The sequence below is a fragment of the Carassius carassius genome, chromosome 1 (genome assembly GCF_963082965.1).
Source record: "Carassius carassius chromosome 1, fCarCar2.1, whole genome shotgun sequence".
In the NCBI taxonomy this organism is placed as follows: domain Eukaryota; kingdom Metazoa; phylum Chordata; class Actinopteri; order Cypriniformes; family Cyprinidae; genus Carassius; species Carassius carassius.
The window spans coordinates 24,168,462-24,270,108 of record NC_081755.1 but is presented as its reverse complement, the minus strand read 5'-3'; the positions used below and the strand labels follow the sequence as shown (position 1 = coordinate 24,270,108).

Below are 101,647 nucleotides of genomic sequence, written 5' to 3'. Positions count from 1 at the left end.
TATACAGTCAAGTTTTTCTCAAGTATGTTAATTATAACATTTAACTTATGTGTCCCGTGACATCCCTTCTCCGTTTCTTTTGTTTTTATTTTAAATGTATTATGTATCAAAAAGAATTAATCCGACATCACCACAGTTGAACCGAGATCAGGAACGACATCATGCACTCACACCTAAACGTGAGTTTTTAGTAAAAATACATTGTTATTAACTGAACTACTTCAAAACATTTTGTGACGTTTGTATTCATAGTTGTTCTATTGTCCACCAGAGGGTGCTAATTATCCAGAATAAAAATGTTGAAAATAAAATCATGACTCGACTGTCCAGTACAGGAGTTTGTTCTATTACAGAGTAAAAATATTAAAGGAAAACATAGCCTATATATGAATGCATAATTGCACAAATTTTCCTTAAATTAAGCATTGGGGATATAGTAAGTAAACTAGATTCTCTTACAGTATCTCTTATTGATGTTTCTTATATTGTTAATGTTAATAATGTATAATTTAAACAATAACATTATCAATGCATTTTATAATAACAGGTTATATTATTTAATACATTAAATCACGGGCTATAATATAATAATCATATAGCCTAATATATATTAACATAAACAGTAAAATGTACAGCCACCAAAATGCACCATGTGAAATTATCGTTTTTTTTTTCTCTCTCTCTCTCTCTCCCAAAGGTGATGCCATTTCATTTGGGAGTTTCTAAAACCTCCAGTATTTTGTGGACAATCATCTGGGATTCCAAGGTTGCATCCAACACATCAATCAGTATGTGAAGACAGACCTGACAGATGTATGTGGGCTCAATAATAAATGTCCCAAGATGTGTTAACAAACACCTTCTGCAATTATGTATTACGGTTTTGTAACAAAACCCTGCATTGTTGGCAGGTACTGCATTTTCTCTGTTTTGTTATTTATATGTATTTATTACTCATGGTCTTGTGCCTTATGTAAGCATTTCCCATGTGCACTGTATTCCCAGTCTTCTGAAGCCATACTTGGCAAAAAGAGTTTCTTGCAAGATATCTTAGACATTAGCACTGTTTTCATCTCTCATTTGCATATCCACATAATCAAATGACACATGAGAATCAAAAAGTTTAATTATCCACAAGAGTTTTTTTTTTAAATAAAACCTATTAAAAAGTTTGGGGCCAGATATAACCTTTTTAAATAACAGTTATTCTACAGAATGTGGGCTTACCGGAACTAAGCTAGGCTGCTAAACTGTTGCTAAGCTAATGGCTAGCAGGGTGCTAGCACCTGAACATCACTTTTGTTTACTTTGGCTAGCATAAAGTGCAAGCACTCCTGTCCCATACACTGCACGTCCCTGAGTGTCTCTGTGAGCAGAATCGCCAACAAACCAAGCCAGCAGGAGGCAGTACTGTCTTCTTTCTCTTTTTATTCTGAACACAGATTAAGAATTTACACAGGCAAGGCCATTTCAAAAGTCCCTCCCCTACACATTTCTCTCCATGACAGTGACATTCACCCTTTTAGATAACAGGGCAGTAAATAAACCAGATCCACCCAAACTAACTTGAACATAAACACGCATAACATTGCTAACACAAAAACCCAACCATCTTGCTTAACACATAAATTAACCCTAAACAAATACCCATAACACATCTTGCTGCAAGCGCTGAATGCCAAGAGGGTTAAAGGCCATGTTGCAGGTTAACCACCACTTTCGATTAATGGGTACATAAATCACTCAAGATATGTATATCATTTTTAAAATGTCTCAAAAATAGTCTTAAAGACCAGTTTTTTACGTTTTTGGTATTAACGTTTTTTTTACGCAACTCGGTGATGACGTCACGTTGGGGAGAAGTCGAGGAAAGATAGCCTCAGCCTAGTGTGATGCCGCGTTCCAGGCAACCCGTGTTTTTCCAACCTTAAACCCGTGAAAGTGCACTGGAACGGCAGTCAAAGCCGTGACTTCCCACCCGTGAACTCGTACTAGATCGATGTACTCCGAGTTCCGACGTCACACAGGACGCGAAACAACAATGACAGCCCCTACGGATAATACTGCCTACGGATGTAGTGTTTATGCAAGTGGTACACGTTGAAAAAACGATTTTAGGTCAATGTAACGTTGCAATAAGATAAATAATCTAGCTACAATTCCTTGCGCTCAGAAAGTTTGGCGTAACTTGCCCATAACGGTACAAAGTCGTTAGTTGTGGTATGAAATAGTGGTTACGAGCTCAAAAACCTGCCTGGAACGCAGCATCAGAACTAACGTTATAGCGACTGACTGGGATGAGGAAGAGGTGGCAAGAGCCAACATGTATGATTGGCAGCCGTGTAATTTCGAACCAGCCAGACGTGAGAGGGCAAATGAGGAATTACCAAGAACTGATGTCTGTCAAAGCCAATTAAATGCATCGTCCGAGGAGAATGAGTGGAGAGTTGGTGAAGTGTCCTGGTGAGTTGCTATCATTTAGCAACGCAGCAATGAGCACTGGAGCTAGTCTACGAGCAGCAATGCACTATAACGACACATATATTTTTTACTGTCATTGAATAGCACCGAGTGAAAAATCAACGTTTTCTTTATATCTAGTGGCAGTGATCATGACGTTATTTCAGATAAGTACTAATAACCTTTGTCATAGTGTCGTAGAACTGTTAAAATGTGACTTGTAGAAATAGAACGCATCATGCTAGCTATATGGACATTTCTAAGCATTTATCTCTTCCTCCGGTGAAAATGTTGTTGCAAACGTAGCCACGTGTCTGTCACTGTGTTTGGCAGGTGCTTGTGTGGGTGCTGTCCCATGGTAGTGCGTTTCGGTCGCTGTTGGTCGATATCTGTCTGTCTGTCTGTCTATCAATCTATATATCTAGTCTATCTATCTAAATACTGTATATCTATGTATTTATCTATAACCTGCGCTATCTGTATACTCTCGTCTACTACTCGTCTCGTCTCTCTCTAGTCACTCTCAAGGTGGGCTTTGGTAAATTCTTTCCCCAACGTGACGTTATGCAATGCATTATGGGGGAAAGGAGACCGCTGTAAGATAGTACCTACTTTTTCGTATTATATTCCGTTTTTGTGATACCCAAAAACATAAAATACAATGGATAACAGTTTAAATGTTTATTACCAACAAGCAAATTGCACAGATTCGTTGAAAAATTAACCCTGCAACACGGCCTTTAATGTCCCCTCAACCCTTGTCTCCCACAACAAAATCCAACAAATGTCCTTGCCGGTGTCGAACACGCTTCAGCCTCTCTGATGTTTTACCCCCAGCACCAAACTCAGCCCTGGGTCTGTCATTGTCCGTCTCTGCACTGGGAGTAGATGGTGGGGAGCCCCCCTGGCTTCCACCATTCTCTTGTTCTGGGGCCAGTGGGTGGTACGGTGCCAACCGATTCTTGTGAAGCACCACCCGTCTACCCTGTCCAGGCATTTGGACCCGGAAGACCACCTCCGAAATTTGATCCAGAATCATCCCTCCGGATCCCTGCCAATGATGAGTCATGTCCACCAGCATGCGGAGCTCCCTCCCAAACATCAGCACTACCAGTGTGCACTGGCTCGACTCCTGCACTGCTGTCCTATATGCCCACAGGACAAGGTGCAGATGCTGGTGCCAGTCTCTCTAGTGCTGACTGTTGGGTGAACCGCTCGACCAGTCCATTGCTTTTAGGGTGGAGGGAAGTGGTACTTGTTCTTCTCCCCCAGTCGTTGGCACACCTCACTGAACAACAGGCTTTCAAAGTTCCTCCCCTGGTCACTATAAAGTTTGGCCAGTAGAACAGCACTGTCTTGGAGATCCCAAAATGGCCAGCTCCAGCTGACCATGATCCCAACAGAGGGCACAGAGCTCGGGGAACCAGGAGTTGCAGAAAGTCGACCCTCCCCCCAGTGTCTGCCACCGCTTGTAGATCACATCATGGAGCTCCAGGTTGCCCCACTGAGAATGAAATGACTTGATCTCAGGCCCCTGGGAGAACACTGCTGGCCAGTCCAGACGTGGTCGGGCCTCCAGCCAGCCAGCATTCGCCTGCTTTTGTCTCAGCTGCTCAATGGTGAATAGCCCCTCATCTCCACCACTGCCACCTGGCCCTGCTGCCGCCAATGATGTCCCCAGACCTCCTGGTAAGCACAATACTGACACTTATTAGCGAGGCAAGGATGTCTGGAGAGGGCATGAGCATTGGCATGCTGCTGCCCTGGTCGGTGCTGAACATCGAAGTCGTACTCATGACCCTCTTGTTAGCAGAAGTTCAGCATCCAAGTGAGCCTAGTGTGGTTGGTCCTCAGTGTGAACCTGGTGCCCAGGAGGTAGGGCCTGAAGTAAGGGAGCGCCAGGAACACCGCTAACAACTCCCGCCGGGTGACACAGTAGTTCCTTTTTGGATGACTGAGGCTGCAGCTATAATAGGCCACCACTTGCTCTCCAGTCTCCCCCTTCTGGGAGAGTACGGCACCGACCCCCACATTACTGGCAGTGTCCACAAGGAAAAGTTGGTTGGGATCAGGGTAGGCCAGGACAGGATGGTTGGCTTTTAGGTGTCGAGGGCTGCTGCGCAGCTCTTACGACCACCTAAATTGCCAGCACTTGTTTGTCAGATGATGTAAGGGGCTGGCGATGGTGACAAAGTCTCAGAAGAACTTCCTATAATAGGAGGCCAGGCCCAGGAAGCTACACAGCTCAGTAGCCGCGTTTCCACTGTTGGGCCAAAAGCAGGCGTGTTAGTGCGTACCAGGGCCAGTCGGGTTTCCACTGTCACTTCCGGGGCTTGATCGTGCCTCGTCGGTGCTTCCTCGGGGCCAATGGCCCGGGTTTTTTGGCCTGACAAAAACCTTGGGCCAATGTGGGCCATCTGGGGCTACAGGAGTGGTTATCAACACAGGCAGAGTTTTTCTGTGTCTGGAGAGCATTAGCTTTTTAAAATAAGCTGAGATCAAAACTCACTTTCAGTCAGCAGCAAGTATTTGAAATAACTTGATCCGATGTGGATTATAATCACCATACAAGTGGTATCACCTTAAACTGCTACAATCCTTGCCCTATGGGAAATGCAGTTTTGGGCCAAGCCTCTGATGCCAGCCCCACTTGTCAATCCCCAGTGTGCAAGTCCAAAGAGCTGAACCAACAGGATCCAGCTACATAATCCAATGAGTCATCAATGTGCAGAAGCGTGTATAAATCCATGCGATGACCGCATTTAGCCCCCGAAATGGAGCTTGCGGCTGGGATGCACTGGTCTGAGCTGCAGTACTCCCCCGGGGCTCCCCCTGAGTCTCTGCAGCTCTCGTGTTGTGGCTGGGGGCCGGAGCCAGTGAGCACTGGTGTCTAAACAGTGGCTGTGGGATGGCGGCCTCTCCATGATGGAAAATTCTCCGGCAAACTCTAAACAAATACCCTTCTTGGATTGGTTGGTTCTTTGAAGCTCATCTTGGAGTTGCTGTCGGGAGCAGGTTTATTTAATGTAAACACAATTAGACTGCATCTTTTTAAGCAGAACTGATAATTAAAATCTGTCTGTTATCACCACTACTTTTCATAGAGTAGTCTCATAACATAAATATATGTTTTTAAATGGACACATTTCACAATATTACAGTTTACTGGAGGGGGGCTCAAAATATGTTTTTTCTACTAAAGGGGGGCCTGGCAGAAAAAGTTTGGGAACCACTGCTTTACATAATATGCAGTGGTTGTAAAAGAAGAGACCTGGGAAATCAGCCTTTTTAAGCAGTGGCCAACTGGCAGGAGTGGTCTTTATTATCCCCAAAGTGTGGAGCGCCGCCGCAGACACCATCCACCGCATCATTAATTCAGAGGCTCGCTTCAGTACGCAAAGAGGATGATCCCCAGCGTAAAAACAGGAACGTGTGGCTTTTGCAATCCAGTTACACAACAGATGCAAATGTGCCCTAAAGTGCAAACAAACCAGATTACAGAGATGTTACTAATTAATCAAGTACACTCTGAAAGTATGAAAAGAGCAAAGCTACACTTGAAATAGTAGACTATTCCATTATGGTATTAGTATGCAAATTTCCATGAAATGGCAGGATCAAAATGTGCAGTACTCAGTGGCTATGTTTGAAATAAAGTACTAAATTACTACTTAGTGTATGCAGACTACTATTTAAAAGAAAGTAAAAAAAAATAAAAAATCTATGATCAGAAAATAACATTACATTGCTACTGCTGCAGTAGACCCACTGCTGTATATATCCTACTGTGTAAAGTACAATAGGCTAATTTATAGCCCCCCATATAACAAAACATATTGTACTAGGTGTATCCCACATTGCACCACACTCAATTTCACCTTCCATTGATGGATATTATGTGTTAAACGTTTAGAGTTGCATAGTTTCACATAGTTTTTTTTTTAGCAGGCATGATTCAGTATAACATTATGTTGTTCAATTTCAAATACCACCAGAGCATTCAATTATGCATGTATGCAAATAAATAAGGAACAAAATGGTTTGTTAAAATTGACTAATATATTACACAATCCCATATTTATCTGTTCCGCAAACCCCCTTTTTTTTGCCTATTATTTAACTCAATTTGACAAAGCATCACAAATTATAATCCTTTGAAGCATTTTCAAGAGAACAACCCACTGTTTCACTCATAAATACACAAGAGCATCCTGCCATCCTGTTTATTAATACTGTATGTGTCAAGAGGCTAGACGTCAAGCTCAGGGACAGAATATTAAATATTCATCCCCTTCCCTTTTTATTCTCTTTTTCTTGTGCATTACGTTATTAATTCTTGTTGTCTATTCAAGCTGCTGGTCTATTCGCTTACTCACTGCCAAGCTATGAATATTTCATCCACCCCTGAGTGAGAAAGAAAGAGACTGAGAGAAATGAGAAGTTATGAGAGGGGTCACAAGTATAGTAAACAATTACATAATTAGGCAATAAGACCAATGTTGGAATACAGTCATTTTTGCAATTCAGTTTGGTGCCACTAATGGAGCAGAAATTACCCACTTAAGCCAGAGAAGTTTTAATTTACTCCATGAAGAAATCGATTTTCAATGGTTCAGTATAATCCTTTCAAAACAGAGTTCTGAGATTATTAATCAATATATACTTTATTTGAAACCACGAGAAAGCATAATCTCAAATTCATAAAATATCACATTCAATAGCCAAATTCCAGATTAAGAAGTCCTGAGAGTTGATTTTTTTTTTTAGATTTCATTTCAGATAAAACTGGTTTATTTATTTATTTAAAGGGATACTCCACCGTGTTTTCATATTAAACTATGTTTTTCCCTTAACTAAGACGAGTTGATACATACCTCTCTCGTCTCAGTGCGTGCACTCAATCGCTTTGGTGCGCGGTGACACTTTGAAAGCTTAGCCCATTCATTCAATATGGGCCAAGCAGGGAAGCTACCAAACACCTGCACGTTTTCCCTACTTAAATACAGTTACTCGCGTAGTGTAACTCGACCTAGGACGGTAACACAAAACAAAACGTTGCGCTTTTCTAAGCGTGTAAAATGGATAAGCACTTCGTCTTGGCGCAGTAATATCTTCACTCGTGAAAAATCCTCTCACCGGCCCCCGCTCCCTCTAGTTAAGATATTACTGCGCCAAGACGAAGTGCTTACAAGCACTTGCCATGGTATTGCGCCATACAATATAGTTATCCATTTTACACGCTTAGAAAAGCGCAACGTTTTGTTTTGTATTACCGTCCTAGGTCGAGTTACACTACGCGAGTAACTGTATTTAAGTAGGGAAAACGTGCAGGTGTTTGGTAGCTTCTCTGCTTGGCCCATATTGAATGAATGGGCTAAGCTAAGTGCTTTCAAAGTGTCACCGCGCCAAAGTGATTGAGTGCACGCACTGAGACGAGAGAGATATGTATCAACTCGTCTTAGGTAAGGGAAAAACATAGTTTAATATGAAAACACGGTGGAGTATCCCTTTAACTTTTAATTCATCAAAGAAAAAAAAAACAGGACAACTGTTTTCAACATTGATAAACAATATTTCTGGAGCTGCAAATAAGCATAATTATTTCTGAATTATCATGAGATACTCGAATAATGTATTCTGGAATTTTGATATGTTATGACAGCAATAAAAAAATATATTTTATTATTAAAATCGAAAACCATTATTTTGAATTCTAATATTTCACAATACGGTTACAGAAAATCAAATAAATACGGCCTTGGTGAGTATACTTTTGAACAGTATTGTATATAAGAATATTCTGCAGTTCTTTTTAATAAATATGTTTGTAACAATGTTCTTTCGTGGGAAGAAGGAGGCGGGAACCGGCGGACAATCAAATCAAGTTTAATAATAAAATAAAGACAAAACACCGCGGCAGCTCCTCACGGACGACTGCCACACAACTAAAATCCAGTCCTGTCGTCGCTCCTGTTTTATATCCTTCCATCTCCTCCGTGGGACTCGGGACCGGTGAGTGGAGCAGGTGTCACTCATTTCTCAATCACTCCTCCGGCCTCGTCCCGTTCGTAAGGCTCTCGGCCCCGCCCCACTCGCCACAATGTTTTATACCTATATATCAACTGACTATGAATCAGTCATTTTATAATGTATTTAAACAATTTTGTTTCGATTGCATCATTACAGTGTTTCTTGTAGTTCATTCCCTCATAAACAGCAATATGTTTCTTCGCCTTTTGCTCTGATTTTAAAGTATTTCATAAAATTCCAGTGAAGAAAAGAAATGGGAATAATACTTCCCAAACCAAAACTACTGAAAAGGTGGGCAGTTCCCATTTTACCCAATAATGTCTAAGTTCTGCTATATTGTGACTAGAATATGTAAATTATATTGACCAATTAGCACCCAGGACTGTAACTTTATGTATTACAAAACTTAGTAGAAGGAAACCAAGTGAGGAGAGAAACCAAAGAAAAAAGGAAAACTGATTTGTATTCATCCCTCAAACCTGCTCTCATCCCTTAACTGACACTCTCCTCACATCCAGTTCACTTCTTCACTGCCATCAATGCTCTTTCAACACACACACACTCACACACAGATTTATGTAATCAGTGTAATCCCTCAACTGCTTCATTTGGACATTCATGATCTACAAATCAATGTGCTGATCTTCCTCAGCTGCTGTCTCTCTTTTATCAGTCACTCTACAGCTCTACTGTTCAATCTACACTCTCTCTTTTCTTGTCCAGGAAGGTTCTACTGAGAATGACAAATTAATTTCAACTCTTTTTTCTTCCATCTTTACCCCCGTGTTTTAGTGCATATTTTACCATAGCATAAAATCTGATGATGCATTCCTTCTATCTAATGATATTTGGCTCACATTCTTCTTCCCCTCGTGTCTCTCTGCGGTATGTTCCTGGTCAGCAAAATGTCAGGCAGATCCTGCAGTCCCCCAGAGAGAGCCAAGCTGTTAATGAGGAGCGCGAGCCAGAGACACACAGTACCAGCCCACCATCTGATCTAGGATCTAGGAAATACAGAGAGAAGAGAAGAACAGAAAGAGAAGAGACTGGGAGATACTGTACTGAGAGAGGAAACAGCATGTTTCTGGACAAGAAATGATAGAGAAACAAAGAACACAGAAAAGAACATGGACATTAGGAGGAGCTTGTAGATAAAGCCTATATAAATGGAAAACAAGATACTTGATTTAGAAGGTCAATAACATCAGTGGCACGAAGGCTAAAAATTCCATTGGAAATCTCATTAAACTGCAACTGTTTGACTGAAAAACCAGTACTAATGCACAGTGGTGGACTGACAAATTCCTTACAAATACAGCAAATGTGTGACAAAACAACATAGTTCTTCATAGTAATTCAAACTTAGATTAAATAATTTTTTTTTACGTAAAAAGATTAAACTCAAATGAAAATTTGCTGAAAATGTACTCACCCTCAGGTCATTCAAGATGAGTTTTTTTTTTTTTAACTGAACAGATTTGGAGAAATTATATCAATTGTTATATGCAGTGAATGGGTGCCATCAGAATGAGAGTAACTAACATTACTGCTATAATTAGCAAGAGAAAACTTTTGTGGGAAAATTGTGGGACATATGAGCAGCAGATGCACCCAAACACATGAATACACATGAACCTTTTAGTAATCAAAAATTCCTTTGTATAACCAACTAGAAATTCTTCCGTTTTCACTCAAAAATCAGTTAATAGATATTTAAACTCAAATTTTGGATTTGCTGATACCACACAGTAGACTTACATGTGTTTTTTTATTTTTTTTTTATTTATCTAAACAGAGAAATTATTGCACAGAGTTGACAAAAATAATTGAAAATTGAATAAAATATCATAATAAAGTCATTAAAGGCTTTTACTGCATTTACAAATTGCAGGAACAAAGATGGAACATTCTGATAAAATCTTGCAGCATTTAATCACATCTGAAATCAAAAGCACTGTTTGCACTGACAATTGTTTCTCAGGATGATGACTGTAACATATTTGCATACCTCCTTTGAGATCAAACTTTGAATTTGGCAGCAAGTTAATTTTATGTATCAAAAGTGTCAAAACAGCAACCTTTCAAATTAGCAGGGGCCAAAAAATAAAATAAAAAAGATTTTAAAATATTTTTAAAATGACATTTGCATCTGCATCTGTTGCAAAGTGTTCACTACAGCACTTGCACCATAGCTGCATTAAACACAATTGCAATCAGTGGCCTGACTGGACTGGACAGAATGACATTGACTCAAGCAATGGCTCAAGGTTTGGTGGAAACTACCAAGTTGGTCAAACAATAGATGAAATACATTTTTTCATCCCCTATTTATGTGATTTCATTCAAAAACACTCATGGCACAGAAATTGCTGCCATAATTAAATCGTAAACAAGCAACTGTAAATTCTGTTGCACAAGCATGTAAAATGTACCATCCAAATAGAGCTAAAGACTATTAGAATAGGTTTAAGGTTGTAAAGAGTTGCAAATTATGACAGTGAATGACAGGTTTCAGCATTTATGAAATAGGGATGTGAAGTCGTATACCAAAAAAAAAAAAAAAGAGCACTAAGTGCATTATTGCATGACTAGAAAAACCTTCAGAAATCAAGTTCTGAAAATGTATATAACATTCAAGTATTCACACTCTACAGATGCTGGTTACGTAAAAAGGAGAAAAGGACAGGGTACAAGATTCCTGGGGTGACAATGAAAGGATAAGAAACAAACGAGTGAACAATGAAAGAGAAATAGGAATTTGAAACAGGTGGCAGAGCAGCCCACTGAGAGAGACACTGCTGGACAGGAAACAGAATGAAAGAGACAGACAGATAGAGAGAGAGAGAGAGGGAATGCATTTGAAAAATGACACATTCAGTGGAGTGCAGCGACACACATTCTGTCCTGAACAGCCTCACACAGCAAACACACTCCTACGACAACCTGCCAGCCAAATACAACCGAATATTCAGAGCCCCAAAGAGACTGACACTGACACTTCAGTTTGTTACAGAGCATTCAAATGGATGTCTTTCAAAACTACACTTAACAGTAAATTGCCGCTTACAATCCATTTGATCTCTGTAATGTGACACACTCTACTGTTCAAAGTTTGAGGTTTCATTTTTTTTAAAGAAAGTTAGATTTTCAAGGAGACATTTTAGACATTTATTATGTTACACAAGATTTAATATGTAAAATTATCACTTCTTTTAAACTTTCCATTCATTAAAGAATCCTAAACGATACATATTGCAGTTATATATTGCAGTTATATATATATTGCAGTTATATATATATATATATATATATATATATATATATATATATATATATATATATATATATATATATAAATTATAATATTTCCCAATATTAGTGTTTAATATTTTGCACAATATTTTTAATCAAATAAATACTTATGAAAATAAAAACTTATGAAATCTTACCGCCCTCAAACTTTTCAACAGTAGTGTATTTGCAAATGAAACAGGATATTCATCATCAAGAGCAGGACTGTAAAGTGAACATTACATACTTGAATGAATGAAAGGGTTAGTTCACCCAATAATCTAAATTATGTCATAAATAACTCACCCTCATGTTGTTCCAAACCCGTAATACCTCCGTTCATCTTCAGAACACAGTTTAAGATATTTTAGATTTAGTCCGAGAGCTCTCAGTCCCTCCATTGAAGCTGTGTGTACGGTCTACTGTCCATGTCCAGAAAGGTAAGAAAAACATCACCAAAGTAGTTTTTGCTATTTTTGGACCAAAATGTATTTTCGATGCTTCAAAAAATTCTAACTGACCCTCTGATGTCACATGGACTACTTTGATGATGTTTTTATTACCTTTCTGGACATGGACAGTAGACCGTACGCACAGCTTTAATGGAGGGACTGAGAGCTCTCGGACTAAATCTAAAATATCTTAAACTGTGTTCTGAAGATAAACGGAGGTCTTACGGGTCTGGAACAACATGAGGGCGAGTTATTAATGGCAGAACTTTTGATTAATGGGTGAACTAACCCTTGAATGAATAAATAGCGATTTAGCTATTAGCAAACATCATTCAACAGCACACATGTGAAGTCAATAGAAAAGCAAAGCTCTCTCAATCTCCAATGAAGAGCAAGATCATGGATTAAAAAGCGAATAGTTTTTTTTTTTTTTGTGAATAATGTACACCATGTAAATTCTACTGTGAAACAAAAATACAGTTAATTTCTGAATTTAAAAAAAACTAATTAGTTAAAAAAGTGGGTAGGACTGCACTTTCATCCACTTGGACCTGACTGGCCATTAAAGTGGGTGTAGAATACCAGAATTCATTCATCCATTGTATATTTTTAAAGAATGGTGATGGATGATTAATAGGGAGGAATTTGAAAATAAGATGGATTCCAAAATAATTACCATAAATAAGAGTAGGTATGGGCAAGTAAATACATTTAGATGAAAGATTACAGAGGCAAACATTTTCTTTGGAATAACATGCTATAGTGAATTGCACACAATAAGACCATTGTGTTAAAAGTAAATATCACAGGAAGAGGAAAGAAATAAAACATTCCCTTAATTAGGTCCAGCAGTCAGTTGCAATAAACTCCATAGGTTCAATAAAAATATTCAGAAAAGTTAACCAAACTCCTTAAATTCTGTGCTTATGGCTTAAAATGTAAGCCTTTAAAACATAAGACAGGAAAAGAGTGCTCTGGAGAAGTGCACAAGAAACAGTCTCCTTTTTTCCTGCTCCAATTTCACAAACAAACACACGCGCATCTCAAGTCGAATAGGGCTGCATAGTTAGGACAGATCCGTGGGTATAAATATCTCACAGTGGCTATTGTGTGGCAGGAAACAGCATCAGGAGCATTTCCAAACGCACACGGCCAGACTTCCCCCAAAGAACATGTAGAGCAGGTTCTTGACTTCATGGCTCACCTCGAACCCAAACCCCTCACCGATCACCACATGCCAAGAACTGCCAAACTTCTTATCCATGGACTCCTTGATCATCTTGGCAGCACTCTGAAAACAGAGACAGAAAGAGAGCGAGATGAAAGCATGTAGGCTACTGGAGCAGTCCAGATGGCCAGACTGTGTGCGTGTCAAGCGTCCTGACTCAGTACTAGACGGAAACTCAGAGCCCAGCCCCACCTGTGTGACCCGGAGAGCACATTTATCTGAAAGCCTGCGCTTCATAATAAAAGCACACATTCAAACCTGACTTACCTCATTGTTGGAGGCAAATTTTTCGCAGGCTGTGACGCAAAGCTCCATAGTCTCCACGCGCATCTCCTCTGGCATATCTGTGTGCTGCAGATGAAACCAACAACACATATTCTAGTCAAGCTCTGACAGGTGTAACGGGATTCTTTTTATTAAGAAAAAAATTCTACTTTTTTATTCATCATAGCTACAATCATTTGAACAATAGTGACAGAGACTTTAACATTGTTACAAACGAATAAAATCTATTATCAAATAAATGAGATTGAATCATTACTGATACTGGGAACTAAATAGGTTGTGGGAACTAAATCTTAATGCATGGCCACAATTTAACTAACATAAGGGAATGGATTAATAAAACAACTGAACAAATTAAACAAATGATGGATGAATATATTTTTGTCTGCAATTTATGTGCAAGCTTCGGAATGCTTTTTTAACTTTTAAGATTATGAATCTTAAATAAAAAAGATCACAGATTCCACAAATATGTGTGTATATATATATATATATATATATATATATATATATATATATAACAAATATAATAAGAAGAAGAAATCTTCCTTCAGCAGCAAATCATTATATCAGTATGATTTCTGAAGGATCTTGTGACACTGAAGATTGATGATGCTGAAAATTCAGCTTTGATCACAGGAATAAATAATTTTTTTACAAACATCCAAATATGAAACTATTACTTTAAACTGTAAAAATATTTCACAATATTAAGGTTTTACTGTATTTTTGATCATACAAATGCAGCCTTGGTTAGCATAAGAGACCTGAACTTTTGAACAGTTATGTACAGAAATATTATTATAAATTATTAGTAATTACAATAATGTAAAGATATATTAAACACTTTAAAATAAATACACAAGCTATGTTGCATTGACCAAAGCAGTGCAAAATATTGAGACAGTAAAAAGACTTTCATCCGTGCCAAATAAAGAAGCAGTGCAATTATTATGCTTGAGGGGAAAAAAAGGGGTAAATAGATGTTTAAAATCTCATGTTTGGAAAAGGATGGAAAAGGGAGCAGTTTGAGTGATCTAATACAAACAATCCCAGACTCATCCATAACTGTTATGTCTATCTAGGTCACAGCAGCAGTGGAGCGGCACCCACCCGGATGAGCGGAAAGCTTTGCACTCTTTTGTAGTCGGCATCCTCTTTTTTACCATCAACGGTTTCTGCCATCCTTTTCTTTTCTAAAGAGAGACAGAAGGATTAGTCCTGTCTGATGAAAAGGAAAATCAGAACATTAGGTCAAAATACACACCCATTTTTAGCATTGGCAAGGAGAATGAAAAACACATTAGTTTGTCCACAAACAAAAGTAAATGTGGGTTATTGTCCTCATCGAATATGTAAATGTATCAAAATGAACACAAAAGAAACGACTAGTCTTGGCATAAATGTAGAGATTATTCATCCCAACAAGAAGTAAACAAGACATTTTAAAGCTTTAAAGCCGTAGAGGAAAAGGGGACATGTTTAATAACTATATAAAATGATTTCTGAAGGATCATGTGAGACTCAAGACTAGATTAATAATGACTGCTAAAATTGCATCTTTGCCATAACATGAATATTTTTTTACATATACAATTTTTAACATTTACAATATTTGTATAAGATGTACATTTGTACATCTTTGTTAAAGCCCGTGTCATGTACAGTATATTGTCAATTACTGTAAAAGCATTTTACAACTAATATCCTATTAAAAGCATTCATATGCATTCAACATAAACACTCGTTGTTGTTAAAAATAAGTCGTGCAAAGGGCAACAGAACCAGAACAGAAGCAGAATTCTACACATTTAAAAGACTACCAACCAAAACAAATAAAAACTGCGGAAAAATACATATGTTTTCCTTTTTATTACTGCGTCTTTAACGTTACATAAAATAAGCTGATGAGCTGATCGTGTGAAGATAAACAAATGTATCGAGTAACTGTGACGCGTTTGTTTTTAGCATCTCTGGGCTAATGTTAGCTTGCTAGCTCGACTCCTGCACCCTTAAACTTAAAACGCTACGACTGATAAACAGCTGAACGAAATGGAGAAACGTAAAAAGGTATAAAGCTCGGTAATATTTAATTTTGACCAGGACAGCTCAAGTACATACCCCTCTGTAGCTCTGTACACACACACGCTCCTCTACTAGTGTTGTCATGGAGACACCCCGACCCTGGCAACCTCCGACAGACCCACGTGACCTGTTTATTTCCGCCTCCATCCACATCTTTCTTTCTTTCTTTCTTTCTTTCTTTTTTCTGTTTTTCTTTCTTTCTTTCATTCTTCCTTTTTTTATTTCTTTCTTTCTGTCTTTCTTTTTTCTTTCTGTTTCTTTCTTTCTTTCTTCTTTCTTTCTATTTTTCTTTCTTTCTTTCTTTCTTTCTTTCGTATCGTTTGATACTAAATGGCATGATTTTGGACATATCATTTCCAAGAATAGCCTACTTTACTTTTAGTACGTGATGGTGCATGTATTTCTATTTTTTTTTTTTTTTTAAAGTGTGTTTTTGTGTTAAAATAAGGTCAGTTGTTTGGTGCACCACACAAATCTGTCAGTAAACCTTTGTTTTTAGATTATAATGGCATTAATGCATTTGGTTTCACTCCTGAATGGTCGGAGAAAGAGAGCAGGAATTATGACATTTTTGAGATTAAGGAAACTACTAGGCAATGTGTGCAAGTGTGTGTGTCTCATCCTGGGACAAAGCATCTAAAAAGGTCAATGTGATCTAGAATATAATAAATTCAACCAAAGTTCTGATCATGATTGTTCAAAATGCCTCACGCATCTTGGATTTTTTTTTTCTTTTGTAATTTATTTATTTTTTGGTCCATGTGCAGATGTTATTGAGCAGGCTGCCATCAGCGCCCACACCACCAACACAGATAACAGTATTTCATAATAGAGACTAGAGGTTAAAAGACCTCCTACACGTCTTTCCCGAGCACCATTCACTTCTCCACTGGGGATGTTGGGTTGTCTGTTGTTTGGGAGTTTTTGGTGCTTTTGTTCTGCGCCTTCAAATACTTTGTTGGCACTTTTAAAGCTGTATGAGCCTCAAAGTAGCAAACAGAGTTGTAGTTTCACAGCTAACATATTAGGATGATACTCCACTACATGAACATGCTTTACTCTGCTTTCTTATCTGAGTTTTCACATAAGGAAAAGGCTTTTTAATTGATCTCTAACTACGTTAAAGGGATAGTTTGACCAAAAATGAAAATTCCAGCATTATTTACTGACCATTTCCTTCTTCTGTTCAACATAAAAAGATATTTTGGGGTGGCCAAACAGTTGATAGACTCCACTGACTTCTATAGAATGGAAGTATGCCTATGGATGTCAATGGGGACTATCAACTCTGTGGTTACACACATTTTGCAAAATGTATTATGCAAAAGAACAAAACGTAAACTGGTTGCTCCAAACTTGGGGGAAGTAAATAAAAAATATATTTTAATTTAGCTTATCCTGCATTAGAAGAACAAAGGTGGAACAATTCAGAGAACAGAAGAAAAAGGACAAAAAAAAAAACCTTGGGTTCTACAATAGCTGAATCTTTGGGGAACCTCCTTTCAAAAAAGCACATCCAGACTTACTGATCCGTGCATCTAGAGTACAGAGATGGATTTAGTTAAAGCATGCTGGGATTGTTTTTATACTCTGAGACAGTGAAAATAAAAAGTAGACAGAGACAGATGCACACGTACTCAAGAGAGCTGGGTCAGGTGAATTTGTTGGCTGGGGCACAGATGATGGAAGATCTATTACTCTCTGTCTAATCCTCTCATTCAATGTATAGAACAAACCCAAAGAGTCAGAGAGAATTAGAAATGGTTACATGTTACAAACACAGGTGGGTGATACTAAATTAGGTCATACCTAGCATAACCAAGCTGTTATAATCATACAAAAAAATCTCCAGAATGAAATCACATCTGAAATAGTTATTTGAACAAAGACATGCACAAAATCTGGTATTTGCCTGAAATCTGTTACCTAGCTAAAATACACACACACACACAGTTACATTCAGATGGTGTGGATGAAAGGAGCTAATAAACAGAAATAGTGCATAGGCTCTTGAGAAACATTTTACATTCTTTCACATCTCCTGCTTCAGTAAAACGTGAAAAAAAGAGAGAGAAATGAAAGAGAGCTCTGGTGTTCAGTGTGCTATATATTTTAATTCTCGTTTTCATCTTAGATTTGAACACATTTGATCTCCATTTCAACACAGACAACGACAGAACGCAAGAAATGAACATTACAGGATAGAAGAAGATCTTTAAAAAATGTAAATGAGAAAATCCTTAGTGTAGAAAAATGTTCACGCAAAATGAGAGAACTTTATATCCAACTTTCAAGTTATTTCTTCATTCAAAAACCAAACATATTCCAGAAAAGGAAACAATCATTTTTAAACCACTCTTTCTGAATACAATTTGAAGCTTGTTCATGTACATTAAGATAATTGAACTTCACAAAATGACCACTGAATGCAAACAAACAGGCAGTGCACTAGCAACAGCAAATACACAATACATCTGAAGATATAGAAGATATATTTAGTGCCGAAACACTTTCAAAAACACAATTCCAAACCATTAGAATGATCTTGTGCCGTTCAATGTGGCCATGGAACCTCAAACCACATGCTAATAAAACAACTGTTTACACCAAAATAAAACCACATCCATAATAATATCAGTTATGTCCATCAGTGTGCATGTATGTGTGTGTGTGTGTGTGTGTATATATATATATATATATATATATATATATATATATATATATATTGTGATTGCACATTTGGAACAACATTCTTGTGTATGAAAAGGCCACAAAGCAGGCATTTTCCAGCCTGCTGCATTTTACATTAATAATTGAGTATAATCCACATAAAGCATATCATATGTGCAGCGTAATTTACAAAAGCTCCGGGATGCCTATTCAGTCACAGTTATGAAGAGAGACAGATAGACTGTGGAATGTACATATAACTGTGAGTATTATAGTCATCATATGGAATGTTTGTTTTTTTTGACAAATATTATTTTGTTGAGTAGATTTGTGTATAAATCTATATAGGCTATACATGCAAAATTTCTCAGCATGAGAAGATATCTGATTTGTATGTAGAGATGTGCAGATTACAGTACGTTTAGCACATAAAAAACAGTTCTCAGAAAGCATGTTAGTGTAGATGCCACATTATAAAGGGTTAAAAAAGGCTTTAAAAAGTTTATGGAGTTATTGTATGAAATATTGCTGAAGTATTCAGTTGGTCAGATTCTGCCTTCAGCTACTCCCTTTTTGGTCTTTGTTCTAATTCGATGTGATTCTGATGGTATTAAAGGGATTTTAATGGAGAAGAATTCAACCGGGACTGGGCTGACCAATAGGATTCAATCTGCTCGAGTGATCACCATAGAAACAGTGTGATTCAAAAACAGCAACATAAAAAAGAAGAGATCAAACATACAAAAAATAAATAAATAAATAAATACCTAGTATAAAAAAAACAGCAGCCTAAAAGCAAATAATTTCCCAGCTGTGTGATTGTGCTTTTTCTAAACTAATTTCAATCAAATACACTGTATAAATAACAACAAATCTGAATGAGTATGCAAATATTTGCTTTGAACTGTGGGGAAGCACTGAGCCTGAATATCCCACATCAAACGTTTACACTGATGTTTGCCATTCAGATGTTCAACAAAGTATTACTAATGAGATGTAAATAATGTAAACAGAGTGATACTTTCCCACGCAAAACTCACCCCTATGATGCAAAAGTGTCGTAGTTTGTTGTCAGGGCATTGCTGTGAGATTGCTAAGCTGTTCTGAATGTCTGTATTATATTGCTACGGTGGTTTGGACATTGCTAGTTGGAAAGGAGCCTGAGATACTGGATATGATATTCTGGTCCCTAGATGTGGCTTGTCTAAGTAAAGGTGGGGTCACATTAACGTCAGTAAAATGATGGCAAACTTTCACTGGCAAAAAAGATCTATTGTAAATAGCATGAAGACCACCTCAGTCACTTTCAAACCAGCTTTCTTTGGTCAACACAGCAAATCCACATGACCAATTTAAGCCTGTTGCGAAATCTGCACATTTTGCTTAAAATAAACGAAAAAAGAAAAAGTTAAACAACGGTAAATGTAACCGCAACTTAAAGGAACAATTCCTCCAAAAATGTTAATTCTGTCACCATTTACTCACCCTCATGTTGTTCCCAACCTATATGAGTTTCTTTCTTCTGTTGAACACAAAAGAAGATATATGAAATAATGTCGGTAATCAAACAGTTGCTGGTAGCCAATGACTTCCAGTATGGAAGAAAAAAAAAAACTTCTAGTATGGAAAAACAATACTATGGAAGTCAATGGCTACTGTCAACTGTTTGGTTACAGACATTTTTCGAAATATCTCCTATTGTGTTCAACTGAAAAACGAAATTCATACAGGTTTGGAACAACATGAGGGTGAGTAAATGATGACCATTCATTTTTAGCTGATTTGTCCCATTTTATCATCTGCCAAGTGAAAACCACAGGTTTGAATGTTTAGAAAAATAACAGCACAGCTCTCCTCAACTAGCCACATGATTTCAGGTATCATTCTTGTTCGTAGCACATTCTTGATCGTGTGGGATGAGTTATGCACTATTTATTTAACACTTAGGGTTAGTGGTTTGTTTAAATCACTAACCCTGAACAGTAATGATAGTTAGGCATGTTTCAGCAAATACCTCTAACAAAAAACTCTGCCTTAAAGAAATCAACATGACCATGGTGTGGTGTTTTGCTCTCTGGTGAATCTTTTCTATCTCTGAACACCCTGTATATGACTCGCTAACCCTTGAACGAGCCCTCAGGAGCTCATCACTGTCTGGCACTGGAGCGATGGTCGCAATGATCGGCTGGTTGTTTGGTGACGCCTCCAAAAACCTCCACCTCGCGGCTGGTCCATGGGACAACATTACCCAGCATCCCTGTGCTGCAGTGGGCAAGAGCAGAGAGCTCCATGTGTGAAAGTGGCCGGTCCCACACGTTAAACTCAGACAGCTCCCCCACCATAGCCCGTGACACCTCGAAATGAAGACCGCCCACTGAGCTCTGCAGGAAACAGGAAATACATTGAAAAAAATATATATCTTTCAAAACATTAAATAAAACAAAGATTGATGGTATTTTACAGGAAATTATCCTGTAATCTATCTGTCTACCTACCTACCTACCTATCTATCTTTCTTGCCTGATCTCACAGCAATTCGTACATGTTTAAGAGGTGGCTAATTCGTATGAATTTGTACGACCTCATTAACAAATTAGCCACCTTCTTCTTAAAAATGTGATGAATATGTCCTAAAATGTCTTTAGATTCTTATATTAAATACATACTCATATATATATATATATATATATATATATATATATATATATATATATATATAAATATATATACACACATAAAAAAACAGATGTTTACAAAATGAAACATATCTGGACACATGATTTTCCTTATAATTTTGTTAATATAAAATATTTCCAGGGAAAAGTAGAGGAAAAGATAAACAGCTTCAGATTTGGTTTGTGTTGATGGTGACTTTTACATGTTGTGTGAATACCAAATGCTGCTCATCTTGACCTACCACCGTCTGGCAACCTGTTACAACGGCCAAAATCTGACGTACCTGTTCTTGGCCAAGGATGAGAGTTCCTCCCGGTCGGATGCTGTGACGGGTTGCCAGGTCACTTCCTTCAAGCTTTAGTTTGCCCCCTAAGTAGGCATACCATGCTCCAGCTCTCCGGTTCCAGCTCACACACATATGCTGCCATCTGCCCACTGTTAAGTTCAGAGGTAACGGCGCCACCTACAGGATGGAGGATCAAAAAATATTCAAATTACAATCCAAAGACTGATCCTGAGATCTCTGTGTTTGGATAAGGCCAGCCTGCACTTTAGAAAGAAAGCCTGGCGAGCAAAACAATTCAATCACTTTGGCAGACAGTAAAAGCAGTCAGAGGTCATACTAAGCATCTGTTCTTCTTTTGCTAAAAACATCCTTTAAAAACCAAATAATAACAAATGTATCCTACAAATTTACTTATTAACGTATCCTTTTAAAGACACCATGGACTATAACTATAATATCTATAAAGGTTTATTAATCATTCTAACTATATGAGAACAGGACACACCACAGAGGATGATTTATGAATGATGAATGATAAAAACATTGACAGCCAATCAGAATATGCCCAATTTTACAATCTCACATTTTCAGCAACATACAACTTACTGGCATCTTTAAACAGTTAATGCTAACATTACTATCCGCTTGTGTGGATGCTTATTGTTCTTGGGCCTTTAAGCTCAGTATTATGGGTCTAATTCCAATGTGCTGCTTTACCATTTATCTTCTATTTATAGCTGATCCTGCAAATCAAGCTTGTTAATGGTTCACGCACATGAATTCCTTTGCCAAATGCAGACAGTACGCCATAATCAAATAAAGAGTTTCCAGTATCCAGATTCAGCAGTGCCACAACACTGCATCTATAGCTTGACCAGTTCAGTTTGACTGCAAAACAAGGACTCCTATAAGCTATTCATTTCATTGAATCAACAACAAACAGTGCAACCAATGTAGTCCGTGTCTTGAGTGAATGACTCTTACGAGCCCATTCTTTTTAGTACAATAAAAACCAAAAGAAAACAGCACAACCAGTGCAGTCCAGCTCTCAAACAAATAGACTCTTAAGAGCCGGTTCTTTTTAATGTATCTAAAACAAACAGCACAACCAGTATTGTTCAATTCCTAAAGAAATGATGAGCCAGTTCTTTTTAGTGTATAAAAAACATTCACTATCAGTGACAGTGACCGATTCCTGAACGAATGACTCTTATGAACCGATTCTTTTTTGGGATTCAGACACATGCAGTACATCACTGAAGTGCAATTCTTGAATGAATAGTTCCAATTGATCAGTTCTTTTTAGTATCAAACACATGAAACTTAGGACTTAAAGGGATACTCCACCCCAAATTGAAAAAAAAATATTTTGGATGAAAACCGGGAGGCTTGTGACTGTCCCATTAACTGCCAAGTAAATTACACTGTCAAGGTCCAGAAAAGTGTGAAAGACATCATTAGAATAGTCCATCTGCCATCAGTGGTTCAATCGTAACGTTATGAAGTGACGAGAATACTTTTTGTACACAAAGAAAACAAAAAAATAATGACTTTATTCAACAATTCGTTTTCTCTGTGTCACTACACATCAGCGTAGCTGACGATTTCCATAATTGGAAATTATGAGTACGCTCTTCTGTGTCAGCCGCGCCACAAGGATAAGTTTTTTTTACATATATTTACACTTTGATTTTGAAAGAAAACAGCGCAACCGCCTGACCCAGAAGAGCGTACACTGCCTGTGTTCAGCCTTTCATACTTTTCTGGACTTTGACAGTGTTATTTATTTGGCGGTATATGGGACAGTAAAAAGCCTCCCGGATTTCATCCAAAATATCTTAAATTGTGTTCTGAAGACGAACAAAGCTTTCACGGGTTTGGAACGACATGGGGGTAAGTAATTAATGAAAACATTTTCATTTTGGGGTGGAGTATGCCTTTAACTAACTAACTTAAACATAAGACTCGAGAATTAAGATTTTTATAATATGATAAAATAAAACATTAAAATGATTGAATGTTAATATGTGAAATGTTACATAACTTTAATCAAAATATTTATTCATTACAAGTATTAAGTGAATTGTTAAGATGAATCAGAATCATTCATGTCTTCACAATTCCTGTCCCTGTCAGTCAAATATGATTTTGTGATGCCCTACCTCATTATTAATGATGAGCTCAATTGGTCCATGAACCAACTGCTGAAGCACAAATTCGTGGCTCTGGTCAGAAACAGCATAAGAAACTACTGTTCCCAAGATGCTCTTTGCAGGTTTGATCCACATGCAGGCAGTCAGAGCATGGAGGGCTGGGATTTCCTGCTTTACAGTGGCATACATGGAAGTGCTGCGTACAGGGAACGAGAGCCTGTAACCCTCTGGAAACTTGTTATCAGAAAGACCTGAGAGAAAATGTGAGAAACAGAGAGAGAGAGAGTGAATGACAAAAAATTGATTAATTAAACCTAAGTACAGAGAAGACAACACCGTATACGACTCAAAAAGCATGTTCCAAGTTCAATAAATGTTAAGCAGCATCTCTGACCTGCTGTAAATTACCACAGAAATCATTTTGACTTGTTGTAAAACCCAAAGAAATGTGATGAAAGTTTTCCAAAGGATTTACAGTGAAAATGCATAACTAAATTGATCTTCTAGTACCACTTCTAAACGAATGATTTGACAGCAGCTCATATAATAAATACTTACAGAACAACAATAATATACTCTGCTTTTAAAGCATAGAGCTAAACTTGTATAGAACTCTGAATTCGATATTGTTCTAATTCGTTTATATTTCACATTTCTTTGTCCATCCACAGAATGAAAATTCTCTTTATTTACTTAGTCTCATGTCATTTCAAAATCATAAAGAAGGTATTTTGGAGAATGTTATGATCGAAAACCACAATGAAACGTTCCATTGTATAGACCAAAAATAAATAAAACACTGCAGCATACATTCAACACTCAAAATATCTTATTTTATATTCTACAGGTGAAGAAAAAGAAAGTCAAATGACTTAATGACTCATGTAAATGTAAAACATGTGCGTGAGTACACACTGACACAAGTGTCATTTTTGGTTGAACTATCCCTTTAAGAAGCTCTTGGTGAAATCTGTGTTTTTTATCAAACCCAACCTTTCTCCAGGCTGCTTATCCTCTGGTGTACAGTGTCCAGTCCGTAGTCAATATGCTCTTGATGTTTCTGTGTCTCTTTCCGCAGTGCTTTCCTCTCTTCCTCCAGCAGTTTTATCTTTCTCTTCAGTTCTCCTTCCAGATCCTCCACTCGTCTCTGTGCAGCTGCCATTGGTGTACGAGCAGCACCTGCTGCTTTCTGTGAGCTTGCGTCTGTGTGATTGAATACTGCTGGTGCCATTTCAGACTGCAAACAAGACAGTGATCATACGACATTTAACTTTAATTTAAAGTAGCCTATATTTTATGACTATTTGATTACCTTTTCCTGTGCTAAACACAAAAGAAGAAGCTTTGAAAAATTTTTTCTGGTCCCAATTGACTTCCATTGTATTTTTTTCCATACTACGGAAGTCAATTGGAACCAGCAATGTTTGGTTTCTAAATATCTTCTTTTGTGTTTAGACAAAGAAAGAAATTCATGCAGATTTGGAACAATAAGAGGGTGAGTAAACATGAGAGAATTTGCATTTTTGGGTAAACCATCGCTTTAAGGAGACCCATTACAAAGCATCGCAACACAGTAGCCCATTCAGTTGCATGCAATGAAAGATTCTATTCTATTGTATTCTATTTTATTCTATTCTATTCTATTCTATTCTGGGAAAACCTCACAGTCATCTGTTCCAGCTAGCTTGCAGATCTGTCATTCACAGCCGCAGGAGTCCATAATATGCTTTCAGTGGAGTGTTATGTTTCTCATCTCTCCCCTGCTGACACACATGCTGTAGGCTATCACTGATTGAAGAAAACCAAAAATAGTCTGTTCCTGGTTTACACCCTGAAATATAACTACTGTTTACCATTTCATTTTCTTTTTATGTAAAATATAGGTTCTTGTAATGATCTATTTACCTTCAAGTACTACTAGATTTGCATTAGACTGCTAGATTTGGGTTAGATGGAGGTTAATCAGATGCTCTAGAGATGGTCCTGATGATGATGGAGATGTAATGTGTTCCTTCTATCGCATCATAAACTATAAAAACTCCAAAAGTAGCCTATATTTCAATGAAAACCCAATCGGGGAGGCGCATCTATTATAGCGCACAGCGATAAATCACAGCAGAGGCGCGCGATCGGGGCTACGTGAGCTGAAACACAAACGATCTACTCACAGGAGAGAGGAAGTTTACGAGCACACTGCAGCTCATTTACCGACGTGTTCGAAACAGCATTTCTACGGCTCCTATCATCACACTGATCGCGTTTATCAACAGGCCAGACAGTGTCTAACATCTGGCACCAGCTTTGTTTCACAAACAGGTCAGTGACGTACGCTCATTTGATCTATTCAAAGTGCTTTTATTTTTTCTATTGTTAATTTTTTTACATTTCTGAATTTAAATTAATTTGTAAATTTCTGAGGTGCTTAAACATACCAATAATAATAATAATAATAATAATAATAATAATAATAATAATAATAATAATAATAATATAATTCTAATTAAGTTAAACAATTACAAAGACAAAGAACAAAAGACAATGAGGGTTACAAACAATACTCCAAAAAAAATATACTTAGCAATATATATAATTGTAATTGTAATATATATACTTAGCCTATATATATATATGTATATATATATATATGTATATATCTATTCTGTTCATGTTCAGTTATTTCACTTTAATTGCAATGAACAATGAAAATAAACTATTTATTGCCATTAAAGTGTAATTACTGCCTAAATGTGAAACCAGCATGATTGCAAACAGTTCAGATAAATTTCCCAATGTTATCATTAGCCATCTCAATTTGATCAAGGTGTTGCGCCTTACCTCCAGTTTGTCAATGCGGTCTTTCATGTGAGTTATGGCATGCACCAGCTCCTCCATCGCATGAGTGGCCCGCTTTGAGGTCCTCGCATCGTCCCGCATCATGAGCTGCTCCTTATTCTCTTTCCGCGCGTCCCCGAGTCCCGCGCTCCGCTCCGGGACACTGCGTCCCTTCAAGCCACTCTCGCATTCCGAGAGCTTTCCCGTTAGCTCCCGTATGGTTCTCTGATCCGTGAGGATCTCATCCTTCTGCTGCAGGACGGTCTGCCGGAGCTCCTCGGCGGTGGTGCGCAGGTACCCCCAATCCTCTCCCGCGAATAACGACGGGTCGTCCGCTTGTTGCTGATTGTTTTTGGGGTTGCACTCACCGGCGGGGACAGGGGTGCAGATTAGTCTGTTGTAAGTGACCTGCTGTTCGCTGCCTCCGGTCCCTAGTCCCATTAAACCGTAGAAGGTTGGCGCCTCCGGTCCCCCTCGTTCCATGCTGGTCGTATCTGTACCGTGAAGAGCGTCCAGCGGTCCTGCTCGGGCCACGGACCCGGTGGAAAACGCCTTCCCGGTTGCGTCCGGTGAGAGGGAATGGTTGTCAGCCAGGGGCTGCGCTGCGGTCGCGGATGCCGGTGGAGATCCGCTGTGAACCGCGGCGATGATGCATATAACCGCTCCGATAAACGCCACCATCCCGGCGGCCAGAATGACAACGATGAACTTCAGGGTGGCGGTTAAAAAAAATCAGTGCTGGTAAGAAACAAAAGATAAAGGGGAGAAATGGACCTTAATTTGGACCTTGAATTGAGTTCATCAGCAGCTGAATTCTGCAGCGCTCGAAATCAACAGCTCTTCCTCTGTAATGTTCCTGTCCACACGCAGGACGCGTCTCTCTGTGTCTCCATCTCGGTATTACCGTGGGGACAACAAGAGGTGGGGGCTTATGTTACACAGGGGTGGGCTGCACTTGCGAGGGAGGTGGAGTCAGTGCCCGCCTCCTGTCAGACCAATGTGAGACTTCATATAGCCCAGTCTGAAAAATAGCTGGAGTGCTTAGGAAAGCAAGGTGCAGGATATAAGATAGGGGTCTTCGTATCCAGGAGACTGGGAAAAATAGATTACATGATCTTAAACTGAAAAAAAGAGACTAAATTTAGTCTAAACTTTCACCATTTACCAAATCAGTGTTCTTGATGTTGGTAATCAAACAGTTGAAAGTAGCCACTGACTTCCGTAGTATTTGTTTTATTATTATTTCCATAGTAGGTTTTCCACATTCTTATGAATGTCTTGTCTTCTTTTGTACTGAATATATGTCAGCACAGAAAAAAACCAAGTCAATGTCTATTTACAACCCTAATTCTGGAAAAGTTAGGACGTTTTTTAAATTTTAATAAAATGAAAACTAAAGGAATTTCAAATCACATGAGCCAATATTTTATTCACAATAGAACATAGATAACATAGCAAATGTTTAAACTGAGAAATTTTACACTTTTATCCACTTAATTAGCTCATTTAAAATTTAATGCCTGCTACAGGTCTCAAAAAAGTTGGCACAGGGGCAACAAATGGCTAAAAAAGCAAGCAGTTTTGAAAAGATTCAGCTGGGAGAACATCTAGTGATTAATTAAGTTAATTGATATCAGGTCTGTAACATGATTAGCTATAAAAGCTTTGTCTTAGAGAAGCAGAGTCTCTCAGAAGTAAAGATGGGCAGAGGCTCTCCAATCTGTGAAAGACTGCGTAAAAAAATTGTGGAAAACTTTAAAAACAATGTTCCTCAACGTCAAATTGCAAAGGCTTTGCAAATCTCATCATCTACAGTGCATAACATCATCAAAAGATTCAGAGAAACTGGAGAAATCTCTGTGCGTAAGGGACAAGGCCAGAGACCTTTATTGGATGCCCGTGGTCTTCGGGCTCTCAGACGACACTGCATCACTCATCGGCATGATTGTGTCAATGACATTACTAAATGGGCCCAGGAATACTTTCAGAAACCACTGTCGGTAAACACAATCCGCCGTGCCATCAGCAGATGCCAACTAAAGCTCTATCATGCAAAAAGGAAGCATGATATGTATATATATATAAATGTGTGTGTGTACACACATGTTGTGCTCATAAGTTTACACCCCTTGCTGAATATGCAAATATGTTAATAATTTACTTAAATAATAAAAAAAGTAAGAATAATTAGATGAAGTCACAATTACCCTTCTTATTTTTTATTTTGTGTAGAAACACACACAAAAACTGATGTGAGGTGTTAACTCAGAATTCCAGAAAATAAATTCAGTGAACAGTGAGAACAGAAAACATCTAGCAATTCTAATTTTAAATCTCACAATTCCAAAAAAAAAAAAATGTGTTTTTAATAAAAACAAGTTGCGCCAACATATTTGTACACCTTCCTGTCCTCGTTAATGAGCATCCCAGCAGGAAAGTGTCGACACCTTGGAATCCCCCATGATCCCACACTGTCCCTGGCGAAGCGTGAAATCTCCTGAGCACTGGGGGAGATTAGTGTCCTGGATAAGCATGACCTCATCATTTCACATGCTGCAAGTCTACGGGGTCACCCTTTTATGTGTAATCCACCTCCACACTCACACACACCACGCGTGAGGAGGATGAGACAAATCGTGCATAAGAGACCCAGGCCAACGGCAGAGGATTAACACAGATTTATATCAAATAATCCCTAACGATCATGTTTTATGTAGGGATTTCTGTCTTTCTGGAGGCTTTATGTTTTTTCAAACTTTAAATAAGAAATTGTGGATGGTGACTCCAATTCAGCTGTTTTTACCTGGTTCCCAAACACTCTGGATTAGAGATTCAGTGGATTCTGTGGTGGAAGACATGCTGTCAGATATGAGGATTCTTTTATCCATCTGGGAAGAGTAGCTTTTAAAAAAAGGCTTTTTTTTTTCAAAATCTCCTTGATTAAAATAGCATTGTGTTGGTGTTATTGCATAATGAAGTCAAATCCAATGAGTTCAGAGATGTCTGATTGGATCAACGTGAACACGATTATTATTATTATTTAAACGTGTATGAATTCATCCTGTTATAAGTGTTACATAATCAGAAGAGACAATCTAGTCCCCATCTCCTCTCACTGCCACCAACATACTCATCTAGAAAATAAACATCTTCCAACACCCTGTTCTGTCACTTTGAACATCAGCCATGATCATCCATAAACTTTCTTGATGAATTCCTGGTAAGTTGGGTGATTGAACTTCTATTATTAAGATTTATTGGCCACAAGTACAGCCTTATGGGCCTGGATTTGATTCATTGTGTTCAGTGGAGCTTGTGGCTGCCAGCTGCTATTTTGGAAAAATGTGCCCCAGAGGTAAGAGAGGGAGGAGAGGGAATACTATTCCTGATTTCATTAAAAGCTAAGGGGCAGCAGTCTAAGAATGGAGTGTGTCACTCTAAAACAGAAAGACTAAGAAGCCCACTGTCTGTCTATATAAAACATACATGAGCCGAGGACAACTGGATTTCACAAATAACAACATTCAGCAGGTTAAACAATATAACCTCGAAAATGTCCTTCTAAGATGGCCTAACACTGATACAATGTATTCTTTATACTCACTCTTCTTAATCCTCAATGTACACATTAAGGTTCTTCATGGTCAATGGCAAGAGAACAAAACCTTTTCCTCTCAGGGAGCAGATTATTGTTGTTGGTTTTAAAGTGTTTTAGTGCTGCCCTCTAGTGGGTCGTAACATAATCACAGCAATTGGCACACCTAAGTGGAGTGAGATTCAGGCAAGTATGGTGACCCATACTCAGAAATCCAAAGTGTGTACGTACACACACACACACATGCTTGTTTTATGAAAAGTGGGGACATCCCATAGGCGTAATGGTTTTTATACTGTACAAACTGTATATTCTATGGCCCTACACCAAACCTACACCTAACCCTAACCCTCACAGGAAACTTTGTGCATTTTAACTTTCTCAAAAAACTCATTCTGTATGATTTATAAGCGTTTTGAAAAATGGGGACATGGGTTATGTCTGTAATAGAATAATAATTAGTTATGTCTGAGTGTAGGCCTATGACGTAACGGATGAAGTATATGAGGAAGGAAGTAAAGTGTGTGTATAGCGTGGCTATTGAATAGTTGTAAACGAGTTCACCAATAGCTTCAGTAAAAGTTCAAAGAACATAATCAAGACTGGACATTGTATTCTTCTGCAACATACAAAGGGTTTATTACAATGTCCTCATAAGTCACCCTCTCCTTGTAATACCTGTGTCATACCCATGTCATTATACAGAGTTGTGTCCTGATATGTCACAAAAACAAGAGCAAACACACACACGCACACACGCGCACTCACGCACGCACGAAGTGGGCAGCGATTTATGCTGCGGCGCCCAGGGAGCAGTTGGGGGTTCAGTGCCTTGCTCAGTCGTGGTATTGCTGGCCCAAGACTAAAAACCCACAACCCTAGGGTTTGGAGTCAAACTCTAACCACTAGGCCACAATTTCCCCTAAAGGGATATCTCACCTGAAAATTAAAATTCTGTCATTAATTATTCACCCTCATGTTGTTCCAAATCAGTAAGACCTCTGATTATTTCATTAAGTTCATCTTCAGAACACAAATGTAGATATTGTTGATGCATTCTGAGAGTCCTCTGACCCTCCCATAGACAGCAATGTCATTAACAATCAACGTTCAGAAACGTCTCCAAAATGGTGACGCGGAGAAGATGAATTGTTGAATAAAGTCGTCATTTTTTATTTCTTTGGATACAAAAAGTACTCTCGTAGCTTCGTAAAATTAAGATTAAACCCCCTGATGTCACATGGACTACTACCGATCTCCTTGGTCAGAAAACTCTCAGAATGCATAAAAAATATCTACATTTGTGTTATAAATTCTCATTTCACAATTCTCTTGTGTTCTCATTTTTAGGTGAACTATCCCTTTGAGTTGATTATTGTGTTGGTTTCCATATAGATAAGGGTTTGTTCTTGACTAAAATAGCTTTTTCAGTGAAGCACAAATCTTCAATGAAGCACAAATAATACAAGATTTGACTGTAAGATATTTATTTCCGGTTCACAATTAGTTTGGTCAGTGTTATGGAGTGTTGTGTGTTGTGATGAAAAGTCTTCTGTGTCATGCAAAATAATGCGAAGGAGGCAGAAATAAGAGAGCCAGAAGAAAATTTGACTAAATTGCAAGAAGACAACAAAGCTGAGATGCCTGCAGAACATCTGTCCATCTCTCTCAAAGCTCTTCTTTTTATGCAGTTTTTATAACTTTTATGCAATTAAGGCCATGTTTACTAAAAGAGCTTTATCATTGGAGATACAAATTCAATGGAAGTGAAACATACTGTACAGTGCAAACAGAGGCCTAAAATCATCATGGATTCATTCAAGCTATTCTATAAATATATCTTAAACATCTAATAATAATATACCATATTGAGTACCTGTGTAATATGCCAGACATGAAGAGAATGTATCCCTTACTTAAAGAGATATTTCACCAACAAAATCAATAATACATGATTTACTCAATTTCAAGGCAGGTGTTCATGACTTTCTTCTTTCAGACAAATACAATCAGAGTTATTAAATAAATAAAAAAAAGTCCTGGCTCTTCCAAGTTTTAGAATGGCATTGAATGGCTGTTGATATTCAATAGTCCAATAGAAGTCCAATGAAGTGCATCCAAAAGTGTCTCACACAGCTCCAGGGGGTGAATAAAAGTTTCCTGAAGCGAAGCAATGCATTTGTAAAAGAAAACTATAGACTCTAGACTTTATTGTCCCTTGTAGGAAAATTCTTCTTCACAGCATCATTCCAATCCACATACAGTGTCACCATGAGACAACAACATGTCATAAGTATTATACATAGATGTCAAAACTACCTTAGCAAAGTACGCCCTATATCACTATCCATATCCTGGCCTATTCAGCGATGCCTTTTGTTCAAGGAATATGCTATACTCTCACGAGAACCAAGTTTTGTTTACAGCAAAAGAGAACCAGTCTCCTCTTGGCTTATATCGAAATCCTTTGACATTCTTCTTTAAAAAATCATCGTTTTGCACTAATTAGTTTTGTTTTGCTTTCTCCTCTATGCTTCCATGTTTGTCTCTTCTCACTGGAGTTTACACTACGCCTACGTCCTACATTATCCGCTGGAACACCACTCTCTCAATGAACACATGTAAGACAGTTAGCAGAAGATTGAGATTACAGTTTATGTTTATGTTATGTTGTACGTGTGGAACACGTTTTATGAAGCATGGGTGCACTTTTTTGGGCTTCAAAAGCTTGACCACCATTCACTGCAATTATAAAGCTTGGAAGAGACAGGACATTTTTTTAATGTAACTCCAATAGAATTTGTTTGGAAGAAGAAAGTCATATACACCTGGCTTGTAGGTAAGTAAATCATTGGATAATTTAAATCTTTGGGTGAACTATCCTTTTAACTGAACTTTAATCCGATCTTTAATTAACCTTTGCTTGTGGGCTTCAGAAAAGATATGGCATCTGCTTGCACTTGCGTTACTGAATGATTTGGTCTATGAAAGACTCAACGACTTATAGGCTGCATCTGAAAATAGGTTAAGAGCTCTATAAAATATCCTATTTTTTTCTCATTAAAAAAAAGGAAGTCTGGGGAAGTCGTGGCCTAGTGGTTAGAGAGTTTGACTCCTAACCCTAAGGTTGTGGGTTTGAGTCTCGGGCTGGCAATACCACGACTGAGGTGCCCTTGAGCAAGGCACCGAACCCACAACTGCTCCCCAGGTACTGCAGCATAAATGGCTGCCCACTGCTCCAGTTGTGTGTTCACTGCTGTGTGTGTGTGTGTTCTTTGGATGGGTCACCATACTTGGCTGTATGTCACTTTCACTCATTACTTGGTATATATATAACATTTCTGCACATTGTTAGAACTGTCTAGAAATATATGCAAGAGCTACAACAAATATTAAAACATTTGAACAATATACCCTTTTATAATAAAAGTTTTGTTTGCATAATATATGTGTGTTCTGTGTATATTTATTATGTATATATAAATACACATACATTCAGTATATATATTTCAAATATTTACATGTATATATTTATATTTATATAATTTCATTTAATACATTTTAATATCATAAGTATATTTAATATATAAACAACCTATTTTTTTCTTGAAATATATATATATATGTGTTTGTATTTATATATACATAATAAACATACATAATGTAAACAAAAACAAGTGAGCTTTGGAGACGCCAAGCATGAAGTCCTGGAAAACCTGGAGAGATCTGATCAATGTGTCATTGTACTGGAAAAGGAGGGATTCTCTGCAGGAAGTTTTTATTTTGAGGTTCAAGTGAAGAGGAAGATTGAATGGGATTTAGGAGTGGCCAGATAATCTGTCATAAGGAAAGGAGACATAACACTAAATCCTCAAAATGGATACAGGGCTATATGGCTGAGGAATGGGAAAACGAAGCACTTGCAAAAAATCCCGTCTTACACTCTCTGAAAGTGAAGCCCCAGAAGGTCTGCTTTCCTTTTATGACATGGAGGCAAGGTCTCGTATCTACTCTTTCACTGACCAGACATTTTCTGGGAAACTTTATCCATATTTTAGCCCACTGACAAATGAAGATGGTACAAACTCAAGCCCACTGATTATCATACCTGTCCATTACAATGAATGACTGTTAACCCATATATGAGAACAACCTGCTCTGCTTCAGTTTACAAAATATAACACTGATGCATTGACATTTAAAAAACCCAGTCTGCTTCTGAATCTTGATTGTTGTGTAAACGGACAAGTGGAGTAATACAAACAGACACAACCCTGAGCTGTTATTAACATGAATGTTTTTTTTACCCATCTTCACATGTGAAAGTAAAATTACATGTAAAATGTTGTGATTACGTGGATTAGATGAGATTAAATTACACCCAGAATATGCTGACCGTATTTCATCTTCCATACTGTAAATCTATTCCCTGAATTACACTTGTTAACTGTGTTGGTTTGTATAGACATGATCAGTATACAAATGGACACTGGATAATCAGCAAAATCACAACTGTAATTCCTTTATTAAAACAGGGTCAGTGAGCTTAGCTACACTTCTACTTCAAAGACGGTACAAAAATTGCCATGATTTTCAACACTCTGTCAATTACAAATCTGTACACAATACATAAAGCAATGAAAAATAATTCTCATTCTGCTATGGAAGTACAGAATAAAAACCAAGCATGAAGTTATTATTTAAAAATGAATATTTACAACTAAAACGAACAAATCAAAATGCATAAATCATTCACATAATCATCACTGGCTAATAAGTGGTTTCAGACAGAACGCGAAAAACAAAAACAAAAAAAGAATAAGGTTTACTCAGGGTTCAAAAATTATTTACACTTAAAACAATCTGCATAATAATGGAGATTAAGAATATATTCCCCTTTTCTCTCAAGCAATGTTACAACAAAGCCTGATTAATGTTAAACAGAACAGATCTGAAACTAACACAGTGAACTAAGGGCTCATTCTCAAACATTTGGGGCATTAATGATCTGCGCATATTCTGTGTGCTTTATAAGTCTCGGCTGACACTACAGATCTGGCTGAATATCGGCCTGATAGTTGTGCCAGAAAGGTTGAAGGTTCACTAGAAGTTGAAGTCTTATGTACTGTAGCTAGACCAGTATATAAGCCGTTAATATGGTGTTCAGTTGATGTGGAAGGAAAGCTTTCCATTAAAATCTATAGGATATTTAATTGTCTTAGGAAATCAAGTCTGACTGTGATGGGCCTGCTGGATGTAGTTTGAATGCTTTAGCATGAGTTAACATAGGTGTGTGCAGTATAGTACATTACATTGGCTTTGTCAAGGCAACATAATAAAAAGTTTAACACAATACTTTGTATATAAAAGCCATGGGAAAGTTATGTCATGCCATTCTGACGTACATGAAACCGGAGCTGCACGCACATCCTAAGAAATGAATGCCACATATTCAAACTTCACTCAAATGAATCACACCAAAATAAGAACTATGTATGATGTTTCCAAATATTTACATATTCAAAAACCCTTCTTTTGCACAAAGGCACGAGTGCATTAACACTTTTTAAATAACACAAACATGAAAACATGCATTCTAAGTACTGAGGGACTTCCAATTCCTCCAATGTGCCATTTGAAAGAATAATAATAATATGGCTAAATAAACAATATGGCTGAACAAACAACTCCATTACAATAAAAATCCCTTTTATGCAGGTCAGTGGGAGAGTGTGTCCTTAAAAGATCCTCATCATGGAGGTTTGAGTTAAACTGTCTGCAGAAGAGTCAGGATTCAGCGGGACAAACAGACTGATGCCCTGGACTCTGACGGGGGGGGGGGTTCAATCTCCTGACGGGGATCTTGATTCGCAATCCCTCTCCATGCACACGTCTTGGAGAGCTGGTTAAGTGGGATTAAAGGGATATTCAGTGCAGTGTTTGCTGAAAATATCAGGGATTTAGGATCAACAATGTTGGTGCAAGCTGCAGAGAGCAGGACTGAGAGCTTGATCTCGATGTCATGAATAGATATTCACAAGCAACTAAATAAAAACAATACAAGACAAAACAAAACCAAGAAGTTTTTAGAGAAACTCCAAGCACAAAGTACACAAGTTGTTATAACCTTCTCTGAAACAGATCAAAAATGCAATCCAAAAATTAAGACATTACTGAGGTTACACATTGAAGAGCTTCCATTTTAAATAGCAACATCACATAAACATCACATAAATTAAGGTTAATTAATGTAATCTAGATTGGCGCTTCTGGTGATTCATTTTTGAGTCAATCAATTGCTGACTTTAAAATAAGGTTTAAATAATGTACATAACAGGCTTGTAGGCCATTGAGAACAAGGCACACCAAGAACATAAGGGAAACTGCTCATTTTATGACTCTAAACATTATGTTTGGCCACAGCGAAAGTTTCCATATCAATGACATCACCCTCCCCTTCATCAGGCTAATGTTTCGCTTGTGTCTCTTCTTGTTTAAACTCTGACACGGGCTTGCATCAAGACCCAAGCCCATGGGGTTTAAACTTCAGTTCTCATTAAAGCCTGACTGGAGGCTAAAGACCATTCCAACCACATCAGGACTAGATCAAAAGCTCGCTTTTCCCGGAAAGCCTCTTCGGCAAAGTCTAAGCAAATACTCTTTCTCTGGATTCAAAGTCGCAGACTCCACAGTCTCTCTGCTGAGATTTATCTATCCCTTTCGATAGAGAGCAGGATGACACTAAAGTGAATCCTGTGATGGCCAGGCGACATTTGTGTTCAAACTGGAAGCGAGAGATGGAACGCTAGATGATCTTACTGACTTCATTTGAGCTCAAAGCTTTTTGCAGCAGTCTCTTCTACAAAAGAGCACTTCAGTTAGAAGCAAAAGAGCTTAATCTGAACAAATTTGGCCTTAAAAAGGTAGAAAACGAAATTAACATGAACACACTAGCCATTAAACAACAGTTAATGTTCCATGTCAATCAGTTAACATGTTCTTCATTCTGTCTCCTCTCACTTGAGTATTTCTTACTGTATAACTATTTAAAGAAACCTTAGACAGTGGGTAGGACAGCACTATAAACACTTAGCAGATAGGTATGACTGAGCTAAAACATATACAGATGTTTGTTTTTTTCTGCTTCATTATGTAGGTACTGACTGTGGTGAATGGGGAGATGCTTAAAGGTGCAGGTGTTTGTGTCAGGAGTCCTGCCATATGCCAAAGCCTTACTAAAAATAAAAATAACCAGGGTCCAGAATTAACAGACGGGTGAATTTAGAAAGTTTTATGGCTATAAATATTTCTTACAAGCAAAGAAACTGCATTCTGCTGTTCTAATGACAATGTAGTTGTTTTCCTTTTGAATATTCAACAATTACTCCAGGTAATTTCACGAAAAATTGACCCGTTGAAGGTCAATAAATTACTAGGGTTAATGTGCACCCTAAAATACACTTTTTATATAATACATATCTAAAAGGTCTTAAATTGAGCCCCCAGTTGTGGTTTACAGCACAACTGAATGTTATTGATGCTATACATAATACATTCACTCACAAAAATAACTTAAAATGCCACAGTAAATAGAATCCAGTATGGGATTGAGTATGATGATGCAGATAATACTTGGTTTATATTATATACTGCTGTTCAAAAGCTTTTTTTAAGAAATTAGTACTTTTGAGTAAGGATTCACTAAATTGGTGAAAGACCAACAACTTGAAGAATTCTGAAAAAATGTATCAGTTACCACAAAAATATTATGGAACAACTGTTTTTAACGTTGCAAGAAATGGTTCTTGAGCACCAAATTAGGATGATTTCTGAAGGATCGTGTAAAACTGACGATTGCAGTAATGGCTTTTGAAAAGTCAGCTTTGCCATCATAGAAATACATTTTTTTTTTAAATGTTAAAATAGAAGACAGTTCTAAATTCTAATAACATTTAACAATTCTCTTTGAATGTTTGTAAAATCTTACCAACACCAAACTTTTGAACAGTAGTGTATACATATAAACCAGCCAACCAGTAATGATATAATATATATATGGAATAAATACCATACAGGAAGTTGCTTGGCACATCTTTAAAAAAAAAGCCAATGGTGAGCAAATTCTTCCTTAGAACAGTGTTCAGTGAGCAAAAAAACCCTTATTCAGACACATACTTTCATGGTTATAAAAGTCATGGCACAGTGTTCTAGAGTGGACAGCTTGGCCACATCTCTTAACAAAGACTTGCATGAGCACCAGGCAGCTGAAACTGTAAACAAATTAATAACAAACCTCCTAAAATCCCTTCTGAAGGCTGGAGGAGGCTGTTTCCGTGGGGTCCGCACTCATGCTTTGTTGGGGTGGTCCTTTGGCTGTTTTGTGTCGTGTTGAGCTGATATATTTTTGGGGTAGCAGGGAGGAGGAGTAGCGGATGGCGGATGACAGAACTCCTTGATCGTTACGGTGAGGAGGTTAGCTGTGATGTCCGTCACAACTACATTGGCACATCGGGAGGTCATGTCAGGATGCCAGTCCAAATCTTCCTCTTCCTCCGACGGTTCCTCCGACACGGGCACCTCTGGGACCTTGAGCGGATGACGGCTAGAGAAGGGATGGCGTCGCCGCAATCGCCTGTCCATTTCATGAGGTACGGAGAGGTCCAGGATGTGTTCGTTGTCTTCTGAAGATGACGAGGCAGAGGACGATGAGGAAAACATAGGAGAAGATGGAAGAGCAGAAGGACCCGAGCTGTTTTTGGATGCTACAGGTTGAGCGCTCAGTTTGTGAAGGGCAGGATCTTGGGCCTTGGTTGCGGAGGCCTTGGGCGGCAATGAGGAATGCTGGGATTGGGTTTGTGGCGGGGAGGGTGGCTCGCCATCTGAAACTTCAGAGCTTGAGTTTGACGGCAGTTCATCAAGATTCTGATCTTTGGACACATCCACCTTTGAACTTTGGGAGGAAGTGAGTTTGTTTGTTGTGTTATTACGACTCTCTCCACTTTGAGTCTGGTTCTCGGCATTGCTCAGGGAGTGAGAATCGAAGAGTTTTCCGAAAACAGGAAACCCAGAACTTCTAATGGTGGGTTGGATTCCTCGGTAGGACACCTCTCCAAACCGCCTGTTTTTCCCAATCACCCTGTTCCGGGACGGAATCTTCGGCCTCCCAAAATGGGACTGCTGGGTGGAGGGCACGTGTGTCCTTCTACTATTAGCAACTCCGCCGTTCCCAGCCTTGTCAACCACTTTGAGGTTCAGAATGACCCGTCCTTTCTTTACTTCCCTAGGTTTGACTTTACGATTGAGAATACGGACCGTTTCTGAGAAAGGACTGACTGTCGGACGGGACGAAAAAGGACTAGAGGAACCGATTGTCTGGTCTGGACGGGGCAAGGGCCGACGTGCCATGCGATGGCAGCGGTGAATGTCTTTCTTCAGTTTGGGCTGAGCGGTGCCCGATTGCAGTTTAGCGTTGGAAGGGGCGGTTGGGGTGTAGGACGGTGCAGCCGAGGGCGGAGGAAGCTTGGAATGCTGCTGAGGACGAGTGTGCTTGAACTCCGGGACTCTTGAGGAAGTGTCTGCAACCTGTGCTCTTGACTAAATAATTGGCAAAAGGCAAAATGATTCACTTACTAAAGGTTTAGTTTGCCAAAAATGTTTAATTCTGCCATTATTCACTCACCCTCATGTCATTCCAAACAAATAAGACTTTTGTTTTTCTTCGAAACACTAATGAATGTCTTTCTATTTTAAGTCCATTCACCCAAAAACAAACATACTTGACACGCAAGAACCAATGAGGTTTGTTTTTGAGAGTCATACAAGAATGTCTGAGCTTTTGCAAAAACCAGTGAGGTTTGGTTTTAAGAGTCATGCAAGAATACTTGAGCTTTCACAAGACCCAATGAGGATGCATGTAAAGCAAGAATGTTCAAGATTAATTTTGCTATATTTAATGTGCTCCGTGTATGTGCTTTGATCAGTGTTTTTACATGTAAAATTTAAGCCTAAATTAAATCTGTTCAAAGGAAAGCAAACTTCATAATATTAGGATAAAACTGCTTGATTTCTATAAATCTCTCTGCAATCTCTTTATAAACATCAAACTGGTGCTTGCATTGACTAGAGGTCTACATTCCCACGGGACCTGATACAAATGTGGCGCAGAACATGTTTTGAATTTCTGATACTGAGGTGTGTGCAGGAAGCGGGAGAAATAAATGACTCACGGGACAATTGCAAAATACAAAGATCTAAATAAAGAATGCTCACTGATTTTGGGTTGTATATGACAGCAAAGAAAAGAGCCTTTCTTTTGCCTACAGCAACAAGGTCAGAAGCAGGACTGAAATATCAACGTAGATCTCTGCATGTGGGATTTGAGGCGCGAGAGCTAGAGAAATTTATTTTTAGCAGAAAATGAAAAATTAATCCTGCGCAGACCTCTATAGTTGACTTAAATTGGAGACAGAAATTGCTCAGGTTTCATTCAAAATTCCTCAATTTATTTTTAGAAGTTAAACAAAAATATTATGAATTGGAAATGACAATGGGAATGATGACAGAATTTTCATTTTGGGGATACTTTTTAATATTTTAAAAGCATATTTCCAAACAAATTAACTAGATGACTTAGTTTGCACACCATAAAATACATTTATTTTCACTCAGGTGGTATTGCTGACGTACCTTCAGAAGCAATGTTTTAGGTTTCGGGCCTCTCTTTTTAGGTCCATACATCTCCTGTTCCCGCTCTCTGTGTAAAAATACGAGTTGTTAAAAGGGTTTGTGATTATGTCAGTGTTTGCACTCTTTGTGCCAGTTTCAAACATCCTCTTGAGCAAAAGCATGACTACAAAATTTTACTTCAGACCAAGTATTCATGTGATGTGGCTGCAGATGTCTGTGTGAATGCTTCCTGTGGGTATGCAGGAAAGAGTTGATCTAGCTCTGAATCAGGGAGACCACTTCAAACAGACGCGCCAACTGTCACAAACGAATTTAACGCTCGTGATCGCATGGGTTGACATTTTGTAGAAGTCCATTTCCTTTGAATGTTAATCAGGAGCGAAAATCAACACACAACTCACTTTTGTTCAAATGCTGCAACGAGTCGTTCATCTAGGATGTTCTCCTCAGGTTCCCATGTGCTGTACCTGCAGAATATACATATCATTTAACATCCACGACTTACTAGATATACAAAACCTAACTAATGAATCAAATTTCTTTTCACTTACTTTATTGCCCATCCTTTCCATTTCACTAGGTACTCCATCCGCCCCTATGGAAAAGACAGATCAGATTCAGTTCCCAACATTTCTGGGAAGATATCTTTTATTGACGGAATATTTAAATCAAGATCACTCTGTAATTATTTATTCTCCTTCCTACAGTTATTACAACATGTGCTGCTATTTTTTAATGAAACACGTGAATAGATATTCTTTAAGAAACTTAACTCAGCTTGTCCTATACAGAATATGTTTCAGAGTTCAAAAACGCAGTGTAAATATATCATAAAAGTAGTCCAAATCCATTAATCCTTCAAACCGCTTGTCCTCTTTAGGGTTGTGAAATAGTCAATATGACAAAACTAACTTAAGACTCTAGAGCACTTGAGCCTACTCATGTGGACCACTTTTAAGATCAATTTTTCCATTGTATGGAAAAATTATTCTTCAGTTCCACTGAAGAAAGTAAGTCATGTAATCTTGGAAGAGAGTAAATGTTGATAAAAACCCCCCAAATTAGGGTAAACTACTCCTTTACATACTCCTGACCTTATAAATATACGTTAATATTAAAATATGTCCATTCAGTCATGAACTCAATTAAATGCATGCGCAGTGTAACACAAAAAGTTAGTTCATGTATTTGGTATCAGGGGATGCTGGTCTTTGACAATCAACATTTTGTTCCGTCCCGTCCCTGAAAAAAAGAAATCGCCGGTCGCACTGAAAACAAAAACAAACCGCGAGATTAACGCAATAAAGAGTTGTTGCTACGCGACGCGACGCCGCAGATAAGCTAAAGAACGTATTTATTATACCGTTATAATAACGTATACCATTATAAATTTACGAAACTATCATCCTGCAAACGCGCGAAATGCGCTGTTTAACTGATGTTAACTCACTGTAAAGAGCTCATCTGCTTAAACTATAGTGCTAGCGTTCTAGTAGGGTAGCGTCGCGTCGCGCCGCAAGACTGCAGTGTCGATGGGGTGTCAGTGAACCGGCCTTTGTCAAAAATTTGCACTCCGGGCAGACACAAAAAAGCTAACGCGCTAACAGCATCAGCTCCAGCTGGCGCCGCTCCAACCTAAACGACCTTACAAAATACACGGAGCTCAAAAATGAGCAACTCTGTCAAATTAGAGCCCTAAAAATGAATGAACTGCGCGTAATACGAGCGGTTTTATGATTGCATAAGAAAATAGAGCATGGTGCTCTATTGCAGTTCAGTGCACTGTGCTCGGTCCGCAGGGCTGAAGTTTAGTGGGTCTGTAGGCCGCTGTGGAAGGAAATAAAACGAGTTTTATTAATAAACACACTGACCTTACGGATGCGGCGCTTCAGGATGGCCTCAGCGGCAAACACTCGGTCCCCTGCCGCAGACAGCTCCATCTTTAATGGGACAGCAGAGACGGGGTTCTTCCGCGGAAGCTATGGAGAGATCCTGCGTCGTGGAGGAGTGAAACAAACATGCGCGCGCGCGCCTCGAGCACTGGTCTACAGATAATAGACATTAGGGGAAAAAGAGGAAGAAGAACAATATTCTTCAAAGAATCAATCAATCTATCTATCTATCTATCTATCTATCTATCTATCTATCTATCTATCTATCTATCTATCTATCTATCTATCTATCTATCTATCTATCTATCTATCTATCTATCTATCTATCTATCTATCTGTCTGTCTGTCTGTCTATCTATCTATCTATCTATCTATCTGTCTGTCTATCTATCTATCTGTCTGTCTGTCTGTCTGTCTGTCTGTCTGTCTTTTAAAAAATGAAAGTTGTTGTTAAAGAATATGATTGTGTTTTCCAAGCAATTATATATATATATATATATATATAAAACATAACACTTGTTTGGGTTAAATGAAAAAGAGCCAAATGCATACATGTAAAGGTAAAGGCTTTAGCAAAGGTTTCTGATCACTGCACTGTAAAAATGCAAAAATATTGGCAATTCTACACCAGTCCTGTCTCCTATCGCAGGTGTGCAGTGTTTACGGCAGGTGTCTAACCTCAGTCACACTTTTATTACTCTGCACTGTTCAATAATTCACAGGCCACACGGGTGACAATAGCTCACTGTTTCCTCTCTCTCTCTCTCTCTCTCTCTCTCTCTCTCTCTCTCTCTCTCTCTCTCTCTCTCTCTCTCACACACACACACACATACACACAAACACGACGAGACAGGAGAGGACACAGGAGACAAGGGGGAGACAGCAGTGGGTCATCTGTCAGTCTGTTTGTTTGTTGTTTAGTCAGTGGATGTTGTTTATTTGTTTGTTGTACCACGGTGTCAGATCAGGATGTCAGGACAAAACAGTGATCAACTGCACCGCAACACTCTGGCCATTTATACGGTAAGCCTGAAGCCTCTCTAAGTTTGAATGACACTCAATCACATGTATGTATAAGTAGAACAAGATTAATAAAGTACGTGGACATTCATTTACATTTATTAGAAATTTGTTGCCTGTATGCTTTTAAAAATGTAATCCAGAAATAAAAATTAAAGAGAATTATTACATTGTTACAGCATGAAGCATAATTGTGTGTTAGTACATACATACATACATGCATATAAAATATTTTATAAATTATAAAATGTTAAAATGTAAAATTTACGTAAAATTCTAGAGAGAGTTTAATGATATAGTGTCAAATATTACAAAGTTATTGTAAATTTTATGTAAATACAATCTATCTATCTATCTATCTATCTATCTATCTATCTATCTATCTATCTATCTATATATATATATATATAGAGAGAGAGAGAAAGTCAGTATTTTTCAAAAGTGATTTTAGATATAGACCATTTTGTTGTGACAAACAGCTATCTGTAACCAAGGTGACAGATTGATGAGGAGTGACAATATGTGTTGACACTGGATCTGATATGGGACTCTCATTCTTACACTGTTTGTCCATCCGCTCAGAGCATACTGGAGCAGTTCAATCCAGGTCTGCAGAGACTGGTGGCACTGGGAAACAGCTACATTCAGGCTTTCCAAGGCAAGTCAACTTGAGAAAGAATGAATGCAGTAGGTAGTAAAACTGAAAAAGCCAGAAGGAGGAAGAAACAGAGCAAAGTGGTTAAACTTTGGCCTTTTGACTGTCATTGATGATAATAAGTTAGCATTGCTGCAGTGTCATTGGCTGATCCAGCATCATTGTTTAATGACTGTCTATTTTATGAGTCTCGAGTTTCACTAACTCACTAACTCGCTGTGCTTGTGAAAGACTTTAATCTTTTGAAAGATGACTATCAAGCAGTGTTCTATTAGTTCAATCTTAATCTTTCAACAGATTAAAGTAATAAAATAACTTTATATATATATAGCATTTTCTAAATATATATATATATAAAAACATTAGAATATTTAAATATTTCATGCAGATTTGTTGTTTCAGGTTTGTTGTCATTGAATCTAATATCACTGGTACAGTGGCACGTTAAGAGTTAAACGATGGCAGAATTTGAATTTTAGTGTGAACTAGTCCTTTAATATCTTAATGAATTGAAATAAAATGTAACCTTTTAACTTGTTTTAATAATTAATCTTGTTTTCAGGATGTTTAAATAGTATCACTTGTAAAACAAGATGTTCAAAATAGACTTACACTGTAAATTAATCAAAATATTAGTTTACTTAATATCTATTTAATATTATTGCTTAATTTATTTTTATTTGATACATTTAAAAACCCTTATATCATTATAAGTTATAGGTAACAATATGCTGTATCATATGCGATATTTCATATTTTGTTAAATTGTAAATTTGTTGTAAGATTGTGCTTAGTGGATAATGAAGGAAATGAGAGAATATGAGAATATAATTGTTTTTCAAAAGAGCTTTACATATATATATATATATATATATATATATATATATATATATATATATATATATATATATATATGTAAAGCTCTTTTGAAAAAAAAAAAACAAAATATATATATATATATGTATGTATGTATGTATGTATAAATTGTGTCTGGTTTAATGAAAATGAAAATAACTGGATAAAATAAAAGCATCCACCAAATCCATAAATGTGACCCTGGACCACAAAAGCAGTCATAAGTAGCACAGGTATATTTGTAACAATACATTGTATGGGTCAAAATGATTGATTTTTCTTTTATGCCAAAAAAATCAATCAATAGGATATTAAATAAAGATCATGTTCCTTGAAGATATTCTGTACATTTCCTACCATAAATATATATATATATATATATATATATATATATATATATATTTATATATATATATATATATATATATATATATATATATATATATATATATATATATATATATATATATATATATATACACATACACATACACACACACACACACACACACACACACACACATATATATGTATACACACACACACACACACACACACACATATATATATATATTTATATATATTAGTTTTGTGGTCACAAATGTAATGTAAATAATGTCAAGCACTAGCAAAGCACTGCACTGAGAAAAATTACAAAAATATAGGTGATCCAACATCAGTCCAGTCTCCTGTCTCATATTTAAATCACACAAGTTAGATTTGAGCACTACAATAGAAGGTAAAGAAGGGATAACTTTTACGTTTTGTGTGAGTTAGTCTTTAATTTCTAAATGAAGCTAATTGATCTTGTTTTAAGGATGCTAAGATATTATTACTGTTAAAAAAAATCATACAGTGGTAAATGAATTTAATCTGTGTGTATATCTACAGCCCTGGCTGTCACCAGTGAGGCCTATTTCAATGCTCTGTCTAAGATGGGTGAACAGGCCATGCAAAGCATGTCGTCACGTTTGCTGGGTAAGCTTTTATTTCCTCTTATCATTTCCTTTCACTTTTAAATTACAGCAGGACACGTTTCTGTCAAACTCAGGGATTTTTGATACACAGTTCATTTTCATATTTTTCTGATAAATATGTAGCCTATTTTCCATCGCAGGGACAGAGCGGGAAAGAAAGAGAGTTATGTGTGTTTATTGAGGGTGATAAATTGGGAGGGAGACAATGCCCATCACACACTCATATTGTACTTTGCTCTTGTAAATTCACTATGTTCCTCCTCGGTTGTCTTTTACACATGAGTGTGTTTGTGTGTGTTTATTTATAGCTGACGTCTATCACCCTGTTGTGGTTTAATAGAAACATTTCATTAAATTTCAATGGTGCTTTTTTTTGCTATGAATCATATTTTATGACCACAGCTAGATGACAGTGTGTGTGTGTGCTTGTGTGTGTGTGTGCGTGTTAGTTTTGTAGTCAATATCAGATAACTGCACCTCCTCTTTGATGTTAAATAATAAATGATGACACAACATCAGCTTGGCAGTGCAACCTTTCGAGGCTAATACTTGCACTTTAACACACGGACCCTCAAGCAGAGGCTGTTATGTTTGTTTCGCAGGTGACGTTTTGATCCAGATCTCAGACAGTCAGAGGAGACTCACCAATGAGCTGGAGGGAGTGGTGCGTTACCCATTCTCCTCTATTGACCCATCATTTGATATCTTCCACTTTTATGTCAGTGTTGACATAATGCATGTTTGATTGTCTGTATGGCCAATCCCATGTTTAACCAGTCTGTGTGATTGATTCAGTTCCGCTGGTTCCACTCCGAGGTCCTTCGAGAGATGGACGACAATGTCAGACTAGATAAAGAATACATATTTGTGAGTTGTTTGGTATATTTTGAAAATCCTAACAGAACATGTATATTTTAAGAACAGAAAGCATGCAAAAAAACAAAGAAAATTAGGAGCACAGTTAATATTTACCTAATTAAAGATACTTTATCCTTCAGCCAACTCATAACAAGGTACATTATCTGATTACAATGAATCTTAATATTGAAACTTAAATGACTGATGTTGATATGGTTGGGTCACTTTCTCCTCCAGAACAGCAGGAGGCGCTATGAGATTGAAGTGAGAAACCAGGCATCGGCACTAGAGAGACAGATGAGGCGAGGGGTCCCACAGGTGAGAGCAGTCTGTCACCCTTGCTAAATGGCACACTAGATTTGAACATTTCTGTGTCTGTGGCATCCAGAGGACTGTAGAGTGTCTCATTTGCCATGTTTAGATTCAGAAGACAGATAAAAATAATAATAAATAAAAAAATACAGAAATACAAAAATACAAAAAAATGGAAATTAAAAAAAAATACATTTGTCTCCAACAAACCAGCTATTTTTAAGAATGTTGAAGCCAAACTGATGCTGTAAAGCATTATTATGATTCATGATGGTACGAAATATGAAAAATATAATGATTATGATGTTTATGGTAATAATGTTGATGGATCTGTGTAGGACGGCAGCGAATATGTGCACTTTCTCAGAGAGTGTCAGAGAGAGGCTTTAAAGGAGGAAGAAAGAAGATATCGATTCCTGGCAGAGAAACACAGCGGCTTCACCCAGTCCATTGCGTATCTCATGAACAAGGTATATAGCATCACTTTTATTAGTATCCATAATTATCTAACTGCTTAATGGGGTGGGCTTTGGCTTTGTACAGCACTTTGGTCAACTTCTGTTGTTTTAAATGTGCTCTAGAAATAAACTTGACTTGACTTGACTTTGGGGTGTAACCAAAGTGATGTGGAGATATTATTAAGGAGAATGTGTGTCAAGTGTTGTCGTAAAAGCTTGCCATCTCAATTTTTTGCTTAATTATTTACATCTTTTGAAAGGGGAAAAAAATCTTTGGACAAGGCAAAATATTTGGGTAGCCTTATACTACATAAAACGATTTTCTAGATTATGACTTTTTTTCTGCCAATTAAAAGTTGTTTGAAAGTGCTCAGTTTGATTAATGTATGTTTAATTGTTTTATTCCTCCCACAGACAGGGGGCGGCCTGCAAAACAGAGCCGAGGGGTGGAAAGATCTGGTGAATCACACGAGAGAATCCCGTCCACGCACTCCTTCACGACTGGAGGACAACATTGTGAGATATAATGATAAATCTTGCATTATATTCAACTTTAATATATATTACCATGTATTAAAAAAAAATTCTTTTTTTGAAACTAGTAAATTATTTGAAATAAAATTCACTTACAATGTTTTTTTTTTTACATTTCAATGTTTCCGTGTAATTCTCTCAGCTGGATGTAAACCGCTGGTCAGAGCAACCACTGGGCAAGGTTCCCTCTAGAGGTGTGGAGAGCTTATTGTGAAATTAGGAAAAAAGAACATTTTGAAATGAAAATGCTGTATTCATATGTATCTGGATCAGTGTAGACTAAGTGTGATTGTTCTCTCACCGTCCAGAGCACTTTTTGTTTTTTGCTTAATATGGCAAATTTTTCTCCCTTCATCTTAGGCCCCTCCCCTCAGCCCAGTCGTTCCAACTCCATGTCGGGATTGGCCGGAGGCAAAGTGATGCGAGCACTGGTGCCCCACCCTCCCTCTGCAAACTCCACCCTCCTGCCGTTCTCCCGAGGAGAAACCATCACCCTACTGGTTAAAGAGCCGAGGAACGGCTGGCTGTTCGGCCGCTCTGACAGCTCTGGACGGTGAGAGAACTTTCACACTTAGTCTACACTGATCCAGATACATATGAATACAGCATTTTCATTTCAAAATGTTCTTTCAACATAAGCATTTTCAAGCTTAATTCCAAAAGTTGTCGCTGAAATGTCATAAAATGCTAAAATTATCTGTGCATGTGTAAAACAAAGTCATAGAAACTCACTGAAATGATATTGAGAGATCAGACATATACTGTAATAAAGTTATCATCCTGTTCTTATGGCACGATTATTTTATTAGCAAAATATCTCACCAAGTGATGTTGAATCCAGGTAATAATCACCAATGCATGTATTACCTAAGACACAATTGTCCTCACATCTTGCCACAGGACAGCAATTGCAAATAAATATTGTGTTATCTTATCTTATATAAGCTAACATTTATCTTTAGCCACACTATGAATGTGAATCACACATAGCAGGCATATATTAGGAATATCTATCAGTACAATATGCGTCACATGCGTTATCATTTTAAAGTACTTCCGTTTTTACAACCCACGCTACAACATGATAAGTGATCAGTTTTATCCACTCGGCAGGGCATCTTTTAAAAGTTTCATTTGGCTGGTAATCTTAAAGTCCTTATTTCAAACTCCAGTGTCCATTCATGAAAAGGAGAGTTGTTGTATTCTCTTTAGTGATGCACTGAAACACATACAGTGCTCAGATGGACCACCTAATTTAGTTTCCGGTTCATTTGATCTGTGTTGTTCAGGCAAGGCTGGTTCCCTGCTGCTTATGTAGGCCCCATGGATGAAGCACCTGGACCTCCTCTCTCCAGGTAAGCTGATATGGCAACTTTCTCAACACCTACGCATCTGCGCTTCAGTCTCATGACCTTTGACCTCTTTCTCTGTTCAGTAGCAGCTCTTTCAGGAGCAGCAGCAGTATGAGTAACCTCCTCAACCAACCTGTGAGCAGCAGGCAACAAAATGCTCCACCTGCACCTGCACCTGCACCTCCACCACCACCTCCTCCATCAAGCAGATCCAGTAATTCCCGGCCGGTCACTCCCACACCTTCAGAAAACAGAGTGAGGCCTGTTCAAACCACATGGAAAAGTCACCTAAAAATGAAAACTCTGTCATCATTCCCGCACCCTCAACCTGTATGAGTTTGTTTCTTCTGCTGAACACAAAAGAAGATATTTTGAAGAATGTGGGCAACCAAGTACAGTAGTTGATAGTAGTCATTGACTCCCAATTTTTTTTTTCATACTGTAGAAGTCAATGGCTACCAGCATCTGTTTAGTTACCAACATTTTTCAAAATATCTTTGTTTGTGCTAAACACAAGAAAGAAACTCATACAGTGCTGGAATGACATAGAGCTGAGTAAATTATGGCAGAATTTAAATTTTTGTGTTAATGATCCCTTTGATAACACATTTTTGTTCAGTAATGTGACACATTTCTGAATAGAAATTAGAAAAGAGTAATTGATTTAGATTCAGAATATTACATTATTTTAAGTTAAACAATTATTTTTCATTATAAAATCTTTAATAAAAATGCTGATGGATAAAATTAAATAAACCATTTATCTCTCAGCAAGACTGTAAACGTATAAATATGACAGGTTGTAAAATTGTTAATTTCAGCTAAAAGGAAAGGTTATTACATTTTGATACAAAATTATGAAGATTATGAATGAAAATTTGTTGTGTAATGTTCACATTTAGAGAAAGAACACTTACTGGACTCCATTAAGCAACGCATTAATATTGCTCGCAAAGTAAAAATTAACATGCAGCGACTGTAATGTAGCAATCCTCTGAGTGACTTTTTTACATTCTGATGTGCTTCGGGGTTTTATTTGTGAAGATCTGCTGATGCTCGGAATATTTAAAATCCCTGGAGAGACTCCTGACTGTAAGCTGTAAATGTGGAGATGAGAAGAGAGCAGGCTGACGTTGAATTTTAAGTGTCAGTTCTTACTGTGGCCAGCAGGGGCACTGTGGTGAAGTGCTGTTCTCCACCACACCTCATCCTTCATTCTGGTGGCTGCAAGGGAGCAGCTCTTTCTGCTGACGGTCTGTGTGTGTGTGTTTGTGTGTGTGTGTGTGTGTGTGAGTGTGTGTGTGCTTTGATGTGATATACCACAAAAGTTCTACAATTATTTATGAGCCTATTACTTCCTTTTGCATTTGTTGTGGTTTGCTGTGGCTGTACTTGTATTATGATTTTGTCATTTAAGGAAGTAGTTTCTTTTTAAAAAGCATATATCAATAAATGTGTTCGGGTACTTAAACTTTAACACAAGAACAGGGCCACAGTGCTGCCATAGAAGAACCATTTTGGGTTCTTTAAAGAACCTTTCAGTGAACGGTTCTTAAAAGAACCATTTGTGAAGAACATTATCATTAAGAATATTACATTATAGAACAACATAATCTAAAGAACCTTTTCCGCTAAAAAGAACCTTTTATACAACGGAAAAGTTATTCTATGCCAGTAAAGAATCTTTATTTTTTTTAGAGTTTGGGAGTAGTTTCAGTACACTTTTCTGGATTCAGCATCACATTTTTTTCTGGTTTTGCTGTGACGCAAGTAGTTTACAACAGTTCTAAAACAATCAACAGTGCTAAACTTCTCTTATTTTATTTTTACAGAGACAAGATGACTATGAGTCTCGACCACAACTTTTTCCAAGGTTGGTAAAAAAGACATGGTTTCATGTCCATTAACCCCCTAATTGTGTTGCCTTTTCTTTTCTACAATCTATATGGCAGATCTATGACATGTACATTTTTTCTCTCTGTTTCCAGAGGCACAAATCCATTTGCCACTGTGAAGCTGAAACCCACTAAAACCAATGACAGATCAGCTCCACGCATATGAATAATATTTCAACCAATGAACAGTCCTTCAAAGGCTAATCAGTGGTGCACATTTCACTGTACATTGTTCAACCGTTGTCAAAAACATAAATTTCCAGCATAATCAGTACAAAGCATCACATTTAGGACAAAGCGACTCAAGAATGATAAATGACTAGTCTTTAAAAGTTCATTAAAGCAGGTAGTTAAGATAATTTACCTTTATCTTCAGGCTGTTGGAGGGTCTGCGGCAGCAAACACAATAACACTCTTTTAGATGTAATGGCCCCATAAATATTTGTCCGCTTAAGTCACACTTAAAATATGTGAATTTCATGAAGTGGCAAATTCAGACAAACACTGTGCTTTAGTAGATGTTTGAAGTAAGTTCTTCTCAAGTTGACGCAGGTGCAGTTCATCACATTAACTATGAACATGTGGAACTAACATCTGATGAAACGTTGCAACTTATTTTTGTGAAATGTTTGGCTTGAAAAGTGTCAAGTGAAAAATGTACTTCTTTTAAAAAGTCAACTTGGTTTGATAATTTCTGTGTATTTGAAAATATCACTTCCGTTCTCTTGTAGTTTTATATGCTGGACTTGTTCTTACTAACCAGGAAATGTAAATGCAGGTCAGCTGAAGTGCTTTTAAGTGCTGAGATAAGTGCGTCTTTTCCATCTTTCCATTTTTAAATAATTGTATACAATTTGCATTATGTTAGCAAAACACCTCTTAAAGTATCGCATGTCCTCTGAATGCACTTTATAAATGTATACTGTCATGTTTGTAGCTGTTGGGGCTGGTTTAACTACAGTTCCTCTGGGACCCCAGTGTCTCTGATAAGCGACTATCAGTCTCTCTCCTGCTCTGTGCTTGAACTTTGTCTCTCGGCTCAGTTAATTCATCTGATGTGTCCAAGCGTCCAATTATAAGCTGCCCCTAAATTGGCTGTTCTGTCTGCTTAAGTGCCTATAAAGTGAATGCTCATTTTAACCTTGACAGTAATTGGTGTGACCTTCTACTGAGGCGTCAAGCCCATTAGTATAAACCCATTTGTAGGGATGTCTTGTTAGTTATCAGCATTTTTTTTTTTTTGAGAATATTTTTCATCTTAATTGATGTTGAATATTCAAAACAGAAATATGTGCATATATCACAGCAGTAATTTGCGTCTGTTACTATTTGACCAGTGACTACAGGAAAATATACAAAGTACAGTCTTTCTTGTAGACATCTTGAACTAATTCTTTACATCTTGATAGCTTTGATAAATAAAACAATGTGAAGTTGATTTAGTGTCTCTGTGTTGTTAAGAACTAAATAACAAACAGTAGTGATGCCACTAACTTTTTAACATCCCGTTTTACTTCCAGCATATGACTATTTCCTTAAGAATAAATTTAGCTTTTTTTTTTTCTACTTCCTGCATTTCAAATTCCAGTTTCCTTTGGGGTGCAGCCAATTCCATTTAAATACACACCCATGAATTAAAAGAGAGTTAATCCTTTAATTCAAAATTTTGCAACCCTGCCAAACATACCATACTTCAAACTGATTATAAAAAAAAAAGAAAAAAAACACTAGAAATCTTGAGGCATTTTCTCTTTATTTTATTTTCTTTCACAACTTGACCTCTTTCTTCTTTTGGTGTGTTTCACAACGGCTTGTTAACAGAGGGATGGAGAGAGTTTGGAGGGGAGGAGAGGAGCGAAGGAGGACGATAAAGACAGATGAAGAATGTTGGATTATGAACAATGCAGTGTTTTCTTTTCTATTGTATCTACTGTACGTATTACCGGCATGAGGTTTTGCTCTGTTAAAGGTCGCTTGGTCTATACACTAGCAGAAACACTCACTTTTTTATAAAAAGGAAAAATAAATAGCATGACGGTCAGCGTGTGTGATTGTGTGTAGGGAGTGTTCAGAAAGGGCCGTGCAGGTGTGTGAGGGTGTGTTTAATTGAGCACGTGTGTGTGTGTGTCTGTGCTTCGGGGGGGGTTAGGCTGAGGTGTCGAGGTCAAAGGGTCATAAGGTATGAACAGGCCAAGAGTCGGAGTCACTTATTCACGAACCAGAGCAGCAAACTCTGAAACAGAAAGAGACAGAGTGATTAATAGCATTTTTGATAAAGTGCATAATAAGGGTTAGTAGAAGCGTCATATTTACAAGGACTCCAGACAAGAATTTAAAATCGAATCAGTTCTGAAAGCTTTGTGCACGTCTGATTCAATTGACTCTTATGAACCAGTTCATTTTAATCTAAAGGATTCACACTTTTTTGTGAGTTAACAGTTTGAATTAGACTCACTCGCCCGACTCACTCAGTGAATCATTCAATGAAGTGCGATTTGAATCGTGATCTTTTTTTATATTGCAGGAACAGGCTTCCATATGAACCAGCTATGAATCATTACTTGGAATTAAAGATTTAAATAGTCTTTGTGTGTGTGTGTGTGTGTGTGTGTCTGGAGCCCTGCCCATTTAAACTGAGGAAGCATGTTGAGATTTGAAACCAGGTATATTTAACTTGACTAACACAGCTTACACTTCTATAAAGAACTAGTATGTTTTTATATTTGAAAAGACAGTGTTTTCTTATCAAGTAAGTCAGGGCTCCCACTGGTGCCCCCTCAAAAATAAAAAATAAATCAAATAGATGTGTGAAGCCCCTGCTGTTCTGGTATATTCCAGTATTTTACCTTCTGCTCCAATCTTCCCATCTCCATCTTTGTCCGCAGCCTTCAGGAATGCTTTGGTCTCCTTCTCGCTCAGGTCTCTCCCGTCTGCTGCGAAATGCTTGAAAACAAACCTGCACAGAGGAAACAGAGCGAGTCTTTCAAACCTATTGTGTGCTCACCTGTACTCTGGGAGTTTCAATTACAAATCTTACGGGTCACAAGTTATCTGTTTGTAGTGATGAAATGATGTAGTCTTACTTAAGTTCCTCCTCCTCTATAAAGCCACTATTGTCTGCATCCAGGATGTGGAAAGCCTTCTTCACATCTTCAGCTGACTTCGCCTTCAGTCCGACCATCTCAAAAAACCTCTTGGGGTCAAATGAGTCGACGGCTACAAGAAGGTTGCAAAAACAGAGAGAATCACTGACATTTTGTCTGGAAACTAGGAGGAGTTTACATGAAAATGCTAATTTTGTCATGTTTTCCTCACCCTCATGTTATTCTAAACCTTTTTTGGCTTTGTTTTGTTGAACACAAAAGCTGAATTTTCTCTTGTTATAATGAAAGTAAATAGAGTTTGGGACTGTCAAGCTTTAAATAGAACAAAAAAGCACCATAAATGTATCATATAAGTGGTTTGTGCTAATTGTGCACTATATTCCAAGTGTCCTGAATTCACATAATAGTTACAGTATGTGTGACAAACACATAAGAAACAGACTTATGGTTTGGATATCTTCAAACCCACCCTTGCTTTGTCTCTCTAATCAGATAATAATGGAATTAGACAGGTTTGACAGAGTGGAGTGGAAGATTTTCAGTAAGATTGTTTGAAATATAGTGCATGAGTCATGTGAACTACTTTTATGGTCTTTGTCATTTTCTAGTTTAATAGCCCCAGTCCATGTCAACTTTCATTATAATAAAAAGAATTAAAAAGAACCATGATATTCAATTATAATTTTGGCTCCTAATAATGATAAAAACAAAATAATAAAGATAAAACAATTATTGCTATTTCACGTTTGTCATTAGCATTATAAATCCAGTTAAAGTGGTGCTCTTGAGCCCCACCCTAAATGTTAAGTAGATTTCAACAGGGTATTTAAATAAATGTATTTAAATGTTTTTTTTTCCTTTTTTTTTGTTTTTCTGTTTCTGTTTTTATATGTATAACGTTCAAGGAAATCCACTGGAAATCCAAAGACATTTTTTTAAGTTCAACATTTTTTATGGTGTTTCCAAAGTCAAAGAGCACCCATGTTAATCAATCATGATCTTTCTGTAATTATGATGGAAGTTATGATTTCTCTATTGCTAGAGAATGACAGAATAGTGGGCCATTCAAACCGAATGCATTTTGAGTTTAACAGGAGATTGCATGACAATTTAGCTGCATTTCCGTGTCATGCTTGAAACGCTGCAAAAGACGTGAAATGAGATCGCAATGGTCAAAGACATCTAGCACACAGGAAAAGGGGGAAAACATCACAGCTGAATGAAAAAAGTGAACAGCCCCTAAAAAAGAGGCAGTTTTACAAACATTTACACTTATATTTACATTACATATAAAAATTGTGATTAATACTATTTATTTTCAGTTTTTTTTTAAACCATATTTTAGAGTAAGAGTACATATGTCAAGGAGAAATGAAAGCATGCAACTCGGGATGGCACGAAAAAATCACCTTGAAAGGCATCCAGGGCTTTCTTAATGTCATCAAGGTTGAGGATGCTGTTCATCGCCATTTCTACAACTGCAAAAAGAGACACAGACAGAGAAAAAGAAAGAAAAATCAGCATTCATGTACCGTGTAGTAAAAAAATAGCAATACAACATGAAACTATGCAGCTGGCCAGCGCGAGATCATGAAAAGAAAGAATTGATAAAAAGCCTTCAAGAAGTCATAAATTATGAACTAGTTTCGAGGGGTGAGAGAACGCTAAACACTTGATGTGTGTGTGTGTGTGTATGTGATTCTTTTAAAACCACACAGCTCAGGTCCAACTCCAGATCAGAGGGAAAACATCTTGAAGGCTCCAGCGCCCACAATCCTTCAGTGTTTCCTCTGCCAGAGACGTTAAAACTATCAGGTGTATACGGATTTCAAACGGTCATCCAGAGATGGGCTTTGCATCAGAGTCAGGCTTCAGTCCAAACCAGCAGCTGAGAGACTCTCAGAGAGCCCAGAGATGGAGATCAAAGATGACTTTAGCTGGAAATATGTTTTTAATTAGCACACATTCAGTGAACGCTTCCTCAGCAAATGATTGATAGTAAGCTAAAAGACTGCACTGCTCAGATTTTCAAGGTACTTAAGACAGAGAACAATTTCCACACAAGTCACGGTCAGACTTAAAAAGTTTCTTAAAAGATTTTTAGCAGATTTTTCTTCTGTTTTACTGAGTCCTTCACCTGCCCACAGTTACAAACTCCTCATTGTCCTTTTCTCCCACACCAGGCAGTATTGGTAATGTGCAGCAGTGAAAGTACAGACTGTATTTTTTCCTTTCAGCTGGCTCTTCGTTTCATTGATCTGGATCAGGTGGGGGTCAGCTGGGCAAAAATGAGCTTCAGTTCTGCTGACTGGAAGACAGTGCAACTGCTGACTTTCCTCAGTGACGTTTGGTACAGCGAGATCTGCTCAACGAATGTGAGGGTTTATTGTTGAAGTCAGCTGAGCTGGCAAAGCCAAGCATGCAGCACAACTGTTTTCAACACGCTTTGATTTTAGCAGCAAATTCAAATGATTTCTGAACTGACAGACTGGAGTAATGATGCTGAAAATTCAGCTTTGCATCATAGGAATAGATAACATTTTAAAACATTCAAAAATCATTTTAAATTCTAATAATATTTCACAATAGTACTATTGTTACTGTATTTTTGACTTCTTTCAAAAACTGATCCCAAACTTTCGAACGGTGCATAGTGCCTCCACATTGTGCTGTGAGTGGGTTTGATTGCGTAACGCTGGTGGGCTTTGTGTGGCGCTCATCAACCTACTCTAGCTCTGCTTGGACCGATTCCAGAAACCAAGATCCAGATGAAAAGATAGATTTCATGTGTCATTTAGAGGACACTTTTATCCAAAGCCACTCACCCTCCACATATTACCAGCACAGTCTCTCTGGTGCAACCTGGGACATACAGTAACGTGTTCCCTACAATGCTGCTACTTTATTGATCACTTTTCTTTTTCAGTTAAATGATAACACTAACAGACGTCTATGACATGACAACAGTGCTTCCCACAGGTTTTAAATATACTTGCTGTGGTGGCCGGTGGAAAATCCTCCTATTACCCAAGGCACAGAAATGGTCTACTACATGTGACAAATCAAGTGTGATTTTAACAGTATTTTAATTTACTGAAATTTTAATTACATAGGCTTCTATTACTTTTAATTAGATATTAATATTATGATTTATAATATGCATTGAAAATTACAGAATTTAAATGGTAGAGTTCTCCTTTCTTTGTCATATAGTGCCACTCTCACTGAATGTGACACAGATTTGACCGATACTACGATGCTATATATATATATAGAGAGAGAGAATAATATATGTCAAATAATGTTCTTAGTCTTTTCTTCTTGTGGGGAAACATCACAGCCAGAAACTACAATAGTTCACTATGGATGAAATGGAAATTTAATTAAATACAATTAATTGTGTAACCAAAATACAAATAATTACCAGAAGAAAAAAAAATTATAAACAAGTCCGTAATACACCGGGACTCTTATTTTGAAATGTCTGTGCTATCCTTCAGCTCAGAGAGAAAATATGCATTCTTATAACAGTCTAAAACGTATTATAAAGGTCATAAAGTGGACATTGTCATAATTCATCAACTCTAGTTCATAAGCTATCTGAAAGCATATTTGAAGCAATCATTGAAGCCGTGTGAACTAAGCGCTGTTGAGAGAAGCTGTGTATTGAACACGCAACAGCGCCCCCTTGTGACACTGCAACGAGCAGCGCTCTTTTTTTTTTATTTATATGACTTTTGATGAAATCAAGTTTAATAATCGATAGGCTGTATCGCGATTAATGTTTTCCATCCCAAAAATATAAGACGACTTAAAATGATCATTAAGACGTTTTTTTTACCATTTCATTTTATGACAGTTAATTTAAGAAAACCTTAAATACATTTACCGTTCGCGCACATCTAGTTATTTGTATTAGCGACCGATGCGGCCGCACTGTCAAGCCCTGTGAAATATCCGCCGCGTCTCCGCAGCGCACTTGGGAGCATCAGAGAGAGTAACGTTACCGTTACCGTTAAACAGCTCTCGCGCAAACAGCACAAGCAGATACGTGCAGCGCGAGGGGAGATTTAACACTAACTTAGTTAATCGATCGCGGATGGTTTCATTATTTTGAGCGGATAAAAAAGTATAAAGATAAAAATAATAAAAGCAAAAATGTTTCTCCATATATAACATTACCTGGGCGGCCGTTAATATACCTGGGCGGCCCTCCCAAGTAACGTTATTTAAAGTCTTTGTGTGGTAAGAACTTAACAATTATGCTAAAATTACTAATAAAATTAACATTCACTTCAAACACAACAGTTGGACATTAAAGCATACGAGTTACAGTTTTTTCCCCCTGAAATCTGATCATTTTTACAAACCTTTAGGAGCAAAAGAGACAGAAGTGTTGTTTTTTACTCAAAGTCCGGTGTGTTGTGTGAGGATGCACTACAGTTGCCACGACAACTCTCAAACTGTCAACTGTCATTCTAAATTTAAAAAATGCAGCTCTATTCTCTTCGGTGTACAAATTAAATTAAATTAAATTAAATTAAATTAAATTAAATTAAATTAAATTAAATTAAATTAAATTAAATTAAATTAAATTAAATTTATGCATTTAGCAGACGCTTTATCCAAAGCGACTTACAGTGCATTCAGGCTATCAATTTTTACCTATCATATGTACACTCTATGTACACTCATTATAGCACAATAAAGTGACATTTTCATGTACATTTTTATACACACACATGTAAATAATAAATTATATGCAGTAACGTTACAGACAAATAAAACGAGCGGAGCTGCTTCCGCTAGTTCTGCCGCTCTCACAGCGCATGCTGCTGGCAGAGGGTCAGTTTGCATTTTAAATAATTAGCTCGTCTCCAGCAACATACTTTTGTTGCTGATGATTTTTTTGTTTTTTTTGTTTTCTGAAGCAACTCGGAGCACGTTTCATACTCGTTATCGTGGCTGAAGCACGTGTCAGTCTATAAGAATAATTAGCCTACACTAACAGTCAAAGGTTTCTGAACAGTAAAATTATTAATGTAGATTAATAAGTAAGATTTGATCCAAAATCAGTACAATTTGTAATTATTTTTACTATTTAAAATAACTGTTTTCTATTTGAATATATTTTAAAATGTAATTTATTTATGTGATCAAAGTTGGATTTTCAGCATCATTACTCCAGTCTTCAGTGTCACATGATCCTTCAGAAATCAGTCTAATATACTGATTTGCTGATCATCAATATTTAAAACGGTAATTTAGTAAAAAAATTACAGGATTCTTTGATGAATAGAAAAATCCAAATATCAGCATTTATCTGAAATAAAAAACTTTTGTAACATTATACACTATACCAGGTTGTTCTTGGCAGTTTTTATGAGGCTTTTTTAATAGTGTTCATATAGGACTTATATCATATAGACCGAAATTAAGAAATAGATTGTGATATAAATTTTGGCCATATCGTCCAGTCCTAGTGGGGAGTCACACAAACTTCTGAACAGGTTTTGCTAACAGACATACAGTATGACCTCAGCCGAGGTGTCACCGTTTTTAATGCTTAGGTTAAAGGTGTGAGACATGGGTATAACAGAAAGAGGAGGGAGGGAGAAAAATGCTCAAGTTCCTCTTTTTTGATCTAACAGGGCTTCACTCATCTGTTTTAGAAAATAAAATAGTGTCTTGCTCCAGGCCTGGATTATGTGTTTTCACACCTACTGTTTATATTGTTAACCTCCGTTTCTCTCTACAGACCCCTTCCTCTCTCCTATCTGATTTTATTTCCTAATTTTCACACCCCTCTTGGAGATGACATTGGCTCTCTTTGATATCTCTCCTCACTCTCCCATCACTCTCTTGATAAGCATCTCTCTATAATGATCTCATTCTCTCTGTTTCCATCCCCATCCACTCCTCTTCTCAATAAATTAAGTCGCTCAGTTAACAAAAATACCTTAGTGGGTCCTTTTTGCCCTGTGTGGGTCTATTTGTTAAGTTTTAATTCAGCATGTTAAGACTACTGATGCTATATTTTGATACCAGCCCACAAAGGGGTCTGTGAAATCAAAATAAAATACTGTGACATGCTATGGACTTCAGATTATAGATCTTCCCTATATCAACAAAGTACATACTTTTAGTAAACAGTACTATATACTACTATATGCATTAGACTGTAGCCTATGTCTCATAATGGGTAAAAATAAGTTGAATTAAATACAATAAAAAACACATAGCAAATAACTGTATGTGTTTTAGTGTTTGTGTGTGTGTGTGTGTGTGTGTGTGTACTTTTCTAAAAAAAAAAAAAGGGAAATGTTGCTTTGGCAACTAACTAAATAGAAATTTAAACTAGAATTAAATAAAAACTGAAACTGAACTAAACTAAAACTGAATAAAATACATTTAAATGTGCTACAAATTGAAAACTAAAATGAAAACTGAAAATATTAAAATAAAATCCTATTCAAAACATTAATAAAACATATAATAGTATAGTAAAATATCATACAAAATAACTTATAATGCTGCGAATGACATACATTTCCGGCAATGTCTGTCTCAAACATACACAGAAAAAACTGTTAATTATTCTAATTGCCACAGGGTAATAAATAGAATTAATAAATATTAAAATGTAAATAAATGAATAAATAAAAGGAAGGGGCAAAAATACAGTTTCATGGCCAATACTACTACTACTACTTTTACTACTAATAATAACTTTATTAAATAAAAGATTTGAAAAAAAAAAGTTTGTTCACTGAATTTTTTTATTTTTTTGCCCTTGGAAAAATTAAATTAATGGGACCCTTCATTTAGTCCTTCAACCAGAAATATGAGTCATATAAAATCTACACTACAGAGGTACTGCACTTACTAGCTCTATCTCCTCCTCTAGAAAACTTTTTCTTCTTTGTGTCTTTCACGTCTCACGCTGGTTGTTTCCCAGAAGGCACCATTCTTCTTGTAAGGCTTCCCCTCCCACCTTAAAGTCTCCAATTCCCCTTCCTGAGGGCTAATTTTATCTTTCTGCGGCTCAGTGAAACCCCGAGGCCCTGGAGAGCCATCTCTAATCCTGCAGCATCGCTGGGTGTAACTGTCAGCAGGGCAGGGAATGTACAGATTGCTGGAGATGGAGATGAAAGAGAGAGGAATCGCCAATGACAGCCGCGGCTACAGCTGCCACGGAGAGCTGCTCTTAATGTCCTGATCTCAAATACAATTGACCTCTAGTATCAGTCAAAACCTCCAAATGGTTGCTTTTAACACACTAGCACTTACAAACATACAGTAGCCTAGGTCTGCAGAACAAGGTGATATTTAGTGAAGTGTCATGTATTATAAGAGCATGTGTTGTTGGGGAAGTTACTTTGAAACAGCAGCTTTCCATTCAAGCCACTCATAATTTAAAGCAGATCAACTAAAGTCAATATCCATTTGAACAAGTAGATAATTAGCTATGCTACAAGCTACTAAGCAAATGATACCTAATTAAACAACCAAAAAATTAAAATGTCATCATTTACTCACCCTTATGTCATTCCAAACTTCTATGAACAGTCAAAGGGGTCCAATGATGTTTGGACCTAAATGTTCTTCAAGATAAATGTATTCTGGTTTGAATCAGCCAGAAGGTGAGTAAATAAAATGGTCATTTTCACCCAATTTTCTTATTAAATATGTCTTTGAACATAAATTTTCAATAGCAAAATATCTTAATACCTTCATTTGAATAATAATTAACAAAAGTGACCCTGGACCACAAAACCAGGGTCCAATAAGGGTCAATTTTTTTTCAAATCGAGATTTATACATAATCTGAAAGCTAAATAAATAAGTTTGTTAGGATCAGACAATATTTGTCCGAGATATGAAATTTGAAAGTCTGGAATCTGAGGGTGCAAAAAAAATCTAAATTTTGAGGGAAAAAAACACCATTAAAGTAATCCAGGGTCCAGGGTCACATATATTATCTGCAAGATGTATGATCATTTCCAGTCTGGGTAAATTTATTTGGCACTAAACAACGCAGATCTCAATTAGCAACACTAGTGATTATCATGTAACACACTATAATAAAATGTATTTGAAAGCACTGTATGCTTTGAATGAAGACAAATGAATACATGTGAAGTAAACAATTATTGTCCAGCTCACTCTGCTGCAGTGTGACAGAAAAAAAAAAATGCAATGTAGCATTTTGTCCTGCTTCAGTGCTTCTTGGTGGAATAATGAGCTTGTTAGAAGGAAAACTACACTCAAAACAACTGAGCTACTGTCATGAGACTGAAAAATGTAGTTCTGTTGATGAAAAATGCAATAAATAAATAAATACATGTGTAAATGTGTCAAGTGCTGTCAGTGTTATTTTTAATCAAATAATTGTATTTATAAATATTGTATTTATTTAATTTCTAATAATTGTAAAATAATAATTCTATAAACTAAACTAAAATACAATATAAATATTGAAAGCAAAATTTTAACTTCCAAAATGTTTCTTTGGCAGCTAACTGGAATAAGTTTAAATTAAAAGTACTAAAGCATAAAATGATCTAAAAAGGAATATTAATACAACGTGAAAATCAGAATCAGAAAATTGTAGATGTTCGTTAATTTATTGTAGGAGTATTCAATCATTTAATTTTACAAAGTCACTTCATGAGCTTCAGAAATGGGTGAATGCTGAAATAAAAATAAATGATGTTTCAAAATAATAATAATAAAATAATAATCTTTTTTTTCCACAAATATCTCTATTGAATTTTTTAAACATTTTTCAGACATACAAAAGAAAAAGGTTAGTAGTTAGTTAGAAAAGTAGGTCAGTTTCTCCAATGCCAGGTTGCTAGACTTTAGTTTGATCCACTGGTTTATCTTTGTTCTTTCTGTGTCCTTCCAGTTCAGCGCGATAACATGTTTAGCCTGCAATAAGCAGAAACTAACAAGCTTCCTCTTTTTTGTAGCCCTTTTAAAACCATTAGGAAAAATGTGCAGTAAGCAGAGTTTACCATCCATGTTACATTCAATCAAACGGGAAACAAATGTAGTAACCTCCTTCCAAAAAATCTGAAGTTCCTGACACTGCCACATACAATGAAGAAGAGTGCCCTTGTCTATACCACATTTTACACAGACATCAGGAATATTAGAATTAAAATGGTGAAGTTTTACAGGAGTAATATAGGTTCTAAATAACCATTTGTACTGCAGAAATCTAAACCTGGTGTTAATAGTTTGCATCTGTGCCAACAGGCAAGAATTGTTCCACTCATCATCTGAAATTTCTGTTTGTAAATCAGTTTTCCATGCTTGTAAATAAGAAAGACTACTTTCTTTTGAGGATAGTAGTAAAATGTTGTAAAATTTGAACTCTGATGATGGTTAACGGCTATGTTCTCTACAGTGGAGAGTGGGGGTTTCACAGTAGACTTTAGTCGGGTAGTGATGAAACTTCGAACCTGTAAGTACTTAAAAAAGTGTTTTTTTGGGGTAAACCATATTTATTTACCAATTGCTCAAAAGACATCAATACTCCTTCACTATATAGGTCCCCAATTTAATTCCAGCCATCATTCAGCCAAATTCTAAACCCCATGTCTGCTCTTCCTGGTTTAAATCTATCATTTCCCTAATCTGGCGATCAGTATATATTGTTAAAACAAATTTGACCTTAATCTAATAAATATCGATTACCTGCCACACAATTACGAGGGTGTGCATTAAACTGTTGCTTGCCTTGCATTCTTTATTATTTATTTTAATCTGTTTTGCATCATGACATACACATAAAATGGCATTCAGAAAAGATGAAGGCATTAATACAAATATATTAAATACATAAATATAATTAACTTAATAAATAGTTCAATTCTAACTAAAAGTGTATTTTTTTAATCTTCTCCAAATACTTTAGCTCTGTTTTTCATAGTGCATCATAGTGGGCTAATCTCTAAAATGTATTTGTTTTAGTGCACAAAATGATTTTTGCATGGAGCGAGACCGTGAAATGGGAAATGGTGACTCCCTGTGCAGTGCAACTGGGGAGCGGATTGAAACACACCCATAAGCCTCACTGAAGACACAACGAGGGGAGGAGAAGAAGTGCATGTCTTGAATAGGAGGAGGGAAGGCTGGAGAGACTTCAAAGGCACTGCGTGTGTGAGAAAGAGAGGAAGAGGGACAGAGTGTGTTGAGGAGTGAGATGCTTTTCAAACAGTTGAGCTGCTGCTTTGCAGAGCCCTGATCTCACTCTGATGAGCTGCAACAGACCAGACCAAACCAGATCAGACCAGATCAGACCGGCCCAGCTCAGCACAAACCGGACTACTGATTAGCTAAGACTAGAGATGTCCAAAATACTGGTATATTGACACTTATCAGCTACAAAAATGTACAGTAGTCTTTCTACAGTATTTGTATATGCTATGGTCAAATGGACTTCTTTGTCTTAAAAAAAAATGATAAACAGGCAGTATAAACTTTGTTTTAATGTACTGGATTTGATGATGTGGTAGTTTTACGCAGCCTGCTGCAATCTATAAAGTCATTAATATGATTCAATCAACAATAACCGGCAAAGAAAATGAGAAAACCACTGACTGTGCATCATTTATTTCTTTGTTAACTACTGATGACTGTTTACTTTAATAATCATTTGCAAACACTTGGAGCTATGTTTATTTAATTGAAAAATAATCGAAGGCTACACGCCATAATTTGAATTTAATTAGTTTTTATTTATAGCATTTAATAATTAAATAAATACCAGTGTTTAATAGCATATTGGATTTGCTGTGGTATCGAGAATCATGAAATATAACTTGGTGTTTACTACAAACATTTTAAAAAGACCAACCAAGGATGGCAAAAACCAGACTTGATCTTACTATCAGATCGAGACTATCAAAAAGAACTGCCTAATGTACACAGCAAAAAAAAAAAAGAAAAAAAGATGCTTATGATAAAAATATTTTTATATATTGTATATGGCATAAAGAAAAACTAAAATGTAAAATGGCTTACACTATATTCAAAAGTTTGGGGCTTGTAAGATAATAATGCTCATCAAAGCTGCATTTATTTAAACAAAAACCAGTTAAAACTGTAATTTTGTGAAATACTAGAATATATTGTAATATATTGATGCAAAGCTGATTTTTCATCATCATTACTCCAATCTTGAGTTCCCCATGATCCTTCAGAAATCATTCTAATATGCTGATTTGCTGCTCCAAAAAATATTTCTTATAGTTATCGACACTGAAAACAGCTGTGATGCTTAAAAGTTTGTGAAAACTGCAGTACAGTACATTTTTCGAAAGTTCAAAAGAACCACATTTATTTGCTGAATAAAATCGCTGCTGCAAACCTGAAGATGAGGTGATCACGTGATCTTGCTATTATCAGGCTCACTGACGAAAACAGAAGTGAAAATACAACAAACTAATGGAACGTTCTGCATTCTCTTTCACATGCAATGCGTGCAAAAACATGACTGGTTCATAACTGGATGTAATGGGAATACTGTACGCAGTGACAGAAACACAGACACATGCACACACTCTTTATTCATACCACCTCAGAGATCAAGAGAGGAAAAGAAACAAAGTAATATTCTACTCCGCTTTCATCAACAATGAACACACGGGAGAGCAGGAAGCACAAACATTAGCAACAAATAGCAGTGAATATGTCGCTGGAGGTAAAAACACACACTTTATAAACAAGTAAAGCAAGGCCAAGGCTGAAGACATTTTCAAACAAGTGAAACAGCACAACGGTCAGCAGTAGACTCTTCTCTCTCTTTTTTATCTCAGAGGCGTTTCTCTCTGGCTTTCTTTTAAAATTGATCGGCTGCTGTTTTTCACAGTAAGCTGGAGTACATATACTTCATGAATTTTTTATGCATCTACTTTGGGAGAGTCAAGGTTTTCTGAACAGTATGTGAATTATGGTGCAAACAAAACGTAATTACAGTGGCAGATATAAACAGGACTGTAACAAATCACACTAATTGTACATAACATTAGCAGAACAGTGATAAGCAAAGCTGTTTCACCAAATAATATTCAACCAATTAATGGGTTTGGACTTCTGGGAACACTCAATTTAAGAATTATTTGTAGACTTGCTGATTAATTCAAACAAGCAGTCATGTCTAATGTTTCCAATACTGAATATGTGAGTTAGTCAGCCTATTGTGACCCTTTTTGCAATATGTAATTAAGTCTCAGGCCTAGAAAAAGTGTCTGTGAAGTTTCAGTTCAAAATACCCCACAGATAATTTGTTATATCATTTTGAAAATGCCTATTCTCCATCGAAACATGCTGTTTTCGTGCTTTTCCCTTTAAATGCAAATTTGCTGCTGCTCCCCCTCCCCCTTTTCCAGAATAGGACTGTGCCTTTACAGCTCATACTCTGCTAAAAAACATCTATGTATATGAAAACATTAGAACTGCCTCCTAATAGACACGAAGAGGCTTGATCGACCAAAATTGTATTAGTCACAGAAAAATAAATATGTCGTATCACATTGGGCAGTACATCCAAACGTTCGTTCAAATCATTCATCTACCTCAAATATGACTTATAATCTGAAATATGTTAGTAGCAGCAACTTTACATGGCCACTCAATCTAATGTTAAGCTAGAGAAATGTGTGCTATTGAAGTGTCTGTGCAAGAGTGAAGCTAAACAGCAGGACAGATACTCATACAAATAAAAGTAATACATCTTTCAAATCTGTAAAGACTCAACTTTTATTTGTGTACTCACAATAACAACAAAATGTGCCTCGGTCTCTGTGAACTTGAGCGCGAAACTCCAAAACTCTGTGTATGCTTGCCTTACAGATATGAATATATATATATATCTATATCTATAGAGAGTGAAATTTCTATTTTCAAATTAGACTATTAAAAAGATGCAGGAAAGAGTCAAACATTGTCGCTCACAAGTGAAGAGAAACACGCAATGCAATTTTCCAGGCTCTCGTGTTGAAGAGGGCCAGCATGTTCCCTTTAACAATACACTCTCTAAGTCTAAAGCCTTGCACGCACAAGACAAAGATCTTGAATGAGAAATTAGGATTGACACATTTTCTGCTGAGCCTAGAAGGAGAGTTTTACATTACGGCAAGCTCAGTGATCCATCAACTTACTAAACACAGCCGCGTGTGAACAAATACAAAGGGCACAGCAATCCTGCAGAGGGAGTCTATTAATGCTCTGAATGGAGAGATAGAAACACAATATATTTGTAGCTATACGGGCAAATCTGAGGACAGACACAGAGTGGAAGCTGGTAAAAAAGGCTCTTTAGTGCTCATCAGGGACTTTATTCTGAAACAACAGTCAGTTTAACCTTCTGGGTCTCAGCGAAATGTATTTCAGTGTTTAGAGCAGAAGAAACACATGACAAAAATAAACCAGTGAATAAAGAATTATCCTTCAGATGTACATTTGAAAAATCTAAATCAACAGCAACCTAATTAGAAACAGAAACCTATTGTTATATTATAAATGCCTTTACCCTCACACACACATACAGTAGATATAACACACACAAATATGAATCATGATGTCTGCATTTTTTAAAGAGAGGACGTTATCATGGCCAAATAACAAAACATTTTATTTCTGAAAAGACCAGAATTACCTCTTTAAGAATGCATCAATTCAGATAATGAACTGCGACGTGTGTGCTTTCAAAGAAATTCACCCAAAAAAAAGATTGTGCTCTACAGTGAACAAAAATGAATTACTGTTCCGCAGGAGGATAAAACGCATGCAATCTTCACCATGAACAGTTATTAGGAAATATTGAAAACCTCTAATGGTTTAGTTAATCATTTGCTTCTCAGAGGAGAAGTGATGGAAGAAAGCCCAAAACCTGATTGATTTAAAAGTCCACATTCAGAGAGTGGAAACCAAACTCATGACAGAAAAAGAGAGACCGTCCAGAACTCATTTCTCTTCGTATTAGACACATTCTGATAGCCATCAGAAAAGGCCGTCCAGCAGTCTGAGAAAGATGATAGAGTGATCATCCAGAGGAAACGGCAGACCATAGGAAGTTTCAATTCATAAAGCTGTTGGGTTTTGTCACCTTTTGCTCCTCTCACCGGCGAAGAAGAGGACAAAGAAGTAAAGTGAAGTCGACAGAGTGAATCAGGTTCATCAGTACAACCTATCATTGCCTGTGGTGTGCAATGAATCCCAAATACTTCTCTTTCCCTCGCACAATGTTAGAACTGAGCTGTGGCTAGTGACTACTAGCTTGTAAAAGAAGCATGCATTAGCATGCAAAATGCCACTTTCTGTCTATATGTGATGTAAAAAGCACAGTATTCATTGTAAAGGGAAACACATCACATTTTTTCCAGACCTCAACCTAACGACAAGCTAGACTCTTCACCACAAAAACTGCAATATAATAGATCCTTTTCTGAACTTCCTCAACAATCCAGTCCAACACAAAGCATGCTGGGAGCTAGAAATCCACTGCTCAGTTTCAGCAACAAACATGATTAATAAATTGATTAATAAACAAATGGATTGAGTTAACTTTCATTTTTCAAAATTAAATGGACCGAACGTAATGACATTATATTAAGACAAAATGTATAAGAATTGTTTTGCAGTAGCTCATTTTAATCAAGTCAATTAAACAAGCAGCAAAAAGAATTCATTTTTTTTGTGGTGCTTCCAGTCTCCTCTAAATGACTGGCTCTCCATCAGCTGGCCTGGGCCCACAGGCAAACATCCAGGTGGGTCGCAGAATGACTTAATTTTTTAAAATTACTATATTACTATTAATAAAAACATATATATTATTGAAGATTATTGAGATTGAGATTCAGATCATCAAACTAATTTTAATATTACACAAAGATAATGCAAGTAAATACAAAATGAAGTTTTTAAATGATGATTTCATTTTTTTAACCTCCCTGGCATTATGTGAAAGAGTAATCGCCAACTCCTGATAAATCATGAAAGAACAGAGGAGCAACAAAAGAGTTGACATGTATCAGTCTGGAAAGGGTTTTAAAGCCATTTGAGAAAGCCTTTGAGACTCCAGCAAACCATGGTCAGAGCCCTAATCCACAAATGGAGAAAACTTTGAACAGTGCTGAACCTTCCCAGGAGTGTCCGGCCTACCAAAATTACTCCAAGAGAGCAACGGCGACTCATCCAGGAGGTCAGAAAAGAACCCAGAACAACATCTAAAGAACTGCAGGCCTCATTTGCCTTTGCAACTTCAGGATCTGCATTCAGAAAATCCTGAAGGAGAATGTCCGGCCGTCAGTTTGTGACGTCAAGCTCAAGCACAAGCACACTTGGGTTTATGCAGCAGGAAAATGATCGAAACACACCAGCAAGTCCACTTCTGAATGACTCGAAAAAGACTAAATGAAGGTTTTGGAGTGGCCAAGTCAAAGTCCAGACTTAAATCTGATTGAGATGCTGTGGCATGACCTTAAACAGTCCATTCATGCTTGAAAACCCTCCAATGTGGCTGAAATAAAACAATTCTGCAAAGCAGAGTGGACCAGAATTCCTCCACAGCGATGTGAAAGACTCTTTGCCAGTTATTTCAAATGCTTCATCGCAGCTGTTGCTGCCAAAGGCTGGCACAACCAGTTATTAGATTTCAATTATTTTTTCACGTAGTGCCAGGCAGGTTTTTACAGCTTTTTTCCTTAATAAATGAAATTTCTATTTATTTATAAAGTAGAACTAAACACAACTACCATTGACCAATGTGCCGTACAAAATAAGTAACCATTAACAGAATTAAGACAAAGACAAGGTCACAAGTAAAACTGCAAGACACAAGGCAAAGCAAATGCAAATCATGAATAATAAGCCAGATAAAATAACATTCACTTAACCTAGATTTAAAAATGGATAGTGTAGGGGCGGTTCTGATTTCTGTAGGAAGACTATTCCAAAGTTTCGGAGTGGCTACGGGGAATGCTTGATCACCCCTAGTCTTGAATCCGGTTCAACCACTAAAAGGAACCACTAAAAGGCGTAAATTGGCAGACCTAAGCGCTCTTGCAGGTTGGTGGTCTATCAACAGATCAGGGAGGTATGAGGGTGCTAAACCATTTAAAGACTTAAAAACCAATACGTTGAATTTTTTTAAAAAAAACTTTAAAATGAATCCTGTAGCACACATGTAACTAATGTGTAAAGACTGAAGGACAGGCGAAATATGCTCATGCTTTCCAGAACCCATCAGGACTCTGGCAACCGTATTTTTAACCATCTGAAGGCAGTTTAAGGAAGATTCACTGATCCCCAAATAAAGAGAGTTACAATAATCAACCCTTGTGGTGATAAAAGCATGGATTACTCTTTCAAAATTAGTAAAAGAAAGAAAGGACTTCATTTTTACCAGGCTTTCCAAAACTGATAGAAGCTTGACTTCACAACTTGGTATCAAGTTTAAGGCACTGTCCAACACCACACCCAGATTTTTCATGTACGGCTTTAGATAAGGTGCAAGAACAACAAGATTTTGATTTTGTATAAAGTGTGTTTGGGAAGGGATTAACACCACAATCTCTGCATTCACACTTAAAAAAAAAATTAGGGACAACCATGCTTTAACATCCAAGAGTCAGGCAGCCAAATAGTTATTAAAATGATTGAAATCATTATTTCAAAATGGCATTTTGTATTTTCTTTGAGTTATCTTTGTGTAATATTAAAATTAGTTTGATGATCTGAATCATTCAAGTGTGACAAATATGCAAACAATTAAAAATAAAAAAATAAATAAAAAACAGGAAGCAGGCAAAAACTTTTACATCAATGTAAGTGAAAAGTGAAGTGAAGTGAAAGTGACATGTGGCCAAGTATGGTGACCCATACTCAGAATTCGTGCATTTAACCCATCCAAAGTGCACACACAGCAGTAAACAAACACACCATGAACACACACCCAGAGCAGTGGGCAGCCATTTACGTATGCTCCGGCACCCGTTGGGGGTTTGGTGCTTTGCTCAAGTGCACCTCAGTCATGGTATTGAAGGAGAGAAAAATCCCTGTACATTCACTCCTCCCACCTACAATTCCCCCTGACCCGAGACTCGAACTCGCAATCTTTGGGTTAGGAGTCCAAATCTCTAATCATTAGGTCACAAAATGAACGTGGTTTGGATTCCAAAAGTTAATCACTGGTAATTACATTATATTTAAAATTGCTCCTATTCAGATTACAGTTACTTTTGTATATAAATTACATGTTACTAGAACAAAGGTAGTAAATTATTAATGTCACACTTCACTGCGGGTGGAACTCAGAAATATGGAGCATGATTAACAATCTTTTAATTTCTCGAAACACAAAAGGTAATCCAGCACAGGAGGAAGGAACATCACAGGTATGGACAATGTAGACCAGACAGAGGAGAGACGCAAAGACAGGAACACAATATTAGGGATAATTACTGCATGAAATGAGACAATGAAAATGGGACACAGAACACGTGGAGGGAAAAAACAACATAATAAGTCCAGAGGCGTGACAATTAATAATTAGATTTTCCCAAATTCTTGTTTTTTCTCTCAAGTTGTCCTTTCTAAAATTCTGTTGCTTTCATACATTTGGAGAGTCTTCCAGCTTTTCATCAACTCAAAAACCCCCTGCAGTTCATTCACAAACCCCAGTTTGTGAAAACTGTGGCATCATGGGTAATGTTTACTCCATAAATACTCTTCATGATGTTGATAAAGAATGGAATATATTTAAGGTCAAAAGTAATTTAAAGTAATCAAAAAATAGGAAATATCTTACTTTATATTAGGACTTATATTGGGCCTTTGAATAATGTTTTGGACTAAGGGGGTCAAAAAGACTGCAAAAAGATCACTGCTCTAAATAAAAGTGGCAAAAGGCGAAAATCCTTCACTTTTATGACCGATCAATGACATCAAACATGCATTTTTGATTGTATGAAGAATTACAATTAAAAATTTGTCATCACAAAACTATAATTTGGCTTCAAAAGACTTGGAATTTAGGATTCAAATCATATGAACAACATATATGACAATTTAATGGTAATAGCTTAGGGTCTTATACATTTTTTCTATTCTACAGAAAAAGAGCAGCTGAAACACTCACTTAAATAGCTATTTTAGTCTTCCACAGACAACAGAAAATAGCACAGCTTTGGTATTAAAGAATATAAACATTATTTTCTGAGTTAAATCATACAAAACTGTAGTCACACCAATTTTCTCACTGCAACTACAGTATGCTTTTATTTATTCTCCTATCACTGAACCAGTGATTTCATGCACCCTTCGAACTATTAATGCTCTGTAAGAAAAGCTTTAGACTTAATCTGATCTAGATTTCATCTCAGAGTCTGTGAAAGCAGCCTGGCAAGCACCCTTCCACCTAGTGTTTGAACAAAACTCACTTTTAAACCTCAGTTGTGCGTCGGGTCGTTAAACTCGTGCTGTTCAGAGAAACCGCATTGCGGCTGGGAGTCCAATTTTGCTCAAGGTGAAAGATCCCACGAGCCGGGAATGTCAGATCGTCATTACCGTCAATTACATGGGCTACGGGGCACGGATGCTCACGGAGAACTGTGTGCGTGTCTGTAGTCCTGCGGTTAAGACTGGTTAACACCCTTCAGTGCATTTCTCTTCTGTTAATGATGTAGAATTATCCAAACCGCACTAGACTCGGGGGAAGGAGGCATAAAACTAAGCCACACTTTTGGCCTTTTCACACTTTAAAATGTTAACCCAACCATTGAAGAACCTTTAAGTGAATAGTTTTTAAAAGAGCCATGTTTTTCTTAGTGTGAAGAACATTTTAATAATCTAAAGAACCTTTTGTTGAATAGAAAGGTTCCATGGATGTTAAAGGTTCTTCATAGATCCATTTTTTTTTTAAGTATGTTGAGTTACTGAGTGAAAAGCCCCTTTAAAAACCCCATAAAATGACAGATAGGCTCAATTGTATTTCCTATTAATACAGGAAGTTTGGGAAATAATGTGTAGGATGAGTCATCAACATTTTTTGGTCCAATTTCCCAGAAGCAAAAGGCCATATAACTTCTAAATGTGTGTCAGCTAAAAGTGCATTTTGTCAACTTTTGAGTACACTAGCTTATAAGTGCGTCTTGTCTGTCCTGTCTTTGTTTAATGTGTCTTTGTCTATTTTGTGCCTGAGGTGAGCACATGGCCATGTCTTTGTTTGTGTTAGCCATGTGCTCCTCTCGTCCTGCCTCCTCATTTTCAATCACCACGCTCCCTTGTTTGTCCAATTGTGTTCACCTGCTCCTTGTGTGCACTGCTCCTTTTATATTGTGTTCATTTCCCTCTTGTCTTTGCTGGTTCATTTACTGTGTGCCTTGCTGTGTCTTCAGTCTTGTTAGAGCTTGCTATTCAGTATATTGCAGGGGTGGTGAACTCTGGTCCAGGAGAGCCACAGTCCTGCAGAGTTCAGCTTCTACCCTGATAAAAACTGCCCTGCCTGTAGCTTCCTAGTAACCCTTCAGGCCTTGATTAGCTTGTTCAGGTGTGTTTGATAAGGGTTGAATTCTTGTTGTTGTTCCTGTGTTTAGTCTATAGTCTATTTCCAGTCTTTATGGTTTAGTTCTTTGTTTTAGTTCTTGAATCTTTTGATTTTGTCCTTTTATTTTTTCTAGTTTTTAGCAAGTTTGCTGTCTTGTCTTTATTTATATTTTGTAATTGTAGTCATTTATTCCTAGCTTTTTTAGTGGTGGGCAGAGCGAGGCTTCATGAAAAAATGAAACAGTCGACGCATGTGCCGAGGCTTCAAAACAATTCGTCCCCCGTCTCTTAAAAGTGGTCATTTTGAACTATTTGTCTTAAACAGCATTAACAGCGAATCGGTTTAGTGAACTGAATTTTCCCAAATTCTTGTTTTTTCTCTCAAGTTGTCCTTTCTAAAATTCTGTTGCTTTCATACATTTGGAGAGTCTTCCAGCTTTTCATCAACTCAAAAACCCCCTGCAGTTCATTCACAAACCCCAGTTTGTGAAAACTGTGGCATCATGGGTAATGTTTACTCCATAAATACTCTTCATGATGTTGATAAAGAATGGAATATATTTAAGGTCAAAAGTAATTTAAAGTAATCAAAAAATAGGAAATATCTTACTTTATATTAGGACTTATATTGGGCCTTTGAATAATGTTTTGGACTAAGGGGGTCAAAAAGACTGCAAAAAGATCACTGCTCTAAATAAAAGTGGCAAAAGGCGAAAATCCTTCACTTTTATGACCGATCAATGACATCAAACATGCATTTTTGATTGTATGAAGAATTACAATTAAAAATTTGTCATCACAAAACTATAATTTGGCTTCAAAAGACTTGGAATTTAGGATTCAAATCATATGAACAACATATATGACAATTTAATGGTAATAGCTTAGGGTCTTATACATTTTTTCTATTCTACAGAAAAAGAGCAGCTGAAACACTCACTTAAATAGCTATTTTAGTCTTCCACAGACAACAGAAAATAGCACAGCTTTGGTATTAAAGAATATAAACATTATTTTCTGAGTTAAATCATACAAAACTGTAGTCACACCAATTTTCTCACTGCAACTACAGTATGCTTTTATTTATTCTCCTATCACTGAACCAGTGATTTCATGCACCCTTCGAACTATTAATGCTCTGTAAGAAAAGCTTTAGACTTAATCTGATCTAGATTTCATCTCAGAGTCTGTGAAAGCAGCCTGGCAAGCACCCTTCCACCTAGTGTTTGAACAAAACTCACTTTTAAACCTCAGTTGTGCGTCGGGTCGTTAAACTCGTGCTGTTCAGAGAAACCGCATTGCGGCTGGGAGTCCAATTTTGCTCAAGGTGAAAGATCCCACGAGCCGGGAATGTCAGATCGTCATTACCGTCAATTACATGGGCTACGGGGCACGGATGCTCACGGAGAACTGTGTGCGTGTCTGTAGTCCTGCGGTTAAGACTGGTTAACACCCTTCAGTGCATTTCTCTTCTGTTAATGATGTAGAATTATCCAAACCGCACTAGACTCGGGGGAAGGAGGCATAAAACTAAGCCACACTTTTGGCCTTTTCACACTTTAAAATGTTAACCCAACCATTGAAGAACCTTTAAGTGAATAGTTTTTAAAAGAGCCATGTTTTTCTTAGTGTGAAGAACATTTTAATAATCTAAAGAACCTTTTGTTGAATAGAAAGGTTCCATGGATGTTAAAGGTTCTTCATAGATCCATTTTTTTTTTAAGTATGTTGAGTTACTGAGTGAAAAGCCCCTTTAAAAACCCCATAAAATGACAGATAGGCTCAATTGTATTTCCTATTAATACAGGAAGTTTGGGAAATAATGTGTAGGATGAGTCATCAACATTTTTTGGTCCAATTTCCCAGAAGCAAAAGGCCATATAACTTCTAAATGTGTGTCAGCTAAAAGTGCATTTTGTCAACTTTTGAGTACACTAGCTTATAAGTGGCCTCAAAGTCATCAGACGTGGACTAAAAGCTACAAAAACCCCATTCTGATTTCATGGGGCCTTTAAAATGCATTAATGACTGAAAGAATTATATGTCTTCAGATGATAAAACAAATAATCTACTATATAAACTTAAATGTGAAAGTATTCTGTCATTATTTACTCACCCTCATGTTATTCCAGTCCTGTATGACTCTTTGTTTTCTGTGGAACATAATAGAAGATATTTTCAAAAACGTTGGGGTCCAAATAACAATGCATGGACAAAAAACCCTGGGACATTTTTCCAAAATATTTTCTTTGTTTATCTGCAGAAGAAAGTAAGTCATGAGGGTGAGTAAATGATGATGACACTCTCATTTCTGGGTGGACTATCTCAGGGCCCCTTTAGATATTAAGCTTTATTCCTAACTCCTGTATAAGTGTTGTACTGATGCTGCATTAACATTAGAGACAAGTTCATTGATCCGTGCCAGAATGTTCAGCACTGCTCCGATTTATCCACTCAGGAATAGAAAGCACAGCTTGATTCAGGTGTGTCTGTGCAAAGACGGCGTTCTGTCCTTGTCAGACAGATTGTGGATCTCTTACAGGACTCTAAGAGGTCTGGGATGCCTTCTGCTAAACCAGGACATTCACACCCAGAACACATTCAGTTGCTGATCAACTTAGTGGCTGTTAGCATGTGTGTGTGAGAGAAAATAAACAGACCATATGCTATTAAGCTTTTTTTAATGCTATGGATGCACATGTGAAACTTTTATATTTGTGCTGCAGTCTAACACAAGTCATAGGGGTTACACCAGAAATACAATTTTTTTTTGTGCTATATAAACATACTGTACTTTTCAATCCTGAAAACCTCTTAATCAGTCCGAAAATACTTGGATGGAAATGGGAAAAATGACTAATTATAAAATTGTTGGATTGCTGGCATGAAAATTTATCTGAGACGTCTGCCCTCAACACCGAAAAGCTTATATTTTCTTGTTACCTCAATGCTCTATATAAATTGGATACAAAAAAAAGAAAAAGAAAAGAAAAGGTCACTGCACACCGTTCATAGAACACATCTTCAAGAATGTGTATTAGGACTCAAGGACCTTAATAAAAAATGCATTGCTTTTGATGAGAATGCATTGTTTACACTTTGGCACCCTTCAACCTCCAAATATTCTTAAAGATTTATACACAGACAGACAGACGGACGGACAGATTTTGCAGTAAATTGTAATATTAATATTACAAATTGTCAATTGCCTTCATTTTGCTATATCCTACATGTTTAGAGTCATGTACTGTTTTAAAATATTTATATGTATTTTTTTTATACATATATACATTTAGGATGGCTAGATAAACCACTGCTGAGTTGGGTCAGTAAATGATTTTTCCATATTGCTTCTACTGCAGAGCACAAGTTTGAGAAACACAGGAATATTCTCTCATCAATTATGGATGGAGGAAGGAGGAGAGGTGCCATGGAACAAGGGATGTGGTTTTCTCGGGATGGTAAAAATAAAGACACAATAAAATGACTTCGAAAGAAAGGCCTGTATTTCCTACACATAATGAAACAACTCTGAGCTTGAGGTCCATGGAATGAGAACACATTCAACAAAAGTAAATGACTGGGGAACAAAGAGATGGTAAAATTGAGAAATTCATAATAAGATTTTTTATTTACAGATTTTTTTTTTTAATTTGAGTATGAGAGAGCATTTTTCTTAATGTGTGTATGTGTGCTTAGAGATAAGGGCTCAGAAGAAGAACAAACCTTGCTCTCCAGTGAAAGAGACTGGGAGGAGAAAGAGAAACAGGCTATGGGGTATTTCGGTCTTAAAGAAAAGGAAGATTTAAAAAAAGATTGAAATATCTTCGGGCTATAAAGTGTGTTTGCATCAAGAAGGTCTACAATTCCTGAAGAAACATCTCTCTATGAAGAAAATGTCTCTATGGCAGCTTACAGGAATGGAAGTTTGCATGGGACCACAGGAATATTTTGGGCCAATCACCAAAGCTGTAAATGTGTTCTGACTAATCATTTTGGAACTTTAGGAATAGAAACGTTCTGGGGTGTGTTTCCTGTACAACATAACTCACTGCTTAACTATATGAAATATTGTTTCTTGCACAGAATAATAAAAAAATAGGTATTAGTGAGTTTTTATCTTACAATTCAGACTTTTTTTTCTTGCAACTGTGTTTCTCACAACTCAGAATTGCCAGATTACATATTGCCATTTTGAGTTTAAATTTCCCTTTTCTTTCCCATTCTGAGATTGTATTCTATTTCTGAGTTTATATCTTGCAAACCTGACTTTCTTTCCATAACTGCAAGAAAAATGTCAGAATTACGATATAAAAAGTCACAAATATCATTGCTTTCTTTAAATCCCATGGTGAAAATAAGCTTCCATAACAATATAGTACTTCACTGTAGAAAATAACTAATTACTTGCTATTTTTTTCTCCAGAAAATGTAGTGACATGATTGCACCTCCACTGCTTGAAACATGTTTGTCCAGTAAATGTAATTTTTGACATTATGTGCACATGGTGGAGTAATAAACTGATTCTTTTAATGTCAGATTATTAGTTATTTTACACTAATAAGATGATGGCAAATGATTTGCAGATCCTGAGCACCAACTTCGTTACTATTAATAAGTGTCAGGGTCCTGCCCTGACGCGTCTTGTCTGTCCTGTCTTTGTTTAATGTGTCTTTGTCTATTTTGTGCCTGAGGTGAGCACATGGCCATGTCTTTGTTTGTGTTAGCCATGTGCTCCTCTCGTCCTGCCTCCTCATTTTCAATCACCACGCTCCCTTGTTTGTCCAATTGTGTTCACCTGCTCCTTGTGTGCACTGCTCCTTTTATATTGTGTTCATTTCCCTCTTGTCTTTGCTGGTTCATTTACTGTGTGCCTTGCTGTGTCTTCAGTCTTGTTAGAGCTTGCTATTCAGTATATTGCAGGGGTGGTGAACTCTGGTCCAGGAGAGCCACAGTCCTGCAGAGTTCAGCTTCTACCCTGATAAAAACTGCCCTGCCTGTAGCTTCCTAGTAACCCTTCAGGCCTTGATTAGCTTGTTCAGGTGTGTTTGATAAGGGTTGAATTCTTGTTGTTGTTCCTGTGTTTAGTCTATAGTCTATTTCCAGTCTTTATGGTTTAGTTCTTTGTTTTAGTTCTTGAATCTTTTGATTTTGTCCTTTTATTTTTTCTAGTTTTTAGCAAGTTTGCTGTCTTGTCTTTATTTATATTTTGTAATTGTAGTCATTTATTCCTAGCTTTTTTAGTGGTGGGCAGAGCGAGGCTTCATGAAAAAATGAAACAGTCGACGCATGTGCCGAGGCTTCAAAACAATTCGTCCCCCGTCTCTTAAAAGTGGTCATTTTGAACTATTTGTCTTAAACAGCATTAACAGCGAATCGGTTTAGTGAACTGACGACTTATAACGTATATGTTGAGCTCGTTATTCCACAATGTGGGTTGGGGGGAGTGATTAGTGTTGTTGTCAGAACCTGTCACCTTAGGTTCGAGTCCCGGGTGAAGCTTGTATATAATTATAATACATATTTGAAAGTTGTGTTTTTATTGTTCTGTTCTTTTAACTTTGCATCTCTCTGACAACTAAATGGACTCTTTGTGAATGTTATTTTAGTCATGGAAAAAAATTGCATTAATAAAAGACATCAAGCCATAACACCTGGCATTTTTTACATATACAGATTTTTTTTAAAAAATATTAATTGTTTTGCTCCACTTTTCTACTTTGCTGGAAGAGTTAGGTTAAGACAGATGTGTCATTGTGTGGTTTGTTCCCGACCCTGCTGATCAAAAGCATATTCGGGTCTCTAAACACTTGTGAAATGCCCCGATGCTTTGAATCGCCTTAGTCATGTGCCATGGGTGTTTTGAATCACACTTTGGAGCAGTGTTACGAAACATCTGTGCTTTGGGATCTCGACACTGCGTCAAAACGTCAATTTCGCGTCAGCCATCCCTTTCTTTTTCTTATTGTTATCCTTTAGTTTTCATAAGTTCCAGTTAATTATTTTTAGTATTTAAGTTTTACTTTTGTTTTTCAGTTGTATTTCTTGTTTAATCTCCCTAGTCATAGTTTTGCAAGTTTTTACTTTTGATCTATGTCAATCTCTTGTCTCCCCCGTTGTCTTGTCTTTGTATGTGTCTGTCGTGTTGGTTCGTGCCTTGCTTCCTGAGTCCTCCCTGGTCGCTGATTCTTCTGACCGGACAGACATTTAGGTCCTACAAGAGTTACCATTCCTAGGGCCAAGCCTGTGGTTCCTTAAAGTGCTACGTAGTCCCCTTTTGCCACAGAGTCTGGAGCTACCCCCGTCCCCAACCAGACAGTTCTCCTGTTGTGTGCCCTGCCCTATTGTGTGGGCTGTCTTCCTGCCTCGTCCTTTTGTGTTCAGATTTTTGTTAATAAACTCTGTTCCCCCCCGTTCATTCTGCATCTGGGTCCTCCCTTGCCAAGCCGTGACAAATAAGCAGCAAATTAGAAGTTTATTGAGGCGAAAGCCATAGTTAATGGTTTATTAATAGCGAGAATTGGACCTTAAAATAAAGTGTGACTGAACGTTCACATTCCTAAAGTTTTCACTAGCAACCACCCATAAACTTAATGGCTGAAGGTCAATTTTACACTCACGAAAAAAATTCAAAATGTATTTGTGATGTATGTGGTGGCCGTAAAATAAAAATATTCAGCAAAGCAACTTCTGAATGGCTCTTTTTTCATTAAGATGGTATAGTTATAGCATCTACCAGCAGGGGCTCACTGGACTAGACCAACCGGCCGAAACTTGACACCTTGCAAAAAACAGGCAATAGACTTCAAGAAGCAGAGGCCAAAGATGAAATAGCTTTGGGTAAACAAAAAATGTATGTATATGTATATATATATATATATATATATATATATATGCCTAATGCGTCAACAGGAGTGATAGCTTTGCCAGTTTCCTCTTTCTCAAGCTCAGTCTTGCATGAGTCTCATTGCATGCTGCAGGATTCCCACAATGCATCACTGCCTCAGGGCAATATGCTCATCCAACTAGCTCTGCCGTCCACACACACTCCATTTATCCTTTCATCTGTCCATTCATGCTGTTAAATTATTATTCATGCTTCACACTAAGAACTCCTTTTTGAGTTTGTGTTTACACACAAAAAAAGCATCTCTTGTTCACTTGAAGGACAAATCAAAAAGGATTTTCTTTGAATTTTAATATTTATTTTAAATTATTATTGTAACTCGTAACCTGGAGAGCTTTAGTGCTTCAGTAAATTCCACTTATACATACATAAATCACCTGTAGACACACACACACACTTCTGTTAGACTGACCTTTGAGTTCAGCTTGTCTTCTATTGCTGGATTCAGAAGTTCAAATCTAGAACTAGACCTGGTGCATTGAAGATCACGCTTCAAAAATGCGTTTGTAATACCTGTGTGTGTCTGTGTGTGTGTGTGTGTCAAAATATCAATGATTTGACCTTTGGTGATATTACAGGCAGTGTTGGGGAGTAACTAGTTACATGTAACGGCGTTACGTAATTTAATTACAAAATTATTGTAACTGTAATTAGTTACAGTTACTACGAAAAAATGAGTAATTAAATTACAGTTAGCCTACTTATGAAATTTTTAACGATTACAAAGGGGATTACATTTGAATGTTTACACAGATCCACATACAGTTTTAGCTGATTTATTTCCCAAATTGCACTGACTATTCTGAGACATACCGCCCTAATAATTTCCGGGATGCGGAAACACAGTCTGGTTCCTAGAATCCAGTCATAAAAACGGAATGCCTAACGCGGACGGAATATGCCACATTTTGGATGACTAAATCAAAAGTAGGTCAGTACACTTGAATCAAAACATGACATGGACTAGTGTCTGTGAATATAAAGCCCCAAAAATGCAATATATGACTTCCACATTCTGCGTGTCTGTGGAAATCAGGCGCGGACTGGACACCGGGAGAACCGGGACAATTCCCGGTGACCTCGCAGCCGATTTTGCCCCACTATTTAATATCATTATTGTATAATTGCCTGCCGAATGTACTAAAGCGATCATTTGCGAATCTGCCATTTGATATTTAAATCTCTAATAAATCATGAAGTGTTAGTCATGACTCGCGCGCTCTCCGCTCCTCCGCCAAACGGTTTGGATCAGACTCAGAGTAATCAATGAGAGAGAGAGAGAGAGAGAGAGAGAGAGAGAGAGAGAGAGAGAGAGAGAGAGAGAGAAAGAGAAAGAGAAAGAGAAAGAGAAAGAGAAAGAGAAAGAAAGAAAGAATAGAGTGGACAGCTGGAGCAGAGAAGCTGAACTACTGTTCAGGGTTTCAGGTCAGTTTCATCTGTAAGGATGCTTTTTTGTCTTTGTTTTTTTATTTATTTAATCAAGCAGCAGCACGTTGCTCACCAGTCATCACTCAAAATACTATATAAAGGACATCATTATTATCTGTTGTAATGTTACAGTAGTAATTTAGCTGAAAAAAATTCCGATTTTTTTTATAGGTTTAGGGGGAGCTACGACAGACAACAACAGAACCCTTACGAAAATTAACATTTTAATATTTAACTATAAATCCAGAGAAAATGGTTACTATTGTTTAACTGATAACCAAAAATGTAAAATTATTTTACAAATGTATTTATTTAAAAATAAATACAAATCCATTTGCAAAAAAAATAAACAAGGTTATTTTACTTTTATATAGTCTAATAAAAGCATGGTTAATTTTTGTAAGGGAAAAACATGGCTCGTGTACAGTATTAGGATTTTTCTATAAAGATATTGTAGTATTGTAGAGTATTGTATTGTAAAGTATAGTTTTGTTCAATCTTGAGTATTAAAGTCATGAGAGAGATGGATAACAGGGCAAAATAAAGAGCCTGAAGAGAAAAATGGAAGTGAAGGTGCCGTTCAGGAGAGAACTTTTAATTATTTTGCATGTCCCCAAATTAAAGATTTAAAATAGATAAAAAATAGTTTTGTCCATGAATTTGTTTGTATGAGTTTGAATTTTCCAGTCTGATTTTTTTTCCCACTCCGCCCCTCCTGTAAATTAATGGCAAAGACATGGTTTCATTTACTACACATAGGCCTACTAGTGTTTTCAACCCCTGCCACCTCAATATAGGAGTAAACGAGCACATAAACACAATTTCTAGAACTGCTCTGTCTCTTCATGTGCATTTTACTTATTTTGAGAAAACTATCATCATATACAAAGAGACAGCAGTTTAAAAAAAACACCAATGTTTCAGTTTAGTACACAGAATACGTCACATGCTTATTAGATAAATGTATTTAAGTTGATGTATATGCTTTTATTTATTATTCTTTAATTTTCACAAATTTAGAAAAGTAATCAAAAAGTACTCAAAAGTAATTAGTTACATTACTTTAATAAAGTAATTGATAAAGTTACACTACTATTACATTTTAAACAGGGTAACTTGTATTCTGTAACCTATTACATTTTCAAAGTAACCTTCCCAACACTGGGGTGTCAAAAACACTTCAAGCTGTGGAGAAACACCTAAAAATAAAACACCTAAAAATATTTGGACACTTAAGTCACTTTTAAAAAAATTCAGAATTAGGAATGCACAGCAAATTTCAAAAATGAATTTAACTCCCTCTAAGTTAAAATTAACTCTTACCCAGAGTACATATAAAAAGCACTGGTAGAGTGTTAAATTAACACTTTTGACAGTGTTAACATTATTAACACTCTGACAGTGTTAACTAACAAACTCTTATGTAAACTATTAACACCAGAATGGATGATGAGGACACCAAAGTTGGTGTTCAAAGTTAAAACTCATGGATTAACTGGTTAACACTGCACCAGTGTTCATTTCAAAATATATAAAAAAAGAAACCCACAAAACAATACATGTTTACATTATTTACATTATTATTTATTTATTTTCCCTGCACCAAAATGTCTTCACTTTCAATGTTTTTAATACAAAACTGCAAACTTGTATGACCTTCAGGAACACAAAAGGTTATATTTTGAATAATCTACAGAAGAAATACATGGGACCACTCTGATGCTTTTGCATCTTTTTTAAGAGCTTGATATTGATTGGCATATACTGACATTATAATGACAAACAGGTTCAAGAAAAGAAAAGGACATACAGCATAAGAACAACACAAGGGTGAGTAAATGATGACTTAAAGGGTTAGTTCACCCAAAAGTGAAAACATCCCCATGATTTACTCACCCTTTAAGGCATCCAAGTTGTATATGACTTTTTTCTTTCAGAGGAATCTCATCAGAGTTATATTAAAATATCCTGGCTCTTCCTAGCTTTACAATGGCAGTGGGTGGGTGTCTCTATTCAACAGTCCAAAGAAGTGCAATAAAGTGCATCCATCCATATGTAACCCCTCTCTCCTGGTTCCTCTCCACCACTCCTCGCACTGAGTGGGGCTTGAACCCCGGTCTGCGGCATGGGAGGCGGACGCACTAACAAGGAGGCTAAAAGGCTACAGCCACTAGCATCTGTCGCTAGTGCGTCTCTTGAGATCGGGGAGTGAGGTTTACTTGCACAGCACTACTCGCTGGCCTCCGTTACACATAATAAAATATTTCTCTAGCTTGTTCTAAATGTTGTACGTGAAAACCCTTTCGGGCAGATGACAGGATGTCGGGGAAGCGCATGCACTGGTGAGAAGTGACTAACAAGGAAGAGCAGAGGAGAAAGCGAAAAAAAGCAAATCCTGAATTAGAGGTACAAAACAAGGATTTGTAAAGAGAAATGTTGAAGGATTTCAATGTAAGCCAAGAGAAGAGTGGTTTTCCTTTGCCAAAGGACCCCTATAGCCGTGTAAGGCACCGTTTATTACTGATGGATGCACTTTATTGCACTTCTTTTGGACTGTTGAACAGAAACACCCACCCACTGCCATTATAAAGTGCCAGGATCATTTTTAATGAAAGTCATACACATCCAGGATGCCTTGAGGGTGAATAAATCATGGGCTAATTTAAATTTTGGGGTGAACTAACCCTTTCATTTTCATTAAACTTGATGTGTATGTAAAACATTATGTATAAATATAATGCACAATTAAATATCCAATACTGGACAAAAATCTTGGCCAATAACTACTGGCACATAATTGATCCGGTACCATAAATCCCTGTTTTGAAATTCATTGCATTAGGTAACAAAATATCAAACCAAATATAATCTGCATATTAACACTGCCAATTTCATCTTTTCTGAGCAATTTGCATTATTATTTTTAACCAGCTGGTGTGTTAGTGATAACAGTACATTAAGGGTGAAGTTGCAAAGTGAATCACAGATAGAGTCATTGGAATTGAGAGAGAAATGGAGGAAAGAAAAGATACAAAGATTTCAGCATCAGAAACAGATGTATTCATCTTAAAGAAACCTTTATCCTTCTGCTAAAATCTTTATTCAAGACCTGACGTCAACTCACCCACGCTTTCATACGCATACTTTCTTCTAAACAGAAGTCAACTGAAATACACTTACTAAAACACCAACACTGTGTTCAGTCACTCCAACAAACACTGACAACCACAGTCACACTATTCCATTAACTAGAGAAAAACAGAGGAAAGTCAAGTAATGAATATAGGCAGCCTTGAGAAAAGTAGAGGACGAGTTAAGGAAAGAGGTAGAAAAAGAGCAAGAACAGATGAAAAAGCAAAAGAAAGACGGATGGATTAATGAAGAAAGGCATTGAAGTCTGGAAGAATGCAATGGAATAAAAAGTTCTCTAGTCTGCTTGATGTGAAGGCAAGCAGCAGCACAGAATAAACTGATCTGAGATCAGACACCGGGGAAGGGCTGTGGCTCGCTGCCAGAGGGCATGCTGGGAGATTTTACTGTATTGTCACTGGCCTCAGTTTTCTGAGATGTGCTGTTTCTCTGTCCCATCTAGCAATGAAATTGTGAAATGAAGTTATAGAAGTCAAGAGCTCATAGGAAGAAAAAAAATCACAAATGGGATCTTTAATATGTTTCTCAAAGACATCAGTGAGTTCAAATGGAGATAACATTGAAAATTCAGATTAAGTTGCTTGCTTCTCAGACTTTTTACTTGAGAAAAAAAGTCTTCTCGTCTCAGAAGTGATCTCAATGAAGTGTCATTCATGCTCAGATCTGCCATGAAACCAAAGTCTGGTCAGAAGGTCAGGGGTATTCTCATGAAATTCTCATGAAAAGGCAATTGCGTTATCATACCCACATTCATTTGTCTTAGATGTTTCTCAAAAACATTCTTAGAATTGAGACGATCTGATACTTACAGTAATTGAGTCTCAGGGAGATTAAAAGGAAATCAAATTGAGACTTTTGCTTAAGGGCCAGATTTACTAATCAGGGCAAATCAGCATTAGAGCGCAATTCCATAAAAGTGCAGATGTGAGGGAAGAATTCTCCATTTGATTTACTGACAATGCACACAATAAAGAACACAGACGCAGCCAGATCATTTCCATAATGACCAGTGCAATCTACAAAGAGCAGCGCAAATTACCACCTGCTAAGACATGCTTTTTTGGGGCGTTAAATAATGGCGCAATCTGACAAGCGCAATTGTTAATAAAGTGTACTGCATGTTCATTTTAATACTCTACTCCCATAAATTTGGTATCTGAAAGGGAACCTCGACAAATGCGTATTCACTAAGGTCAGGCACAAAAATAACTTTACATGCCTTTTCAATGTTAATTCTTCACTGCGCGTCTTTAGTAAATCCTGACAGCATTTTAACACTAAAAGATGGTTTGCACTGGCTCAAGCTGTTACTAAATCTGGCCCAAAATTTCTTAATGAGATACTTGAATCTCCTGAGCTATAAAAGAGAAACCTACAGCAATACAACTACAGTTACTATAACTAATCAGAAATTAAAAACAATTCAGTTTGAAAGATATACTGTATCATTTTTTTATATAAATGATATATTATACAATTTTAAAATATTATTTAACTAACATTATAAAACTATTATTTAATACAATTCTAGTAAATAGTTTATATTAAAAAATAACATAAAATGAATTCATTTAATTAAAATGGGTGGAAACAATTTGAATACAGTATGAGAACATAATATCCTATTTTTATTAACAATAATTCTTGGAATAATGTAGAAACTGTGGTTATCATTGTCATTTTTTGAAGAGCTACAACATATGCTACTAATAATCACCTTCATAATAGAAAGAAAGCAGTAAACAAATAAATTAACTAATTTAATTACAAACTGCAAGGAAGTCAAGAGGAGCATGCAAACATACATTTGTCGCTAATGTGTTTGTACCAGCTGCTGTGGCCATCTGAATGTGAGCTAATCACTTTTGTTCAGCTGTAATATCAGTCCAAAGATTTTGTGCGATTAAATGGTGGAGAAATTTACAGCACGACTCCCGTGCAGATGTTTAATGGTGATTTGATTGAAGTGACTCCCGGAAAACAGGCTCTGGTTGTTGGCGAACAGTATGCGACAAATGTCAATTCCTTGCAAAACAGATTCTGGGTTCGCTGCCAAAGTCATTAGTGGATCCTTCAGAGTTTTGGATCTGTGAGGAACAGTGCTTTTTGAAAAATCAGATAATTTTTTACATAACGGGTTTATGCACCCATTTGTATTTATTGACTTTGATGTTATGGTATTTTATTGAGAACAGGAGCCACTGATGAGGTTACTTAGTTATCTGTGCTGGCAAATACACTCTCCCCTTTTAATTACAGAAATAACAATACATAATTGGCAATTACGACCATCTTTTGGACACAAAAGACTTTACCAAAGCTTTCTGCTCATTAAGATTGGGATTTATGTGTCTGTTAGCACTTGCGATCAATACATGTACACACATAACTCTCATTATTATAACCATAATGACTGTGTTGCTCTCGACTGCAGCACATAATTGCTGCAGTCGAGACAACCAGTGATAGTCAGAATCAGGGTCGAAAGCAAACTTTTTATGAATGAAACTTAAAAAAACATGTTTGTATGTATCGTACATTGCATGTATGTTAATTAATATAATTAATATATTTGTAACAAACAGAAGAACATTGATGTTCAAAAACTTCAACACAATAAATCTCAGAACCACCTAATCCAGAACTGGACCAGAACTGGTCATGAGGGCAAGTTATCACTGAAACGTCTCACTTCAAAACTAGACTTGGATTGTTTGTGCAATGAAAATCCCTTTCAAACTCATTTTCAAAGCTCTGCCAATTCATCTCTCTTTGTGCCATCTTAAACTATTAATTTCTTTAATTCACACAATCCTCACTGCCATTATAGTTCATTTATTCATTTTCTCCCGTCCTCTATTCTTCCTCTACCACCTTATTTCTCCACAACCCAGCAGACAGCTTGCTCGCTCTCTCTTTTCCTCTCTATTTCTATTCTTGTCATGTCCACAGCTTATAGCGTGAAAAAAGAGAACCAACATAAAATCAGTATTCTCCTCGTGTCTGGTGCAGTGTGTGTGTGTGAGTGTGTGTGTGTGTGTAAGAGTATGGGTGTTTGTGTGTGTGTGCTAAAGGGGACTGTTGTTGGCTGTTTAAGAATCCTTGAAAATAGAATTAGTTGAGGAGTCCCTCTGCAGTCAGCAAATCTTCAGTGTAAGAAACACGAATCAACACGAACACACATCAATTCAGCAGTAATACCAACATGTTAAAATGAGCTTAAAGGAAGTCTAATTAGTAGTTCCAGATGGGAACCGCAGATGTTTTCTATGCTGATTTTGAGAGAAAACCTGTGGAACGGAATGATTCATCCTAAAAAAACATCTTACATCTTGCTCTTTTCTATGCATAAATGTGGACTGAAGCTTTAATTTTTCAAAAAGCTTGCAAATGTGCCATAACAGTCGCCATACAACTATACAGGTTACATTCCAAGTCTTCTGAAGTCATGTGAGAGCTTTGTGCAACAAACAGAGCAAAATTAATTGTATTCACTGATAATCTTCCTGCCAGTGAGCCACTGCCCACTGTGAATGGATCACTGAGTCAATGAGTAGAAATTGAGAACCAATTCAGTCTAATTTGTGAATGAATCACTCAGACCGGGTTTGTAAATCATTCAGACACATTTTCTGAAAAATTCGGACTCAAATAAATGATTAATACAGAAATCAGACACTGCTGTGACTGGATCATTTAGTCAGTGAGTTGAAATTGAGAACAGATTCAGTCTGATTTGTAAACAAATCATTCAGACCGGTTTTGAATGGTTCATGGAAAAGATTTGATTCAAAAGAACAAATAATTTACAAATCAGACAATAGCTGTGTTTGGATAGTCAAGTCAGTAAACTGAAATTGAGAACAGTTTAACAGATTCTGTTTGCAAGTGAATAACTCAGGTTTTGCAAATCAATGGGTTCATAGAAAGAGTCAAGTCAAAAGAATGATTCATTTACAAATCAGACATTGTTGTCATTGGATTATTTAAGGGGTGATATGATGTGATTTCATTTTTTTGCTTTCTCTTTGGAGTGTTATAAGCTCTTGGTGCATAAAGAAGATCTGTAAAGTTGCTAAGACTAAAGTCTCAAAACCAGAGTTAAGTTAAAGTTAAGACTATGTAACGCCCCTAAAACGCCTCGTTCAAACACGCCCCCATATGTCTATGTCACTATGTGGTAATATTTGTGTAATGGCGCCCAAATGTTCACCCAAAGAAAGAAGGCATGGTTTCAGTAACCACAGTTAGTGTTGAAGCAGCCATGTCAGAGAGATGCTGTGTGTATGAAAGCAAAAGCACTTTATTTGGCCTTCAGAAAGTAGATACATTTAGGAATCTTTAAGATTACTTACAACAGACCAGCAACACATTTTATGGACGACCGTTTCGTGAACCTAGGAGAGGAGGCCATTCTGACTTTGCTACGACAATCTGGCGTTTCTGAATTAGCTACTGGAATTATGTTTTTTATTCAAATGCTGAGTTTTGCATGGCGTGTGAGCGCGAGTGTGTGTGTGTGTGTGTGTGTGAGGGGGGGGGGGTCACACAGTGGAGTCAGCTTTCTTAACCGTCGGTGACATGTGTACTGCAAACACATACGAGCTTCATCACTGTGTCTGTCACCGACTCTGTTCCTCTTTCAGGCTTGAACTGATGGTAAAACTAAGGATTATTAACTGTCTTTATATTTCTTTTGAAAGATGAAGCTCGTGATAATCGAAAGGGGCATTACATTTCCAACGAGTGCTTGCGGTGTTTGGCCAATCACAATGCACTGGGTCATGCACTAGAGGACCTACAATAATGTACAGTATTTGAAAAATAATGTGTTTTTTGACCGTTAAACCATGTCAACATATTCTGTTACTCCAAATCCACAAAATAATGATCTTTAAAAAAGCATAATATGACCCCTTTAAGTAAGTGAGTTAAAATTGAGAACAGATCAGTCCGATTTGTGACCTGAATGGTTCACTGAAAAGATTTGCCTCAAAAGTCAACTTATTCACAAATCGGAGAGTCACAATGTGATTGGACCGTTGAGTCAGTAAGCTGAAACAAATCTTGTTCACATCCCATTTTGCCATTCCAAATTTGCAAATTAATTATTCAAAAAGAATGATACATTTACAAAACAAACATCATCAAGTGTGTGTTCACAGTCTCTGTGTGTGTGTGTGCACTTGGATGGGTTAAATGCAGAGCACAAAATCCGAGTATGGGTCAGCATACTTGACCACAAGTCACTTCATTTTCTCTTTCATACACACTGTTGCTTTAGACTCCAGTGACCTGCCTGAGCCTGAGGCAAAAACAGTGTGCTCAGTGCCTCATAGAAAACTGCAGAATGAAAGAGAGAGGACTTACATCTCATGGTTGTACAGGACGTAAATTAAAGTAATGAGCTATACATGCAGTCACACACACACACACACACACACACACACACACATGGAGTAATACTGTTATAATGGCCTCTTACTGTAATTGCCCAGAGCCCTTTGGGTATTAAGGCACTGTTCAACCTAATTAAATCACTTAATTCCACACCGTGACCATTTCTGTCTTCTGGCTATCCCAGAATTCACTGGCTTTGAGCGGTACAGTACATGTTTGTGCCTTGACTGTTTTTACAAGGATCAAAATGACCTTCAGAATTGTGGTGCGCCCTCAGGATTGGTGTGTTTGATTGGTCTGGCACAAATTACGAGGATTTCTGTATATATATAGGTAATTGTGACTTTTTTTTTGTTAGTTTATATCTCAATTTGTGTCCTATGAGATATACAAGATATCTCAGAATTGTGAGATATAAATTCTGAATTCTGAGTTTACAACTTACTTACAACTTTTTTATTTATAAATTTGTATTTGAATTGTTTTCATTGCAACAGTATTTGCATCTTTTCCCCCTCACAATTCAGACTTTTTTCTCACGGTTGCAAGTTTATGTCTTATAAACAAGCTTCCATATTATAGAGATGGAGATCACCCACTGGAGAGGGAAGAAAAAAAACCTTTTGAAAAACATTAATTGTAAAGACAAAACACAACAAGTGAACTCCCTTTTAAACATGCATTTGATTCAGTAAGAAAGGAACCAAATTCATTTGTCCCTTGGTGCATGTGAATCATTACCATTGGTTCTGTGAGAGTAGGGGGTCAGACTAAAGGATAACAAAGCTAATTACATCTCGGAGGAAAAATCTAAACTAATCTTGATTCAGCGGGGGACCGAATCACAGTTAGTACTCACACTCTGAGGCAGTATCCTTAACCTCTGGAACTCTATCAGACAAAAAAGACTTGGGCAATTTTTCTACTCACCACAGGGTGAAGACATGAAATCCTACTGGTCACCAGATTGAAGTTGCGAGTTCATATCGGCTGTTGTGACTTCTATTATTTTGCCCTTTAGGTGCAAGTGTCCCTTGAGATCAAGCGGATTTCTGAGATGACAAAGCAGAGATACTGTAACTGAAAACCGCTATTCAGTGAAAAGCAAAGAAACGCGCTCTCCCTCTCCTTTTCTGCTGACTGAATCAACTGAACTGATTGACCTCAGCAATACAGACAGAAAGAGAATGAGTCTGCATGTGCTGCATTATATATATATATATATATATATATATATATATATATATATATATATGTGTGTGTGTGTGTGTGTGTGTGTGTGTGTGTAAATTAATACTTTTATTCAGCAAGGACACATCAAATCTGATGAAAAGTGGCGGTAAATTGACAGACCTTGCATAAATGTTACAAAAGATTTAAGTTTCAAGTAAATGCGGATCTTTAAATAAACTTTCTATTCATCAAATAATACAGAAAAAAGGAAGCACAGTTTCCACAAAAATATTAAGCAGCTCTTTGCAACATTGATAATAACAAGAAATGTTTGTGAGCAGCATGTCAGCATATTAGAATGATTTCTGAAAGATCATGTGACACTGAAGACTGCTGAAAATTCAGCTATGTATCACAGGAATAAATTACAGTTTAAACTATATGAAAATAGGAAGCCGGCATTTTTAATTGTAATAATATTCTGTCAATAATATTCTATTATAACAATATTCCTGTTTTTACTATTTTATGATCAAATAAATGCAGATATGGTGAGCATAAAAGCCTTCTTTCAAAAAATGACAAATTCTCCAGAGCTCAGCTGCTTTTCAGGGAAAAGAAAGAAAGAAAGAAAGCTAAATAAAGAAAGGTAAGACTGAGTGAGTCCGTTTTAGACTGGTCTCCCAGTGGATCTTCGCCACAGCGTTGACCTCATTTAGGAGGTCAGGGATTGGTTAATTGAAGGTGTGACTTCGGGTGTGACACAGTGACCTCAACATCAGTCTAAAGTTAGACTTTTCCCTCGCCGAACCACAAGCCTGAGCAGATAATACTCACCTTAAAATGCTACATACAAAGTGATTAGAATAGATCAGTTGCACGCATTTGGCTCAGCTTTGCTAAGATACCAACGTCTGCAATCAGAAGAGATTTCAGTAAACAAAAAAGCACCATAAAAGTAACATGAACATGAGTCTTCTGAGGCTACATGATAGATTTGCATAATAAATTATTGTGCCAATGATTTAATGTTGCAACCTAAAAGAATAAGGCAAAAACAGGTAGGCTAGATATACAACATACATTCCCAGACAGTTGTTCAGACAGCTACTTTTTTCACAGATGTATAAATTAGCACCACACTCTTATGCAGAATACTGTATTTACACACTGCCATCCCAAATAATGACTTATTAACAGAGAACCTCTCATGTTTATCTGTCCTGCGCTGATATTAACATAACAGCTAATGGGTCTGCGCCGCGTGTCTGTCCATTAGCATGCGGCTCAGTTCTGAGTGGATAATTAGCAGGTGTTTTAGCATTATGGATAAAATCCAAATCAGATAAACACACAAACACACGTATACAAAAGGCTTGGCATTCAACACACACATGTTCATTTCAAACACTCCTGACACCCACACAATGTCGCTGACAAGGACACAAACAAGAGAGCGGGATTTGTTTCTTCCTAATGGTGACTGATCCATCATAAACACATAACCGGATTACAATGAACCCAACTGAAGGCCTGTGAGATGTGATCAGAGAGATAGCAATAATAATAAAAGCACCACTAAAAATATTACAATGAAATAATAATCAGAAAAATCTCAAATCTGTTGGCACTATACAGTATATATACAGTATATGTATACAACATGCAAAAACACTATTTTTTTATTTATTTAATATTAAAGTGTGCTTATTTTCACAATTTAGATTTGTTCAAAGTGAATCTTTAAGGAGTAATATTTAATTTTTAAACATCAATAATTTAATAATCTGGAAATTACTATCCACTTTTCATGCAGCACATTATAATGCTATGATGGCTAATTCACTTGCAGAGTTCAAAATGACTGATGAAAAAATATAATTTTGGTATTTTATATATTTAATTATTTTTTGTCTTCTATTTTATTCTATTTCATTTAATTTACACAAAATAGTATAAATAGTAATTATTATTAGAATGTATTTAAAAAAATCTCAACATTATTAACAGCATTATTTATTGATTATGGACATAACATGAACATAATTATTACCTTATTAATATCAATATGTATGTATGTATATACACTTTTTTTTTGTTTAGTAATCTTTAATGAATACAAATTTCAAAAGAACAACATTTCTATGAAATAATTTTTAGCTCTATTTCTTAGCTCTCTTTCAAGTCTTTACTGTCACTCTTTATGTATTTAATGCATTATTGATTGACTGAAATTTAAATTTAAAAGTACATTTCAAAAACTATATGTGTGTAAGAAGTGAATTATTTTACTTAGCAATGATGCATTAAATACATAAAGAGTGACAGCAAAGATTTGAAAGAGAGCTAAAAAATGATTTCATAGAAAGGTTGTTCTTTTGAAATCTGTATCAATACTTGAAAATAAGTCTAAACTTAATCATGATCCATCCTTAACAGGAACCTCATAAATTAAACACGGCTGATGAAGATGTTCACAAGTGAAACTAGACAGAAATCAAATCCATTAGTATGTACTGCAGTGGTCCGCTGTAGCACTAAGAGCAGAGGCAGTTATCAGACTTAATTATAAGTGACCTTGAATGAGCATGTGATCGGGCGTAAATGGTTAAAGGGAATCTAAACCTGAATTTGTGGGAAATCGAGGGGTTCTGACAGCTCAAATATTGAGTTATGACTCAGAATCAGCCTTCTGCTTCGTGAATGTGACTGGAAGCAGAAAGCTGTGACACTCTTCTGTATGTGCAGCTGCTCAATACGTGGCCACAAATGTGCTTCTGTATGTGTGTGCATTCAAACAGATGTGTTCATGCAGTCACTAGCGTTAAAGGAATATGTCTTACTTTCTCCTGTGGAATGCGTAGGTGATATTTTTGTAACTATTTTATAAAGCAGATGTCTGAAAAACAGACCACTTCAGTCATTTCATTAATATTTTCACCTCTGTTAAATAAAGACTTAAAGCCTTGAAATATAATTCATAGGAGTAGTTTGTATGATGGTGTCATTTAATATTATTTTAAAGAAATAATTATTTTTGTCATGTGGGACTAAAATGACATGAATGTGAGTACGCAATATCTGCACCATATCCTCCAAAACACAAGACACTTCAGCTTTAATTAGTATGCACATGTAGTTCTGATGAGACATGGGCCGTAATTGCTTTGATCGTTTTACGTGAGGCCTCTAATGCGGGGCTGAAATAACGCAGACCTCACAAAGTCTTGAATCAATTAATCTATCATTTCAAGACTGTCACAACAGTACAGTGCATTAATTAATCTCCAGAAAGCCTAAATGAATGACGTGTGAGGAGAGAGAGAGAGAGAGAGAGAGAGAGAAACAGATCGTGAGAGATAGGTGGCTGTTGAGTTTGATCTAAAAGTGGCCCACGTATGAGAGAAATTCAAACATACACACACTATCCCACACACACCAACACTGCATTCTCTATCTGCCAATACTCAATTAGTGTCAGCTGTCCAATCTCGACTGCTCTCACATTCAAAAACACACACATACGCAATTACGCACACACACTCAATCTCTATTTGTTCATCCAAGATTGTTTGAGCAAACACACACAGCCAAAGCACACACAGTTAAAATACGAAAAACTAATTCAAATTCCAAGAAACAACAGAAAATGTGTCATATTCTTTGTTTAAATCTTCTATAATGGCAAATCTTAAAGTCTCCTAACTAGGAATACTTCAACCAAAAATGACTTCTGCTGTCTTCGGAACACAAATTAAGATATTTTTGATGAAATCTGAGAGCTTTCTGACCCTCCATAGTAACACAAGTGACACGTTCAAGGCCCAGAAAGGTAGTTAGGACATTGTTAAAATAGTCCATGTGACATCAGTCGTGAACGTGCATTGAAGACTAATACAGAAGAGAAGAAATGGTTGAATAAAGTAGTTATGTTTGTTTTATTTGCACACAAAAAAGTGTTCTCGTATCTTCATAAGATTTAAGTTAAACCACTGATGTCACATGGACTATTTTAACAATGTCTTTACTACCTTTCTGGGCCTTGAACATGTCAGTAGTGTTGCAGTCTATGGAGGGTCAGAAAGCTCTCAGATTTCATCAAAAATATCTTAATATGTGCTCCGAAGATGATCGAAGGTTTTGCAGGTTTGGAATGACATGACGGTGAGTAATTAATGACAGATCTCCCTTTAATTTTAGACTTTAAGTCGACTTTAACTCTCCTTTATATGCCCAAACATCTTTAAGCAAGTCATGAACACATTTTTAATATCATTTATATCACTGCAAAATGTAAACTGTATCATCACCCATCTCTGATCTATAATATAATGCATAACATTATGAGAATAAAGAAATAAAAGAGATATATATTAAATTTGACTTGACTTGTTTGGTGGACCATTGGCAGACAAGGGGAGCGTTTCAAAAACAGTTAAACAAAATCAACTGATGCGCACCAGCATGTGCGATGGCTGCAGTAAGTGCATTAAGTCCACAAGGACATACGGTGATTTATTTGTCATTTTAGGTTTTGGAAGGGAGCTCAGAAGGTCTTTTGTGGGCTCCAGAACAGTTCTTTATCAGTCTGTGGGGCATTATGTCACCAAAAAAAGTGTGGATTTACAGATGGACCGCACCTCTGGGATAAAATCGTTCCATTTGGTGCTGTTAGCAGCAAATAAATAAAAAATTTCAGCTTTAAATCAAGATGACAGCATGCAGGGAATGTACATGAAGAGAAAGACTAGTCCAAGGAGGCACAACTGGTAATCTCCGGTGGACTGTTAATCTAGTCAGAAGAGTTAAATGGCCAAAAATGTGCAAGGGACTGAGCATGTGTGACTGATTTGGTTCATTAACCAGAGCGGGCAGCCTGCAGGAGTAATGCATCTTTCCTCACACACACACTCATGCACATTTGGTGCCATCACTGCAGAATGGCTGTAATCTTGTTGCTATGCTATCCTTTTAGGTAACACGTTAACCCCTTTCCAGCGGTCCCCACACACCCTGACAGAATGCATCAGAGAGTATTTGAGCCCAAAGGCATGTCACTGCACCAGGACTGGCCAAGCTCTTCTCCTCATTCTGTGTCATTTATATGAGTCCGTCCCTCTCTTTATGTTCTATTTCAATCTCCAGATTGAATTAGATGTGCATTTACTACATCTGGACTATAAGAAAAGCTGTATGTGGAGGTTTTGCTTACACTGTGACCAATGATAAAAACTGATATCACTGACATTGCAGGGACAGTCACCTTAATAAAAGGACTATATAATGTCTTAAAGAACATCTTAATAAAATAACAAGGTTTTTGTAAGGGTTGTGTTTGGACTTACTAAACTGAGCTCAGCGTAAAACAACAGAAGACAATGAAAAGTCCTTGAGTGCATGCATATGCTGAGAGATGAAAAAATGCTCAATCAGAAAAGCCACAGAAAATTTTTATCAAAATCGATGCAGACGACAGTTATTACAAGAATATTATTTGGTACAATACCATTTATCTCAGTACCTTTAAAGTAGAATCAGCATCAGTTTAAGAATGAGATCAATATTCATTCAGAGAACCGTACTTTCGATAGAAACGACACTCCAACATCAGAGATGGACAGAAAGAATTACAGAAAGACAGACAGACAGAGAGATAAATATACAGATGGACAGAAAGACAGAACAATAGAAAGATAGAAAGACTGATAGACGGAATGTATATCAGATAGAAGGTTAAATCACATTTTAATGAGCAATTCTTTAAGTTCATCTGTATGTGTCTTGATAAAACTCGAAGCACGCTTTTATTATTTTACAGTCCCATTTTCACTAGATTTGATCGATTACATTTTAAGGAATGTTGTACAAGCTCTCTCATCACACACACACACACACACACACACACACACACACACACACACACACACAGTGTAGAGGGCTGGCAGAGCTCAGCTGTGGTTTGTGAATGGGATATTACATGAAGATGATGTTGCAGCCACACTGACTTTGATATGAGACGATCTTCTGTCTTTCTGCATCCTCTACCTAATTCAATCTTCCTAATACTTGATAATTGACCATTCTTTCACCCAGTTTTCATTGTACTTTCTGTCTTACTTCCTTTATGGCTCTCACACTTGTTCTCCTTTCTTTCTCCATCCCATCAAACAGTTCCTTGTTTTATCATCCCATAACTCTTCCCTGTGTGGTAGCAGAGCATGCCTGGAGACTTACCCGCTGTAGAGTGAGCTGGAGTCCCGGGTTCAGCTGGAGGTTCAGGTCTGCAGAGGAACAAGACCAACAACGCACAGACAGACAGCAAACCAAACTGGAGCTTGAGCACACCAAAGACAGAGAGAGAGAGCGGGAGAGAGACAGAGGGAAAAAGAGAGAGACAGAGCAGGACAGAGACGGAACACTGACTAGTTGGAGGTGAGATGAAGGGGAGAGAGAGAGTATGAGAGGAAGATAAACGGACAGAGAGAGAGAAAGTGAGGGAGAGACAGACAGAGAGAAGAGGAGGGACTTAAATCGGAAAGGAGGGACTGTGCAATGCCGTAAGAAAAGCAATGAGAATCAGTGAATGAATGAAGGACCGGCTCAATGAATGAACGACAGAATAATAAAATGAACAATTAAATGACCAACTTACCTAATGAAGGAAGGAACAAGGGAATAAACAAATGAGCTAATGAACGAATGGATGAACAAGAGGCCAAATTACTAATAAATGACCCCCCCCCCAAACAAAAAACCTGACCTAATGAGCAAATGATTTAAAAAAACAAATGACTGAATGACATAGCATAATAAACAAACAACCAGGTAAAAGGACTAAATGAATAAATGAAACAAAGAAAAATAATAATGACCACATAAGATTTTGGTCATCCAATAATAATGAACTACGCATGACTGACAAAATGAATATGGTAAAGAAGCGACAAATGAATGAATTAACAAATGACTGTATTAATTAATATGTTAATTAATTAATGCATCAATGAACAAACAAATAAACAAACAAGTTAATAAAAACAAAATATGATCAGATCAATCAAAAAGCATAAGAACTTACGTAAAGTCCCTTAAAGCAATGGTTTACCAAAAAAATAAAGCTCAATATTTAGTCTCCAAGTTGTTTAAGTCCAAGTCGTTTGGACCCTAACATTAGGATATTTGGATAAACTATCAACTGTCTTGCATGTTTTAATATTTTTCTCCTTATTAAAATACCAGCTTTGAATGCGTTTGCCACAGAGTTTCGAAAGAGATCTCAACAGTGTCTCAAACTGTGCTGTTCATTCCTCAAGTTCAAAATACTGCAGTCAACGATTTCAATAGGAGCTCAAACCTAACTCTTCTAATTATTTCAAGATTAAATTATATGAGCACCATGCCATCCACATTCATCTAGTAACTCTTTACTTTGTGTCTAAACTTACTCCCCCTAAGGAATTTTAGGAGGAAAATTTAATACCTAAATCACAAACAACTGGAAATTAAATCTCCTCATATATGAAATAACAATCCAGAAGGCTCTGAGCAAACCCCAAGGAAAATTATTTTTGAGGAGGTGATGAAACACAAGGATTAATCAACCAGAACTTGCACAAAAAGACAAAAAGTCGCTGAACGTAGAAGAATGATTAGCAAACACGAGGGACGAATCCCCAGGAGGTGTACAGAGAGCACCAAATGATTCCAAACCATAATAGGATCATCCAGAGGCACAAACACAATTATTTCTAAATTGTATAAAGCATAAACAAGATGCTGAAGGTGTGAGAGAGTTTCAGGCAGAAATAAATGTAATTTGTCTTCAAGCATGGATATTGTGCCTGTTGCTGCCTGTTACAGTCCAGCAAATGTGCTCCAATGAGCCATACATCACTACATCAGTTCATATCAAAGTGGCAGTGGTGTCTTGAAATAATTATCATTTACTATGCCGTAATCCACATGTCTCCAATTAATCAGTTAACATCTTGTGAAGTGAAAAGCTGTGTGTTTGTAATACATCATTATATCATTTGAACTTTAAACTGTCACTGCTGGTCAAAATACCAGTCCATTTATTATAATGCATAATAACATTTCCTTAAGTGAAAAAGTCCATCCCCTGCTGTTAAAATCCACAAACATGCTTGTTTAGAGCTGTTTGGACTGCATGCTGTAATTCTCTCCTGATTCAAACGAGACCATGTTTTCATTGGATAAAGCTATATTATTAAGAGGACTTGGTCTGAATTAAAAACATTTTATGATGGATTTGTTTCTTGCATACACACAGATTTTCACTTCACAAGATGTTCATTGATGGACTGGAGTTGTGTGGATTACTTGTGAATTATTGTTATGTTTTTTTGTTTTTTTTGCTGTTTGGACTCTCGATCTGATGGCACCCATCCACTGCAGAGGATTCATTGGTGAGCAAAGACGGAATACTACATTTCTACAAATCAATTCCATTGAAAAACAACCTGCATATTTTAAATTTTTATTTTTATTTTTTGGGTGAAGTATTCGTTTAAGTGCACTAATTGACTGGAGAAGTCCTGCATGCATCACCAGAGAGAACCTGCATAAATGAATAATTCACAATAAGATCAATGACATGCATTTAGAAAATACATATGGTAAGTTTTGGTTTCATGCTGACTTTAATATAATTTGTACTTCTGCATCACTAACTTAGTCGGTCGCAATAGGCTATAAAACACAACAACCAGTGCTGTCTGCCATCACTGACATAAATTCTGGTACACTGCATTTTCATGCATCACAATGGCTTTTAAATAATAAAAGAAGCTTTTATTCAAAAACGTTTTGAATACGTGCAAACTGCAGAGGGAACAACAAACAGAGCAGAGGTGAACTTGAGAACAGCATAGTAGAGGTCTTAAACCTCATCCCCTAACCCGACATGCATAAATAATTTTTTTTTTTAAAAGAAAAACCCGACCCTAGTCCGACCCAACTGAATTTATTTTCGAACCCGTATGTAAACAGCATTGACTTGTGCACAGACTGCAGCCCCGAGGGCCAGTCAAGAAACTGCTGACTGATTTGGCCGCTTCTTCATTATTTTCATTTATTTAATAACATATTAAACTTACTTAATTTTTATATTACTTTATATTATTGCCTGTCCGATGCATACATGTTATTTCTGAGTTCAGCTTTCAGTTGTGACCAGTGGATTTGAAAAATAGCATAACTCATGATCATAGCATAATTCATGTCTTCGATAGTGTTGACTGCAACCTAATCTCCGGCTAAAGGCTTCTGCGCATAAAAAAGAAAAGCCCTCCATATGCAGTGTAATAAAGCAAGTGGATTTTCCTGGTGGATCTCAAATCTATAAGATGGATTTCTTCTGGCAAGGTT

At 37.0% G+C, this 101,647-nt stretch overlaps 5 protein-coding genes across 10 annotated transcripts; 1 reads left to right on the top strand and 4 right to left on the bottom strand.

The window, feature by feature from the left end:
• Positions 1–10,630: 10,630 nt before the first annotated feature.
• On the bottom strand, positions 10,631–15,861 carry LOC132142474 (dynein axonemal light chain 4). 2 transcript variants are annotated; one of them, XM_059552379.1, is made up of 5 exons: positions 15,014–15,861; positions 14,860–14,942; positions 13,729–13,812; positions 13,438–13,524; positions 10,631–11,433 (listed from the first exon to the last, which is right to left on the bottom strand). In XM_059552379.1, exons 1-5 carry the CDS (start codon positions 15,048–15,050, stop codon positions 11,365–11,367), a joined length of 360 nt encoding a protein of 119 aa, XP_059408362.1. In that variant the 5' UTR covers positions 15,051–15,861; the 3' UTR covers positions 10,631–11,364. The 2 variants fall into 2 exon arrangements, with proteins under 2 accessions (XP_059408362.1, XP_059408352.1); XM_059552369.1 differs by lacking the exon at positions 10,631–11,433 and having other exon boundaries at positions 12,549–13,524.
• Positions 15,862–19,419: 3,558 nt separating this feature from the next.
• On the bottom strand, positions 19,420–27,427 carry LOC132142450 (neuronal pentraxin-2-like). Its single transcript, XM_059552334.1, has 5 exons — positions 26,452–27,427; positions 24,610–24,853; positions 23,626–23,867; positions 21,461–21,640; positions 19,420–20,882 (listed from the first exon to the last, which is right to left on the bottom strand). Exons 1-5 carry the CDS (start codon positions 27,127–27,129, stop codon positions 20,649–20,651), a joined length of 1,578 nt encoding a protein of 525 aa, XP_059408317.1. The 5' UTR covers positions 27,130–27,427; the 3' UTR covers positions 19,420–20,648.
• A 7,118-nt stretch (positions 27,428–34,545) lies between these two features.
• Positions 34,546–42,735, bottom strand: LOC132142457 (chromobox protein homolog 6-like). Of its 3 annotated transcripts, XR_009434074.1 has the most exons (7): positions 42,601–42,735; positions 41,281–41,324; positions 41,131–41,196; positions 40,730–40,796; positions 38,337–39,637; positions 35,281–36,087; positions 34,546–35,090 (listed from the first exon to the last, which is right to left on the bottom strand). XR_009434074.1 is itself a non-coding variant. In XM_059552346.1 (5 exons), exons 1-5 carry the CDS (start codon positions 42,667–42,669, stop codon positions 38,390–38,392), a joined length of 1,494 nt encoding a protein of 497 aa, XP_059408329.1. In that variant the 5' UTR covers positions 42,670–42,735; the 3' UTR covers positions 37,714–38,389. The 3 variants fall into 3 exon arrangements, 2 of the variants coding, with proteins under 2 accessions (XP_059408329.1, XP_059408341.1); XM_059552346.1 differs by lacking the exons at positions 34,546–35,090; positions 35,281–36,087 and having other exon boundaries at positions 37,714–39,637; XM_059552358.1 differs by lacking the exons at positions 34,546–35,090; positions 35,281–36,087; positions 42,601–42,735 and adding an exon at positions 41,503–41,890 and having other exon boundaries at positions 37,714–39,637.
• Positions 42,736–43,393: 658 nt separating this feature from the next.
• baiap2l2a (BAR/IMD domain containing adaptor protein 2 like 2a) lies at positions 43,394–52,975 on the top strand. Of its 2 annotated transcripts, none has more exons than XM_059552323.1 (14): positions 43,394–43,644; positions 44,224–44,299; positions 46,043–46,129; positions 46,731–46,792; positions 46,924–46,995; positions 47,224–47,304; positions 47,637–47,768; positions 48,171–48,272; positions 48,433–48,484; positions 48,651–48,843; positions 49,580–49,645; positions 49,732–49,897; positions 51,475–51,515; positions 51,631–52,975. In XM_059552323.1, the coding sequence occupies exons 1-14, from the start codon at positions 43,591–43,593 to the stop codon at positions 51,701–51,703; spliced, it is 1,257 nt and encodes a 418-aa protein (XP_059408306.1). In that variant the 5' UTR covers positions 43,394–43,590; the 3' UTR covers positions 51,704–52,975. The 2 variants fall into 2 exon arrangements, with proteins under 2 accessions (XP_059408306.1, XP_059408295.1); XM_059552312.1 differs by having other exon boundaries at positions 49,726–49,897.
• Positions 52,976–53,271: 296 nt separating this feature from the next.
• LOC132142430 (parvalbumin, muscle-like) lies at positions 53,272–98,697 on the bottom strand. 2 transcript variants are annotated; one of them, XM_059552300.1, is made up of 5 exons: positions 98,492–98,697; positions 56,051–56,119; positions 54,621–54,753; positions 54,384–54,493; positions 53,272–53,770 (listed from the first exon to the last, which is right to left on the bottom strand). In XM_059552300.1, exons 2-5 carry the CDS (start codon positions 56,109–56,111, stop codon positions 53,745–53,747), a joined length of 330 nt encoding a protein of 109 aa, XP_059408283.1. In that variant the 5' UTR covers positions 56,112–56,119; positions 98,492–98,697; the 3' UTR covers positions 53,272–53,744. The 2 variants fall into 2 exon arrangements, with proteins under 2 accessions (XP_059408283.1, XP_059408275.1); XM_059552292.1 differs by lacking the exon at positions 98,492–98,697 and adding an exon at positions 59,012–59,102.
• Between the last annotated feature and the right edge of the window lie 2,950 nt (positions 98,698–101,647).

What these genes read in the sequence shown, in the direction of transcription:
- LOC132142430 (XM_059552300.1), bottom strand. Translation starts at nt 56,111, where the DNA reads ATGGCGATGAACAGCATCCTCAACCTTGATGACATTAAGAAAGCCCTG. An exon ending in AGCCCTGGATGCCTTTCAAG is followed by an intron (nt 54,754 to 56,050) that starts GTGATTTTTTCG and finishes ACCTTCTTGTAG; the next exon opens with CCGTCGACTCATTTGACCCC. An exon ending in TGGGAAGATTGGAGCAGAAG is followed by an intron (nt 53,771 to 54,383) that starts GTAAAATACTGG and finishes TTTCTGTTTCAG; the next exon opens with AGTTTGCTGCTCTGGTTCGT.
- LOC132142450 (XM_059552334.1), bottom strand. Translation starts at nt 27,129, where the DNA reads ATGGTGGCGTTTATCGGAGCGGTTATATGCATCATCGCCGCGGTTCAC. An exon ending in AGCTCATCATTAATAATGAG is followed by an intron (nt 21,641 to 23,625) that starts GTAGGGCATCAC and finishes TCCATCCTGTAG; the next exon opens with GTGGCGCCGTTACCTCTGAA. An exon ending in TCATCCTTGGCCAAGAACAG is followed by an intron (nt 20,883 to 21,460) that starts GTACGTCAGATT and finishes TGTTTCCTGCAG; the next exon opens with AGCTCAGTGGGCGGTCTTCA.
- baiap2l2a (XM_059552312.1), top strand. Translation starts at nt 43,591, where the DNA reads ATGTCAGGACAAAACAGTGATCAACTGCACCGCAACACTCTGGCCATT. An exon ending in TTGCGTATCTCATGAACAAG is followed by an intron (nt 47,769 to 48,170) that starts GTATATAGCATC and finishes TTCCTCCCACAG; the next exon opens with ACAGGGGGCGGCCTGCAAAA. An exon ending in CCACACCTTCAGAAAACAGA is followed by an intron (nt 49,898 to 51,474) that starts GTGAGGCCTGTT and finishes TTATTTTTACAG; the next exon opens with AGACAAGATGACTATGAGTC.
- LOC132142474 (XM_059552369.1), bottom strand. Translation starts at nt 15,050, where the DNA reads ATGTGTTTTTCATTCTCCTTGCCAATGCTAAAAATGG. An exon ending in CTTGCCAATGCTAAAAATGG is followed by an intron (nt 14,943 to 15,013) that starts GTGTGTATTTTG and finishes GTCTCTCTTTAG; the next exon opens with AAAAGAAAAGGATGGCAGAA. An exon ending in AAAGCTTTCCGCTCATCCGG is followed by an intron (nt 13,813 to 14,859) that starts GTGGGTGCCGCT and finishes TTTCATCTGCAG; the next exon opens with CACACAGATATGCCAGAGGA.
- LOC132142457 (XM_059552346.1), bottom strand. Translation starts at nt 42,669, where the DNA reads ATGGAGCTGTCTGCGGCAGGGGACCGAGTGTTTGCCGCTGAGGCCATC. An exon ending in TGAAGCGCCGCATCCGTAAG is followed by an intron (nt 41,325 to 42,600) that starts GTCAGTGTGTTT and finishes TCTTTTCCATAG; the next exon opens with GGGCGGATGGAGTACCTAGT. An exon ending in TGGAAAGGATGGGCAATAAA is followed by an intron (nt 41,197 to 41,280) that starts GTAAGTGAAAAG and finishes TATATTCTGCAG; the next exon opens with GTACAGCACATGGGAACCTG.